Raw genomic sequence first — 143265 nt, 5'->3', positions numbered from 1 at the left:
TCTACCACAATAATTGTCTATTACGGAGATTATTATATATAGTGGTAAAAGGTGTGTCTGGAGGGCGTTTGCTCATGTGCATGGTTAGATGCGGGTATCATTTTGATACATTTAGGGTTTGGGAGTTGAAAGAAGAGGCCAGGTATTAGAAGATCGTGGCAAAACCATCGGAGTAGGAGGAAGCAATCAGGCAAATTCAAATGGTTAGGTGAGAGAGTTATTTTGCCTTGCAAAGATATTCCTTCGTACTCAACAGAAATGTCAATATATATATATGCAGGAACATTATAAGAAGTAAAAAAGACTTCAAAATGTGATGGATTTTTTTTTTTTTAATTACAAAAAAGTGATAGGGTTGTTTGGAAAGTATCTTCGGATCTACCCATTGCTTCCGGGGGTGGCGGACACCAGTTTCTAGCTGGATAACAACCAATATGCTTGTCCAGTGCATAGACTGTACTAAAATTTCATTAATCTGATATTTCTACATTTGTAATAAAATTTGAACTCATATGTAGCAGTTGGACATGAGTTGAGCATGAAGCTGTGGAGGAGCTGGGAGAGGACCTGAGTTAGAACTGTCATCAACATTCTCTTTGCAAGTAGGCCAGTTCATTGCTCATTCCTTTTGTTCTATATTTGTTAGAATAGTCGTAAAAGTTTGATATTTGAGATTAATCAAATGCATATATGCTTCTTTCATAGATTTTCAAATAGATTGCTACTATTTACTAACATTCACCATTTCAAGTCAAGATAGACTATTGTGCATAATGTATCAAGACTGAATTTTTTTTTTTTTTTGAGGGGGAACAAATTCAATTTGTTTTCCATTTGCTTAGATACATTGTCATCTAGTATTGATGGGGGATCGAACAATGTCCTTTGAATTTTCAAAGTTAAGCACTTGACCTCAAATGTTGCTCAACTTATCAGGGCAAGACTTCTCAACAGTGATCTGGTTACACAAACTATACTGGAAATTGTTACTGGAGCTGTTTGATTTTTTCCTTGAAAGGTGAGGCAAAAGCTTGACAAGCTAAATATATATGAACTTCCTGTGGGGAGAGATTGAGGATAAGAAGGAAGTCCATTTGGTGAAACAGACTTATTTTGTAAACCTAAAGCCTTTGCTGCCTTGGGAATCAAGAAAACTGAAGAGATGAATCTGGCTGCACTGCCAGCAGGATAATTGTCTTTGGAACTCTGTCTTTCAGGAGAAATACCTAAAACTGTGCTTGATAGCATTAAAATTGTCCTTTTAGATTCTAGATAGGACCTGGAAAAATATCAGTTATGGAGCTAAATTGCTAGGAGGCAAGGTCTGATTTGGAGGGTTGGTATGGCTCTACTGTGAAGTTCTAGACGAACAAGAACTCAATGTTCTGCCATATGATCATTCAAAAAATCTTTAATTTCTTCTCTTTCTGGCTTTGATGGTTGTGATCCTGTTGTTCAAGTTGCAGGAGGTGCCCCTAATTGCTGCTTCACAGCTAAATCTGTTTACTATTGTATTTATGACCTTGGTTCTCTACCTTCCTTGATGGAATTTCATGTGGAGCTTACGGAGTGCTTCTAAGCTCAAAACTTTCCTTTGGATTGTTTACTCAGTCAAAGCTTCTGATCAATGTACTACGTGTTATGACCTAGTTTCCCAGAGAGTTTTGTTGAGGAGCAATTCTCATCCAGATATTATTCTTGTGGCCTACTTTGGTTAGAAATACTTCCAGTATGGACCAGAAAGGATGGCTTTCAGCCGTGCCAATCTGCACTGTAAAAGTGTTCTAATGGCCATGCTTTGGTGCAATTTCTTTGTGTTCATATGTTGGTATAACTGGAAGTGAAGGAATAAGCAAGTATTTGATAATGGTTTCTGCAAGCATCATAATCCTGCTAATGATCATGTGGAGCTTACGGAGTGCTTCTAAGCTCAAAACTTTCCTTTGGATTGTTTACTCAGTCAAAGCTTCTGATCAATGTACTACGTGTTACGACCTAGTTTCCCAGAGAGTTTTGTTGAGGAGCAATTCTCATCCAGATATTATTCTTGTGGCCTACTTTGGTTAGAAATACTTCCAGTATGGACCAGAAAGGATGGCTTTCAGCCGTGCCAATCTGCACTGTAAAAGTGTTCTAATGGCCATGCTTTGGTGCAATTTCTTTGTGTTCATATGTTGGTATAACTGGAAGTGAAGGAATAAGCAAGTATTTGATAATGGTTTCTGCAAGCATCATAATCCTGCTAATGATTATTAGTGCTTCCGATGATTGGCACTATGCTCAAAATAGAATTCAAACCATGGATGATTGTTTTGTCTAAATTTTCTTTCTTGCAAAGAGTCTCCCGAGGACGAGTAAACTGAAGATTGATGGAACTAGGCTTATGCACTCAAGAAAAATTGGAGCTAGAGGTCTACTCAGAGATCACAATGGGAACTGGCATAAGGGTTTTATGGCTAATCTTGGTATTGAGCTAGTGCTTATGCAGAAGCTTGGGGCCTGCATATTGTTCTGAAATTGCATGGCCGACTGCAACAGTAGTGAGTTGGAGGTTGATTCTGATTCTGCAGTTCTTGTTCATCTGGTAATTTCGAGCTGCATTCCTTGGGAGCTCTTTTAGAGAGCTTTAATTATTTGCTTTGTAGTTTTGAAGAGGTGAAGCTGAAACATTTTCCTAGGGAAAGTAATATGGCTGCTCACTGTTTGGCAAAACACAGCTTTGATGGTAAAATGAAGTTCTGTTCCTTGATTACACCCCCTCCCCAAGCAACTAGTGCTAACATTGGAGGTATCTGTTGAATCGCTATAGCTAAACCCATGAAAGACATAAATTATGAAGCTAGAATTATCAATATAAAACTTCGCTCAATGAATGAGAACCTTAGTGATGAATTCTTTGTTTGTTTGCTTTGGTTGCGAACAATTCACCCCAGAAATGTGGGGCACCGTCAAAATTGCAGCAACCACCAGAGCCGCTAACAACCCATGGTTTGGACAGGAACTGCTCCAGTTGAGCAACAAGAAGCTTCGCCAACATCACCGAGATTGTGAGCATAGGCACCGCTGCAAAAAAGTTGGGCGTTTGGACCTAGGATAGCAAACCAGAAAGCCGCAAGGGTTCAGTTAGTGTCAAAAGCCTTCAGAAGCAACTTTGCTTTTCTCTGAGTTTGATAGAAAGCTTATATTGCTTATCTATTACTCTGAGCCAAAGAATGCTTCACTTGTTCCTCTTACTTTGAAATATTACCATTGTTATTCGCAAATTCAAATGTCAAACTATGCAATTGCAAATGCAAACCATCTGAAATTAGATCGCTAACAAACTTGTTTACCTGGCTAAATCTGCCATTTTGATACAACCATATAGCTACAGGAACCCTAAACATAAAACTCCTTACATCTTACCATGAACAACTATGTACCAACTGCCTAATTTCTAAAACTGCCTTGTTTAGATAAGAAATACAAAAGATAAAGATACAAGATCAAGTGAATGTGTTCTACCGTTCTACCAATCATATCGAAGCCCAAGACATGTTGCAACCAGTGGTTTTATCCCAATTGAACCATCACTGTTCATTATCTACTTTAGCTTTGCATGATACTACCGGCACCAGCAATTGAGATCCATTCTGGTTACATTCTCCCACGAAAGTCAATTCTTTATACTAACACGACACTATATTCCCAGCCATGTCACCTGCAAAATGTAAACGTAAAAATCTTGCAAATGTAATCCCAAATTAACTTAAAGGTGAAAAACTCAAGATATGGGCCAATAGTAGCTGAAGTTCAACAAAAGAACCCGAGTTAAGACATGCTGTAGCATCTAGTCATTTATTGACTACTTAGACAAGTAGGTTATTACAAATCAAGGAAGTTCGGCCTTAATCTTCTTATCATAGTCCTCAAAAGATATCAGGCAATTTGACCTCGGGTAAGTATAATTGGCAAGGATATTTCAAGAAACCGTGCATGGAGTGTTCAAGTCTCCTACTTCTAAAGAATATTTGATGATGCAATGAATTTAACTTTTGACTGAGTAGAATAATTGTAGGGCTTCAAGAAAGTGTGCAATACATTTTGGTGTCAAGTGTCAAGGAAGCACATGCTGAAAATCATAAGAAAAGGGAACAAATCAACAATTTGATATTATGGGATGTTAAAATACCAGTCAATTTCTTATCAAAACACACCCACTAAATTGAGTTCCGGCCAAATCAGATTGCTCCGTGAGAATACTCACCATGCATGCACTTGATGAAAAAGTCCAACTCCGAAAAGCAAATTGTCCCTTGAACTAGAGGAGATGGTTGCTGATATACAAAGAATGTGAAATGGTGGCGATCAGGATCATTTCTTGGCTTCACCATTTCAACAATTCTCATGCACCCTTCTCTATCATAGCATGACAGTGCATTTTCCCCAGCCACAGTCAATCCTCTATCCCAAGCTAAATTTAAAACCTGTAGGAACAAATGAGAATCTAGTCACTTGAATTGATTACTTTTAAGCATATCCGCAACTAAGCAAACACAATTATTTGTATTAAAACCTGGCAACTTCAAAATGTAATACTGAGTTCTGTGCCTTTCAAATACAAGGGAACTCTAGGGTTCACTCAGAATAGACCTAGGCTACTAGCAATACAGAATTATAAACGGCTACAGAGCCAAGGAACAAGGTCCATCACCTGCCAACTCAAACCTTCTGGATCACCCAATGCTTCATCACCATCATTTGGTGCCGAGCAAACAAACTTAACCGTCACTGAATGTTTCTTCAGAACTTCAAACACTGGAGAGTACCCATCTTGGTTTCTAGGATTATAGTACCCAGAAGTTAACTCTGCCGCATGGCTAGGTGTTTTGTACCACCAATAAACAGCAGGAACCTGCAGAGCGGCATCTTTCTTTCAGTTCTAATCATTGTGATATAAGGACTTCACAAGAGGACACCAAAAAGACATGACACTTGGTTCAGTTCTTTGGTTAACCTATTCAGTTGAAAACAATGACAAAATGTCTGATCTTTTAAGCTTAAAACATCTCTATACCATTCTAGGTCTGGTGTTTGGGATCTTCTGACCAAACTGAACATAATAAATCTCCATACCACTAAGTTTCACTATGAGACTAAAAGAAGTATCATCACATATTCTCCGGAAATGCATGCAACACTGGATCCAAAATACATTACATTTTCCAGACAGGCAAGAACTATTTGTTAGGAGTCACGAGCATGACAGAGCTATCGGAGTACAACATGTGTGTACTTGCAAGTTGCAAGGAAACTGGAGTTGGAGAATGATGATGGGTTGCACACATAAACAAACTATTGCACGCATCCCAAACAGTGGTTCAAACATAAAATGTTGGGTTGTACAGTTTACGGACCACTCTTCACTTCCTTTTGTTTTGGTGTTATGATGGTCCGAAACTCATAAAACAAAGAGAGACAGACTCATGTCCATGAATAGTACAGAGAACCAGATTATGGATTTGCTTTTTAACTTGGACGGTGATTGTCATAGTGTGTTTGGGAGTTTAACACCCTTCATTTTACTTCTAGGAATCTTTTTAGAAGAAAAGAATCAAAAGTTTTTTATAGTGTTTTTACAGAGCCATCCACTAAAACTCTTCTCTGACCTCACTTTTTAATTTTTTATTTTATTTTACTTTTTATGAGAAACCAACCTTCAATAACCAAATAAACAAATACAAAGAAGATGAGGCATTACAAAGAACAAACAGAACATATCCAAAGAACTTCTATCTCTCACACATTAGGGCATTACAGAGCCCATTTAATTCCAGTTCATATTCAATAAAAACTTTTACCACAAGAACAGAGCAACATCTAATTTGAAATTTCAGATGGTCTTTTAAGCATCAAACAGCAGTGAGGTGAAAGACACTAAAAAGGCCGTCTTCTCGGAACCATATCCTATGTAATGAACTTACCATAAGCGATTAGCTAAGCTAAAATTTGTACAATAGGAGGCACTTTAACCTTCCATATTTGCATGAGAGGGAGCCAAAAAAACAAAGAGAAGAATTACCTAACTTCCTAAGTTAATTAGCAAACTTTATAAAATTTATGGAAAATTATTTCTGTTGCTTCAATCCCTCCTTTCCTCTTAGAACAGAAAAGTTGAGTTATACAGAACTGATACATTCCTTTTATAACTGACCTATGTTAAACACCAAACAAGGAATTGAGATGTTCCGACCTATTTTCCTTTCATATCCTTCACATAAAAGTATTGCTACTGTACACAGGCTAGTCGGCCCTAGTTACGGGTTTTTTCAAGAAAAAAGGAGTGAAGGGAAGTTAGAGAGCATAACACAATACTTAGAACAGATGGCACTGGATAGAGCATAGACCTGATTCATACCTTGACAATTACTTTTGTTTCATCAAAGGCAAGGCTTGCAAGAGATAGGACATTATCTGCATGGTCAATTAGTGTCTTGGCATACCAATGAAGGAAAAAGCGTCCATAGTAACTATCATAATCACCACGCTCACAGAAGAAGCCAGTTTCATGTGGCCGAGAATTGTATTCACCAGCATTATCTGGTCCTCTAGCCCAGAATGAGTGCCCACGCAATTTTGCTGCTTTATGCAGACTTTGTTGTAGGTATCTATCATAACACTGCAAGAACGCAATTTAGAATTTCTTTAAGATAATTGGAGTGCAGAAACTATATTTGAAGGAAGATGACAGAAGCAAGCCTTTTTTAAAAACCAACGACACATTATGGTAAATGATTGCTACAAACTTTATGATGACTGTCACTATAACACATGTAAACAGGGAAAGAGTAGTTTTAAACTGAAAAGAAATAAAACTGTCAATCATGACCTTTTATTTTGCCTGTTTATTTTCTTCACTTCATATTTCAAACTGCAGAATGTATGGATTTACAACAACTTCACGAAGAGAAAGGAATAGATGCCCTGGGTTAGCTTTACTTGATACCTGAAACTCGCCGATACCAGGATATCTCCATCCCATCCTTTCTGAAAAGGAAGGATACTTTAGCTCCCCAGAAGCTCCAAGTCCAATCTCCACAGCAGAAATAAGACCCTCACCAAACAAGTCATCAAACTCGGTACGGAAACTTCTCATGAAATCAAAATAGACCTGAATGTTGAATAGCAAAGATCAAAACAAATCAAGAGGTAAAAAAAGTTTGAACTTAGAAACGAAGCCGAAATAAGAAAACAAAAATGGTACATAACAATAAACTGTTCGTAGTGACTGAGGGGATAGAAGACGATGTAAAAGAAGAAATGATACAGGGAAATACAAAAGAGGATGATAAAGGTGAACCAAAAGAAAAGTTGTACTAAATGGATAGCTACATAACAGCTCAGAAGTGTATAGTTTCATACCTCAACACCAGTTCTTCCATGCAAAACTCTCTCTTTGTCGACGCCCCAGGATAGACATTCAGTATTCCTCCTTCCTTCTCGATCTGTAAAGAATATGTCCTGGTTTTCTTTACCAATGTCTAAAATCCACTTCGGAAGAGGAATAAGGGCTTCACCGGACTCGCTTCTTCCATACTCATGAAATGCCATTACAACCTTCAATAAATTATTTCACAAACCACTCATCAATAAACTGGAAAGTGATGCAATCAGAATATGAGCAATTCAAAATCAACAATCCTCAGGTTATAAAATAATGAGGTAGCAAGAATGCATCTCACAACCCTATACTTGCTCACTTGTTTACACCAATAGCATATTGTAGCGGAATACATGAAATATTTAAGTGGTGATGCATTTTCAACTACCTAACCCAACAAGGTGCATGAAAATTTTATACACCAACAAAACAGACAAGGAGAAATGTAAAATATAAATATTATTACTCAGTCTTTCCCTTTTACCCCACAAAATAACAGATATCAGATATCAGACATTCATTCGCAAAAATAAACTAAACAGGTGACAGGATGAGCTTCATTCACAGAGCCTTCCGCAAATTTAGTGTTCTGAGATAAGTATACTGTTGAAAAAAGAGGGCAGGAGTTTCAACAAAATGAAACTTAAGTGTCCAGCAACTTAAATTTTATCAAAACCAGAGATCCCAAGAGATGTTACTATGAAAAAGAATTCCACACAAATTTAAGAATGATAAAGGGCCTCACCAAACAAGGAAATAAAAACCATTCTAAAGTTCACACGCATTAGTTTCACTGTTCCACCACATAAAAGGACATTAGATAGCGCTGCTCTTTTACAGTTTTATCATTAAACATTTTCGGAATCAGAATAACTTCATTGCTTTGAGACATGCTTACATTATCTCATAAACAACATTACCGTGGCGCAAATTGCATTGGATGGCAACTAATGCTTATATTATCATTTAATATTTTCAGAATCTGAAGAACTTTATTGCTTTGAGAAATGCTTATATTATTTCATAAACAACATTACCTTGGCCCAAATTGCATTGGCAACTAAGCGATATCAAAATACCAGCATATGTGTTTAGTTGATGTTTTGTGGTGTTTAAGAGACTGCTCCTCTATTATCTTGTACTTTCAGTCTTTCTCAAATTTCTTGTTTCTCATAGAAAAGAAAAAATAAATGACCTATTTCCATTGAATAGAACCTAATAAGGAATCCCAAATTACCATCAAGTTTCCTTTTTTACTACTTTTTTTTTCCTTTTGGATAATACAAACTTTTATTAACAAAAGAAGCAAATCCCACACAGACGCGAAAGACTCCACTGGACTACCAAACAAAATGATTTACAATTTAAAACAACCATTCAACAAAATCAAAATCATAGCTGCATTCCAATCATAAAGAATAGCCTAAAAAGAGTCTCTAAGCTGTGATGAAACCAGCACCCATAGAGAACCCCAAGAATGAAAACTATCCCATAGTTGATCCACATCCTGACCCCTAGCTTCTGCAAAGATTCTTTGTTCATCTCTGACCACACCACCCAAAAAAAAAAAAAAAAAAAACCCATCTCTATAAGACCATGCCATTTTTACAGCCTCCAAAGAACGAATATCTGTCACACATCAGGGTAGTATTACATGAGCTCGGAGAGTTTCAGTTCACATTTACCTCCCTACATACTTTTTGTCATATGAAAGAAAAAGCAAGAGGACTTCTTTTGAAGAAACAAACCTTATTAAGACAAACTTGAGAAGCCCAAAAACTCTTGATAAGAAGTCCAAACACGAATAAAATTTAGAAGAACTCAATACAATACACAGCATGCAACTCAGAAAAAGACTAGCTGATAGCTGCCTTCCAGTTCCACAAGATGGATGACAGACTTTACACCCCCTAAAAGCCCACACAGAAGGCCAATAACCATCTTATTCCCTCAACTCTTCCACCCTATCTCGTTGTGCTCCTCGAAATTCCCATTATTCCTTAACCAAATTACAACAGCCAAAACTCAACAAGTTTCCAAGACAATGGAGCAACACATGATTCAAGCATTCAGCTGCTCTTTTACACATAGGACACTAGTGGCTCTGATTTGGTCTTTATAGCAAATAAATGATCTCATTGTCTAATGCAACATGACCAAAACGGATATTAGTTTGTTCAAATTGAAGGTCATTCCGAAAATTCTCATTCATGATTCTACTCACCTAAAATAGTTCTATGTATTGGCTATGTAGCAAAAAAAACACATACACACATGCAAACAAAAAAAAATTATAAATGAGCAAATGAATGAGGGAGAGGTACCTGTAATTTTAGCTTGAACTCGCGTACAATGTTAAATAGACCCCTATAACCGGACCAATCGTATTTCTGGGGGCTCCAGCATTCAACAATACCCCACCAACAATCCACAACAACACCATCCGCATTTAGCGATTGCATATGAGTCAGCTCCTGTCTTAACCCTTCAGGATCAACCAACTGGCAGTAATTGTTGACGAAACCAGTCTGACAAACAAGCCCAACGATTGTAGCAGTTAAAAACCATATTTACAAAATCTGAAAATACAGTGAAACAAGTATCAGAATTTGAACCAGCAATCGAAACACAACAATGAGAATCTAAACTAAGCTTGGGGTAAAAACCACTCACTGCAAGTGTCACATAGAGAGGGACGTATGGGGCAGGTGCAAACCCTGCAGCAGAAGGAATGTGCTGCATGAGCTGATCAGTCTCTAAGCAATTTACAGAGTTCATGGCAGGACTACTATTCGAAAACTTCTCATTCTTCTCCCCAATCACAACAGAATCAAGCGAAGCCGGAGACAAACTCTCATCAATTCTAACTACTGATGATGGATGACACTCCAACGGTGCTTTAACACCTGACACTGGAGTCTCCACTGACCTCAAGCTCATCGAATACGCTCCTCCCTGTTTCGAAAAATTTCGAGATTACAGAAATGATTCCATAGTTTGAAGAGGAATGAGGATAAGCGGAAATGAATTTATACTCACAATTTGAGGTGGAGACTGGCGATAAGTGGTGCCGTCAGTCTCGACGACCCAGCCGGCCTCACGCGCCAGAGCTGCGAGCACATCGTTCATATCTGCGCGCGCAGGCAGGGGGAAATTGCCGTACTGGCGGAGTCCGGCGAGCATACGGCTGGTGATCGATCGGCGGAGGCGTTCTCGGAGCTTCGTCCGCTCCTTCTCCTTCTCCCTCTCTCTCCTTCCCCCCTTGGTGGAGGAGGGAGAGACGGGGCCCACCGAGCCGGCTGCGGCTGTGGCGGCGAAGCCACGTGGCCGGCGAGGCTGGGGGTGGGGTTGGGGTTGGGGTTGGGAAGGGAGAGGGTGGTGGGGCTGAGGTGGGAGGTAATCGGAGCTCTGATCGCTTTGGGGGTCCAAATCTTGCCGGAGGCTCTCGTCGTTCATGTCGTTTTGTAGCGTCTGTTGTCGTCTAATAAGCTCTCAAAGTTTTTTAGACTGAGAATCTGAGAAGAGTGTTCAGACTTCAGAGCTCACTCGTAAACACAGCTCTCCATATCAAATGCTGGATTTCACTCCCTCTGCATCGCATAGTATCACTCCTTTGTTTTTACTGTTGCACACTTACTTTTTTACTTTTTTTACTTTTTTGTTATTTTATAGCTAATTTAGGTAAAAACATATTTTGAAAATTTCCATTCTTCTTTGTTTTATTAACAAAATAAAATCTTGAAACTACCTTTTAAAAAATAGAGCAGTCGTGCACTCTTTACTAATTGATGGTTTGTTATAATACATAGATTTAATGGAGACTCCTCCTCGGTGTATTCTGCAGTTTCATTAATTAAGGCTTGAGGGCAGCCGTTTCAGGCTTTCAACTTGCTTTCAAAAAAAAAAAAAAATTGCATTTGTTACACAATTGGGATTGTTACATCATATATAAATACCGATAATAGCCATTGTGATTCATCACTGACCCAAACCTGAAATACAGGAAACAAAAGCGTTTTCTTATCTAATACATGCATTGTCTTATTACATGGTGTACATATAAATATATTTGTGGTGAAGAAGTGAAAAATGGTTCTCACTTCTTTCTCTAAAGTACATTTCATTGACCAATCTAACGCATCACTCTTCAAAGCTTTAACCAATCCAAAATTATATGTGATTAATGGATGTCAGCTTAAAGTAAAACATGAAGAATTGATGCAGCAGCATATAATTTTGTGGCAACAGCTCTAAAAGGAAACCACCAACAGTAACTCTCCTCTCTCCTTTTGAAGAACCACTCCCAAACCTCCAAAACCATGTACCATACTCGTGGTACTAGGGGTCATTATAGACCGGGTTAGGGTCGGCCCTACCTTGAATTGTAGGCTTAGGGTCAGGCCTAGTCAAAGTCAACAAAATTTATGATCGGGCAAAGGCTTAAATATGTTGGAGAATCTTGATATCAATCTTTGGGTTTCCTTCAAGAGGTTAAAAAGAAACCCAAGAAGCTGAAAAGTTTTGTTTCCATAGGCAAGCATATATAGACTCTTTGTTTGTTTTGCAAAACCAGTTATTTGGGAAACTGAAGCACTTTATCCTAATCCAAGATTTTTTACCTTTGTTTCACACAAGGTACTAGACAACGCATCAAAGATGTGAATTTTGCATATATAACTACGTCCGTAATTGATCGAGATAGACCTTTGCAAAACCAATTATTTGGAAAATGTGAAGCACTTTATTTTTATCCAAGATTTGTTACATTCTTCTTGAACAGTATTGTTTCACACAAGGGACTAGACAACAAATCAAAGAGGCGAATATTGTTTCACACATCTGTAATTGAGATAGAATCTCCATCACGCCAGCAACACAAATAGCTAAAGTTGAAGCACAAGACTATGATGAGGTGGCTTGAAAATTGATATCTAGTTTTGTAATATATGATTGCTCATTTGACATTCTAAGTTTTTATTTTTTTTTAATAAATAAAGGAGTCACCGGAAACCGGAAGCACCTACCTATGCCTTCATTAATATTTATTATGGCATCTCCAACAAAATAGCTAAATTCAATTTTTAGCTATATATAACTATTTTTGAAGGAAAACTCAACTCCAACAGACTAGCTATAGCTAAGTTAAATTTAACTTTAGCTAAAATGGCTAGCTATATTTAGCTAAACAATCAAGAGTAGTTAAAGTAAAAGTTATATTTATCTCTCCTCTTTTGGCCACATGTCAATTTTCAATTCGATAAAATATAGTATATCACTTACAAATAGCTTCCAGCATGCCCCAAATTTTTTACCTTTACGTTTCTTACAAATACCACAAAAGAAAATGATAATGTCAATTATATAGAAGACATCAACAGCTGTTCGTAAACCAATATATGTCCATACCAATGTCCAGTCGTAATGGAAGCACATATGGTGCTCCCAAATGACACGGATATAACATAACAAAGGTTCAATGAAGACCGCAAATGCACAGACAATGATGAAGAATGTATTCCATCTATGAGTTGCCTTATCATGCATTTTAAGAATTTCCTCTACTGCTGGTCCTTTCGCACTTCTGTTTTTATGTCCTCTATCTTCTTCCTCTAGAATGATCCCATCTAGATTTCTGAACAAGACAACGTACACCAAACGTACCATCTTTTAAAAATTGATTAATTAAATTTACAGTTTTGTTAAAAAGAAAAAAAGAAGGAAAAAAAAAAGCAACAATAAGAGAATTAACGGGACATGAACTGAGACCTAGTCAACTGTTATATCAGTACAACTAGCAAAATCATCTTATCCTTAACGAAACTAACTGTAAGTTAATTGACACATTTTCGACACGGTTGCTCATATTTCAGGACTTTTGAAGATACAATATCGATCGTCTAGAGTTTGAACCGTTAACACACCTGCAAAATGGTGATTGAGCTGAAAGTTGAAGAATTATCAAATTCATCCAATATAGAATAACCAGCTAGCTAGACACTTTAGATATTATCTAGTTAACAGAAAGATTAACAAAATTTATTTTAACTCCATGCATTAGTTAAAGAACGCTTATAGGGTAGACTGGACCAGATAGAAGAGAGGAGAGATTTTGTGAAAGAGAAGAGCATATGCAGAGACTGTTTGATGAAGCAAATTCCTACTACTAATGGAGCAATATTGTTAAATCAATAGCTATATTTCTAAACTTTAGCTAAATTTAACTAATAAGTAACTTAGAAAATGAATACAACAAATAAGGAGGGGACATGAGACCCAGCTCCTCGAGAAAGAAAACAAGAAAAACCATTGTGATAAACAAAAAACAAAAAAATACGGCGAACAAATAAGCAAAACTAATGGAAACGGGAATTAGAAAGCCCCAGCATGACCAATCTATTTAGTCTTTCAATGTGCAAATCAAACAAAGTACTTTTTTTTTTGTTCAAATACTTTTTTTTTTGTTCAAATACAAAAAATAGCCTGAAAATAGTTTTTCGTCTGTATATCAAGATTTGATCTCTCACTAATATATGCCATAAGAAAGGCATAATTACAAGATTTGATCTCTCATTGATATATGCGCTTATAGAAGCCACTGAGAATGGGCCTCAAATTTTCGTCATCCAAGAATCCAAAAGGAAACGTGACTAGATGGCCCTTTATATTCTTCAAACAATCTCAGGGATTGTTCACCACTCTATCTCCACGTTCATCGTGTGCCCCTATTTTATTCGGAGCTATTCCTAACTCAATGGTCTTGTGACCACTGGGCGCTTCCTTGGCTACAAATGTGCAAAATCAAAAAGTTTATGAGGTCAATAGGCTTCTCTAACTATTTCAAATAATTGTTTAATTTATTAAAATATAACTATAAAAAAGTTAAGATTTTTCGATCGGGACTGAGGCTTTGTCAATAAAGTCGAATTTCCAACCATGTAGGCTCTTTTATGATAACATTTTTCGCTTCAAAGTGCAACTCGCAAACATATATACAGTGGCGGAACTTGAAGGATGTCTTTGAGGGGACCGAAAAAAAAAAAAAAAAATTAGCAAAAAAATGTCTATAAGCTATCTTTAATGCTTTATTATCCAAATTACATAAAATAAAAGAAAATTCTTCTTTTTCAGATTTTCTATTAAAAAAGATAGGCTTTATTACATAAAATTAATATATTTACAATAGCATTAATAGAAATATAGAATACGTATGTTAAGTTGATAAATAGAACAATCAATCAATGTAATACTATTAAAAGTTATTATAATTTACAAAATTAATGTATTTCCTTTTGCACGTTTATCAAGCCAGCCATTGAAGGAGAGAGTAATTGGGGGGGCCGACATTTATGTTTGTGTGATTAACAAACACAAACTAGCCAATTATGCATTCCCAAGTCAGCATCATTTTAACAAATTAAAAACTTTTGGGGGGGCCATGGCCCACTCTGGTCTCAACTATGTTCCGCCACTGCATATATATGTGAGAATTTACACAATCAGTAATGCTACTTACCCGAGCGTTCCCAAAGCAATGATCTGGGTAAGTATCGTCCAGCTCATTGTCGGTCGTTGGCCTCTCTCAATGACAATGGCAGGCGGTCCAAGAAAGAGGGCAGCGACCACGTTGCGGTAGCAGGTCAGGATGTTTCTCTCCATATGCTTCTTTGTGAAGGAGAGCTGGCTAACGATCATCATCCTGGCCATACCTAGCTGGAGAAGAATGGCCAGAAAACATGACGTCCGAGTTCCAATTGCCATTTTGATCAAGTTGGACTGGTGCGGTGTAGTGAAAAAGTACAAACTATATATGCTGATGGAAAATTAATAGTTGAGGTTTATACCTCTGCAGGTTAATTATTCAATGAGATCGATCAGTTTCGGAGATAGTCGGCCTTTGCATTAGATAAACCTAGATCGAACTGGTCATATGTTAGGTGCAGACACTTATGTCTCATCAATGTAACCAGGATCTGGAAAAAGATTAGATACTACAAATGATCGATCATAATGCATGTGTTACTTGTTTGAGGTTGGGAAAGATTACATGCAGTGTATCAACAAAATCAATTGAATATTGTTCTACCACGAGTTTTAAATTTTCAAAATCCATTTTTTACTTATACTCAATATTTGTGATCAAGTGCTTTAATGTCCTTGCGGTCTAAAACTTTATAAAGTAATTGATTATATCATTTTTATGCACGCAATTGCTTCCTAAACACCAAAATTAGGTCAATCCTCAAGCCAATTAATATGTAATTAATCCACTTTTGTTTTATTCGTATTAAATAAGCAGGATCGTGAAAATCGAGAAAAAATGTTGCAAAAACGAAATAAATGCTTAGTATCAGTCCTCTGTTTTTACTGTTGCACGCTGGCACTCCTTGCCCTTTTACTAAATTTCTTTTTTCTTACTTTTTTCATTTTATAGCTATTTTAGGTAAAACATATTTTGGAAATTTCTTATGAACAAAAATTACATAAAATCTTAAAACTACCTTTTTAAAAAAAAATTGCATTTATCACAGAATTGAGATTCGAATAGCCATTGTGGTTCATCACTGATCCAAACCTGAAATGCAGAAAACAAAAGTGTTTTCTTATCCACTACATGCACTGTTTTATTACATGGTGTTATATATATATACTAGCAGGGCCCACCCACTATGTGTGTGGAGAGAAGTTAAAAGTAGTGGAAAAACTTCTGTACAACTACTACATTTTCTGCTTTTTGAATTTTTTTTCTATTTTACAATTTACCATATTATCCTTATTGATTAATTATATTTCATAATTTTTTAATATTTAAAGGTTAAATTGGTAAAAAAATTCAGTTTTGGAGAGCAAGCTCTCTTCTCTTAATAATATATATATATATATAGCGCCCTTCTAGTGAAGGATCCTTTTTTTTTGTCTTTTCTAGGGATAGGGCATTAGACCAACTTTTCGATCATATTTTAGCATCTTAACCGTTCAGTTTTTAGGTCATAATGTGTAGATCACTTTTACAAATTTTTAGCCAAATTGATTAAGATGCCAAAACGGTGACTTAAGATTATAAGTATGAACGGTTCAAGTATGACAAAATTTGGTTTGTTCATTGATTTAATATAATTTGATACCTTAACAATCACTGATTTGGTTGAAAATTTGCAGAAATGATCTACACATTAGGACATAAAAACTGAACGGTTAAGATGCTGAAATGTGATCGAAAAGTTGGTATAATGCCCTATCCCTAAAAAACACCAAAAAAAGAGATCGCTTAGTAGAAGGGCCCTTATATATATATATATATATATAGCCATTCTAGTGAGGGATCCCTTTTTTTGGCCATTTTGAGGGATGGTCATTCTTTTCCATATCTCCACTTCTTCTACCTCCAATATGAATTCTATATCATCCAACAAGTATTCCATATAAATATCAAGAGAAAAGGTGAACATATTGAATTGAATAACCTAAACCATAATTCTCTTAAGTCTTTGGTTGTCTTATATGCAAATGCAAAGAATCCAAACTTCGATCACTCGATCTCTATTTAAAGAGCGGCTCTCATTCACAAAAGTCTCAAGGAGGCGTGGATGATCTTGAAAAGATAGGAGAAGAAGAATGAAGATATGAATACATGCTTGGTCATATTAATGATGAGATTTTGTATAGTGATAAAACTCACTCCTCTGCATAAAAAAATATAAATAATCACTAATCATTTTTCTTGCTTGCCAGCTCCATGGCCAGTGTCTCAAAAGTACAAAGATGCTCTTTATATTATTGATACCCAGTATGTAACATAGTCGCTACATAAACTAAAGCAAAATTTTTATCATGTCCATTCGATTTCATTGGTTAACAAGTTATACATCATATTGGATGATCAAAACGTACGGAAAGTTTTTGCCAAAAGATTGAGGTCAATAAAAAAAGTGACTAATTTTACAACCTTTGCATTTTTTTTTTCTGGACAATACCTTTGCATTTAAACTTACAACCATATTTGTCATTTCGATACTAAAAACCATGAAGCAAGCAACGAATTACGTACATGTCCCCCTCTCACACAAAAATTGTGAATGTTAGGAACTTCAGCAAAAGCCAGGAGGAAGATTGATGAAAGAAATAATTAATCCATCTGCATGTTCGAATGTTCGATCATCTGGCCATATTAAGAACATACATTGAGAGCAACTCATTTCCCCAGCGCGCATGCACGAAAGGAGCACAAATGGACAATCGACCATGGGGTCGAGCTAGTGTAGGTCTAGACAGCTAACTAGACCGAGACAAGAACGAATGCATGGGCCATCAATTGATCACAAACTTAACAAGAGTGAGAGTTTTTAGAAAAATGGCATGTAAAGGTTAGTTATAAGTTTATGACGTCATTTGGGTTTGCTTTTCACTTAACGTAGGTGGTTTAAGAAATGTAATAACCTATATATACCTAGTTCAAGAGTTCAAGCTTGAAGTAGTATAAAGAGTGTTCTCCATCTCCAAAGGAACCAAGGCAATAAGCACATAGATTTTCATTTCCTTAGTCGTTATTGCTCTCCCCAAAACCCATAATGGTACTGGGCGCCATCACCGTATGCAACTATGCATCATCAAGCTGAGTCTTTAATTATGTGTATAAATTCTTTTATATCAAGAAAATGATGGCCCGAATTCAATTTTCAAAGCTTGAAATCAAGAATATAGAGTCGCGTCAGGCCAGGTCCCGAGACTTTGTATTAAGAGTTCAGTTGGTCATAGACATAGTTAGTAAAAATTAGGACGCATATAAATTGGCAAAAAAACGTACGTGTATTATTCGGTTTACCTGATCTAACGATATGGTCAAATATTCGGTCAAAAAAAAAATGTGATAGAGCAAATTTTAAAGTTTGAATTATATGTGTATAATTGAGCAAGTAGTAAAAAAAAAGGAAAAAAAACGGGTTCAAAAGGACCGATATATAAAATACCATTTTTGTAAGAAAATAACTAATAATCTACTCTCAACTCTTGCTTTTATTTTATGTCATTTCTGAAATTTGACAAAACATGAAAAAAAGGATATGACACCTAAGTATAATGTAATCAGGCACTTGAATTACAATACACCATACTGAAATATTTTTTTTCAATTATACGCGTAGTGAAGTTTTATACGCGTTTTAACTATCTATGGTCATAGGTTTACGAAGCTTCTAATAAAGAATATGGCGTCGGGGTCGGGTCTTTAGGAAATCAGGTGGGAAAATAGCGTTGGGTCGGGTCGAGTCTTTAGGAAATATGGTGGTTACAGGTTTTTTTTTGAAGGGGGTGGTTACAGGTTTCTAATAAAGAAAATGGCGTAGGGTTGGGTTGGTTCCCGAGGTTTATGTGTTTCTGAAATGCAGTCAAATAGTGTCGGGTCGGGTCCAAGATCCACTGTGGAAATTTCATTGCTTTCATAACCAATCAATATACCCCCAAGTCCAAACTCATAAAATATTTAAAATTGCAGTGGTGTGAACCAACAATGGGGTACTACTGCATCCAGTTCTCCAAGCTTCAGGTGCCAGTTTCCTTCAACATTCAGGAGGAAGAATAAGACTTATGAAGCTAATATATGCAGTGCTAAACAAGAATCAACAAAGCTAACAAAGCTTTTGGTGCATGGGAGATGTTAGGAAAAGTAATAGAAGGGAAGTAACAACTCCAACCACAAAACGATGAATATGCAAAGAAATAAAAGAGTAACAATATATATGCAAAGAAATAAAAGAGTAAAGGAACGGAAACACCAGATATAATGTGGTTAGGCAAGGTGCCTACATCCACGGGGCAACAATGACAAGAACTTCCACTATGATAAGTGGGTACAAGAGATACACAACTTCAACAACACTACTTGAAGGAAACTCTCTCTCACACTTGTTTTGCTACCTAACCACTACTACACTCTCAACTTGGAGTGGACACACTTCACTCTCTACTTGGATGAAGATGTTTCTCTTAAATGAGATTGGATAAGATTAGAATGAGCAAATGACCTCTCTTTATATTGATGTAATACCCCGAAAATTCGTTATTAATTCCTAAATGATTCTTGAATTATTAAAGTGTTCATTGATATGATTTCGTGGATCGTGAATGGAGCGGAAGTGTTTCGGATGATTAATTATTCGAAAAGTATGGTTTTAGGGGGGGTGCAAAGGTTGACTTTTAGTACGTTTCGATTTTGTGAAAACTTCCTTCATAAAAGATGTAGAGCGCATCGATACGAGTTCGTGGACATGTGGAACGCGAAAATCGGAGTTCATATGAAGAAGTTATGGCCGTCGGAAAAAGTTTCCATTTTGGTATATATGAGATTTTTCCGGAAATTATTTCAGAAATTCCAACTTTCCATTTTGGGAAACTCGGACTCTCTCTCTCGACCGGAAATCGCCCCCTCTCTTCTTCCGGCCATTTCTTCATTTTTCGGCCACCTCCGGGAACCTCAAGGGCAGTTTCTGCCCATTTTTATGTTCTACATGTTGATACGATCATGTCAATGTACAATGCATAATTTTTGGAGATCGTTTGATTTAGTTATGAATTTTACGATTTCGATCGTTCGGTTTGTGATCCGTGAGGATCGGGCCATCTGATCGACTTGTAGTTTTGATATAATGATCGTAGGACTGTCCCGATGACTTTGTGTGGTCATGTGTGAAGATCCGACCGCTGGATCTTTGTATAAGTGCGTTTTATGAATTGTGCGCTAAGTTAAATATCGTATTTGGTTAGGTGATTGATGGTTTGAGTTGGCGGACTATTGTGAATCGTATTTTGAGCTGTTAAGAAGACGTAGTGGGAATTTGGAGGTGAGTAAATCTCACGTGGTTCATTTACGAACCGAATTATTTAATAGTTGGAATTCATTGATAATTGTAAATCATTTTCGAAAATAAAGATTTGTTTGAAATAATATAAACTCGATCGACTACGGTTCATAGGGCTACGACTCACAGGTAAAAAAATGAATTTAAGTATAAAATGAATTTCTTGGTTTTAATACGTATGAACTATAGTTGGTATTAGTGGTCATTCCTGCGTGAATGACTACGTATATATATATTTACGTGGAATATGTATATCTGGATGGTGTGGCATTGTGATATGTAGACTTTTGATGATTTATATTGATAAAAGAGTGATTTGGAGTTGTGGTGTGACAATTGTGAGTTGTGTGGGATTTCTTTAAATGTCTTGTTCCGAGGGCCAAGTGGTCCGAAGTCCGAAGGTTACAGTGGTAAACCTGGGTGTAAAGATATCGAATGCTTGCACCTTGGCCAAGGTGGCAGGTTACGATACAGTTAGAGCTCTAGTCTGTCTGCAGTTGTACTTCTTGGGGGATAACTTTGTGTTATGGCACTCAAGATTACATATTTTTAAAAGAGAGTTTCGAGTGTTTGGAGTTGATGGGTGATCATCGACTTTAGTTTGGAGTTGATGGGTGATCATCGATTTTAGTGTGAGTTGTTTGACTTCCTTATTGATTTTCCTTCTCATTCTAATGGTTGATTTTAAATGTAATCTCCTGAACTAAACTATATGCAGGAGTTGCTATAATTTGAATTGTGTGACTTTTGGTGATCTCCTGAACTAATTCTCTATGCAGGGATTACTAATTTTTACCGAGTGTGATTGTATGTTTGGTTGTGTTTTGTGGAGTTAAATGTTGTTGCTTTAATTTATCTCACGAGTTGAGAAATTATAAGCATGCGTGACGTGAGTCATTTTAATTGGGTTTACTCATACGAGCTTCACAAGCTTACTGGGTTGTTGTTTCAACCAGGTGCACTATTCCATGGTGTAGGGTTTATTGTGCAGGTAAGAGTAACAGTCGTCGAAGCTGAGGTGTTGTTGCTGGCGTAGCTTGGACGTAGTAGGGTGCCTTGGTTTTAGTCTTCCACTGTGTAGTGAGTGTGGTGGGTGCGTTTACTTATTGATTTGTTATTCAGTTTAATTTGTAAACTCTCAGTAATGTAATATGTGATTCTAAAGAACGAGTTGGTATTGACATTGTGAGCTCAGTTTGTTTAGTTGCTTAATTTAAATGAAAATTTTCTATGTGTTTTTCTTGTGCTTGTTAAGTTATCGCGTTTCGGATTTGAATTTATTTATTCAAAATTCGGGACGTGACAATTGACCAATGAGGAAACCTCTAGATGGCTTCATTAATGCTTCATTCAACCACCTTTAATTAATGTTCCTTCATGAATCTTCCACATGCATCTTGGTTCATGCATTTCAAACTCGATCTAGAACCAAGAGATGTCCCCTCATAAACTCTTTGTGGGAAACTAGATTACTAGAATACATTACTCTAGAACCAAGTCACCTGAATAGAGACTTGTTGATCAGACCTAGAAAGCACGTTAACCACATGATGTATAGAAGATTTGCAGAGAACCCACAAATTAGGAATAGAAGAACCCCTGTCATTTGTACACACTGCTACCAATCAAATTCAAAGACCTCCAAAAACGAAGCGGAACCAAATCAAAAGAGACAAAAGGCTCCGAAATACACAACACATCATGATTATTATCCATAACAAACTTTCTAAGAGCATTTTGAGTGGGGTCATTAAAAGAAAAGATTGAAAAATGAAAAATTACTTTCCGATGTATCTATACTATACACTAATCATCGGCCAAAATTTCCTCTAGTCTACCTCTATCACTTTTATTTAAGTAAAACTAGATACTCATTTTCGTTGTATTTTTTATGGTTCAAATTTTTGAAATGAAGAAAATTTCATTAAAAGGAGAGACCAGCTCCGCTGGATACAATCATGTTGAAGTAAGTCACTAATACAACTAAGAGCTTGAGTGAACCAATAGGTTCCTTCTGACCGGATTCAAAATCGATATTTGCTGGTCTGTGAGCAACTTGGTTGCAAGTTCTACGAGCAAAAATGATCTGGACACCCTGCAGCCTCTTAAGACCTCTTGAATGTCATCAATGATGATTACCAAAATCAGACAAACCCGAGTCGCAATGGGCAATCTCTTGAACTGCAGCAAGGCAGTCATATTCGATGGTAACCTGTGACATATTTGATGGGGTTCAATTACGTGTTAATTAATGAAATGTATCTTCAATAAAAAAAAAAAAAATCAAAGACATGACATTATAATAGTTAAAATTTTAAGAATATATAAATAGAAATCAAAACACCCCTTTCCGTCCACTCTCTAATACATTTTATGCAATAATTCCCATCGAGTTGTGTTCCCAAATCCCCAACCTAGCTCAAATATTTTATCATAACTTGTGGAAAAGAACCCGCCGTCAGTCAGTCACGCTCTCTCAGTCTCTTTACCGTAACACACTTTTGAACTTATGGCGCCACTTTTTCAAAAACTTCCCCCCTAAGTTTCTCACCCACGGTTTCCCTATTCTCTCTCTCTCTCTTCTCTCGAGGTTTTTTAACCCACCCATCACCCCATTTACCCACAGTTTTCACTTTCCTTGATCAAAACAAGACTCTTCACTTCCCTTGTACCCATTTCACACATAAAACACAGAGACACAGAGACATACTCTTTTGTCCATCAGACAAAGATCAAACTCGTTCTAATGGCGAGAGGGGGAGGCGGAGGAAGAGGGAGAGGCGCAAAGCGGCAAAGGGACCAAGGCTCAGAAACCCATAACCCGAATCAAACTGAAGATGTTGCTGTCAAAGTTGGTGAATATGGTGATGGGGTTGTTCTTTCTGAGATAAAGGCAGTGTCTTTTGGTGGTGTAGAGAAGGGTGAGGACAGTTTGGGAAACGGTCAAAATGAAGAAGTTGCTGTGAGTGTGAAGAAGAAGAAGAAGCCTGGGAGGAAGAGTAAGAAGGGTTTGGTGGGAAATGGTGATGGAGGTCTAAAGGAGGTTGCTTTTGGTGGTGATGAGATTGCTATGCTGACTTTGAGGAAGAGGCCTGAACGGAACAAGAGAGTTAGAGTTATGCAGGCAGAGGGAAATGGTGAGAAAGGTGAAGAGAATGGGGCTTCTGTGAACAAGAAAGGTAGGAAAAAGGTGACATTTGCGAAGGAAGAGGGAAAGAAAGGTGTTTCGGAAGTGAATAATGACAAGAAGCGCGATAGGAAGCGTGCGAAAACTGAGGAGGAAGATGGGAATGAATTAGGCTATTCGTTTAGGCCTCTGAGGGAGCAGGGACATCTATCAACGGAGGAGCGTAAAAAGGTGAGGATTATTATGATTCTCTGGTTATGTTCTGTTGCTACCATTGTGTTTTTTTTATGTAGTTTCTGATTTTGGATTTAACAGTGGATTGAGGAGGTATCCCTAATGTGCCACCAGTGTCAGAGGAATGATAAGGGAAGGGTTGTTCGGTGCAAAAAGTGCAGGACAAAGCGATATTGTGTTCCTTGCATAGATAATTGGTATGTATATATTTACGCCATCTTATTTATTTCTGATTACTAACCTGCAAAAGATGTTGGATTGATTGATTTGTGTGTTTACTATTAGTTGAAGTACGTCTTAGTGCTTTGAGTATATGATTTTAAAATAATGACCGAGAGGATTATGGATTACGTTCTTCTTTTTATTGGTGTTGGGTGATATTGCATTACACAATCTGCTCTTTTGATTCTCAGTGTAGTTGAGTTATATGCATTTAACTCGGATGCACTGCCCCAAAACCATTTTTGGATTGATATATGAGCTTGTCTGTTTTTATGACAATTCACTATCAAGTTGTATCTTATAGGTATCCACATACATCAGAGGATGCCATTGCTGAGGCTTGTCCTGTATGCCGTGGAAATTGCAATTGCAAAGCATGCTTGCGCTTAGATATACCAGTTAAAGTCAGTCTCTCCTTGTGTTCAAATATTTTGAACTCTGTCTTGTTGATTCGCTATTTCCTTTTGTAATTCAATTTTGACAAAATTTTGGGGTCTATAATGCAGAATCTGAAGAACCAAGATTTAGTACTTGACAAAGATGCAAGAGTTGAGCACTCTAAGTACTTAATTCATGCACTGCTTCCATCCTTGAAAAGAATTCATGAAGAACAAGAGAATGAGATGGCGATGGAGGCAAGGACAAAAGGTATGATTTTTTTACTTTTTTTACTTCACATAGGTGTGCAACTCATTAGAGGCACAACTATTGCTTTCCCCACCATTTGATTTCTTGATTCTGAGGCAAGGAAATATACTAAAGTCTAATGACGGTTTGAAAAAGAAATAATATTTGGTTTCCGCTCAGGTGGCTATGATGAAGATTATTATTATTATTATTATTATTATTATTTTATATATATATATATATATATATATATATATATATATATATATATATATATATATATATATTGCTTCATGATAATGTATACATGCATATGTTTATATATTTATATAACACGAAGGGGTGTTGATTAGAGATAACGTACCATGAATATATACCTTGTTCCTTTTACTGATCTGGGTGATGAGAAGCATCTGCAAACGACAGTGACTCTGGCTTATATCTATAAATCTTGCTTGTTTTACATATGTTGAGTCATTGAGGATTGTGCTTGTTGATTCTTCCATTTGGCCGGTTTCTATTGCTTTTTTTTTTCTTTTTTGTCAGATTAGTACAGACATACAAATTTCTCTTAGTTCATTATAGAAGTGACCAGCATTCCATATGAGACCTAACACAAACTTTGATTGAAAAATTGTCATTGTCTCATCCTCTTTTTTTACTTTGGGCAGGATTATCTAACTTGAAGCTCCAGATACCAAAGTCTGACTGTGCTGCTGATGTTCGCGTGTATTGGTAGTGGCTGTACTAGAACTAGATCCTTTGTTTGATATATTCCATAGCCCCACAACAAATATTCAACAGTAACTTTGTTTGGTTTTCTTTGTCAGCAACAACTGCAGAACTTCTATTTTTGATTATCACAGAAGCTGTCCTAAATGTTCATATGACCTCTGCCTCATTTGTTGCCGGGAGATTCGAGAAGGACAATTGCAGCTAGGTGGGGAGGAAGTGACTTTGGAGTATGTTTCTCGGGGCCTACCTTATTTGCATGGTGGAGAGGAAGACAACAAAAAAAGAAAGGGAAAGAGAAATAGGAATGTTGTGGAGCCACCCTCTGAAACTAGTCCCAAAAGTTCTGGAAAGCGAACATTTGAGTGGAAATCATATGAAGATGGAAGCATACTTTGCCCCCCAGAGGACATGGGAGGTTGTGGCAGTGGTAATCTAGAATTGAGATGCATGTTTTCCAAAAATTACATCAAAGAGTTGGTAAAGAAAGCAGAAGAGATAGATGAAGCTTACAAACTTGTGTATTCAAGTAGAACTTCTGCAGAGAGGTGTTCATGTCTCAACTCTGTTGATGATGTCAATTCAAGCATCAATGCATCAAGGAAAGCAGCTTCTCGAGACAATTCTGAGGACAACTATCTGTACTGTGCAAGGGCTGGAGATGTCCAAGTAGAGGATTTAAAGCATTTCCAGTGGCATTGGATCAAGGGTGAGCCTGTTATTGTTAGCAATGCACTTGATACTGCATCAGGTTTAAGCTGGGAACCATTGGTCATGTGGCGCGCTTGTCGTCAGATGCAACATACTAAGCATGGTAAACATTTGGACGTCAAAGCAATAGATTGCCTGGATTGGTGTGAGGTCAGTTATTCCCCAACTTTTAATTGCGATGCTTGTTTATAGTTATACTTCCAATTGCTTGCTACCAGGTGCAATTGCGTTCTAAATATGTTTCACTTCTTAAAGTTCTGGCATGGCAATGTTAATAAGCATACAGGCGGTAATATACTACAATCGCAACTAGCCATTGACATCTTATTTGTCACTGGTCTAAAGTAAAATGACCGTTTCTTGTAATGCATTTTTTCTTGCTTACGAAGTTCCAAGTACTTTTGGTTAAATATATGTTAAACATACTATCAGTTCTGATAGTTCAGGATTTATAAACAAAACTTTAGCATGGCACAGAACACCTGTTTGGTAGCACTACATGCATGGCTGGGAACTTGTTCTCAATCTGATCTTAGGTTGAATTAAATGTTCTCTGTTTAGCGGAGTAACTGAAGGCTGAAAGAAGCAATTTTTCTTTTTCAAAAATTAAAATTTTTCTTGATTTGGAATGGATTATTACTTTATTTAGAAAACAATCTGACATTATCAGATATTGAAATGAACATTCACTTGGAATTGAAAATGGTCATCAACCAAAGATTCGGCAAGGTATTTGAGGTGTTTCTTTTTCATTTTTCTCATGTTTTGCTCGTCTCTTCTTAAGATATTTAATAATCCAAGCTAATTTATTTCTAAAGTTCATTTACTGATGGATTGTTTAGGGATCTTAATTTCTTATCAGCTTTGTCATCGTGATATGACTTTTATTGTATTCTAAATTTTTTTACCGGTGGATTGTTTGAGGCAGTAATCTTCATTTCTTTCCAGTTTTGTCCCCCTCATATAGTTATCCGTTTTCTTTGAAACTGAAATTTATCTGGTTTTTGATGATTTGATGGTGATATGTAACATGACCTTATGATTTAATGTAGGGGGATATCAATATCCACCAATTTTTTACTGGATACTCGAAGGGACGGTTTGATCAAGAGAATTGGCCACAGATATTGAAACTGAAAGATTGGCCGCCAACTAATTTATTTGAGGAGCGCCTTCCTCGTCATGGTGCTGAGTTCATTTGTTGTCTGCCTTATAAGGAATATACTCATCCTCGCAATGGTCCTCTAAACCTTTTTGCCAAATTACCATCAGAATGTGTAAAACCAGACATGGGACCAAAGACATATATTGCTTATGGTTTTTCCCAGGAGCTTGGACGTGGAGATTCTGTAACCAAGCTTCATTGCGATATGTCTGATGCGGTATGTTTGCTATCTAGAATTCTACTACTGTGCTTGTTTTGTTGGTCATAGAACCTCTTTTTCTTTCATTCTGTTTGGATGGTGCAAGGGTGGCAGAGGTGGGTTTGGGGGGCTTTCTGACCGAATTCTTTATGCGTTGGAGTCTTTACTTAAATATACATAGATTATCTAGTGTGGTCTCTGGTTTGAAGGTTGATATACTCGTGTTTATTGAGCATATAGGTAGGTCCAGATTGTTGTTGTGTTCTCTTTTCTTGGGCAACTGTAACTTGATTCAGTTGTATATTGACTTCAATTTACTTAGTGCAGTTGCACCAATTATAACATTAAGTGTAAGTATTGCAATCCTACGTTTTACAAATTTGTAATGGCAAATTTCTTGATGTACATTCTTCATTTGGACTTACCTATGGGTCTATGGGTTTGGCTCAGCCTCAACCCTACACCATGCAAATCAACAAAGGGGAATGTTATGACTAAAGCTCTTACACCATGTTAGAAAACCACTGGTCTCTAAAGCTTCAGCTGTTTGGGAATGAGGGAAACTATGTATATCAGGCCAAAAGAAACATAAACTAATTTCATCAGAGACATTAGAATAAAATCAATAACCAGACACTTTATCTGTGTCCTTCATGTCACTGCAAAATGCAAACACATGCCCTGCATGTGTCATACTCGTGCTTGGCTTCCTTTTTAATCATATTTTCTGAATGGTTCGTGAGTTCTTTAGATGTCTAACATTGTTAAACAACACCTCAAATGAACTTTTCTTAAAATGATTTTTTTTTTTGTTCAAATTTTTGTTCCTGCTTTAAGCCAGCTCATCCCCCTCCTCTAATTATAACTGTCAATATATACTATTGTCAGGTGAATGTTTTGACACATACCACTGAAGTGAACCTTACTCCTGAGCAACTTACTGTCATTGAAAAGTTGAAAAAGAAGCATGCTCAACAAGACCAAAGAGAAATTTTTGGCAATTGTCAGACTGTGGATGATGATGTTGATAGTGGCAAGGCTGGTGGTGATTCTTGTTTCAGTGCTGCTGATGATAAACAACTTCTTAATGAAGTTGATAATAATAGCAGTGGTGTAGCTGTTCCAGAACTGGTTGATCCAATTGTTCAACATGTTGGAGATGCTTCAATGGGATCTCTGTCCGAAAAGAACAAAGAGGCAGAATTAGATCATGATATCGGTAGTGAAATGCCTGCAAGAAAATATGGAAATAAGTTGGAAGAGTCGGATGTCAATGAGGGAGGTGCTTTATGGGACATATTCCGTAGACAGGATGTTCCTAAGCTGCAGGAGTATCTCATGAAGCATTTCAAGGAATTCAGGCACATACACTGTTGTCCATTGCAGCAGGTAAACTCATTATAAATATCCAGATTTTTCATTCAAACATAAATAACACAGTAAATAGCTTTTTACTCTGACATGATTACTATGGTTGTTTACACTTTTGCCTTATATTTTACCACTTGTACTCTACTTTTATGAAGTTAAAAGTGGAGTGCATGTGGTACGGTGGAGTGCCAAATTCTCTCTCCTTTAATAACCTTTTGTTTCTATTTACACATTTCTTTTTGAAATATAATTCTTTATTTTTTTCTATGATGGTATATAGGTTATTCATCCCATACATGATCAGACATTTTATCTTACAATGGAGCACAAAAAGAAGCTTAAAGAGGAATATGGTTAGCTTGCTACTTGTTTGTGTATAATTAGTTTCAGATTTAGAATTCATCCAGATTCAACTATATATCTTATGTTTTTATGCTTCTAATAGGAATTGAACCATGGACCTTCATTCAAAACCTTGGAGATGCTGTCTTTATTCCTGCAGGATGTCCGCATCAAGTCAGGAACTTGAAGGTAACTTGTTTAGCATTCAAATGGTTTAATTTTCTTTCATTTTGGATTTTAGGTTGATATATAATTATATATTGTTAATTGGTGTAAGGAATCTTTCCTGGGATAGTGTCACATGGTCCAAATGTGAATTATGCCTTTTACTTTTCTAATCAAGATGTGGAACGTTTTGTTTTTTCCATGCATGTGTATCATTATTTACACTCAAATGCAAACATAGCATTTAGAACTGGATATTGTTAACTTTTCTATGAAAACATTTGTCGTACAGAAGGTATTCATCAAATTTGTTTCTCTTTTACTTTGTTATCCCCCATCAGTTTCTCTTTTGGCACCTTAAAATTCCTACAAACATAATGCTGACCATCATCAGTGGCCAGCCACTGCCATTGCCATATAACATATATTTCTTATAAATTCTAGTTTTAGTTTTCTCTTTTCTTTTTGAAGCATAATATTTGATCAGTATTTATGAAAAGAAGGGGGTTAAACAAGAAAATAAGGAAGGGAATCAGAACTATCTGTGATATATCCTACAAACCCCTAAATACCCAATGGGTGGGGAAAATGGAGTGAGGTGGTTAAGATATGTATAGGATTGTGGCCTGTGGTGCTTTTTTTTAAAATCTTTTTCTTCTTGTGAGCCGACATTATTTGACCTGGTCAATCAATTGGTTTGAAAGATGTGGTACTGTTTGGGAGTCAAGTGTCCTTACCATTTTAGGGAGATAGCCACTGTTTTCTCCTCTTTCTTCTGTTCACCAAAAAACAGAAAGTCTTGCCCCAATTGGATCACTATCTCCATTTGTCATAATTCAAGGATAAAAAGTTTCCCTAGAACCAATTGTTCACATTTGAGACTAGAAACATGAAAGACTGCTGCTTGTTTCTGTTTATCTGTCATCATTGATGGGACTATATCTCGTTCCACCTCTCTAGGCCTCTTAACAAACTTTATGCTTTACTTTTGTGTAGTTAGAGCTAAAGGTCTTGAACCAAAACAATGTTATAGTTGTAATGAATACAAACATATCTGCAACCAGAGTAGAAACTGTGGTTATGCGGTTGCTCATTGTCTTAAACGACCTAAAATCGACCATTGAAGGCCTTCATTGTTCATGTCAATGATCTTTCTCATGGCTATGTCTCATTAGATTTGCAACATGCTGATAGCTTCACAAACTCTAGGCGTTGACAGTTTGTTGCACCAGCATCACTTTTGATTGGGGTGTTCGAGATTTTTAGATGATTTCTTGAATTAATGTATTAAGCCTATGATTAAGCAATCGGCTATGGATGGTTTACGTAATTGCTGGAATTAAGGGATTAAGCTGTATCCAGTTTTAGAGTACAAAAACGATTGTGATAATAAAGATGTAATATTTATGCAGTAAATATTCCTTGTATAGAATGCTGAAGAGTATAAGATAGGTGTGTGATAAGGGAAAATTGCAGAAAGGTATTACCAAATTTCTCTGCTTTTAGTACTTAGAGAGTTAGGTTGGCTCTTATATATGTTAAGGTTCTTGGCATGTAGTTGTTGTTGGGTGTTTCTTGTTAAGGTGCTAGGCATGTTTATTGTTGAAGTTGATACATGGTAGTCATGGTGGTGTGTTATTTGTTGTTTGGAAAACCTTACTGACATATTATGGTTCAGTTTGTGACTATCTGTGCATGCTTATTGCTGACCCTAATTGAGTGAAGATGTTTATTTTTTCTTTCTTAAGATGCAACCGACCACTATAAAACTTGATGGCTTAAAAATTACTTTTGGACAAAAGCAATGTTGCTTTACCTACTACTCATTTAGTGGACGTATTCCTATGGAAGTATTTAACTTGCATATATGCTTCTGTACATGTTATGTTACACTTCTTAATTAGATCCTTTTTCATTTTCCAGTCATGCATCAAAGTTGCAATGGACTTTGTCTCACCTGAAAATGTCGGCGAGTGCTTTCACTTGACAGAAGTATTCCGCACACTTCCAGAAGATCATAGGGCTAAAGAGGACAAATTGGAGGTATGTCATCTTTCACATTATAAGAGACTGTCAATGCAGTAATCAGCATGTTCTTTCTTTTGGATACTGTATTATCGGTTAAGCAACCAAACATACATACAGAGGGGATTCACATGCAGATGTCCTTTAACTCTGAGTTTTCAATTTCTTGCGGCGTTTTATTGATATTGGTGATTAATAAATGGTTTGAGCTTGTGCCTAAAAAAAGCTGCCTTTTTATCTTATATTCTTTTGTTCAAGTAGCTACACAATTATTGGTGTGATTTTGAGATTGTTGTTGGATTGGTGTCTCCATTTCAGTTGAATATACCTATATGTATCTTTGTGTCTACATGTGGGTTATAAGTATAATGTTAACCTGGGTTATGAAATCTTATATAGGGGTTATATGTAGAGACTTCAGTAGGTGATGATTTAACAATCCTGTTGGAATAAAGTGCATGGAGATAATGACATTGATAAGAGAGTATCTTATGGGAAACACCTTGGTTTAAAGAACTCTTATTTTTTCCTCTTGAATCAGGTAAAGAAAATGATTGTTCATTCTGTCACTGATGCTCTGGAGGAACTAAATCAGAATGTGAGGTTAGTCAAATATTCACTTAGATATTTGGTTACAACTTATGAAACTTTTGTAAGGTTTATCCTATGGTTAGGTGTACGTAAAATGGCATGTAGTTAATATTTAGCTGAAGTCCACCGTCCCTTTTCATCCCTCAATATCTATGTCATCGGACCTACCTCTTCTTTTCATTTCATGCTTTGTTAATATCCAGATTCATCAAATCACTAATCATACTTGTATTGAATCCCAAACCTATATGATTTAACTAGTGGGAAATTACTGTTGTTTGATCTCATTTGAGCATTTGAAGTGCAAAAACATTTGTTTCTTTTTTTATGCAAAAACATTTGTTTCTTTTTTTACCATCCCGCACACAAACAAATGCATAATCAGAAATGTGTTAAACAGAAATGCAAATACACGTGCCTGTATGCACGGTGTGGATAAATTCTTACTCTACAGTGGACACAGAAATTTATACTCAGTAATCACTGTATCAAAATCTAAAAATTAGACTTGTTCTTTCAAAAAGAAATTTATCAAAGCTTTTGAACTGATTAATTCAATTACTGAATGGATTTCTTGTGTACTGATGGTAACAGATAATAAGTGTGTGTCTCTCTGTGTGTATGCATTGAATTCTAGTGGTTCTAAAATCTTGACTGAAAGCAGCAGAAGTGGCATTTTAGCAAATATCATAAGGATCTAAGGAGCATAGGCTTAAGTTTAACTTTGTCATTATATTTTCCTGGGGTACTTTAACTGATGATATGAAGATAACAAATTATTACATTAGTCGTGTGTGTTTGCCTCTGTGATGCTTTTGTTTCCCCGTCTGCAGATCTTGTAAGCTTTTTCTTTAACTTGGAGGACACATCTTACAAAGTTATGAAGAAATAAGATTTTGACAAAAAAAATTATAAAGCTTGAAATGAATTCATTTAAGCTGAGAAAATCAAGAAAAAGTTGCTTCTTTTACAGCTATTAGAGAGCAATTAGTTTCTTAACTTGCATCCATGGTTGCACTCTTTACAATATTTATTGAGATGGCTGGTTTTTCTTAATGATTTGATTTCCAGGTCTAAGGAAGCCACTAATCCACCTCAATCAAGTCAGAGTGATGGAGATTATATGGTCCAGGATACTGCATAGTTATCTGTCACTCATATGTTGTAATATATTAACTGATAGTCTGGCTTTTACCCTTCAAGTTCACATGTGAATCTTGTTGGTCAAGTTTTGGAGGTTTTTGGTTCAAAAGCCAGTTTTTGTATAAATCAGTATTGTATTACAGTGGTAATGTAGTACAAGTCCTTTGGTATTATTATCTAACCAATGTAACTATTTTGAGTACAAGTAGAATGTTAATGAAGATCTGCTAGATTAGTGGCATCTATTAAAGTATTACTGCCTTTGAATTTCTTCCACCATTGTCTGATGCCTTGGTTTCAGTGTTCTTACAAGCATTTTAAGACTAAAGCTTATCTAATTGCTACCAACTCTCACCCTTCCTCTTGATCATTGCTCATAAGACTCAACGGTTTGGCATTGATATGAAAATTATTTTTATGATTTGTAGACATTTTAAGCCATTTGCAAACTGCGATTATACACATATGTAAAGCTATTCATGTAATCTACTTGATCATTGGGGACCAAGAAAAGCACCCAATTGCCTCTCTCACTCTTGGTAGTTGAAACTAGGAGCAGAAATCAATTTTCATTTAAAGGAATTCCCTTGGGGAAAGGGAGAGGGTAACCAATGAAAAATGCACAAGGTTTGAATTCTATTCCATCATAAACGCATCGAAGGGACATGTCTTTCTTCTATGTTGGACTTTTTTGCTTGATTGTTGGGTAGGGATGAAAATGTGATCGTTGTATGGAGAGGTTGGCTAAGACGCGGGAGTTCAAAATCTAAAAGAGTGAAGCTATTCAGCTATGCCACCCTACAAGTTACCTACGCACCCTACTAGCTCTCTTTACTGTTCAAATATATGACACAGTACACACCATATAATCACTTAATCCGAAACTCCGCATAAGTTTCTCTTCTAATCTTGGTCTCATTTGTTCCTGAAAGAAAGTGAGAACGAGATAAAAACCAAGCTTATGTTGTAACGTTTCTCTGTCAAAACATTGACAATGAAACAATGTCAAGTGAGTTCAGGGTCCCTACGCAACCAAATGTCTACAGTGAGTCTCAATAATAATAATAATAATAAATAAATAAATAAAAGAATGAAATTTTATTGTTTTTCCTTTAGAAAAAAAAAATTGAAAATACACCAAAATTGATTAAGTCCACAAATTGGCATACACCAAAAAATTCAAACCTAGATAAAGTTACCAAACCATTTGAAAGTCCGGTTCTTTGCTTAGATTTGGGTAGTTCCTTATTCAAGCCGAATGGCCTACTGAAAGACCAACAAAATTTTCTCTCACACCGGTAAATTATGACTTGTCAATTGTTTGAAAAAAAATGTAACTGTAAGCTGTGACATGTCGGTTATTAGGAATAACGGACAACATGGAGGTCATAGATTCCAATCTCTCACCGACACTATGAGTTGGGTCGGGTCATGGGTGAAAGAAGTATCTTGCACTTGAAACCAAAAGCAGAGTGCAGTACGCAAGTAAGAAATCCCCTTAGGGAAAGGGTAAGAAACGAGAACCACACAAGGTTTTGATTCCAAGTGCCTTCCATTCCATTCCCCATCATAAACAAACGCACCAAAACAAGGAAACCTTGTGCGCCATATTGGATTTTTGTGCTTTTCCTAAAAGCTTTATTGTTGTGTAGGAAAATGTGATCGTTGCAAGGAAGGAGCGGCGAGGCTTGGAGGCGCTCGAGCTTCGAAAACTGAAATGGGGACAGATCGGAAACAGAAGCACCCACTTTCCTTGGCTTCTAAACAATGCAAAATCCCAAAGAGAAGCACCAAACACAAAGCTAGCTGCCTTCCAATAATGAATGCATGGTCCAATAGGTGGAGCAGTGGTGAATAGACAAGACCCTTTTCTACCGGAGCCTTTTGTGGCCCCTTAAAAGGTTTAATGAGGCAGAGGTCGTTGTAGTGCAGTAGTTTGCTATCCCCACTCATCCATGCACATATGTTCTATGCCATTTAAATATCAATAGGTGGTGTCCTTTTTATCAAGGCTAAAACTCTAGTAAATGAGATTGCCAAAAAAAAAAAAAAAACTCTAGGGAATCTATTGAATTTTCAAGTTCAATGTGCCAAGGAACAGTCCGTATCTTACATATATTGTTACCCCATTTGAGAATTGAGATTGATATCCCATTTGACCAAATTGGTAAGACCTTGTATAACATTAATGGAACAGTCCGTATCTTACATATATTGTTGTGATCATTTATGTTGTGCTACAATGCACAGTTGGGGTTTATTTTGGGCCTAGAAAGTCTTTAGGTTCCTCTTGACAAAGTCAAAAAAATTTATGTACAAAGTTAATCCAATTGGGATTATTTGACCATTATATTAATATTAATTCAAATTATCTAATAATCTTCAAACCTCTCTATAATAAATAGCTGATGAAACCGTTTTGCACAAAAAAAATGAGTTTTTTTATTTTATTTTAAGTAAATGGGTGTCAATCTATTAAAATATAAATATAGGTAAAAACATATCATGAGTCACTTTCTATGAGCTACATCAACATTAAGCCGTGTTTTGGCCACCCTATAGTAACCTAAATGAAATTACCATAGCATGAAACACTAATGTAACCTTAAAAACGACAATGCTAGGATTTAAGGCTACAATCCACCCCCAAAGCCATCGATGCTGATCCTTTAGCTTCAGACGCAACAAGTGGTGCCACTATAGCCCGACGAGGAGGGGGTGCAATTGTTGACGGTGCAGTGAGCAGAACCTACCCAACTGCACAACCATCTCTTGGGTCGAGATTCTAGTTGGGGAAAAATTGAAAGAGGTTGGCGTCGCCGAGAACGAATTAAGACATTGTGCTTGAGATACCAGCTACTTTAAATTGGCAGAGACCGTCGCCAACACCGGTTGAGAACTAAAAACCGTAGGAACCCTAGTTGAAGGATTAGGGTTAGGGTTAGTGATAGATACCTTTGCAGCCACCAACATCCCTGACATGTTTGGAGGTTCTCAACAGTCTTGCCTGGATGCTCGAGCAAACCACAGACTCAACAAGAACCCATCGCATGTTCTAACCATGAATTAAAAAGCATTTTGATAGGCGCAAAGGTGCATAAGGCGTAGTTTGAAGTGTGAAAAGCGTAGAACGCATAAAAAGATATGATGAGAAGTACCCGTGATGGAAGTGTGCTGCAATCTGTATTTTAAAATCCACGGAACAAAATTTCGAAAGGTCCTGCGCCATTACCTTCATATTTTCCGTCTCTCCTTTCGGCAATGAGAAGACACAGTTGCTCTGCAAAAAAATTTCCAAGTATAAGCTTCGCGTGAATATGATTTGAAAACATAGGAGTTAGAAAGAGATTAAACAGAAGATAAATTTCTTTTTAAAGAAAAAAAAAAAGAGTATATTTAACTAAGAAAATTATGTTTTGAAGACTAACAAATATGTTCATGTAAATCCCTCGGTGATTGTACATACTTTCTTTAGTCAGTTACTGATCCTGTGAACACTGTTGTATTTGCTAATAATGTGATTTTTATTCATTTCAATTTTTTAATCGATGTCGTTATTATCATCACTATCTTGTTGAAGTTTGTATATTTGCTAGTCATATTTGCCAAGTCTTTGATGTGACACTGATACTTACTTCTCTGAAGTAAGTTTTTTGTTTTTGTCAGAACTCTACTGTAATGTTGATTTGATAAAGAAAAGAAAATGAAAACCCCAAATAACCTAAAGCTTTTCGGTGGATCTCCCCAGTTCCCTTTGTTTAATGACCTGTCCAGGGAAAATCTCTGGTTACGGATGCAGTGATTTTGAAATTAGAAATCGGCGCTACACAGTTAAGACTTAAGAGTCTAGAGAGATAGAGTTAAGAGTTAAAACCAATAAAAATGGGGCCCCCTGGTTTCTTCTTGGTCTAACATGGAGGGGGAGCCTCTGTCATCTTCCTCCTTTAAAACAACACCCATTGCCATTCCTCTTTCTATCTCTGTCTATTAAATCCCACACCCCTTTTATTCTCTCTCTCAAATTGCTTCTCTTCTTTTAGGTCCTCCAGGTGAGCAGTGGTTTTCTCATCTATGGCAAATGTATACTCCAATGAATTATGAATGCGTGGTTTATGTGGGTTTCAATTTGTTGCAGCAATGGCAACTCCAAACAAGAACTAGTCTGCCTCATAACACTGAATCCCACCATTTGAAGGTAAACAAATGTCATCTTTTTATCTATTGGCATATGGAATAACCATATTGTTTACAATGTTTTCACGAACTCTCTTTGTGGGTTTGGTTCTCTTTTTTTTTCTTTTTCTTTTTCTGGGTTTTCTGAGTAGTATTCAAGGAAGCTGAAGCATTTTGAGTTCGAAATGAGGGAGAGTCCTGTTTTGGGATTTGGACAAAAAAAAAAAAATCAATGCTTTAGAAAAATTGTTACTTTTTTCTGATGTGGAACTTTTCTATCATCTCTGTTTGAATGGAGGAAGGCTTAAATGCAGTTATCTATCTCAGGCTTTTGAATCCTCTCAATAATAAATTACATGGTTTTGTGATTTTAACATATTTAGATCCCCCTTTATTAATCTTTTGAGATTCCAGTCAGACCAGAAAGCACTCATCATGATCGGCCCCTTCAGTTTTTCTTCCAAAAGTCTTTCTTTTTGGTATTAAAACTCTTTTCAAGTTCATTAAAAGGTGCAATCCGTAAAAAGAGCTTCATTTTTATAAAGGAACTTTGCAAGTTCAGTAAGTGAACTAACAGTCAAGACTGTATGGTTGGGCTTTTTATCCATGAAGAAGAATATCACCTAACCGAAAATGCAAGAAAAGGAAGCAGTATTGAGTTTGCTGTGAATTCAAGCATCTTTGACTCTACACTACCAGTTAATGTACTTAAGTTCAAAGGTTTTCAGGATATGAGAAAGTGTGCATCTACATAAGCTGTGAGAGTTTACCGACATTTTCCCACCCTTAGATTTTGCTTCTCCTTAGAAAGATGTAGTTTAGTGACTAATTAAGAAGAAAAAGAAAGAGAACAGGAACTATTTTTGTCACTATGCTTGACTTTTATAGCGTGTCATACGTGCATTAGCTTAGTAGATGTGGACTTATAGACTTATATGGCTGTCTTGCACATTGGCTTTTTATATTACATGGTCTATAAGTGAGATTAGTGTGTGTTAAATAAAGATTAAACAAGCACATCTATACATGTGTACACATGCTAGTGGACTGATGATAAATTAGATAACTACAGTAACTAGCCGTTGAATGTCGTATTAATACCAGTGTCATTATGAAATAAACAATGCTTGTCTACCAATGTTTCTTCTGATTAAAGAATGGTAACCTCGAATACATTCTTATTCTTAACGGGGGGGGGGGGGGGGGATAATTGATATGTATAGGGCCGCGCGGTGTCTCAGCTCTCATTGCTTGACAGCATTCTGGTAATCATTTTTCGGACTAATCAATAAGAAAAAGATCAGAAGGGATAACAAGGATGAAGAGAGGACTTGCTTGTTGCACCCGGGACAGGGAGATTAGCATCGACTTTGATGAACAAGAGAGTAAGCTTCTAAACTATTGTTTAGTATTAAATGGCGTATTATTATTGTTATCATAACAACTGTGGATTATTCAATTGTTCCGTGATTTTAGATCCATAGTCCATTCAGTAGGCCATATATGACAAACAAATTGTGCAACTTTGGGCATTTAGTCCTTTTATTTCTGTCTATTGAACCTATCACATGGGTGTAAGCAGTAGATTGTTGAGTTTTTATTTTATTTTGTGTAGGGGACTGCAATAGGGGTTTGGCATTTTCTACTTTAATTTTCATTTTTCAATATTCAAATTTGTTTTTTAATTTTTAAAACCTTTTATGTTGGTTTGGTGTATTGAAAAGCTGAGATGGGCATGACTGGGATCCATAACAGAAACCTGCATTTATATTTCTGAAGATGAAATTTATGATGTCTTTTGAAAGACTTAATGCTCTTGACCCTGTGGAAGACCGCTGGTGTTTTGATTACAGAGGCCTTTGGCTGTTGCTTTTTAAGGGTTCTATATTAATGTGTCATCTTCATATATAGTTAGTAAGACCTGAATATAAAGGACAATGCTAGTTAATTTCAAGATCAATGCAAACAGGAGATAGGTGTGAGAAATAAAGTGAGATATGAATGCCTGCATTTGTATAGCAAGAGGTATTGTAGGTGGGCCGGTTTATGGGTCTACCTATCTTTATACCTGCAAAACACATGGTGCTTCTCTCTCTCTCCTTCCCCCCTTCTTCTCTTGTTTTCTTTTTTTTTTTCTGTGTGGGAAAGATTTAGATCTCATAATTAAAGTGATCCATCAACAGGGCTTAGCCTGTGAACAGGCATATCAGACCCCAGGATTGCATGACTCTTATTATTTGATTGAATTTCTGGACCCGCAATACATGGTAACATCTCATTTAGTCCACCACTACACTAATGAGACAATGTACTAACTGGGTGGGCCGTGGGACACACAGAAGTTAATGTCTTGTGACTTTTTGTTGGAAATGTTTTTTTTTTTAAGGGATTCCTCTGCTGCTCAGTCTCCTTCCAATTTTTGTTTGTATCATTTCTTGCGTCTTTTGAAGGGAAACCATCTCAAGCACCACATTATGGGAAATTTATCTGCTAAAAACTTAAAATAGTCATCTTAACCTCACCAAGTAAATGTTCGAATTTCATCTCACCCTGAATCAGGGAGAGAGAGAGAGACCAGGGGGACACCTTCTCAGTCTATTCTGGATGGTTATGGGGAAGGTTCCTCACAACTTTGGTCCAATCTATAATCAGTGAGGGAGCTTCTACTATCTTTTGAAGTCTTTATTCTTTAGCAAGATGTGAACAACGAACAGAAGTGGATTTCTTTCTTCTTCACAAGATGATTTGTCTGTGTACAATTGCATGTGTGTTTATAGAAGCAATGGGAGAACTTTTATGTCCAATGTCAAGAAATTTTTAAAAAGAGTTTATGCAGGAGGGTTCTCAATCCTTAGAAGTAGTACACTTAGTTGGGAATTTGTAGTCATGTCTTAGTGCTTCGTGCTTGGTTGCCCACCTCTAACGAAGCATATTTAAGGGATGATTTGCCTCTTTGTCTAACTATTTCATTTCTATCTGCTGCTATAAACATTGCATTGCACAAAAGAACAAGAAATCATGATGCTTCCTTTGGCACTATCAAACATCTATTAGCTAGTAACTTCTTGTGTAACGAATAAACATGACCTTTGTTGCCCACTTGTAGCTGACTTTTCTTCTTGCCTTCTGAACAAGATTTGCTTAGATATGCCAATCTATACCACAACCCATCATCTATGTTCCAAGAAAAATTATCAACCTCATTTGCTTGGACTATATGCGCTTTTCTTCTGCCTTACTGTTTCTTTGCACCTATCTGATGAATGTGAGATGGTAACAAACTTTCAGGAATAATGACATACAATGGCCTTGAAAATTGCATTCTGAATGTACAATCTTTTGAGAATGAGAGCGGAACAAGTAGAGGAGATGGGTTTGCAACTGACTCACTGGATGATGATGCTTCCACCTGTTCTTCTGGCAAAGATGCTTTTGGCTCATTCTCTTCAAAATGGTTGACAGTGAACAAAGATGACCATGGTCTGGATGAATGGGAGCACTTAGACAGTCCCAAGAATTTCTATGTCAAAGAAAAACCTGCTTATGCACTCCAGTATACAGATGTGGAGGCAATGAAAGAAAAGTTTGCAAAGCTGCTATTGGGTGAAGATATTACAGGAGGGTACAATGGCCTCAGCACTGCTTTAGCATTGTCAAATGCCATCACAAATCTAGCAGGTTTGCTTCATATTTGCAACTTTCACACATGAACTACAATACTCAAACATGATGCCTTACATTCCTATGCCATGCGATTCATGAGCCTCACAAACTTTAGGAAAATCAGCATACTCATAGGAATTATTGGAGTAAATGGAAATTGATGGACCATTCATTAGATTCTGATATGGATATAAAATGCACTTGCAGCAACGATTTTTGGAGAGCTGTGGAAACTGGAACCACTATCTGAAGAGAGGAAAACAAAATGGCAAAGAGAAATGGACTGGTTGCTCTCCCCTACCAACTATATGGTTGAGCTGGTTCCTTCCAGGCAAAATGGTGCTAATGGCCGGACATTAGAGGTATCTTTCACTTCAATTAGCTCTACATTAGTCTGTCAATATGCATAATAATGTATATCGCAATTTGTATCTGATTCTTGTTTGTGCAGATTATGACTCCGAAAGCTCGTGCAGACATACACATCAATCTTCCAGCACTTAAGAAGTTGGACTCGATGCTTATTGTAGGTGGCCTCTTATATGCCAGCAATGTTCATAGCACTTTTGTTTTTCTTTTCCTGGCTTACATTAATTGATAATTTCTGTTCACCTCATTAATCTTCAATTTGGCAGGAAACACTTGATTCAATGGTGGATACTGAGTTTGGGTATGTAGAAGGTGGTAGCAGGGCAGAAGGACGAAACAGAGCTCCAGGTCAGAGCAAGAGATGGTGGCTCCCATCACCCCAGGTACCAGCTACTGGACTCTCTGATACAGCAAAGAATAAGTTACTTAAACAGGGTAAGGTGGTACATCAAGTATTCAAGGCTGCCAGAACCATCAACGAAAGTGTTCTTCTTGAAATGCCTGTGCCAACCATTATCAGGGATGCACTTCCCAAGGTAGTGAAATTTTTTCTCTTGCTGTCCCGTTCTTAATTGTGGACGGTATATCAAATTCTCATTATCTAAATTCAAAGGCTAATCAGTATACAAATCATTGTGTGCTTCATTTTCATCCTTTGTTCCTTTGATTATTGTGAAGTTAATCAGCATAGGCAGGTTTTAATTTAATTTATACAAGCTTCAACATATAGCTAAGCTAAGCTTTGATGCATAATGTCTCCATGTAACCAAAAAAAGAAAAAGAAAAAGAAAAAGAAAAAAGAAACATATAGCTAAACTTAATGCATAATAGTTTCCATCTGAACTGAATCAAGCAGAATTCTACAACAAAGTCAAGCAGGATAAACAACCTTTTATCTTGGAAAAGGACTAGATATTTATTTATTTTTTACTTTTTTACAATTGACTTTCCTTTGGTAATTGCTACTGAGAGAATGGCAGTTTTGTTAATGCGACAGTCCTTGTTGAGTTGGTCTTAATTATATTTGTTCCCATGTATTTAGTCAGGAAAAGCAAGCCTGGGTGAGGAACTGTACAAGGTCTTAACTGCAGAATCAAGCTCAGCTGAGGAAATGCTTAATTCTCTCAATCTAAAATCCGAACATAATGCCCTCGAGGTCATCAACAGGCTGGAAGCTGCTGTATTTTCGTGGAAAGAAAGAATTACAGAACAAGAAACTGGTAGATCCCCTGTTCGAACATCATGGTCCTTCATTAAGGACCCAATGTCTGAGATTGATAAGATGGAGTCCCTATTGGATCGAGCAGAAAGACTTGTACAGTGGCTCAAGAACAGATACCACAACCTTCCCCGAACTTTTCTTGACGTCACAAAAATCCAATACGGCAAGGTAAGTTTCATAACTAAAAGCTTAAATATCTGATCAATAATTCTATATCTTCTTACTCTTCTGATTTGTGGTCCTTCTGTCTAGTGCTTGTAACAACATATAAAATTCTCAGTATTAATTTATATGATTGGTTGAGTGTGTGCGTGACTTTAAGCTATATATTCCTTTCACTTGTTGAGATTGACATGTCTATTCCAATGAGTCATTGCAGTTATGGTCCTTATGATTAGTTAACTTTAAACCACTGATAGCTTATGCTCTTCTAAATTCTTTTTAATCGTAATTTCCCTTTGGACTGTGTCTTATGATTCTGCTAGTAGAAACTGCAACACCTTATACTAAGTTCTGTTAATCACATTTTAATAAAAAAAGGTTGTCAGAAAGTAAAATGGTTCATATACATTATTTAAAAAGTAAACATGGATTATGGAAGGGTGCACTATTATTACTGGCAAAAGTTGGCTTATAATTTTGGTTACCTTCATTTCTGCAGGATGTTGGGCATTCAATCTTGGAAGCATATTCTCGAGTCCTTGGAAATTTGGCTTTCAGCATACTGTCTAGAATAGGTGATATACTGCAAGAAGATGCTCTGAACACTCCCAGTTCATTTACAGCATCATCTTACTTCCCAGGGATTAATTTTACTAATAACTTAGAAACTTCAGTGCTTGGCCAAAACATAAGATACTCATTCCTTGATCGAAGCAGTGGGGATCACCGTAATTCTGACTCTACTTCATCTAATATTGATTTAGAGTTTTCGTACAGTGTGACTAAAGGAAGTCCTGTAACAGCAACACCAAGTCGGGCTAGGGTTTGGTGCATTGGTAGAGAGGCTTGTATCGGTGTTTCCCCTACAAATTCCCCTTGATGACAACTTTGGTCTGAACGAACTCTTATTGTAAATGAGTATCATATATTTAATGCAATACAAATCCGTTTCACTCTCATGCGATTACATCTATATGGTTAAGAACATTGTTATTCATGAAACCTTGGGGATGAGAAACAAACAAAACCACAGTACCACACCAATAAAACCTGCTAGCTAAATCTTATTCTTTCTAGCTAGCTAGCTAAGCTAGAACTCTTACTTCTACTTCTGACCTAAGGTCATTCCCTCGGCCACTTTCTTGAAGCTTGGCCTTGAAGAAATGTTTTCCCACCAGGCTTTCACATGAGGACGTTCATTCACCATCGAAGTCCACGGACTCCTCATGAAGTAGAAAAGGTAGGGAAAGTGGTTAAGATCTGCAAGGCTGAAGAAATCTCCTGCCAAGTACTTGCTGCTCTTCAACCTCGACTCGTAGACATCGAGGATCTTCTTGAGCTTCTCCAGGTTTGCGTCGATCACGGCTTGGTCTGGCTGCTGTCCGTACAATGGCGCAATGAGAAACTGGTAGACAATGGCGGAGATTACGGGGTGGAAGGTCTGGGACTCCACCTCCGACCACACCTTGACAAGTGCGGCTTCCTTGAGGTTTTGGTGCCTGATCAGATCGGAACCCGAGTCCTTGTATTTTTCAGCGACATATGTTGCAATTGCTCTAGACTCTGTCAATGTTCATTACAGATATGGCAACTAAGTATGCATGAACAGTAAAAGCTATAAACATAGAGTACATATATATAACACCTCATTTCCAAACCCAATCTAAAATCAAATCACTTATACCACTAGATCAATGACACCGCTAGCTAGCGTCTCTTTAAGTAACCATCCCATTCTCAAACCCAATTGCTTAGTATGATTTTTATTGTCTATTTGTTGATTTTTATTTACCGGTTACGTGATATATAATATTTGTCAGACATTAATCCACATTTCATGGCCTAATGAGACTATTGAGAGATCTAATTCATCATTAATATTTTTTCGGCCAATCCATGCTAACTTTGTTCTGAACTAACATCATCTTGAAATATATGAAATTCTTAAAATCACTGCATTCACACACACGAATGTACACCACTGCTCTTATGATAATTAGTAGCAGAGTTTTTGTTATATGTATAGATCGAAATGTAGGTTCCAAAAGTACGTAGTAAAAGAAAAATTACCAAAAAGAGTGAGATCACCATCCTCTAGGGCTGGAATTTGGCCAAAGGGCTGCAATATCATCAACACAAACACAACACCATGTCAGATCGGATCAGGAGCTTACCGGTTGATTGAATCGTGTTGAAAAATATATATATGCAGACATAATGTGTATGATGTTCTTACATTTTTGGCGAGGAAACCTGGCTGCTTGTGTTCTCCTGCAGTAAGGTTGACAGGGACAAGCTCGAATTGCTGTTCTTTCTCGTAAATGGCGGTTGCGACACGAGCTGTGCATGTTGAGAGAGCCAGGCCATGAAGCTTGAGTGCCATTTTCGTAGTGATGGATATGGAGATGAGAAATTGTGTAGCTAGATGGGAGTCCTTTTATATAGGCAAATGAAGTTGGTGTGGAACTTAAAAAGTTAAAAGGTCTTTAGGGTTTGGTAGGGGATGAGAAAATTGTGCAGATTCGGATTAATGAGCGGATCACCACAATTACACTCTTTCCCTTTTCCGGGTATCGCAATTAGTAAAAAAATTTCAGTTTATAGGTAACGTATAGAGTGGGTATTATACCATATAAATGTATAATATTCCTTCCTTAAGAAGTTTAAAATAGTGATGAGTTTCTTTCTCTCCTTTTTTTTTGGTGCAAGTAGGAGTTTCAACTATTTTTTGTTCTTCTTTTCTATTTTGTGAAGTGACGTTATTGTTGTTGTAGAGAAACTGAAATTGAGAGGAAATTGTTGTGTATTCTCATTGATAATAGGGGTCTCTTTATATAGAGGATTACAATGCATAGAATCTCAATCGTACAAGGAAAGTAATCGTACATTGAATAGGAATCTAGATCCTTCTAATTTAACCCTATCACCACTAGGTCAAGTAACCTAGAGTTTGGGCCAAACACATAAAAGAGACATTTCCTTAAACACTCCCCCTTGTGTTGCCCAAACTCGGTGCTTCTCTCGTTGCCTCGTTAAAAACCTTACCGAGTAACAAAAACCCAGTGGGACAAAAATAACCTCGGTCGAAGGGGAAAAAGAGCACAACACACCCTTCACGTTTCGAGACCATACATGTAGACATCTCCCCCTGATGTCTGCATCTCCCCCTGATGACTACGGTCATGGGAGTTCGGATAACTTCCGTAAACGATGCTACCAACATGTTTCTCGAAAGTGGAATTTAGGCAATGACTTAGTGAGCAAGTCTGCCACACTGTCCTCAGATCGAACCTAGTTCATTTTGATCTTGAGGAGAGTCTGTTGTTGCTGATTAAGCTTGGTGTTATCGCTTTGATGTAGCCTTGCTTCATTTGTTCAAAACAAGCTGCATTATCCTAAATGCTCGTAGGCTCATCTATGGTAGACTTCAAACCATAATTGTTCGAACATGCGTAATTATGGATCCAATCCATATACATTCACGAATCTCTTCGTGAAGAGCAATAGTCTCTGCATGGTCCGAAGATATAGCGACTAGGGTCTATTCTGTAGACCTCCAAGATATCGCAGTCTTTACCCATGGTGAACACTTAACCAGTTTGGGAATGACCTTTGTGTGGGTCAGAGAGATACCCAGCATCAGCAAAACCTTCCAAAACGCTAACTTCGTTTTGGGATGGGGAGAGGGGACGCAGGCCAGTGTTGGCGGCGTTCCTGGTGTGTGATGGGTCCGAATCCATCATCTCTCTGTAGGGATAGAACAAACCCATATCAATCGTACATCTCAAGTACTGAAAGATATCTTTTACACCAATCCTAATGGCGTCGCGTTGGCGCAAAGCTATATCTTAGTTAACAAGCTTACTGCAAATGAGATGTCCGGTCTTGTGCATTTAACTAAGTACAATAATGCGCCTATTGTACTAAGTAAGGCACTTCTGCCTCTAGCACATCCTCGTCATCATCCTTTCGACGAAGATGATCATTTTCAGGATCAAGACTACGGACGATCATGGGGGTGCTTGAAGGCTTGACCTTGTCAAAATTCCTAAGCATCTATCGACACGATGCTCAAGTTCCAAACCGAGACATAATCGTGTTCTCCCAAAATCCTTCATCTCAAACTCGGATTTCAAATGTTCAGCGGTTTCCCTTAACTCTTTAAGGGTTTCTAATGAAGATCATGTCCAACATGAACCGCGATAGAATCCTAAACTTGTTATGGAAACGCGTGGGCATATCCCTTCCCAATCAAGTAGTCACTTTAGTGAGCGTTTCAACCTCTTTGTAAACGCGCTCCGTGGTCTAGAGCCACTTGACTTGGGTAAATGAAGTTCACCATGAACCTTCATGTATATTCCGTATCTAGATCCCCATAGAGATACGTAGTGACCACATTTGTAAGCTGCATGTTCAGTTATTCGGAAACTACCAAACTGACAAGGTAGTAGAGTGCAATGACATCCATTACGAGAGAATATGTCTCATTGTAGTTGATTCCAGGGCGTTTTGTGAGAAGCCTTGCGCCATAAGGCGAGATTGCCATCTCTTTTTCTCATCACGCTTTCTAACGAAGACCCATTAGTCAATAGGTTTTATGTCAGGAGGTGTTGGCATCACTAGCTCAGAAAACCTTCCTCTTCGTTAGAGAATCCATCTTAACCTGGATCGCATCTTTCCATTTAGGCCAAATCTCTCTACATTGGCATTCATTCATCAACGGAGCGTGGTTCGATATCATCGGACTCAACAAACTCATGCGCAACGAAATGCGTGACTACATCATCAATTATGATGGAGTTTTTATCCCACGTCTCATGTACACTAGTGTAAGTTTCATAGAGCTCTATATTCTCAGGAATAGGTTCTGACGTTGAGGCATCCCCCAACAATAACCATATAACCCGGAAGATACCCATGAGACGGATTTTGAGTGTCGATGATCAAAGGATTGGAATGTGCCAAAGTATCCTTCGAACCCACGGGTCTCCCATGCATCCTAGCTGGGGCCATGGCCTGTAACGCCAGAGTGCCACTCTCTATGGCGTTGGCGCCATGCCTACCTCTATGTAGGGTGGCGCTACGTCCTCTCGTAGGTACGTCCATCCTTGCAGGCATGTTTGCAGCATGTTTGTGTGATCTCGTCACTTTAACAGGGATCGAGATGAGACATAGTGGGGACAGACTACGACAATTCCTATCGTTCCTGTTGAACATTCGTGTTCGTATCTCCCCCTAACGACGGGAAGACTGTCTCATCAAAGTGACATCCGCAAATCTAGCGGTAAGGAGATCGCCTAGCAAGGGCATTAAGTGGCGGATGATAGTTGGAGTCTCAAATCCAACGTAGTTGCCCATTCGTCTATGAGGACCTATCATAGTGAGCTGTGGCAGCGCAATTGGCACATAAATGGCTCACTCAAATGTGCGTAAGTACAAAATACTTGTACCCAGTCACTAGCTGTAACACAGAGAGACATTGAGTGGCGGTAGGTCGTAGACGAATTAGCATGGCTGCATGCGATATTGCATCACCTCAGGCGGATATTGGTGCGCATTACCAATGTCCGGACTACCATCGTAGTAGTTTCCGCGAGACCATGAGGGTGTGTTCATGGGAATATATATAATGTCCAACATTAGTCCCAATGCAATAATCATCGAAAGTCTTCGATGTAAACTCTCTAGCATCGTCAAGTCCAATTGACGAAATAGGATGATCCGGGGAGTGAGCCCGTTGTTGTATGATATGTGCTAGGAGTGTAGCATAAGCAGCATTACAGGTGGACAATGGCACAACACGGGACCAGCGTGTTGGCATATCAACCAACATCATGAGATATTTAAACGTCCGCAAGTTGGTGGAATCAGTCCACAGAATCCCTACGGATTCTACGTAAGAACATAATGAGTATTTTCATATCCTTTGCATAGGACGGTCTCAGTCCTAATTTTCCTATGGAAGTGGCTTTGTAAAATGAGCGAGAGGCCTTAGAAGCAACCAATGAGAGTTTTGGTTGGGCCTGAGCGTTTGAAACGCATATTGAAGCAAAGTTTGTGACTACATCACCCATCATGGTGTCATGACCATGGGAAGTGGCATCCATGGCGTTATAACCATGGGGATTGACATCCATGGCGTCATGGCCATGGGTAGCGCCATATATGGCGTTGTCACAAGGGACTTGGGCGGCCATATGGCGCCCCAAGACAGCTGCAGCGCCAGATGCTGCAATTGTTGCGGTCTTGCTAAGTCCAGGAACCAATTTTTGATTTTTGCTTCATTTCGCTCGAGGGTGTCCATGTGAAGTCTTTAGTAGACGGATCATCATATCATGACCAGAGTGACTTTATCCTGTCGAGACAAAGCCAATATTTATCATGTCGAGACAAAGCCAATATGTGTCTAAATCCAAGAGATCTTCTCTCATAACTTTATTGGATTTAATAGCTCGAATAGTGACATAGAGTCCACTAGAGAGACACATAAACTTCTCTAAGATGCGCATTCGTTCGCAATCATTAGAGGCATTGCAAATTAACTCATTTCTGTTCTCTACATGCGTTTTCGCATGGAATCCGTTGGCTATCCATAGGTGCAAGTTGCCCTAGGAGCGTAGAGAGTTTCTGTGACATTAATCAAGGTGCCATTTGGCAAAGAGAACTTGGGCTATTCGTAGTCACAAAGTAACATGCTCATGAATCAAAATGGAGTCATAATGAAAAGAACTCAAAATTTTATTCATAAGCCAACGGAGTACATCATTGTCTCTTAACCATTAGGAGAATCTAATCCAAATGCTTAGCTAATGCAAAACAATGGTAGTCGTCTAACTTCTTTAAGTAATTCCAACGCAAATGTGACCAGGTGAGTAGGGAGATGTCGGTGGAGCAAAGCTCGCTTAATTACCACTTATCTCAAAACCTTCCTAGACATCACATTTACATTGAGTACGCCTACTTTGAAGAAAGGCTAAACCATAGGCATCTACTACAAAAATAATATGGCAATTGCCTACATCTCTTGGAAAATAAAGACTTAAACAGAATTGGCGATCTATTGATCCCAGCCAGATTCGTAGTCTTCAACCCTTCACTCTAGATCATCTTCTTGATCTTCTTGTTCTACATAGTGAGCTTCTCTTGCTTCACAAATATGCTTTGTAGGCGGTGACAAGTTCTTCACGAGCTCTACAAATGTGTGCCCAATGATCAGACACTCCACATTGAGAACATACATCTCTTTGCTCAAACTCCATTGATTGAGGCGCTTTGAAAGCGTCATTAAGATGGCTCTTAGTGTTGGTGGAGCCACCAACATGGCCAGAGGCGTTGCCTCCCTCTCTCTTTCCACGTTGACCTCTTCGGTTCCGTGTTCGCCTATTTTGGCGATTACCTTCCCAAGTAGAGCGATTATATGGACCAGAAAGTCCAGAAGTATCCATAATGTTAGGGTTTTGCTCTTGGCGCCTTCTCTTAGGGGCACGACTATAATTGGATTCCGGAATATGCTCTATTTCCACGGATCTCAAATTATAGTTCTTCACAAGGATGTTGTCATACTTTTCAGTGACATTCATAGCTCCAATGAGCTCATGAAACCTTGTGATCCGTCCTGCAGTAACATCAATTCGATAGTTCTTAACAACCATCAATGCAGAAACGGGGAAGGTAGAGAGAGTCTTCTCAATCAACATCGCATTTGTGATCTCTTTACCACAGAATTCCATTAAGGATTTAATGCGAAGTGCTTCCGAGTTGTAGTCAAGAACTGACTTGAAATCATAGGAGCGGAGGCTATGCCATCTCACTTCTAGGTCAGGAAGCAAGGAAGGAGTCACGGACGTTGCCAAATCTTTCTTCGAGTGAGACCCACAGCCTTCTGGGGTCTTCTTCATTCATACACTCGTTCTGGAGCGAATCATCCATATGACGAGTCATTAGGATGATGGCTTTCGCCTTATTTGCCTCTAAGGCTGCTCTATTTGCTTCCAAAGCTTGAGCTTGCTCAACAGTTAGCACGTCCTGGCTAGGCTCAAGAATCGTATCCAGGATTCCATCGGCCTTGAGATGCTGGCGGACATCACGAACCCACCTATGATATTAAGAGCCAGTTGTTCCCAATGGAGCAAAGTCCAATTTGTTCAGGTTACTCATCCTGAAAGAGAACAAGAAATTAGGGTTAGTTTCGGAGCGTGAAAGGCTACCACGAAAACATATAAAATTTCTGAGCGTAGTCGCTTCCAAGAAATTAGGAATTTCCGAGCGTAGTCGCTTCCAAGAAATTAGGAATTTCCGGGCGTAGTCGCTTCCAAGAAATTAGGAATTTCCGGGCGTAGTCGCTTCCAAGAAATTCTATTCCAAGAGGGGTTGGATTAGATCGAAACAATGATGTGTGTGGTCGATCGTTTTCTTCTCAACAAACTCTTAAGTTTGGAGGACTCTACAAGCTCCAAGCTTGGAGTGAGCACGAACCCCCACAGTTCGGCTTTTGGTCTCCCCTATGAAGAAGAAAGGGGGGTAGAAGAAGGGAGGTTGAAAGTCCCCGAGAAAAGAAGAGAAATTGAATTTAAAAACTCCAAAAAACGGGAACGTTTAGTAAAAAATACCTCGAAATAAGTCGCCGGAAAGTGGCCGAAAGTCGGCTGGAAAAAGGTTGACCGGCGTTGACCGGCAATGCTGATGTGGCACCGGTTGCTAACGTGGCAGACTGATGCTGACGTGGCAGGCTGATGCAGTTGCTGACGTGGCAGTGTGGGTCTGGTTGTTGACGTGGCGATGGGGTCCGGCTGATGACGTGGCAGTGGGTCCAGATGCTGACGTGGTGGCTGCTGACTTGGCAGGCTGATGTAAGTGGGCTGGGCTTTGACCCTTGGGCTGGGCTTTGACTTCTTCCTTTTGGGCTGGGCTACTTATTTCTTCTTCTTTTCTTTTTCTTTTCTTTTCTGCCGGTTTTTCTGCCGGACGATCAGGCGGCCGGTTCAGCAAGTTTTAGGCCGGTTTTCATGGAATTTCTTCCGGTTCTGGATTTCTGGGTCAGAGGTGCTACTGCTGGAAAAATTTGGTAGCAATCGGAAGTCCGGAAGGTGGTGAACCGGGTAAATATTTGATGAGGGTTGTTTGGAGCTTCCGGTGGCCGGTTCGGTGGGTTTCCGGCCGGTTCGTGGGGTGGTGCCGCCGGTTCTGGACTCCTGGGATCGAGTTCTTCAATGTGTGAGGTGGAGGCAGAAAAGGCTTCAAGGTTTTGTATTCGGATTCAAGGTTTTTAGCTTCTTGAATCAAGGTTTGGCTATTTGTTTCAGGGTTAGGGCTTCGTGCTGATAACGTGTTGTAGAGAAACTGAAATTGAGATGAAATTGTTGTGTATTCTCATTGATAATAGGGGTCTCTTTATATAGAGGATTACAATGCATAGAATCTCAATCGTACAAGGAAAGTAATCGTACATTGAATAGGAATCTAGATCCTTCTAATTTAACCCTATTACCACTAGGTCAAGTAACCTAGAGTTTGGGCCAAACACATAAAAGAGAGATTTCCTTAAACAATTGTCTCTATTGTTTTTTATTTTTTTTTAATTAAGGAAATAACTTCATAAATTAGAACTCAAAAGAGTTGATTACAATCAAATCGTACGTAACACATCTAGAAGAATATTAGTTTGGAGTTTCAAGAGGAGCTAGCTGCTGTGTTTGGGGTTAACAGAGTCGACAAACATGACAAGTACTTGGGGCTTCCCACTGAGGTGAGGTACTGGAAAACGGAAGCATTCCAGTTTATAATGGAGAAGACTAGAGATAAGATGAAGAATTGGAAAGATAAGACCCTAAGCTTGGCCGGTAAAGAGTTGATGATTAAGTCTGTGGTACAAACAGTACCAACGTATGTGATGAGTTGTTTCGAGCTTCTTAAATACCTTTGTCAAGAGAGAAATTCTTAGGTGGGGGTTTCCCCACCACGTGGATTTACGGCCAGCCAATCAGAAGAAAGGAAATTTTTCATCTTTTCCGAAACTACCCCTGCTCCTTAAAGTGCAATACCCAAAACACCCCTCTGCTGGGCAGTGATTGGTCCTCCCCACCACGTGTCCGTGCGGTCCGCCCCACGCAAGATTCTCTCTTGTCAAGAAAGGCATCATTGCATGGCTGAATCTTGGTGGGGAGACTCTGACAAAGGTCGGAAAATCCATTGGTTAGCTTGGGATAAAATGTGTGTACCAAAATATGAAGGTGGGCTGGGTTTTCGCAATATGGAGCTGTTCAATTAGGCACTCCTTGCTAAGCAAGGTTGGTGCATACTTCGGACTCTAGACTCCCTGCTGGCACGAACGCTGAAAGAAAAATATTTCCCTAATGGTCACTTCTTGTTGGCGGTTGTTAATTCAGGGGAATCTTATGCTTGGAGGAGCCTTATTAAGGGCGTGGAACTGCTTAAATCGGATATCTCTGTATGGTATGACCCCTGGCTCCCAAAACCTTATACTTTTAAACCATATTTAGGAATGGTTGAAGGCCTTGAAGAGCTGAAAGTGGCGGACCTTATAGACCATGACTCTGGTGATTGAATGAGAGACTGGTTGGTAGTAGGCATGACTTTCAAGTTCTAAAAATTTAATGTCTATTGGCCTTTTTATTTTATATTTATGATGTTATGAGTTTCATTGGTTACCTTTTCCAAAAGTATGAGATTTAGTGATGTTTATGGTTATGAGGTAGGTTGTATTATGCTATGAGTTTTTTCTTATACCTTGTCAAGATGTATATAGTTTTAGATACCTCATTGTTATGTGATTTATTGGTTACCTATTCTAGAGGTATGTTATCTAATGTCATGGCTATAAAGTATGTTTAGTGTTATGAGTTTCTTTGATACCTGGTCATGAAGTATTTACATTGCAAGTAAATTTTAGGTTACTCGTCATGCATAAATCTACATTTAGTTTTCCAAATAGTTGTCATACTCTCTCTCTTTAATTTTTAGTGACTTTTGTTAATGTTGTCCTACAAATGTTATTTGCTTGGCAAATAGAAAGGTTTCAATCTCAAACAAGCATGTTTTATTTGCAATTTGCATCACTTGAAAATTTGGTTGGTAAAATGATATGATCTTTAATATGTCTGAGAACATGGTATACGTTGATTAATGAAAGAAGCTATACCTTACACAAGCGCTTCGAGAAGGCGTACCTACAACCTTTTTACTGCCGCCCAATAAAATTTTTATTACCTCTCAATAAAAATTTATTGGGTTTTATTGAGAGGTAATAAAAGTCTTCAGCGACCTATTTTGGAACCTCCGGCCGGTGACTGGTGACCGGATTTTAGCGAAGTCTCCAATGACTTTTTAATTATTTGGAGGGCAAACTTATCTTTTTATATTTAAATAGGGTAAGTGGGCACATAAATCTTTTAGTGAAGTAAGCGGACATTTGAGTCCAACAAATTAGGTGAATGGTCAAGAACCCAAGGTTTGTAGCTTTGCTGTTGTTGCCTTGTTGGGTGGATAAGGGATTTTTTTTTCTTTGAGAGTAAAAAACAGGAATAAATTACCCAAAAAACACTGTATGAGCAAATAGAGAGTAAAAAAGCAAAATTGGGTGGAAATTGTAGCAGCATTGATGGGTTTGGCGAGATTTGGGCGTCCGAAGGGAGCACCAGAAGGACAGTTGAGTCCCAACCTCTTTCTCGCCAACTGTGGGCCCGCCGTGGGACTCTCCCACGACGCCATTGCTTCAGCGTTTGGGGCCTTCGGTCAAGTCAAAAGATGGAAAGAGATTTTGATTCAATCACTGGGAGAAAATGTTTTTCTTGCTTGAAAGAAAGGGCGAGGGGCAAGCAGGTATGATACTTCTCGCTTGTGTCTATGAAGAACAACTAAAGAAATGTTCTTAAAGAAAAGAAAAGGATTCAAGATGGGGTCAAGAAATGGGAAAAAAGCTTTTGTTATTGTGTTTTCACTCCTAGGCTCACATTTGGTGCCTCTCTATATTCTCGAAAGATTTCTAATTGTAAGGTATGTATCTTGTTCTTGGATTACTTTCTTTTTCTTTTTAGGTATATTGTCATATTAATCTCATGATAGCTTTTTACTCTCAACTACTACATTTCTAATTTACCTACTAAGTAATTAGATGAAAGTGAGGCTTGAATACCATAAACCTTCAAGCTAAAAAAAGATCGTATCTTCTACGATCATAGGTATAATATAGTAGAAAACCTAATAAAGAGGTATGATACAAAAAAAAAAGATTGTAATATAGAGGTGTCCGTGTCATACAAAAAAAACAAAAAGAAACCTCTTATATATCAGATACATACTTGAAATCAAATTAACTAGAAAAAGTGTTTTGATGATCAGGTACGAAGTGGTGTTAGCTCAGTGGTTAGAGCACCCACTACCTATGTACGAAGTCATGGGTTCGAGTCACCATGGGGGCAGGAGTGAAACCCTTTGATCCTCTTTTTTTTTTTTTTTTTTTTTTTAAAGGTACCTAGCTTATTATATAGGTATACACATATAGGTATAATATAGAGACTTTCAACCTAATAAACATGGTCAACTCGCAATGATAGAGTACCTAAGAAAGAGGTTGATGTTAAAAATGATTCTAATAAATAGGTTGATATGAAAATTTCTAGAAATCAAGTTAGCTAAACATACCTGTCTAATCTTTAGGTTGTAATTTAAAAAAAAAAATACAATCTATTAGTTGGGTTAAAAACTTTAAACTTCTACTTTTAGGTTAGGTTGCAAGTAAAACAGAAAGTTACTTTTAAAATAGAAAGTTTAAATTATCAAAAAGTAAATATCACATTCACTTCAATCTATATAACTTTTGAATTCAGAAAATTATGTAAAAAAAGATCCATAATTCTAGCAATCATGATGAATTTAATGAAAATTGCGATAATAATGGGGCCAATAAAAAAGTTCTACAATTAAGGTATTTAAAGATGACATTAATTTTGCTAGTTGACTTATGTTTGTCAGATTTAAATTATGGCAATTTGTGTAATTATTTGCTAGATTGAAAAGAAATAATAGGTGGGTTTTTTCCATTAAATTTTCTAGAAATTGGGTGTATAATGAAATGCCCCGATCCTTAATATGCATGAGAACGTATGGTATACGTTGAATCGTTGTTAGTATAGGTTTGATGTATGTTGGCATTTCTAATACAAAAGCTAGAATCATAGGTCTGCTAGAGTTATCAAGTGTAAACTGGAAGTGATATATGATCATACAATGCTCCAGCTGACTCTTCGATGCACTCCAGGTATGGGCATATGCATTTGCATTTCATTAAGGTCAATCTACATGCATACTGGGATTGCAATCTGTTCTGCAATCCCTATCAGATCAGGTTTTATTAAGTTCAATCTACATGCATACTGGGATTGCAATCTGTTCTGCAATCCCTGTCAGGTCAGGTCGTTGGATGTTATGTCTTCTTTTTCACGTTTTTTGCACATTCATTAGTTGCGTCTTAAAAGGATATTTCACTACATAATTTGTGCTGTTAAGACGTATCGTCTTCATTAAGGATAGAATCGGGTTTACTTGTTGAATATCTTTTTATGATTTGTTCCTTCCATATTAGGAGTTAATTAGGTTTTGGAGTCTTTATTGTCCAAGGTTTTAGGGGGAGTCTGATATACATATACAACGTGTTCAACCATTCATCGGGAACCTTGAGCCGAATAAGAATTGGTGCATCTATTGAGTCAAGATTTTTCATTTGTTTTTGTGAGAAACCGTGTGCTTCAAATTCGAGTCTATGAACTACTTGTTCCATGCTTAAGTAGATCATTGAGTCAAACACATCCATCATTCATTACATTCTTCACATCAAGTGCTCTCGAGGTCAGTTGGAGTCGTTGATGTGCGTACAAGGTTGAAGGTTGAGGTCAGCACCTATCAACAAGTGAAGACAGTTCAAAGGTGGTAAAGATCTACAAGTACACGATCAGACAATCTACTAGTGTGTCTAGTAAGTAAGCCGAGGTCAGAGCTTTGGATTGTTTGTAAAGAACTTGTATTCTTTCATCTAGTGATTTGTTTTCATTAGGGTCTTTAACCTTAAAGGCCCCGCAGTTGTTTTCCTCATTTTTGAGGTTTTTACTGCGCAAACAATTCTGCTCTCTTGGTTGCTGTGTGTTTGTGATTATCTTGATTGCCTAGTTATCTTACTGCTGTTTTGGGATCCATACCTGTATTTCAATCCTGAGTATTATCTGATACGTTTTTGAATTGAAGGGAAGTTTTCTGCGAGAATAGCCTATTCACCCCCCCCCCCTCTAGGCATATTTGTTTCATCCTAGTATTTTCAATCGTTGATTAATGAAAGAAGCTATACCTTACACAATCGCTTCGAGAAGGCGTACCTACAACGTTCTCCATAAATCGTTATTCAGAAGGTTAACAATTGGTTTAGTTAATAATGATTTTACTGGTAAAAATTTGTAGCTAAATAACTTGAAAATGTGGGTTTACTTAGGTAATGACCCTTTCTGATAACTTCATTGAGTTGGGGTTCACAAACGGTATTGCAAAGATTTTGATAAAGTTAACATTTAATGGTTTTGTGAATTGAGTAACGAATTAATCGTAAGGAAGGAGCAAAAAGATAAAAACAAATTTGGGTGGAGAAGATGAAGATTAATGCTATCCAATGAAAATTAAATAGCATTTGTATTTAATTAAGTAAAAATGTCTATTTACTCAAATTTGAGCTACACTAACCCCATTTGTCCAAACATCTTATAGGATTACCCACTTACCCAATAAATTACATAAGTTTTGCCCTAATACCCAATTAAGTTATTTTTTATTGTTTTTTGTTTATTTTTGGGACAATTTTGCCCTCTCTCCCTGTCATTTAGAGAGACTTCACTGGCCGCCTGAATCTGGTAATCCACCGCCGGAATCCGTTGACCGGTGACCGGAATCCCACGTCTAGTTTTATTGCCCCTCTCAATAATACCCATTAAACTTTTTACTGCCCCCCAATAAACTTTTTATTACCCCGCAATAAAAATTTATTGGGATTTATTGAGGGGTAATAAAAGTCTTCGGCGACCTCTTTGGGAACCTCCGGTCGGTAACTGGTGACCGGATTTTGGCGAAGTCTCCAATGACTTTTTAATTATTTGGAGGGCAAACTTATCTTTTTATATTTAAAGTAAGCTGACATTTATTGAGCTCAAATTGGGTAAATGATCAAGAACCTAAGATTTTTTTTCTTTGAGAGTTAATAAATTACCCATAAAACACTACATGAGCAAATAGAGGGTAAAAAAGCAAAATTGGGCGGAAATTGTAGCAGCATAGCATTGATGGGTTTGGCGAGATTTGGGCGTCCGAAGGGAGCACCAGAAGGGCAGTTGAGCCCCAACCTGTTCGTCGCCAACTGTGGGCCCGCCGTGGGACTCTCCCACGACGCCATTGCTTCGGCGTTTGGGGCCTTCGGTCAAGTCAAAGGCGTCTACGCAGCCGACGACACCGGTGCTCGTGTCGTTGTCTCCTTTGCTGAAGAGGCCTCTGCCCAGAACGCCTTGAATGCGTTGCATGGCCGCCCTTGTGCTCACCTCGGGGGTCGTACCTTGCACATTCGCTATTCTGTTCTTCAACCCACCTCACTGGTGAGTTTGGGTTTCCATTACTTCATCAAAGTTTGATTCTTTTTATGGTGTTATTGGATTGCGTTTAGTGAAATGTAGTGTTTTTTTTTTGCTTGAGGCCAAGTTTGGTTTTCGATTAGTTCATCAAAGTTTGATTCTTTTTATGATATAATTGGATTGCGTTGAGTAAATGTAGTGTTTTTGCTTGAGGCCAAGTTTGGTTTTTGATTAGTTCATCAAAGCTTGATTCTTTTTATGATATGATTGGATTGTGTTTAGTTAATGTAGTGTTTTTTTGCTTGACGGCAAGTTTGGTTTTCGATTAGTTCATCAAAGTTTAATTCTTTTTATGATATGATTGGATTGTGTTTAGTGAAATGTAGTGTTTTTTGCTTGAGGGCAGTAGGAGATAGTTTGTGATCCTATTGAAGAAATTTGCATCGTATCATGTCGTATTGTTTGTCATTTTAATGCTATGACTTGCATTTCAATGCAGAAAGTTGTGATTGGATTGATTACTAGGTCTATTCGAAGAATGGTTCTGGCTCCAGGATAATTTACTTTTGGCTTGAAATGATGTTTAAAGTTTTTTTTTTTTTTGAAACTTGTAGGAGGCTGTTTATTTCATCTTTTCTAGAATCAATAAATCTTCATATGGAAACTTTTGTCGGTGCTTCTTTATTTTGGATAGATGAATTGAGTTCTGTGGTGAGTGTATGTTCTTCAGTTTCTTCTCACGTTTATAAGTATCATGTCTTTCAGGGTCGAGTCAATGACTCTGTGGAAGCATCTTTACTGGATTCGGAGTTGAATATTCCTGGCCTCTACTTATTCCACGATTTTGTCACGGCTGAAGAAGAGGAGGTATTTGTTTCTTGTATATGTTTCACTAAGTTATATATGTTATTCAGATATCTATGTATATCTTTGGTTTCTTTAGGAGCTCCTTGCAGCAGTTGATGAAAGGCCTTGGAAAAATCTTGCAAAAAGAAGGGTTCAGCATTATGGCTATGAATTTTGTTATGAGGTAAGATTCGAATACTACAGACTTTTTATTAGTTCGTCATCAGCTACATTTTGAATATACACAAGCATTTAAATTAGTTACAAAACATCTGAAAACTAGTCATTACAATTAACATGTACTCATCCCATATATTGGGAAGGGCGGAAGCTGTTCCTAATACTTAAATGGAATTCTGTAATCTAGGCTGCGGTTGCATGAGAATTCATACTTGCAACAGAGCAAAATCTTAGTGACATGTATCAAAATTTTTGACAATACAATGACATAGTACATGTGAAGATGGCTTACGGATTTCTTTACTTCACTCTGTACTTCCATGAGTTTCTCCATCTTGGATGAAATAGAGCAATAACTTGGAAATTGGTCGAAAGATTAGGGACATTTGTGGAAAGTCAGATATTTCCTGGGATGTTGCTGACATTGTGCCTATAAAGAAGACTTAGAAATTTTATCCTGTTCATTGCATAGAAAAATTTCTTAGTTTATTGGAAGTACAAGATCAGAAATTAATCATGTGCTTGGGGTTATGCACTCTTGATCTGGTAACAGATGTTCCTCAATATTTCCAAACTCTCTTATCAACCATAAACTATGAAACAAGTTGTCTCTTTGGAAGGGAGAGAAGTGACAATGGAATGCCAAAGTGAACTTTGGTTCTTCCCTTTTTCGTTTTTTGTTCGTTTTGTAATATTTTGTTAGCCTTCTGTTACTTTTCTAATTTCTAAAGGGTTACCAGATATACGATGATCCTCTTATTTTAGGAGTATGAATGACTATCCAAGCCTTCTGTATGATTCAATCTTCATACTTCTTTGGCAGACAAGGAATGTTGATTCTAAGAAGAATTTAGGTGAATTTCCAGCATTTGTTCCCCCTATACTTGAAAGAATATCTATGCTTCCGAAGCGCGAGGATGTTGAAACTATAGCTTTGGACCAATTAACGGTGAGCAATTGTGCTTCTCTACGCTTTATTCTGAATAATTCTGTCAATCGAGAATGTAAATCTTACTTTTTAGTTAATTTATATAATGAGATAAAACAAGATCTTTGTAAGTGGGAGGTCGTGAGTTTGACCCACAATAGGCTAGTTGCTGTACCTAAGTTGTTGATTTGATCAAAAAAAAAAAAACAAGATCCTTATTATCTAGTATGTTATTTACCAATATGTCTTCAGATGATGATTTATTGTTTCTGATCTTGCTATTAGTTTTATGTTAGGATGAGATAAAACAAGATCGCTGTTATCTATTCATTGTTAGTTACTATATGTCTACAGATGATGAATTATTGGATCATGAATCCATGATATACATTTAAGACTGAAGAAAGATTGTTATATTATTATTACAGGTTAATGAGTATCCACCTGGGGTGGGCTTGTCCCCACATATTGATACCCATTCTGCTTTTGAGGGATTAATTTTCAGCCTTTCGTTAGCAGGGCCTTGCATCATGGAGTTCAGAAGATACTTTGAAGGTGACCGGCCACCTAGAACTTCCTCAAGTATTGATATCGAAACGGAAAATTCTGAAAACAATTCAAATTTCTTAAGGAGGGCTATATATCTTCCCCCTCGGTCTTTGTTACTATTATCTGGAGAGGCACGCTATGCTTGGCATCACTACATTCCACATCATAAGGTATATTTCATGGTTTATGAATCATCAACTCGTTGTGTCCTGAGTTTGTTCTACTAATTGCCTAAACTGTTTTACATGCTGTAAGAATATGTTGAAACTGTTAATCATGTTTAGTCATACATGGCATCAACATTAATTACACACATACTTACTCTTTCTTGCACTAATTGAGCATTGTTATTCTATATCCATTATGCCAACAGTTCAATAGTGCTTGTTTGACAGATTGACAAGGTAAAAGACAGTGTGATCAGAAGAGGCTCAAGGAGGGTGTCTTTCACATTTCGTAAGGTGCATATTTTTGATGTTTGTCTATATTTGCCTGCCAATGTGGAGATTCTTATTTGATGTCATCATGGTTATGCTACACATGCGTCCTTAAAGATGATTTACAGGAAAAAAAAACCAACTTATGCAGTATCTTAAGAACATTGCACTGTCACGTATGATATCCTAATTGCTCATGTAATTTCTTGGTGTTTGGAACATGATTCAAGAAGCTTGAATTTCTTTTTCTTCTGAAAAAACACAAGCATAAATTTTTAACTAGGTAATTCGGGTTAATTAATCTGAGCCTGGTTTGAAATCTTGAAAAGTTCATTAGCTGATTAAATCTCACTGAAAGGGTGAAGTTGATCATGTTCTGATAAGAAACAATCTGCATATTTAACTTTCCTTCCAATTGATTGAATTGAATTAGGACTTCAATATGATCGGATATGGATTCTTTCTAGGATTATGATTCTCAACAAGATCCTCTTATTATCTTTCTATGCTCTATTATTCTGATATGTAAAACATAGTTGTGGGTTTAGGGATTAGTTTGGTAATCAAGTTGAAGCCTACATGGATGTTGATTTTGACATAATCACCATTACCAAATTTTCTTCCAGCATGGTATCACAGACTATGCTCCCAACTGCAAGGAGAAAAATGGGCGACTTCTCTGTGTACTAGTCATATATTTCATTTTATCTTGCTCGGATCTTATGTCAATTCTCATCTTGTGTAGATATTGTCTCATGAGTGTTTGAGTTAGATTTTCAACATGATGAGAGTTGGACATCTAGTCTCCAGCTTGAGGCGAAGTGTTGTTCATGGAGGCTGGTTCATTTAGCTTTATAGTTGATCATGAGGAATAAGTTTGAATGAGGCCTGTTAGCTTGCATTTTGGTTTTGGTGCAAATGATTCAATTAGCTTATTTCCAGGATTGTAAAGAGAGCAGATTTATGTCTTCAAGTGGCGTCAGTATCCCAGTCATCTTTTTTTGTCTCATTGGGATTATATCAAGTTCAATTTTTAGAACATTGGGAGTTTTCAACATCTTGTCTCCAGCTTGAAAGGGATTGTCATTAATAGAGGCTGATTTATTTAGATACGTAGTTGATCATTACAGGTGAGAGAGAGAGAGAGAGAGAGAGAGGTAATCTCTGGAGCAGATTTATTAGTGCATCTCCTATATGAAACCAAATGATCCAAGCCATATGTAATTCAAAAGATAATACAATGATTAAAACTTCCTTCCAACATTACTCATACTAGATTTTACCGACTACTATGATAATGTTTGGCAGTTTTGCAATAACAGGAGGCACTATTACACACAGTAGCACCTATCTTTGCCAGTGTTTGCATGCAGTAGCAACCAACCCATTGTCCTAACTAGAATTCCAAAGTTAGCATACATAACTTAAAAGTTGTATACATCAATCTTCTGTCTTTTTCTAGTTTTTTTGGTAATAAAGAGGGCCTATGTCCTTCTGAGAAGGACGAGAGTGGAACTCTCGTATTGGGTATGAGGCTAAATTCCCTCTACCACTAGATCTACTGCCAAACCTTTTGTGTGCCTAGTACACAGCAAGTTCTGCTATGAGATAAAGCAGTAGCTTGGTGTACAGAAACTATTTCCTGGGCCAAGTGATTCATTGAGATTAAGATGACTGAAAATGCTGCAAGAGTGGATGAATCTGTGGTTCTAGAGCTTCAACTGAATTATTTGCTTCTATTGAGTACACTGAAAAACAGCCGTGCGTATGCGAATTATAGTGCTTCCAGTCCTTCTGTTGTTTTCTGAGCCTCCTCCTATGTTCATAGTAGTTGCATTATGAACTAACTGCTTGGTGCCTCAAGATAGTCACATGCTTGGCCATTGTCTCTTCTATGCTTTCTAGTAATTGATTTTATCAAGGTATACTAACTACCTTCATGCTTTTGCAGGTCAGAACAACTCCTTGCCAATGTGAATTTCCACAATACTGTGATTCTCAGAGATAAAAAGGGCATGTTGATTGGAGTTATCGGTGCTTTTAATCTTGTCATCATTATTGGAGATGGTTGACGTGGCGATATCTCATTAGGTGGATTTCATTCTTTGATCTTCTAAGACATGACTCGGCTGTTGAAGTTTTAGAGTTGGTTGCTCAGACCTTGTAGGGAGGATTTTAGTGACTGAAAAGTCACTTACCAACTTTATTGGATTAAACCGGGGTGGGTGAAATGGCAATCCATGTAGCAAGTTACTTGCTGGTCTTCGGAGTAAAAAGCCATTGGAAATGGAATGAAATATAGATTTCTTATTGATAGAGACATATGTATCCTATTTTGTGTGTTATTTTGTTGTAGTTAGAACTTTGTAGTGGAGCCTCCAGAGTTTAGTATTATGATCAATATTATACAAGTAGTGAAAGGAGAAGAAATAGTTTTGCCAATATATACAATATGAACAAAGTGAACATAACTCGTTGTTCTTGTATTCTCTCAAAAAAAAAAAAAAACTCGTTGTTCTTGTAAAAGATTTACCAGTGTTTTAAAGAAAATTAGTCTTTCACTCAAGGAACATCTGTCTTAGTTTGTACTAGCAAGAGAACCCGCGCGATGCCACGGGGTAGATTTTGTATTTTGATCTTTTTATGTTCAGTTTTAAGTTTTTGGTTCAGAAAACCAGCCAAGATGTGTTTAGATGAAACAAAAAATATGCGCTAAACGAATTTTTCAGAATTTAGTTTACATTGTATGAATCTGGTTCAAGAATGAACAAAGCATTATATTATCAAAATAATATAATCCAAAAACTGATCTGTTAGCTTAAAAACTTTTGGAAAAAAAAAAAAACAAAGTACAACAAAAAGATGAGAGTAATTAAGGGTTTCTTTGTCTATATGAACGACTGATTCCTGAATCTTGCCTTGTACAGCGGCATTTACAATGACTTCTCCACGTGTGTTTATAAGTTGTTTGATCTGTTTAAGGATTTTCGAAACAGAATGCTCTTATGCTGGATAACATACTGCAAGCCTTTGATCTGTTTCAACAGTGTCAAATTAGAGAGTTTCATAAGGCAAGTAATCAGAGCAGAATGATTAACAGATAGATCTGGAGATAACAAAGCCTGGTAAGAAAACATGCCTGAGTATCAAGCTCTTCCTCAGCTTCTTCTTAGCTTTGGCAATTTCAATGTGCTCTTCCTGCAGAATAAAAGAAAAAACCATTAAATATAAAAGCGAAATTGAATAACTTGTTTCTTTGTTCAACTATGAGTAATGAAAAAATATATTCTTACGTTAAGTCTTGAATTGCATTACGACAACCAGGCAAATAAATATATGGCTAAGCTATGGATACTGATATATATTCTTACCCTTTGAAAGATTTGAATGCTTAAAACCAAGGGAAGATGTTTTCAGTTCCCTCCTTCACCCTCTCTTCCATTTTGGCACTCCCTGCCAACAAAGAAGCATTTTTAAATTGATGTCCTTCAGCAACATCGGGTGACTGTATCTACAAATTCAAAAGTAATAATGAGTTTTCCCCTTGGCAGAACATAGGCAAAACTATGGACATTAAGAACATAATCAAAACATGGTTGATAGTGGGCATGTTAGATTGACACGAAAGATAGCCTCATGCAACATGAAAACAGATCAAGACATTAATTAGGTCTCATATATGATCATATCATGGCATGCTTTAGTTCTACAACAGAAATTGAAAACTGAAATTACCAGAATGGAAGGCTTTCCAGTTGCCAAAATCTCATAGCAAGTCATTGCACCAGCTCATGAAATGATTAAGTCTGTAGCTGCATATGCCAAATCCATTTATGCATGAGCCTTTGATATGCAGAGTCAGATCAGATTCAACGAAAAACATGGACACATCTTGGCAAATGTAGAAGATAAAGTAAATCTACTATCTCTGACTCGTATCATTTATCAGACTTAAAAAAAAAAAAAAAAAAAAAGATAATGCTAACCACTACTATTGGACCTCAAAAGAATGTTGCGAAAGTTATTGGCATGATTCCTAAATGGATTACTTTTCCAGTCTTTCCAAGCTTATACTCCTAATGAACACATTAGTTTGCCTGCCTAAGTTATGGAAACATAAGGATGCAACATGTTTAAGTCTTCAAGCAACATAATTGCAGTAAAAAAGAATCTAATCACGAACCAATATATGTGAAAAAAAAAAAAAAATTGAAGGCAACAGTGTGTTTTTCAAATGAACCCACACTCCAAGAATCCCATTTTCAGCAATAAAATATCTGGAAGTGGCAGAGGACATTTTTTACCAAGCCATTCAATTAAGCTAACCCTAAACTCGGTCCGCAGCTGCCTGTAGGGTCAGGTGATCTTTCCACTACCCTTTTCTAGTAACATTTACATATTTTAAAAAAATGTAATTAGGTTTAGCTTTAAGTAACAATTAAATACAAATGCAAGTGTCTCATAGTAAATATCAATAGGCATGAAAGAAGATATCTAACGTTTTCATCTTCCTCAGGTAACTTTTGCACTTCATCGGGACATAAGCTCAATTTTCAAATGTCTATTGTTTAAAATCCTAATATCTACAGCTGCCATAAAATTTAGATTAAGCAGATTACGCCTAAAGCTTTAAAATTAGATTATTCAATCAAATTGGTTAACATCGATTGGCATTGATCCTCAAATATCTAATATTTAAAACACTAATGTCTAAAGCTGCCATAAAATTTACAGTAAGCAAGTTATGCCTAAACCTTTAAAATAACTATGATTCAAAACGTCTCAAGCTCTGTCTCTGGTGTTTACCAATTTCAAAGTTTTGATTAGATGACGGCTCATTTTTGTTCTCTATGAGGATTATTGTCATTGTTTATCTGTAGCTCGGGGTTTAGGTGATACGTCCCCCCCGATGCAAAATTTTACTATTAATATAATAAATGGAACCGGGCGTGGGGCTGAGCCTCCCAGCTAGGCTGGGTTCCAAACCCCATTCAAAAAAAAAAAAAAAAAGCAGAAACAATTCTCAATCTCTATTAAAATCTTAAAACAAAAACCAACTTTAAAATCATAAACTCACAAATCAAGGAAATTCAATAAACTGCTAAACACCAAAAACATGACTTGAAACCTCTCCGATCAATCATCAACAACCCAAACCAGCAGACAAACAAAACCCCAAAACGCACAAACCCATATCAATTCAAAACCACCAACAACAAAAGATCCAATCCAAAACCAAAGAACCCAGTCTGAAACCAAATACCATTATCGGTGACAAAAGAACCCAAACAAAATTCTTACCATTCAACGAAAGAAAGAATGCGAACCAAGCAAAAAATATGATCAACACAAAACACCAAAGCTCAATACCTCTCTCTTTCTGCCTGCAACAATGATGGATCAAATTTCTCTCTCATTCAGAAGCGCTCTCTGTCTCTCTATCCCGAGATCGTTCAAACACTCTCGGTCTGACGCTCTCTGTCTCGCTATCTCTCGATCATTCTAAATTGACCACACAAAAAGAAAAGGAAAAAAAAAAAAAATTCATAGTCGGTGTATTCCCAACAGCAATTGTAATTTGTATAAGAAGCCAGGGGCCAAACCGTCATTTCATCCCCCGAGTGAACAGTTAGGAATAGTAAACTCAGCTTTAGATATATGTATAATTTGTCCTTTGCATTATAATTTGTACTCCTCGACGAAACTTTACTTGTGTTTGCATCGTGAACTGACACCCACTTGTAAGTCCTCTTGTTGCTCGATACCCTCAATAATGATACCAAAATTTGAAAACACATATCATTTAGGCCTCGTTTGGTTCACGGAAAGGAAAGTAATTCCTTTGTTTTTCCCGTGGGAAGGGAAATGAAATTTCCCAACAACTTTCTATTCCGATGTTTTGTAACGTAAGAAAAGTTATCAGGAAAGTTGTTAAAAAGTTGGTAAATAATGTAGTAAAAAAATATGTTGTGAGTAATAAATGCAAGGAAAAAAGAGGGGGAAAGTGATTCCTTTGGGGTTTGGAATGAACCACTTTCCCCCTTATTTTCTCTTCCTTCAGGAAATGGTTTCCTTTCCTTTTGCATCCCAAACGTAGGAAAGGAAAAAGTTTCCTTTCCTGATGCTTACTTTCCGCGAACCAAACTGAGTTTTGCCCTCTTGTGGGGATAAACGTATCTATTCTACGAGTTTGTCTACGGTATACATCAAGTAAACAAACTCGATATCTATGTATATTGGCTTCATCAATTGATAGACTTAGTCTAATTTGGAGCTAATCTACGATGATAGGGAGTTGGTCTGTTGTTTTAGGGAGTTAATTTACATTTGATGTATCAATACGTTAATGTATTCTAAAATTTTCTTTGTTCTAGAGTTATAATGAGAAATTTTATTCACACATATACCAAATTACTTAATGCACACCCCCATTTTTTAAAACTTTTTTTAATACATTTTTACCCCTTTTTGATAAGAAAAATGCTAGAGATCCAATTTTTTTTTACCAAACTTACATACCAAATGACATGGCAACTGCCATATCATCACTTCGTAATTTCCACTTGTCTCCAATAATTGCTTTTAGTTTGTATTATTATTATTTTCTTAACAAATAAAAAACATTGTTTTGAAAACCTAAAGCCACCATTACTGGTACATTCCCAGATAATTAATCCACTTGATTTAGAAGGAGACTAAAATTTCCTTGAAGTGAGTGAAAACCATTGCAATACCCAGTGAGATCAGTCTCCTTTTAGATCTAATTATCCCAAATGTGGTTTTCACGTTATCTCTTCCTATTGGAGGCAATCCAAATTGAGGAGTACGTTGTATCAAAGATGGATGATGATGGCTTGTGATTGTAGGGTTGAGTATTAGATTGTGGGGAATTTGATTATTTGATTGCAGGGCATATTTAGTTCTTCATCTTCTTCGTTTGGCCAATTAGAGATTTAATTCACAATATTATTTCTAATAATTTTTTCCTTGAAGACTTAATTTCATAAATACACATAGAAAATTATCTAGTCACAAGTGATTACATGGCAGTTGCCATGTCATTTGGGATACAATTTGGGTATAATAATTTGGGATCCCTAGCACTGCTCTTTTGATAAAGATGAACAAAAAGAAAACTACAAAAAAACAAAAACAAAATAAAGAAAATAAAAACTTTGACCTAGAACTGGAGATGATCAGGACGACCAAGATTCTACATTCAATAATAACACAACTAATTTATCCATGCACTCAACAAACTTCTCATACTCTATTCAAGTTTTTTTTTTTTCATGGATTTGATTGGTTGAAGTAACAAATTCAATCTGAATATCAAGCTTTTGATTTTCTTTACATATTTAGGACTCCAAGTGGTCTACGGTCTACAAGCGTCCTGGTGATTTCAACTTTCTCATGGTACATTACTTAATTGAAAATCTTGGAGGTTAAATGATTGGGAAATTAATATTAAAAAAAAAATCTTCTCTCATTTTGTCTCCATTGATTGTTTGCTGAGTTTCATTTGATTGCCAATTTCCTTCGATTTGATTTCACTTGGAGGATGGTGGTATGGGTCATAGAGGTGAGACCGTGAGAAATATTAGGGTGCAAGATTGAGGAGCAGCTTGCTTGGGTTCAATCTGGCAGAAGGAAGAAGATGATGGATTTAAGGAGTGTGTATTAAGTAAAATAAAGAGGGCATAAGAGGAAGTTTGGGGAAAAAATTTGGACAAAAAAATTTATGAGGTGTGTATTAAGTATATAAGGGTGTATGTATAAAATTTCTCAGCTACAAATTGTTGCTGTATACTATTTAATTTGCTTGTGAACTAATTCATCCTTATTTTCATTTTCTTTTTGTACCTTTTTTGTCATTAACTCAATTATATTCCCCAATGCAAAATGGTTCTTGGAGTTTTTGTTCTTGATTCTTTATGGGGACAATGTACAAATAATCCCCGATTGAGCACACAAAAGTGAAGACAACTTCTGTAAATGCATCTAATTCTTGGTTATATTAGATTGCACACCTTAATTTGATTTTTGTTTTGCACATACAGCTACACAGGAGAAAGGAAACAATTGGTACGTAGTACTGCAAGTTTGGTATATTACTTTACATGTAGAATAAAGTAACGAGCAAGATACCTATATGGAAGGTACACACAGTATAAGAATTAGCTATATAAAATGTTAAAGAAATAATCACACAAATGCTTTAGAACTAGGAAAGGAAGATACCAAAACCTTCCCTACCAATTAGAACTAAGAACCTCTTCATGTTATTTCCTCGTTTCCTTCCCAAACTGCCTCATCCCAAAACTCATTACTTACTCCCATCATAAAAACTGGCAAAATACCCAGAAACCACTCTTGCCCTATGTTACCAGTATTAGATTTAGTCCTAAATGCCGAGAAAACTAATCCATGGTCCACAGAGAGGCACACACCCTTTGGTTTGGTTTGCAGCCGTCATCTGCACCATCATCTCTATTTCTGTGATCATTGCGGGCATCGTGGTTTTCGTGGGCTACATGGTCATCCACCCCAGGGTACCCTTCATCAAGGTCACCACAGCACACCTTGACAAGTTTGAAAGCGATGCGACGAGCCTGCTAGACACTGCAATCACCATTGTTGTGAGGGCTGAGAATGACAACACCAAGGCGCATGCAAGCTTCTCGGACACGAGCTTCACTCTCAGCTTCCAAGGGATGAACATAGCAAAGTTAGTGGCGTACCCTTTTGAGGTGAGGAAGAATAGTTCTGTGGATTTTAACTATGTGGTGGAGTCCTCGTCCATACCATTGAGTTCTGAGCAGGTGGATCAAGTGGACAATTCTTTGAAGAGAGATAGAATCAGTTTCGATTTGAAGGGGAAAGTTAGAGCAAGGTGGAGAGTACTCAGAGTAGGGCTGCTTCGATCAGTTGGGATCTGGGGTCATTTGAACTGTCGACTTAACTTTCATGCATTGAATGGGAGCTACATATACTCACCTTGTAGCTCCAGGGCTAAGTAATTAATTTGTCCATCATTTACTTATTTTTATTATGATATTCTTAAACAACTTTCACTTAATTTATGTACACAAGTGAGATTGAGGTCGAGGTTGAGAGTCTCCTCCATAGCTGTGTTCGTAAGTATCTGTTCTTGTTCCTCTTCTTCAATCTTCCATCATTTTATCTTCTACTCCGTTTCTTTTCGTGTTCAGCATTAGCGCGATAAAGCTAATTGGCATAAGTGATTTTCGCACACATGTAATTATCATATTTTTGTACTTATGTCTAAAATCTAACATTCAAAATAAATAAATAAATAAATAAAAATAAAAGGAGACATGTCATGTTGAAAAGGGGATGGAAACTTACCTACCATAATTAGATATAGTTTCTTCATGGTTAAGTATAATTTCTATAATCTCTTAAACTATCGGTGTTATTGTGATCGTCGAGATCAATTATGGCCACAAGAGCACAAAACACATTTGAAGTTCTTTAGCCAAAAAGAAAAAAAAAAAGAAAACTTTTAGACGAAGCTTTCGTTTGTGCAATGAATCAGTCCCATGACCATGGCAATCGTGCAAATTAAGCATGAAATGAAGCTAAAAGAGCCACCTAGAAGCAACTAGAGATCCCTAAAAATCTATACCATAAAGGAAGAAGTTCCTTTTTCTTTATTGTGCTTTTCTTATTGTCTTTTAGTTCTTGGTCTATTCTTCAATGCGTTACTAAGAATTTATTTTCAACGTGAACCTCACCGTATCCGATTACGATACCTCATCGTATTATCCATAACTAAATTCGTGTTTTTTCTAGTTACTGTTTTCGTTTCGGAAACAAAAAGACTTGTACCATCGTGATCAATTATAAAGGTACCACATGCACTTATGCATTCAAAATACGTATAAGTATCAAATTACCAACATTTCCAAAATACACACCGACTTGCGGTCAAAGTACTTGATTCATATTCTTATTCATAAACCAACATCTCACTATATTCAAACTCGAATGTTTTATTTTTTATTTTTTAGGAGAAAATATGTTTTTTTTTTCCAACAACTTCTTTATACCTATATATATTTTAGAGAAAGTGAAGAGAGAATAAATTTTTTTATATATATTCAAAGTCAAGCTCATACTTCTTATTCTGAGGATTTGTTTTTTTTTTTTTTTTTTTTGAGAAGAAACGACAATTTTATTGAAGCGAAGAGATTAAGTATATTCTCCAGAAATAATCTCTTCTAGAAAGGGAGGTGTAGAAGTAAAAACAACATTGCACGGCCTATTACATAATGCCCAACGAGCAAGAGAATGAGCAGCAGTATTCCCTTCTCGATACAAGTGTGAGAAAGTACTTCCAGGCAGTTGAGAAAAGAGGGCCAAAACATCCTCATAAACAACTCGGAGCTGAATAAAAGAATCTTGGATCGAATGCATAGCTTGTACTAACAATAAGGAGTCTGATTCTAGACGAACTGGACCCAAACCCTGGTCAAGAACCAGCTTGCAAGCTACTCTACCAGCTAGTGCCTCCACATGAGCAGGAGAAAAAACCTTATCAAAACTAATGGCCATCCCACAAATAAAAGAACCATTTGAATCATGTACCACAATTCCTGCATCACCAGAATGAGAGTGCATATCAAAAGCTCCATCCATGCAAACACTTAACCAACCAACAGAAGGCTTCGTCCAGACATGCTTATTGCGTGGGACCTTGGGGGGTGAAATATTTGCGTGAAGATAATTGGCATGCCAAACTTGAGCCCTAAGTAGGAGAGATCGAGGCTCACAATGTCTATTCTCCCACACTTTATCATTCCTTGCTTTCCACAAAAACCACAGTTTCACCAAAAGACGGCAAAACAATGAGTGAGGTAATTTCTCCATACAATAATTCAACCATTCCTTAAGAGAAAGTGAGGGAGAAAAACCCAACATACCAGACAAGTGATGAGTCATCTTCTTTGCAATAGGACAATAATGAAAAATATGAAGTGGGGTTTCTTCCTCATTTTCACATAAAGGGCAAAAAAGCTCCACTTCCACCTACTTCTTAACTAGATTAGATCTAGTAGGGAGAAAATCTTGACAAGCTTTCCATAAACAAAGTTTCACTTTACCCGGCACCTTGCACTTCCAAAACTTCTTCCAAAAAGTATCAATAAGCTGATGAGGAGAGGAGCTAGAAGTAGCCATGACTGGGAGGATCAAACTGTCTCTAGCCACAACATAAGCACTACTCACTGAAAAAACTCCCTTACTATCATAATGCCAAATCAGTTTATCCTCAGGACATCTAGAACTCAAAGGGATTGAGCTAATAACCTCCACATCCTCACTAGGGAATAAACTCTCCAATAAAGGGACATTCCAATAGCCATTAGCCACATCAATAAGCTGATGAACATACCTCAAAGTAGTAGGGCTCCTAAGTGGTAGCAAGGGCCGAAACCCATGAGGCCTAGGCATCCACCTGTCCTCCCAAATAGCAATTGTAGCACCATTTCCAACTTGCCATCTTGAGCCTAGTTCAACCACTTGCCTTGCAACTAAAATGCTTCTCCAAGAATAAGAAGGAGCTCCCCCCAAAGAAGCCTCCCAATAAGTTTTGGAATGAAAATAACGTGCCTTGTAGAGCCTCCCCACAAGTGAGTTTGGATTTTCTATAATTCTCCAAGCTTGTTTGGCCAACATGGCTAGATTAAAAACATAAATATTACGAAAACCCAACCCTCCTCGGTCCTTTGGGGCACACATATTATTCCAAGAGCTCCAATGAATTTTTCTCCCATTCGTTGAGTCACCCCACCAAAAATTGGCACACATTTGCTGCAGCTCATTGCAAAAAGTTTGAGGTAATAAAAAGCAACTCATAGCATAGTTTGGAAGAGATTGAGCCACCACTTTCAGCAATAACTCATTTCCCGCACCACTTAAAAATTTTCCTTTCTACCCCGCTAGCCTCTTCCTCAATCTATCCTTCAAATCACTACTAGAATTATGCCATCAGACATCACCACTATTAAATCGGTCGGAATTGCACGCGAAGTAAAAAATACATCCTAACATCGGTTTATGAAATATCGATTTCTATTGTGATTATAAACATCGGTCGTTAAATTAACTGATGTGTAAAGTCTCGTTCAAAAATTTTGAAAAAACGCGGAGGGACTAACTTAAAAAGTTTGAGAAACGCGGGGGTTTAAAATTTTAATTTCCCCCAACACTTAGTCATTTTGTCCGAAACTTTCGAACCCTAATTGATACTCTCACTTTGACTGCCTCCTTTTCCAACCTCAGCTCCTTCTCCAACCTGACTCACGCTCCCGACCTCAGCTCGTTCTCCGACTTGACTCGCGCCCTCGACCACAGCTCGGAGCCTGGAGCCGCCTCGAGCTCTTTCTCCGACCGCCACTAGCGTAGGTCCTCTCTCTCTCTTCTCTGCACCACCAATACTGATTTTCTCTCTCTTCTAATATGACACTGGCTCGGGCGAGCCCACTGTTAAACAGGTCCGGTTTCGAATTCGCTACTCACAAGGTTGGGTTCTCGGCATCGAGGGGATCTTCAACATTTGGGGCATTTTTGTTGCGGTGTATGGTTTTGTGAATCTCAGGACTTGCAAGAATTGCAAAACCCAGTTCGATCCATCTCAACAACATGTAGATCTCAGCAAATTACCTCAGGCTTGCCGTGCGCTCTAGTTCTTAGACCCCTTCTTGTTTTGGGTTGGTTGATTGTAAAGTATGAACCTTTTTTTTTTCGACTAGGCTAAAGTATGAATCTTTTGGGTTCCTCTGACTTGTTTACATTGATTTTTTTATTATCTAGATTATATGTAATCTGAGGTAGTGGAACGCGTTTTCAAACACTTTTGGGGGGCCTTTATTAGCTAGCAACTAGTACTAGTACACGTTTTTTTATCTTTACTCATCTGCTGCCTTTTCAACTCTGGTTTTTGGAGATAAAGTTTTAGTGTTTTGGTTGTGTTATTGTTTTGTTAATTGGGTTTGCTTTGATTTTGAGAAAGATGAAGGATGAGTGGAGGTTCAATCGGTTTAGAGACCCTTTGGGGGTTGTGGGTGTGGTGGTTGTGTGGGGATCCGTTGTGTGGTTGCTGTTTCAGAATCTGAGCTTGTGTTGGTCTTTGAATGATGAAGGTAATGGAGTTTGAGTTACTGGGTTTTTAGTGTTTTGGTGTTTGATGCTTTGGTTCTTGGGGAAGTGAAGGTTTAGTGCTTTGCTTTGGTTCTCAAGATTTCACACCGCTCATTTTGGATCCTTCTCAGCAACATGTAGATCCATTACCTCTGACTATACATGCGATAATACCAGCTGCAAGAGGGCTTTTCATAGCATATGTCTCGTGGACTGGTTGCGTTCCATTACCACAACAAGGCAGTATGTTAAGGCTTTTGTATCACTGTCATCTTTCCACTGGTTATTGCACTGAATATATTATAGCTTTACTTGCTTTGATATTTTGTAACAGAAATTGTAGGTTTAGAATGTATAATTATCTAGCATACTCATGAGTCATGGCTTGAACTTGACATTAACATTCAATGACTTGGTGCATTTCCAGTTTTCCACAATATCATAAAGGAAAAACATATAGGTATCCTAAAAGGAACTGTAAGGGACATATAGAATAGCTTCTTAACCTGTTCTCATTAGTACTGCCTCCATTACTTCTTAAGCTGCTTCAAACAATCTCTTCAATTGACCATGACAATTAGTGTAATGATTTGAAAATATTGACATTGAGAATTGTTTGGGTTGCATCTGTCAGTCATGTCAAGTCAAAACCTACAGTGGTGAACATAGGATTCCTTTTATGGTTACTAAATAATTTTATTTTATTTATTTATTTATTTTTTGTACTTGCATTACAGGTCATTTGATGTTTTATTTGGAAGTTGTCCATACTATTTAGAACCAGTTGCAGTGAAAATCAATAGTGTGAAGAAGTAAACTAGGTCTTCCAGACCTGCTAATCAAGGATCTTGTGATGTGCTCCTTTCCTGCTTAAAGTCTAGAGGTGGTCAATTCCTTGCCCATACTTGGATTAATGTCCTTTTTACGGTAAATTTTGTAGCACTAAGGAAATTTAAAGACTAAATACTGGAAAATCCTACTTTTATATTGATACAGACAAGCAGACCAGTAGACCATAAACCATTGGGTTGAAGTTGAACCATTGTGTAATGGAGCCAACCACATTTTCCCCGAGGTACATTGGCAAAAGGAGAACCTGCTGCTGTGATGTCCCATTACGGGTTTAGGTAAGTTAGAGTCCAGTACTTTTGGATAGTTTGATTTTTCGCATGTTGAATTTCTTTACTGAAAGAAGGTACTGTCGCTCAACCCCTATGGCATAGCTCAATCCCTATGGCATAGATTTCAGAATTCGTTGTCTTAATCATGCAATTCGACGCTTCCATGCTTCAATTGGATTCGTTCTCATGTTTTTTAAGGTTCAATTCTGATTGTGAAAAGAATTTTTTCTGGTTTGGGTGGGTTTGTTGGTCTCAGAGAGCACCAAAGATTGCTGCGGAAACTTGGTTGCGGCGAGAGATCAAAGAGCTTTTGAAAAAGGCAAGCTCCTTATCACAGTGAGTAGTTTGTTGTTAATCAAAGTCTATGTTTCACCATAGGTAACATTCTGATCTAGGCTTGCACATCAGTTTTAAATAGTGCTCCGTTTTGTAGTTATGTTTTGGGATCGAATCATTTTTTGGTCTGCTCTATGGGCATCAGTCGCTCTAGAGTTTAGACATTACTTCTTATCAGCCCTAGCCCTATCATAAGATTGGAAAACTGCTATTACTTTGACTAATGTCGTTATCTTGAAGTGTTTTTTTTCCTTGTTACTGTTGAGTGTTTTTTTTTCCTTGTTACTGTTGAGTGTTTCTAGGCTTAATTGAGGACTTCTTGTCCTCTATCATTGTTTGGCTCTCATGAGATATAATTTACTGATCTAACATGGAGAGTAATTTTCTAGCTGCTAGTCCCCAAATTGCCAAAAGTGGTAGTTCTTTCTTTTGGCCCTCTACAATTATATTTGTTCAACAGACAAGCTTATATTTTGTTATGTGCAATTTTACTGTATCTGGTTTCCTGATTGAAGACTAATGAATAGGAAAATCCTTACAATTACCATATTGAAGTTGTTTTGCGTGTATCTATCTTTTGTTGTTGGGTGGTAGTATCCGTTGATGAATTTTATATCAAAACTCATTGTAAATTATTGTGTTGTGCAGAGATGGTTAAAACATCATCACAACTTGGGACGAAAACAGCAAAGCTGAAGACCAGAAAGGCTGAAGAAGCGAAACAGAATAAGATAGATAAGATCTACAACTGATACAAAGATTCATCTGTGATGAATGATAGTAATGGTAATAGCTATAAAATGTTCATGATAGTCAGTGGTGCAAGTGGAATTTAACAGGAAACATTGCATTTCCATGTTTGTCTATACTCTCTTTTGCAGGCTTCTCTGGTGCAAAGTTGGAAGATCTTCAAGAATTTTTAGACAATATGAACTATCCATATGATTTCTTCAGTCTTGCAGCGCACCCAATTCGCACCTTTTTGTGGTAGATGAAGTGACTACAGCAATTGTGAATAAAACTGCAATAGTAATTGCTAGGCTAGCCTTGTAGTAGGTTAATTGGGGTTTTATTTTACCTATTTTGTGAACCGTCAAGGATAATGATTTTGGACATAATACTCCAATATTCAAATTACTTTCGTCAAATATAGATTGCCTTTTATAGCAGCAGCTACATATTTTGTGGACATCATTTTCATCTAAATAACATGATGTCTATATATAAAGTTTAAATCAGTTATAACTATAAAAAAAGATGTCTATTAAGAGAAATATATCAATTTCAAAATAAAAATCGATGTCCCATTAACCACAAGAGATCGAATTACTATGTTGAAACCGATGTGCCACAAACTAGTGCACATCGTGTTTTAGATAGAGATCGATGTCTAGTACAAGTATTGTCATCGGTGAAGACAAGAAAACCGATGTGTGAAACAATATTAGTCATCGTTTTTAAATAAATAACGATGTTAAAATGCATAGTTGGGCTGTAGGATCTATATTTCTATAAGCATTAAAGGCAAAAAGATGAGGGTTTAACAATATATAAACATACAAATTTGTTATCATTTAAACGTATTTACATCGATTTATAATGAAGAACCGATGTATATAATGATACCAGACATCGGCTAAAAACCGATGTCTGGATTTTCCGGACCTTTCTCATCACCCACTAAGACATCGGTCGGAATTCTTTTTCTCATCGGTTTTTGGCCGATGTCTAAGGCCATAATTCTAGTAGTGAATATGAGAAAGTATCCTTCTTGGAGCGCCCCACAAGAGTAGGCAACCCAAGATATTTTTCATGGTACGGCACCAAATCAACACCCAATAAATCCGCTAAATCCTGCTGCCCTTCTAGTGATAAATTACGACAAAAACAAACACTACTCTTCCCAAAATTAATCAACTGACCTGAAGCATTAGCATACACTTCAAGAACTCCCTTGATCTGAATACAACTGGCAGTAGTAGTCTCGGCAAAGAGAAAACTATCATCTGCAAATAAGAGATAATGAAGAACCGGGGCCCTTCTACATATCTTAATCCCCACTAGAGAGCCATTATTGTGCATCCTTTGAATGAGTGAGGAAAACCATTCGGTACATAAAAGGAACAAATAGGGAGAAAGAGGGTCTCCTTGCCTGAGGTTGAGTCTGCCATCGTATCATTTTGAAAACCATTCGCCATCGCCGTCCCATCCACCACAAGCCAGCTATCCACCACATCCCTACTATTCCGCCGATTCCGATACCTTCGCCTTGTTCAGTGATGAAAATAAAAATGGGTGCCAACTTGAACTCTTGTTCCGATACCATTATGAGGATTTGTTTAGTAAAGAATATCACTTACTTTCCCAACTTGAACTCTTTTTTAAAGAAGAAGAACTATTTTGGGCTCAGAGAGCCAAAACTAAATGGCTTCAATTAGGGGATAAAAATAACAAATTTTTCACATGCAGGCAACCATTAAGAAGAAGAGGAATCAAATCTTAAGAATCAGAGATGACATAGATAATTGGACTAATAATCAAGATCAGATTTCTTCTATTCTCATTAGTTCCTTTAAAAAACGTTTTACTACCTCTATTAGTCCATCTAAAGAGGCGATGACATATTTCCTTTCTTTTATTGATCCTTGCATCTCTGATCAAGATAATAGAAATCTAGTGGCTCCTGTTGTAATGGAGGAAGTTTATCAAGTTGTTCATAGTATTGGATCCTTGAAAGCACCTGGACCGGATGGTCTACATGCAGTCTTCTACCATTCCTATTGGAATCAGGTAAGAGAACCTTTGTTCAAACTTGTGTCAGATTTTTTCACACATAATATTGATCTTTCCCTGATTAATAGAACTAACATAGTTCTTATCCCAAAGACTGAGAATCCTGAAACTGTTAATCATTACAGGCCTATTAGTTTGTGTAATGTTGCTTATAAGGTCATTACTAAAATTATGATTTCTAGATTACGACCCTTGCTAGAAAAATGCATTTCTAATAATCAAGGGGCTTTTGCGCCAGGGAAATCAATTCATGACAATATACTTATTGCGCATGAACTCTTTTCATCTTTCAATAAGAAAAAAGGTAAGGTAGGCTATATGGCCATTAAAATAGATCTTGAGAAGGCTTATGATTTCCTATATTGGGATTACTTATTAGCTTGTTTGAAGGCTTTTGGTTTTCAGGATAAATGGATTCGTTTAATTCAAACTTGCTTAAACATTGTCTCTTATTCTATTTTGCTTAATGGATGTCCTCAAGGAGACTTTAAACCAAATCGAGGTATTCGACAAGGAGATCCTCTTTCTCCTTATTTATTTATTATTGCCATGAAACCTTTCATAAGAACTCTTAATCATCTTACTACTAGCTCTAGAAATCAGGTTGGGATTTTAATATCTTCACATGGTTTCAAAGTTTCTAACCTTATGTTTGCCGATGATTGCCTTATTTTTGCTAAGGCTACTCATTCAGCTGCTAAGAATATTCTTAATACTTTAAGTCTTTTTTTTGAAGCTTCAGGCCAGCAAATAAATGATCATAAATCAACTATTTATTTTTCTAATAATATTTCTGCCTCTATTAAGAGAGATATCTCTAATTGTCTTAGAATTAAACAAAAGTCGTCTATTGGTAAGTACTTGGGAGTTCAAAATATTGTTTGTTGGAAGGACCCTCTGAATATGAATGATCTTATTGTTAAGGTGCAGAAGAAACTTGCAGGATGGAAGTCTCATACTCTTTCAAGGGTAGGTAAGTTAACTCTTTTAAAAGCTAATCTGTATGGAATGCCAAATCACATTATGTTGTGATTTAAATGCCCAAAATCCCTTACTGATCAATTAAATAAGGAATTTAGATCCTTCTTTTGGGGTAATTCACATCCTCATGTTGATTGTAATCAAGTTTGTTTACCTGAGTCAAATGGTGATCTAGGCATCAGACAACCTCATATTTTTAATAAAGCTGCCCTTGCTAAACTAGGATGGAAATTTTTAACTCAACCAGATAATTGGTGGGTGCAGCTAGTTACTCAGAAATATCTTAATCATAGACACTTTCTTGTTGCCCAGAAAAAAATCTCAAATTCTTTAGCTTGAAAAGGTATTTTTGATGCTAGAGATATTCTAACTGAAGGAATGGGATGGATAGTTGGTGATGGCCGTTCTATTTTATTCTAGTCTTTTAATTGGGTACTGCCTTTTCCTTTATTTTTACTGATTCCAGAACATCAAAGATGCCACATAGATTGGTCTCTTACAGTTGATCATTTTATACAGAACATGTCTTGGAATAAGAATGCTCTTTTAAATATTCTTCCTCAAGATATTGTTAATGAAATTATAGCTCTTCCTTTGCCTATTCATCCTATTCTAGATACTTTTGTTTGGGGACCTTCAGGTTCAGGTAAATTTACTATTAAAAGTGCATCTTGGATTCAGACTCAGCAGATTCCTAATAATTCTAGAACACCGCTTTTAAATAAGATGTGGAAGTTAAATATCCCCCCTAAAGTAAAATTTTTTTGCTTGGACTTCACTTAGGAATGGTCTTAAAACTAAAGATAGAGTTTCCAGTTATAATCAGCATATTTCGCCAATTTTTTCTCTTTGCTCTAATGGTGTTAAATCAGTTGATCACATATTCATGGATTGCCAGTTTGCAATACAGGTTTGGTCTAGAACTCTTAATCTCAAGCCTTTTAATTGGAATAATTCCTTCATTTCTTGGATTGAGTATATAAGTAATGTTGTTGATTGTAGAGAACATCTTTCTTCCATATTAATGATTGTTTGGTCGATTTGAAACGCTAGGAATAAATTAATTTTTCAGAATTTACGTATTACTCCTCATCAATGTTTCTGTCAGGCTGTATTGTTGGGTTCAAATTATGTTTCAGCAAATCCTAAGAACATAAATCCCAAAGTTTCTAAATATTTTCATATTAAGTGGCAACCACCTAATACAAATCAAGTTAAATTAAACTTTGATGGGTTTGTTAGAAATGGAAATGCTACTATTGCATATGTTATTAGGAATGCGGATGACAATCCTTTATTTGTTGCAAATAGGAAGTTGGGGAAGACTAATGCTCTTGTTGCAGAAGCGACTGCTTTATGGGATGGTTTACACATTGCTTTTCTTCATCAACATAATCATATTTCAGTTGAAGGTGATTCCAAGCTGCTTGTTGACTGTATTCAAGGAAGATGCGTCTTTCCATGGCGAATTTAGCTTCTGGTCTAGGATATAAGGCAGTTGGCTCAACAATTCGATTCGATCGTTTTCAGGCATATTTATCGGGAAGCAAATTTTGTTGCAGATCATCTAGCTTCTATGGCTCATAGTTCTCATAATACTTCTGTTTGGTTCATGTTTACCCCTTACTGTGTCCCCAGCATTCCATTTGGATCAGCTGGGAGAGGGTGTTAGTAGAGGTTTTGTCATTTAGTTTCTTGTATTTCTTTTTTGTCATAAAAAAAACTCCAAAATTATAGGGAATCACATTTTTGGAAGGTTTTATTTTATTCTCTCTTCTCCTCTTCAAATTATATTAATTTTATCATTAATTATTTGATTATATTTTTTAAGTTTTAAAAATATTATCACACTTAATAGTTAATAATAAATTTCAGAGAATATGATAGAGAATCTGTTGGAATCACCGAATAAAAATTCATAGAGTTTTAACTTTTGAGTCCATATAATAGAGATTGTATAGAGAACCTATTGGAGATGCTCTAAGACCCAAGTTTAGGCGAGTAGATTGCAGCCCCAGAAATGAGCATACAAGTTCAAGTATAAATGGCAGCCTCAAATGGTGAAATTATGCGAACTTAAGTTATGTAAGAGACTCTCTCTCTCTCTCTCTCTCTCTCTCTCTCTCTCTCTCTCTCTCTCTCTCTCTCTCTCTCTCTCTCTCTCTCTCTCTCTCTTTCTACTGCTACCCTAGCTGTCAAGGCTAGACCTCAATTTTTCCAACTCCCTTGTTCTGATCTCCTCTTCCCCTCGTTCTTTCCTCTTCTCCTCCCTAGCTCACTCACAACTTCATCTTATCTCTCTCTGTCTATTATATTCATTTTCAACCCATGTTTCTATTGGGACTGTGCCTTTATTTATTTATATATATTTTTTGGATGCCCTTTTAGCCTCTCACTTCCTGTCAATCAAAATTACAGCGGTCGATGACATTGCCGCCTGAATGGTGGCAGAGCTGTCTATCTTGGGTGATCGAGCCCCACCATAACTTGATGTGGAAGAGGATAAGGGGGCCGACATCTTCATTGTTGCGCGGCTGGTATCAGTCGATTAGGAGGTGCTCCACCCATATAGGTTTATGTCGATTATCTCCAATATCTTGCTGATTTCTTGGAAGGTGGCTATACTAGAACAACCCAATGGGTGATTCCTCTACTAGTTCAAGGATCTGACTGACAAATAGAGGGTCCTAGCTAGAGAAAGACCCATGTATCTACTAGTTTGCAGGTAGTGCTCAACGATTATAATGACATTGACAATATCTAGCAAGTTCCACTTAATCTGTTGCTAGTCCAGGTGGAGGTGCAAAGGGTTCCACCGTCATTCATGTTGTCATGCCCCGATTTTCAAGCACAATTAATAAACAACAACAAACACAAATACTCCAGGCGTGATGGTTCCGACATCAATACAATATACCTGAATTTTTTTTCTTTAAAGAACAAGTAAACCAAGATGCCATAAACCCAAAATGTCAATACATACCCATTCTTTAGAGTCATATATTACATTACACTAAGTTTACAAATTAAACTAAAATAACAATTCAACAGGTAATCAACCCCACCATACACACTTCACAGCGGAAAACTAACAAGTGTGCACAACAAATTAGTTTCTAAACTCACAACTACAACGGTAAGGAACCATGGCTCCATCACACTATAACTTGTAGGATAGATTCCTATACTATTGAATAGTCCATTGCATTGAAACAACAAACCAGGTAAGCTTATGAAAGCTCGTGTGAGTAAACTCAATACAACAGAGAAGAAGCACATGCTTAAGTCATCTCAACCTAACGAAATCGATATGCAATTTTCATGACAACTAACATCAAGTTCATATCCTACAATATCATGTAAGTTAACTCAAAACTAAAATCTACATGCTCTGACTCTCAACTCATGCGTCTAATTTCACAAAACTTCAACTAAACAATCAAACTCAAATAACGTGTTAAAACATTTAAAATCCCAATAATTCAAAATCATCATCCATTTATCTCAACCGAATAATTGTCACCTCAGTGACCTTTCAAAATCATTGAAATCTCAACAACCACTTCTCGAAAAATGTAAAGCACTCATAATTTAAAGTAAAAAGTAATCCCTGCATATGAATTAGTTTAGGAGATTACATTAAAATTAAATCAAAAGAAGTCATAGTAATCTCTGCATATCGTTTAGTTTAGGAGATTATATTAAAACCAATCAATTCAGAAAACAGTATTCCCTGCATATAATTTAGTTTAGGAGATTACTAAAGAAAACAAGCAATTCATTAATAGAAATAAACTAGAAGAAAATCAATACACGTTCATCTACTGATAACACCAAACACCACATCAACAAGCTCAACAATAATCCATATCCTTTTCATAACAATTGTCACACATATCACCACACTGGTTCCGCCACACAGGTGTCACCATACAAGTCCTACTATACCACATTCTATTTATTTAATCATACACCATACTGGTTCCGCCAGACAGGTCCTACTACACCACACTCTATTTATTTAATCACACAACTCAAAATGCATAGCCAAATCTCAAAATCACAATAAAACTGATCGCCTCAAAATATTGTTTCCTTAACTCCAACAACCTCAAAACCATAACGAAAACATTTTCCAAATATTGTTTTCACACCTCAACATTTTCACAAACTGTACATATTCCTTTCAAAACAGAAATCTAATACATTGTCATTTTCCTTTTGAAATTCATTTATTTTCTTCAAAATCACTTCGCAAACCAATAGTGATCAAATCACACAAAACAATGTTTTTCACTTCCCCAAACCATTCAAACTATATTTCACAATCTACTCAAACCGAAAATGTCACGCCCCTGATTTTTAACACAAATAAAAATCGATATATAATCTCATAATTATACATGCGTGATGGTTCAACCATCAATACAAAATACCTGGAAAACTTTTTCCTTTTTAAACCAAGTACATACTGATGCCCTGAACCCACTATGTCAATACAGACCCGCTCCATAGAGTCATATATTACATAAGTTTACAAATTAAATTGTCACAATAAAATAAAACGTAAATGCTCCTCGGAGCTTACTACACAACAGAAGTCTTTATCAACGGTAAAGTCACAAAAATGGCTTCCTACCGTAAAGCTGCAAAGACGCCACCTCATCTTCAGTCACGATTATCCTGACCTGCAGGATTAACCCCTACACCATTGAATAGTGCACCGGGTTGCCACACAACAAACCCAGTAAGCTTATGAAAGCTTATATGAGTAACTCTAAACAACCACTAAACAACTCACACCAAATCTAAGGATAACAACTCACACCTTGATCTCCTTACTAACAAGTAATAAATGAAAGCAACTCACTCGCTCTTTGATTCCTTTCAAAAAGTAAACAAAGAAAGCAACTCACTCCTTGATTTCTACCAACACGAAATAAAGAAAGCAACTCACGCCTTGATTTCTTCTAAATCGTCAATAAGGAAAACAACTCACTCCTTGATTCCATAAACACAAACTAAAGAAACAACTCACACCTTGATTCCTTTCAAAACACGAAATAAAGAAAGCAACTCACACCTTGATTTCTTATAAATCGTATATAAGGAAAGCAACTCGCTCCTTGATTCCTTAAAAAACAAACTCATGGGTTCGATATAACCTCGCTCCGTTACCCCATGAATTACACTGGCAGACAGATTAGAGCTCTAACTGAAATCGTGACCACTCGTCCGGCCAAAGACGTGATTACTTGATATACTGCTTAAGGTCACCATCTGACCTTAATTCCTCGGACCTCTCAGTGCCTCGGAATAAAACATTAAAGAAGTCGCACAGGACTCAAAATGTTACACAAATCTCAATGCTTTTAAAAATAATAGAAATCATCATTTCACAATCATTTGTTTTCCGAAAAGCCACAACACAAAACAATAAAAAGCACCATTCATGCATATTGTTTCCATCAATCAACAAAATCCACCAACACATATATATTTCACGTAAATATATATATATATACACACACACACACACACACACGTAGTCATTCACTCAGGAATGCCTACTAATACCAACTATAGTGTGCAGTTAAATAAATAACTCTCAAAACGATAAAGGTAACTCTGTTCGTAAATGAACATTGTGAGATTACTCACTTCAAAATTCCCTCTGCGTCTTCAAAACAGAACAAAAGCAGCACAACCACCAAAAAACGTCCAACAATACTTCGTCAAGTACCTAATCACATACGGTCTCAACTTAGTAACGAATCACAAGTGATTTAAGTTCGAAACCCCCGTTTTGAAATAAAATCCCCAAAAGTGACGCCAGTCGAGGTGAAACTACATCCAAGACCACCCAATGTCTCCGGATTACTTCTACGATTGATATGTCAAAACCACAAGTCGATCGAATGCTTGAATCTTCACGGATCGAATAATCGAACGGTCCGAAACCGTAGAAATCATAACATATTTATACGATCTCCAAAAATTACGTATTATATATCGAAATGCTCGTATCGACGAGTAGATGATATATAAAATCAGAAACTGTCCCTTACATGCTCGGAAGGCGGCCAAAACGCCACCACAGGCGGTGGCACAACCACCACCGGCCAAAACTCAAAACCATCTTAACCCAATCGTCTAAAATGTCAATAACACCAAATAGAACAACTTTAATACCTGGGGTTCAAGCCGACTCAGCCTAGAACGCCGTCACAAGCTGTCGTGCACTGTTCACCGTGAGTTGATCCGATTCCAACGTGAATCGATCAAAACTACCACCATGGATCGATTGAGGAGGCTCCTACGAACTCAAAACAGAAAGTTTGAAGCCACGACGTTCGACTGCACTCGGGTTCACCGCCTTGCTGCACCACCGCGACCGAGAATCGACGCTAGAGAATACCACAGGAAGGAGCGCACGGTGGAGACGAGTCGATCTGGGCTTGTTTCACCGGTAGAGGTCGCCGGAGATCGGAGAAAAAGTTTGGTCGGGTTGCCGGATACGGGTCGGGTTGCGCGGTTAAAGAGAGAGAACGGAGGGTTTGAAAATTTTCCGGAAATGGAAGTTTCCAAAATGAAAATAGTAAGTTTCCGAAAATGGAAATCCCTATTTATAGAATTTTCCCAAACTTCAATCGCTCATAACTTTCTCATACGAACTCCGATTTTCGCGTTCTGCATGTCCACGAACTCGTATCGATGCGCTCTACGACTTCCGTGAAGGAAGTTTTCGGAGAATCTTAACGTACAAAAATTCAACCTTCGTACCCCCCTAAATCCATACTTTTCAAATAATTGTTCGATCGAAAATAATTCCACAACACGAACAACATATGAATCAAGCATAATACTCATAATTCGCACAACTGGTCCATTATTAATGACTAAAATTAAATAACGAAAATTCAGGTCATCACAGAAAATCATTTGTAACAAATCCTTGTTTTCACTTACCCATAAACCGTTGACGATCAAGTTTATATATTTCAAAACAAATATTTATTACCAACAAACATGATTTTACAGCTAACAATTAATTCTACTAAAACTATCACATACCTAATTTATTACCCAAACAATGTGAGATTTCCTCACCTCTATATCCTATTGCGTCTTCACACACAAATTGATACAAGCACAATATCATCAAACTCTGCTCACACAATTCCGTCAATCACCTAATCACATCAAAGTCACACTCAATACAACACATACAAAGCACACAATCGTTTTATAGTTCGAAACAAGAGAACTATAAACTGAAGGATACGTCAATCGAGACAAAACCCCATCGGAGACCGCCTAAGGCCTCCGAAATACTTTTAGGATAAACCGCCCAAACAAGAGGATGATCCAACAGTCAGATCCTCACAGATCGAAAACCGAACGAACCGAAACCGAAAATAACCCAACTCAACCAAAAAGTCGAGCAAACACAAAAGTAAACATACTCACATATTCGTATCAACAAATGGAGGCTAACGGAGCAAAGAACTGCTCTAGGGGAGATCGAACGAGCCGCCACAAGCGGCTACACTTGAGCCCCACGCGCCACCGGGCCGACTTCAAAACCAAGAAGATCAACTCTGCCTATCTTGTAGATCACAACACAAGGAATAACTTTCATAACTGGCATTAAGACCGATTCAGCCTAGATCGAGTTAGATCAAGCTTGAAGAATCTTAACTGCTCATCTTTAAACCTTGATATCTCCCTTCACACTTTGAATTGATCTTCAAGGCTGGTATGGATGGAAAGGGCATGAGAAGAGCTACAAAACCTAACCAATTTCATGTCCCGCCGTGGCCGGAGGAGGGAGATCGCTCTGGGTCGGAGCAACCTCCACTTCCGTCGTTTGATCCGCCGTCTTCGGTGCAAGTTGCTGAAAACCGGTGGCTAGGGGAAGGAGAGAATGAAAGTCTAAGTCGGTTGGAGCTGATTTTACCGTTGAAGAACGCCGGACGACCGAGTTCAGGTTGGGTCGAGTGTCGCCGGTTCACAGGTCGGGTCAAGCTTTCTAGAGAGAAAATACCTTCCTAAAAAATCCTAAAATTTCCAAAAAATGGACATTATGAAAATATATTCTGAAAAATCCTATTTATACAAAATTTCCAAAAATAGAAATAACTTCCACTGACCATAACTTCTTCATAGAATATCTGATTTTCGGGTGCCACATGTCCACGAACTCGTATCGACGCGCTCTATGACTTTCGTGAAGAAAGTTTTTAGAGAAACCTAAAAAATAAAAAGTCAACTCTTGACCCCTCGAAAATAAAACGTTTCGAGTAAATATTTGTCTGAAATTCTTCTACTTCAACCTCGAACCAACTAAACGCTCAACAACAAACAAAATGAACTCCGAAAAACACTCAAAAATTAATAACTAATTTCTGGGGTATTACACATGTCGGCTCGATGGGTCAACATATTGGTTCCTCGTTAGGTTAATGTCTACATGTTGATCAGAGTCGTTTGGATCGCGAGGAGGTGAGTGTGGGTATTGGTGGTGGTTGACCTTGATAAACCATTTTGCTTCATTGTGAGGTACCATTTTTAGCATCATTTTCTACGAATTTGAACTTTGTGTTCATGCATATGCGTGGTTTGTGTGGGGTATGTGGACGGTTGGAGCACTATTTTGTCGGCTGTCAAAGCCCTCCGCCGCTAGCGGCAAGGACTAGCCCAGTTGCTCTGCTTGATGGGCAGTAGGATTTGGCACTAGTTGCTTTACCCCTGGCCCCATTGTCCCCTGATTTTGCTATTTCTGTTGTTATTGTTGGGAGGGTTCCCTTGGAGGGCTCTAAAATGATTTCACTAGGTACATGCGGCTGAGCTGCCACCATTACATCTGCCGGCCCGGGGAGTTCCAACAGTTACTACTCGGTGGCTTTGATCTTGTAAAGCATATGCCTTCTTCAATACCAGCTACCTAAGCCATGGATAAGCATCCGGGGTTAGACCATCTGCTTTCGCCTCAGGAAAGAGGGAAAGTGAGTGGTTATGAAGCTCAACCTAGCTCTATAAAGGTGGCTCGATTGGCCTGATTAGAGGGCATTTTGGCCGATGATGTTACCCTGACAATTTTCATGTTAGACTCAGCTAAATATTTAGCCAGAAAAAAGAGGAGGAACTGATCATTTGGTGGTACTCTTAGGTCCAAGAAGCTCCAGCCTCAAAGTTGAAGACTCGTATTTCTTCTGTGAGGAAGAAGTCATCACCTACGGGAAAGACAATCATCTCTTACTAGAAAAGAATCATCTACTGCAGAGAAGCATCCATCCCCTAATGACAAAATATCAACAACTGGGGTGATAACTGCTACTCTACGACAGACACTACTAGATCGGATGAATGCAAAGGCTCATTTAGAATTTTTTATATACCAATGGTGACTGCACAATTAGGTGGTAGTACAGGGGTTGATTTGTTAGTTTTCTTTGTACTCCATAATTTTTTTGTGTGTTTATAACCTGCCAGATGTATGCAAGAGTAACATTATGTGTGAGAGACTTATTTTTACAGGCCCCACTACGTGAGAACTCTCTTTGTAATGTTACTACATTATCAATAAAGTTATCATTTCTACTCAAATTATAATTTAATAAATAGTAGCCTCAACAACCAGGTAAAACATCAATTTGAAGTTGACGACATTCGACTGGTGAAAACACTAACTTAAATATTGGATTGTTGTGCTCCAACATTTTCATTCAGTGAAGGTTGAGTGACATTAGCTCAAGAAAGATTAACTCAAAGAATATTAGCTAAAATAAGACTTGCTCGAGGATGACTTATTGTTTGTAGCACCTCTTCTCTCATTTTTCGATGATGCGTCCATACTTCTCAACAATATGTGGAAGATTATATATTTTGCATAAGCTCCCTACCAAAAATTTCATGAACCAACATTCAATAACAACTCATGTTGAATATAATGGATTATCATAGATATGCTATTTGATATTTCAATCCAAAATATAATTTCATGTTAAGAAATTCTAATATTTTGTGCAAATATTTCGAGTCATTAATTTTTTTAATTATTAATTTAGATATTAATTCGGATCATGAGAGATTTTGTAGATATTTGATAAAATAATATGAGTAATATAACCAAAATCAATCAGCGATTGTCAGAATTGCGGAAATTCTTATAAAAATTTACACTGTAAAGTCATATTCTTTTCAACATATGGTTCATATTCTTAACATACCTCTTTTTCAAGACATATATTTGGATGAGAAATTATTCTATGCACCGACGGTGCAAATGACCCAACACATATAAGATGGTATCAACGTTTGATATTTATAATTAATATTTTTATTGATAACCTAACAGTGTATTTAATATAATTTAACTCCATATTTGAATACATTATATTGGTTTTCTGATGATATTATTATTTATATTGGATTCCTAATAAAGCAGGTCGGTGGATTTCTCAAACTACGTGCGTGAGTAATAGTTGCCTTTGGTGGAAATATTGTTGTCGTGTGTGTTTTTTTTGTGTGTTGCCAAATATGGACACGTATTTGTGCATAGGATTCCCACTACAAGATAAAACATTTTCAGTGTAAATGACTCATACTCCACTACCTTCACCTTGATGTGTACGTCTTAGAAAATTGTTCCAATCCCCAACGGCATTGAATCAATGCATCAATCCAACTTTCCCAGCACTAGGTGTGGCCGTGTGGGGCTACTGCTTGTCTGCTTCTTATCTTTTACAAAGTGGGAAGCAAGCCACTGGCTACAATTATTGGCGACTCTTGGTTAGGTTTACGGTTTACCCACTCCCCCCCCCCCCCCCCCCTCTCCTATATATGGTACCTCGAGCTCACTGGTGAGCAGTAGTGCGCAAGCCCTTGGAGTTGGCTGGGAGGGCAAGGTAGACTTGTGAGGAAGTTGTAGTTGGGATGGGAGGCTTGGGAAGAAATTACTGGAACTCATCCGAGTTAACCCGAAATTTCTTTCCTATTCCTCCCATCCCTACTGAATTTCCCAAGGTTTCTCCCTTTCCTATTCCCAGTCCTTTGTTTTTCTCCTACGACATCTGGTGCCGAACCGAACGTTCTACCTCTGTTAAGTCATTTCTTTACTTGCATGTTTTGGTATCCTTAATAGATCTACTATGTTTGGTTTTCATGACTCATATTACTTGGTTCCCATTTGTTGATTTTTTTTGTTGTTTCTGTTTATGAGTACCTCTTTTCAAAAATCATAAAAGGTGACAGATTGACTGGATCCAAAGTTTGTAATATTTTGCATTCTGAAAGTTTTGTGTCCAACACTTCTTTGCAGCTCCAGATGATAGAGAAGCTTAATCTGATGGAGAAAGACCCTCATCAAGTTTATGAATAACGTATAGCTGGTTTGAGGTCTACTGATAGATTAGACAAAAGCATAGCAAATATGTAAAGCTTGCAATGTATGAGGTTAATTATCTTCATGTCTTGTTAATTTCCAGGCAAAAAGAAATGCTTTCTTGGAAGTTTTAATCTTCGGTCTTCATGATTTTACTTTCAGCAAAAAGAGCTCAATCCCCAATCGTATTTAGCACAAATTTATATATATATATATATATATATATATATATATATATATATATATATATATTAAATGGACTCGACGAACAAGAACCACTTTCCCAGATTACATCAACTAGTTAACTGATACTGGATATTTTAAGTTTTGGTGGTTTTCATTTGTAATTTTATTTCTCTTACCGAAAAAAAGAAGAAAAAAAAACTAGTTAGCTAATATGATTCAGCTCTTCTACCATCTTCTGGAGGACCTGACTCTTGCCAAATTGCCTTCGCATTATGCCCAGAGCATGACGCCGCTATGAGATATTCTGCATGATTATGGAATGATCTGCTTGACATCAATACAAGCGAAGATTGGGTACAAGATTATCCAAAAGAAAAGAGAAAAGATTGGGTTCAATCACCGATATCCTCAGCTAAATAAAAGTTCAACAACTCAAATCAAGGGCGAAGATTTCGCCATCATAGAGAATTGAGATAAGAGAAAGAAAAGTAAGAAAACAACATAAATATAGCTGCTGGATTCTAGGAAACTAAACAAATAAATTATAGCTAAGCTTTTGATGCAAATCAGAAAACGAAGTCCATGCAGGAAATTGGGTTCACACTTCACATGCCATGAACTGAGGAAATAATGAAAATCACCCCACCTAGCTAGTAGCTAACAAAGAGAGAGAGAATTAGCGACAACGAAAGGAATAGAATCAATGGATTGAAACTGACGAAGGGTCCCAGAGAGAGGAATTTTCAGAAACAATGAGGGTGTTATTGGAAAAAATTCTGTCCCAGTTCCGCGTGAAGTAAGAAAACGCAGTTTTGAAAAAGCATCACCACTCCTGCTTCTTGAAATCGCGGTTAAGGTGATATTACCACTCTATTAAAATTTGTCACGTAATATAAAATTTATTTAATACTTAAAATATTTTTTTTTAATAAAACATCAAGATTAAATATTATTATATTTTATAACACATGACAGTTTTATATTTTGAGTGGTGGTATCACCACTAAGGTATTGCCGTATTGGTGGTGAGCAAATTTGAATCCGTTAATGAACCATTATTTTTTTATAACGCGTTTTATTATTTGTTTACCGAACACCTAATCTGTATAAATTGTTCTAAATAAGTGATTATATGTCCCAAACCACGATACCAAACTGTCCTAAGTCACTCAGCACTTATTAAATAATCTTAACTCTTAATACTTATAGTTAATATTTTTTTTTTAAATAATCAATAGGGAATTCAACTTGATATTATCCAGCTATTTATTCATGTACTAGGCAATAATATGGGGCTTCAATGAGGCATAAGATTTGTGGCTTCAAATCCTAGGTGTCATGCCATGTAAGTAAACACAAATTTTATTTTCAATTCCACATAATATATCTTGCCACATCATACTATTGCAACACCGACTTTACCCTTGTACATTTCCTTTTAGATGTTAGGGGGTGAATCAATTACACTAATGAATTTAATTAGGTGACGAAAAAAAATATTAACTAAGATTGAATGTCATGCCATGCCATGTCATCCACACACATGCATGTCACCAAGATTGAATTACAAATTCAGATCTAACGTTTAAACTCTAGCTACATAAAGAGAAAACAATGAACAAAATAATATATACAATCATATGAATATGTATTTTTCACATTATATTTCTAAAATTTGCAGGAACCCAACAAAGATTGAATTCATATACATGTGTTAGCAAATCTATTAATCGAACGTACGTGCAAATCTATTGACTAAATTACATGAAATTTTTTTTACTCTTGATTGAAAAAAAAAAATTAAAAAAATTGTTGTTTAAATCTAGGGTGGTTCTAGTTGGACCTCCAAATTTGATATTTGGACCTCGCCTACTTATTAAACCTCTAATTCACTTTTTTGAATACTTAAAAAGCTAAATATACCTCCTTAATTTTACCAAAACACCATTGAACAATTAAATCTATATTTTCAACAATTTTTTGTTTTTTGTTTTCCTTAATCTCTATCAATTCAACCACTAAAAATTTTGTGAGGGGAGTTGCCTACAGTTTTTGTGTACTTTCAATGACGGAACCAGAAAGTGATTTTTGGAGGGGCCGAGCAAGTAGACAGTTATAAAGATTTTTCTTTTAATTTGGATCGCAGTTTTTTTTTTTTTTTTTTTTTGCAATATGGATGGTTGTAGAAAAGACTTTGGTTCTCAAATTTATAAATTAGTAATAGCTACACCAAAATATTCAATAAATTTATTTGTTTAAGGAAAATCCAAATCATATTATTTTGAATTTACTTTTGTATTAAATGATAATGCCATATATAGAAATTTATTATTTTAGGTAAATTATAAATTTATATAAGTAATATAAGGAAATTCTAAAAAAAGTTTGAATGTTATATTAATGCAATTGTCCAAAAATATTAATGAGGGAGGTACGAAGAGTATTTGTTTTTTTTTTTCCCTCTCTTTGTCCTTATTTGTCTTTTCATATGAGTTGACAAAGTCTATTGATAATTGAAAAAATATGGAGGTCCAAATATCAAATTTGAAGAACCACCCTTAAATCTAAGCATGAGTGTAATGAAAAGAAAAAAAAATGAAACAAAGACAAATTTTGGCTTTCTTTTACTTTTTTTTTCTTTAAATTTTTCTTTAAAAGAAAGCCAAAATAATTTAGAGTGATTAGATTTTGGAAGGATAAGATGATATTTTTCTCAATAATTACCTAACATGATTTGACAAATAGGTGATGTGTGTGGATGACATGACACCTAAGATTGAGGCCACAAATCTTAGGCCTCATTGAGGCCACAAATCATTTTCCTACAAGTTAACGTCACTGCTTTTGAATCATTTTTCAATTACAATTTTTTACTACATTAGAAACGTGTACAATTATTTAGTGGTTGATTAAAATGGCACCACTTTCCGAATTTTATGGCTTTTTCAGATGAAACATTAAATGCGTTTACATTCCGATGGTTAAAGTGATCGGAGTATCAACATGTTAGATGCGTGTAAGTGGAGTATTTTGATGCTTTTGTCCAATACATCAAAGTCATGTTCGGCCGGGACTTGTCATCGGGTGTGGAGTTAGGCAAATGGCCAAATTGTCAACTCGAAGTTGAATTTTGGATGCGGATAGAGAAATTTCGACATAGCTTACATAGAGTTATCATATAGGTTTCAACGTTCTATAAGGTATGATGGTCCACATGAACTAACAAAGTCTTTTGAGATAAAATCTCATCAATGCTTGTTTCCCGAGATACAAAAACAAAAACAAGACGCGTGAAGTGCCAGCCAAGTCGCTCAAAACCGCAAGTTCTTGACGAAGAACAAAGGACCCATTAATGCTGCATTCCAAGAACCCCACTGCGGGTTGGATCCATGGGACTGCAGGCATCTTCTACCTTAGTGTTGGAAGATTGGATTTTTCACCTTGTTGGTAACTAATCCAAAGAACCCATTGTTAACATATAGCTATGTTTTCCTGTGAGCTTAGAAAATCAGCACAAAGCTTGGAATTATGGTTTTGCCACAATGCTATTATAGAAAAAGTAAACTACTCTCTTTATACATCTAACAATTATTTAAAATTCGTTTACAGTACATTAATGTATTGATATATTAAGTAGACCAGCTTGATATAAAGATAAAATGATTTCATGTATTAGTAAACAAGTTTAACTTAATCTCGAATTAGTCTACACTTTAGCAAGCTGATCTACAACTAAAAATAATAATAGTAAACTTAGTCTAAAATCTCAAATTGTGGTTTGAAATTGCAGCATATGGTGACCTCGTGAAAACCTTAGTTTACTAAAAATTAATAGAATAATATTCTAAAGAAAAGGAAAGAATACTGCCTGACAACTCGATAGCAAAGTTGAAAAGTTAGAGAAATGGCAACAAAGGTTGTCCCTCGATTTCTTAGTAGGGATTTTCTCTGTTTAAGCTGGAAAAAAATGGCAGTTTGTTGCTTTGGGAGTCCAAGTTCTAGTCTATGAGTATCTCATTTTATTAATAATGTAGTTGTGTAATATCATCGTTGATAGTGGAAACTTACTCCATGGAGGCAGTGAGGCTTATGTTTGAGCCTGGTGACTTGGTGAGTGCTTGGCAGAGGCAGGAGCGCTGGTTGAGGAGATTCAGAGACTCTTATTTGTGCTTTAAGTAAATGACCAAAATATCGAAGATTGAGAAAATATCGACCATTCAAAAAATAGAAATTTCGAAGGAAATTTCGAGAAAATATCGATATCAATAAAAAATGGACAAAAACTATGAAAACTTAGAGAAAAACATAAAAATTTTAAATGAAACTTTAGGATAATGTCTAGTTGATCAATTATCTACTCTATTTCAAAAATATATACATATATTAAACAAATATTATTACATTAGTATAATTTAAAGTGAATTAATATATATTGAGTCACAGATATTTACTAAAATTTAACTTTAGTGAATATTTATAATCTTGATACTTTACTAATTCTCATACATATCATTAGTAGTTTGTTAAGATACAAAATATTTATACAAACTCTTTAGAACGAAGCAACTAAAACCCTAAGTCCGCGTACACCATTGTTGCAAAGTTGGTCTCGTCCGGCGGCGCCTGGAGGTCTAGGTGGCCTCCCGCTTCGTCGCCGCCTTGGGGTTTGCTACCAGACGGGAGATCCATATCTACTGCTCATAGGGCCTTGTCGGAAAGGGTTCTCCCGGTTTTTGTCAGTTTGGTTCGGCTGAGCTAGTGGTGAAGGCGATGGTTGTGCTATTACAGGCCGGTAATCGGTCCCCGTGAATGGTTTCTTGGACCGGCGATGCCGACATGGGTTTTGATCGGTGGTGGTGCGGGGTTGTGAAGATCCGGATCGGGGATGGTGTTGTTTGATGGTGACGCAGGTCGACGGCGTGGCTCGGGACGATTGGATCGCTGCCATGGTGATGTGCATCGCGACAAGGCGGGTTGGTGGCATGGGTCGGATCGAACTCGACCGGAATGTGACGTACAATGAGGGTTGGGAGAAGATGGTGGACTGGGCCCGAACCAGGATGATGGGCTTGGGGGATCTTCTTGGCTGACTACCCTACTGGGCTTCAGGTTGTTAGGTTGGGGTTTCTACCCTAGTCCATTAGCTTCTAAATTTGAGCTACGGTTTAGGCCCTTGGTCGAACCCTATGTTTTTAGTTTTTTTTGTCTAATTACAATAAGTTTCCTTATATTACGAACCTAGATCTCTAGCGCCTCTGGCGTAGTACCAAAGGAGGATCTCCGCTATCTCTACGGTCTGAAATGTATAATGAGTAGGTCTATTTCTACGTACCACAGTGGGTTCTACTACTACCTTCTTGTCTGTCTATGTCCTTAAATGACAGCGGAATGATATGTAACGGCCTATTCTGGCTTGTGATCTATTTTGCCCCGTGGGCTTTCAAAAAAAAAAAAAAAAAGATACAAAGTATTTAATAATAAATATGATTAATTACAATAAAATAAACTATTGAAAGAAGGATTATAAAAGAGGAGATTAATGAAGAAATGATATATATAAAAAGATATTTGTTAAAGGAAAAACATATTGTGTGCCTTCGTCAAAGCAACTGACGGAGAGGGAATCAAGGAATCAGTGATTACCATCAATCAGCACAATTACGGATCAATCAGCATTTAGTATCATTAATGTAATCGATATTTCCGTTGTAATTCTATCCCTATATAAAGGGACTATGAAATGAAATGAGTAGACCAATTCCAATTGTCATTTCACTTTAACACGTTATCAGCACGCTCAGAACAAATAGCCAAAAGAAAAAAAATCCTAATTTTCTAGTTTCTTTCCGTCGAAAAAAAAACAACAACCAAAACCCTAGAAGAAAAAATATATTTTCTTCTTTTTCCTCTGCCGCCCTAAACAAAAAAAAAAAAAAAATCTCTCTCCCCCGGCCGCGCAGCCCAGCTCCCCGCGCTACTGCATAGCCCGCCTGCAGCCAAGCTTTCCCTTTGGACACCCAAGCTTTCCTTTTGGACACCCACCTAGAAGTAACCTCCAAAGAAGACCCGACCCGGCTACGGTTCCGAGCCCAGCTCCGACTGCGACCAAATTCCGGCACAATCCAACGCTCCTCCAGCCCGATTCTGATCTGCGCCGTCTTCCCAGTCGCTCACCTGCAGCCTGCTCCCCTATACAAAGCACCGCCCTCTCCTCCCAGCAGCCCACCGATCCCAGCACGGACGCATCCAGCCCACAGCGCCTTCGATCTGCCCAGCGCAGCCCCTGCTACCACGTTGCTGCTCACCTCCACCTCCGCCTACAGCCCAGACCGGCCTCCACATCCAGATCGGCGCACGAACAGCAGCGCTCGCCCAACCTCGCTGCAGACCGGCCTTCACATCCACGCCCGGACACCGGCGCTCGCCCACGACCTGAGTCAGCCACCTGCAAACCTGATCGATCGGTACCCACCCACCTGCAAACAAAGAACCTGTAGGAAGAAGAAGACGCGAAGAGAGAGAAAGAAGGAAGAAAAAGAAAAAAAAAGAAGGTGACTAGGCTCACAATATAGAGCCGGCCCAAAGAATAAAATTAAAAAAAAAAAAACAGAAAAAAAAGAAGGCCAAAGAAAAGGCCCTCGGCCCAGAGAAAAAAAAGGGGAATCAGGCCCTGTGGCCAAGACAAAAAAAAAACCTGCATGCCCAGAAAAGAAAAATTGTGTGGCCTAGAAACGAAAAAAAAAACAAGAAACAGGCCCTACGGCCCACAGAAAAAAGAAAACTTTAGCAGGCCAAGCAAAAGAAAAACAAACAACAAGGCCCGTGGTCCATTGCTGAAAAAAGAGGAAGTGGCCCAAGCCCAAAAACATCGCTACGCACGCCTGCATCAACACGCGCGTGCGCTAGGATCGTTTTATTTACTCAAAATCAAGTATGTTTTCTTTTATTTATTTAATTTCATACTATAGTATATTTAATTAGGATTATTGAGCATGCCTTATTATTTATGTTTTCTATGATTATATTTACGCATGATTTATAATTATGTTTAAGCATGCTTTATATTTTATTGTTTATATTTTATTATGAAATTTTGAGCATGTTTATATAAATTATGCCTACGCATGCTTTGTATTATGCTATTATTTATATTTTATTTTACGCATGATATATTATTGCTATTATTATGTGTAGTATATAATTTGTTGTATATTTGTGAAATTTGAGCATGAAGCTTATTTTTATATGATATATTTAAATGTACTATGATTATTTTTAATGCAACATATCAATACCGTTTGGCCATGATAATGAAAATTCATGCGCATTATACACTCACTTACTGTGATAAAGTATTTTCACATAGCATCGAAAAAAAATGTGACCATTACGAATCTTCGTCTTGAAATCTAATTCATATGTTTGGAAAATAATTTACGTGGATGTCTTTATGACTGCGTAATTTATATCTTCTCTCTTGTTTTATGTAGATGGCTGATCCAACTCAACCTGAGTTTGACATCTTGGACTCAGAAGGACTTGAGTACCATCGTTGGGTTTCCGATATGGAAACTGCCTTTGTGGCAAAAGACTACACTGCAACCATTACTGATCCCAAAGATGATGAACTATCTAACAAGGTGAAATCAAATGCCTTAATGTTTCTTAGGCGACATATTGATCCTAGCCTACGCTGGGAGTACCTTCAGTTGAAGACACCCAAAAAACTGTGGGATGCCCTTAAGGGACGTTTTGGGAACATTCATGACACTTTGCTCCCAGAACTGGCTGTTCAGTGGAATGGAATCTGCTTGCTTGACTATAAAAGGGTCAATGACTTCAACAAGGACATGTTGCGCCTACAGGCACGTCTCAATTTCTGTGGAAGGGAAATCACAGAAGATGATATGATCTACAAGACTCTTTCCACCTTTCCTACTTCAGCGCTTATACTAGCGGACCAGTATAGGCTGGAGTATGACAACAAAAGAATCACAACCTTCAAAAAGCTGATCAGCCTACTGCAAGTGGCTGAGAGGCAAAATGAGGATCTCTTGCACAACAATGCTAGGCCCACTGGGACAAAGAAAATTCCCGAGGCTAATTATGGAAAAATAAAAGGTGGAAAGAACTCCAATGCAAAGAGGTTTGAACGTGCCGATCCCTACCCACGTGGCAACAATGCACCACGTGGAAAGGGACGTGGAGGTGATGGAAACAAGGTGCAAAAGGCACCTAAGAACCCTTCAGTCAAACAGGATAGAGTTGGCAATGAACCATGCTATAGGTGTGGAATCATTGGGCATTGGTACAAGAACTGCCAAGCAAGCAACATAGTTGCAGCCACTTACAAGAGATATAGGGAGTCTAAAGAACAAGAAACTCACTATATGGAAGAAGGAGGCCATGACTCAGATGTCAACCTCACAATTGCAGACCTCAATGGCAACAAGGAACTTGCTCAGTCAATGGATGCACTAGATTTTGATTGACCTGCTTTATCTATTTATTTTCCAAAGACAGATATGAAGGCATAATGCCTCATTTTTAATTAGACTATTACTTGGTCTTAAAGTTTATTTCAATAATGGTTTGATGAATTAGATTTATGAACAAAGACCTTGATTTGATTATCGTTGGCTTATTAATAAATTTTGAATTTTATTCTGAAGCACTGAATTTATTCAAATTTTCTGAAGCACTGAATTTATTCAAATTTATTTACTACACATATTTACATGGTTCAAAATTGCACTATAAAGATGTAAAGCAATACATCTAGAAAAAGAAAAAATTATTTGGATGAAAAAATTATCATTCTACATAAATACAAATACTCTAAAGAATATGAGATACGCTCTGTATGCACCAAGAGCTAATCGAACCTTGTTAAGTATCAAAGATATTCATGCCAACGATTATCATGTAAAAACAAACTGTGAGAATGGAACTGAATACTTTTATATTACCTCTAATGAATGTGGAAGGAAACGCATTTTAGAGAAACTTATGAGTCAATCTAGTGGACTGTACCTCACTACGATTCGGATCATTGAATCCTATGCTGTCACCAACAATGAAATGTGGGACACTGACTCATACAGGCTTTGGCATGACCGCCTAGGGCACCCCGGTCGTGACATGATGATCCGTATTTTAAAGAACTCATATGGACATCCCTTCTTTCGAGTGAAAAATAAAATGGGACAAAAATCCGTCACACTGCAAGGTGTCGGTTCTAGTATTGCTCAAATGCAGTCATTGCCTTCTGAAGTACCAGAAGCACTACCTCCCTCCCATTATGCCTCATTGACTATTTCAAAGGCACATCACTCGTTTTGCAAAGCCTGCCCTTTAGCAAAAACAGGATAGAGACCTTCCTATGCTAAAGATACAACACAAAACATTCCATTCTTACAAAGGATACAAGGAGATATCTGTGGACCTATCCATCCAGAATGCGGACCATTTTAAGTACTTTATGGTTCTGGTGGATACTTCGACACACTGGTCACATGTCGCTTTAGTGTCCACAAGAAATGCTGCAAAACTCCTAGCACAGACTATACGTTTAAGGGCTCACCACCCTGATCACCCTATCAAGTCTATAAGGCTTGATAACGCTGGAGAGTTTACATCAAAAGCATTTGATGAATATTGCATGTCTATTGGGATCGATATAGAGCATCTTGTACCCCATGTGCATACACAAAATGGTCTCGCAGAAGCCACCATCAAAAGGCTACAGATGGTGGCAAGGGCATTGGTTATGCGCACCAACCTGCCTATATCTGCATGGGGTTATGCAATATTGCACGCAGCTTTACTTATTCGTTTCAGACCCACTGCTAGCCAACCATTTTCTGCGTACCAGTTGGTAACTGGATATGAGCCTGACATTTCACACTTACGCATATTTGGTTGAGCAGTATATGTGCCTATTGCGCCCCCACAGCGCACCAAAATGGGTCCTCAGAGACGATTAAGTATCTATGTTGGATACGAATCCCCAACAATTATCCGCTATTTGGAAACCCTTGACAGGCGATCTCTTTACCGCTAGATTTGCGGTTTGTCACTTTGATGAGACAGTCTTCCCGTCGTTAGGGGGAGATAGGAAAAAGGATTTTCCAAGGGAACGACAGGAATTGTCGTGGTTTGTCCCCACTCTGTCTCATTTTGATCCCCGCACTTCACAAAGTGAAAGTGAAGTGAAAAGAATAATCGATCTTCAGAACGTAGCAGATTCGATGCCTGATGCGTTTACTAATATCGTAAAAGTGACGAGATCACATATACCAGCTGCAACTGTGCCTGCAAGGTTAGAAGTCCCCAACAAGGGGCACGGTGCCGCAGATAGAGGCACTGCAACCGCACTTAGTGGAGGTGTGGTTGAGGCCGTGGCTCCCCAAGGAAGAGGGGGAGGCCACTTGGTTCGATTGACACTCACCCAAGGAAGAAGAGGGTGAGTAAGGCACAAACTAATCATCAATGTATAGAATCCCTCTCATGAGATTGTCTCTGATTACAGTTATGTCCATGAATCAATACTGGAGGACGCTCCGATGTTTAAAATGATTCCAGAGAACAAAGAAATCTCAAAGGATTATGAGAGTGCGTATGAGTTGATAGAAAGATCTTCCATACACATTGATGATATATACTGTTGCTCAAGGAATCATAGAGCACGATGATATCGAACCACGCTCTGTTGCAAAATGTCAACAAAGAGCAGATTGGCCTAAATGGAAAGAAGCAATCCAGGCAGAATTAGATTCTCTGACAAAGAGACAGGTATTTGGTCCGGTAGTGCTAACCCCACCAAGTGTAAAGCCTGTAGAACATAAATGGGTCTTTGTCAGAAAGCGTAATGAGAAGAATGAAGTCCTGAGGTACAAGGCTCGCCTTGTGGCGCAAGGTTTCTCACAACGCCCTGGAATTGACTACGAGGAGACATACTCCCCGTAATGGACGTTATAACGTTCCGCTACTTAGTTAGCATAGTAATTTTCGAAGGACTGGAAATGCAGCTCATGGATGTGGTTACTACATATCTCTATGGGGATCTAGATTCAGAGATATATATGAAAGTGCCTGATGGCCTTACATTACCCAAGTCAAGTGACTCTAAACCACGTAGTGCGTTTGCAATTAAGTTGAAACGCTCACTTTACGGAATGAAACAATCCGGGCGGATGTGGTATACCCGTCTAAGTGACTACTTGATTGGGAAGGGATATAAGAACGATGAAGTATGCCCCTGCGTATTCATAAAGAAAACAAGTTCCGGATTTGCAACTGTAGCTGTATATGTCGATGATATGAACATAATAGGTACTCTTGACGAAATAAGAGAAACCGCGAGCTACTTGAAATCCGAATTTGAGATGAAGGATCTTGGGAAAACTCGATTCTATCTAGGCCTTGAACTAGAACACCGAGTTTGTGGAATACTAATCCACCAGTCTGCGTATGTCCAAAAGTCAGGCGATATAACATGGACAAAGCGCATCCTGCTAGCACTCCCATGATCGGTCGAAGTTTGGATGCAAGGAAAGATCCATTTCGTCCAAAGGAAGATGACGAAGAAGTGTTGGGAGCTGAAATTCCCTATCTAAGTGCAATAGGCGCATTATTGTACTTAACCCAATGTACTCGACCAGAGATTGCATTCTCAATGAACTTGTTAGCTAGATTTAGCTCAGCGCCAACGCAGCGTCACTGGAATGGTATCAAGAACATCTTCGATACCTAAAAGGAACCATTGACTTGGGACTGTTCTTTCCCTACAGAGAGACAAGAGGGACCGCAGATGGAACTGCAATCCCTAAAGGAAATGTTGATGGCGAAAGCGCCACTCACTACACCGAAACGCCAAATAACGTTTTGGTTGGTTTTGCTGATACTGGGTACCTCTCTGACCCACATAAAGGTCGTTCCCAAATTGGTTATGTATTCACCATTGGGAACACGGCGATATCTTGGAGATCAACCAAGCAAACCCTTATGGTTACCTCCTCGAACCACTCAGAGATCATTGCTCTACATGAGGCGGTTCGTGAATGTGTATGGTTAAGAGCTATCATCACACATATTCGAGGGACTAGTGGTTTGAGTTCTACCACTGAAGAGCCTACTTGCATTTATGAAGATAATGCAGCTTGCATCGAACAGATGAAGCTAGGATATATCAAGGGTGATAATACAAAACACATATCGCCAAAGTTTTTGTACAATCAGCAACAACAGGCCCTCCTCAAGATTCAAGTGAATCAAGTAAGATCTGAGGAGAATGTGGCAGATTTGTTCACCAAATCATTGCCTAAGGCCATATTTGAGAAACATGTGAAAAGCATAGGAATGCGAAGACTTTCCAAGCTCCCCTGATTAATGTAAGTATCAGGGGGAGGTGTAGACGTCAGGGGGAGTCTAACACACACATGTCATCCTCAAATGTAAAAGGTGCGTTGTGCTCTTTTCCTTCGACCAAGGCGTATTTTTTGTCCCACAGGGTTTTTATTGTTACTTGGCAAGGTTTTTAGTGAGGCAACAACTCATGCACCATTTCGCTTTGACTTGGCACAAGGGGGAGTGTTAAAGGAAAAACATATTGTGTGCCTTCGTCAAAGCAACTGACGGAGAGGGAATCAAGGAATCAGTGATTACCATCAATCAGCACAATTACGGATCAATCAGCATTTAGTATCATTAATGTAATCGATATTTCCGTTGTAATTCTATCCCTATATAAAGGGACTATGAAATGAAATGAGTAGACCAATTCCAATTGTCATTTCACTTTAACAATATTCACATAATAACCAAGTCTCCTTCCACCAGCAATGGTTGAGTTGTTTATATTGTCATTGTACAACTAAGGTTAGAACCTCCTTGAGTTTGGTATTGCCCCCTTTTTCCCGAATTTTGAATTCAAAAATTGGCAAATTAGACTGTTGGACCACGAGAAAAAGGAGGAAATAAAGTTGGGCCACGAGAAAAATGACGAAATTTAGTGAGTTTCGCCCAAATTTCTACAAATATTGCGATATATCGAAAATTTCAAATGAAATTATTATGGAATATCAAGAAAATATCGTGAACAAAAAAAAACGAAAATTTCACAGAATTATCGGCAAAAAAATCGATTTTTCAGTCCTTGCTTCAAGTTCCTAGGATTGACTTTGTTCCTAGAGAGGCAAATGAACAAACCAAGGCATCAAGCTGCTCATTTGATTGCAAGTTTTGTAGCCCGAGAGGTTGGGACATTTTCAGTGGTTCAAAACTTCAAAGTTAGGCTTCCTTGGCTCATGATGGTTATTTCAAATGACCTGCCTGTAACCTATGATCGTTCTGGAGTTGTGCACGACTTCCATGTAAGTGAAGTTGAGGTTGCAGTCTGTCACACCCATTTTTTGTAGTCCTTCTTGATGTTATATCGATCCGTTAATGTTATCGATAGAGGATTATATTTCATCTAAAAAATACATTGTGTGATATCTAAATATTTGATTCATTTTAAAGGAAAAGGAATTTCCACTATTACTATATTGGTATTGAGAACAGAACCCTTGAGCGTCCGAGTCAGAGTGCACAGCAGATCAGCATGAAGCCGTGAAATCCAAATCCATCGATGCATTTAGAAACATTAAAACAGTCACGCTACGGTCACAGCGCTTTGACTGAACGGGACGCTAGCGAAGTAGCGATGCGTGCCCTGAACCCTCCACTGTAAAACACATGGCACCCTCGTGCCTCTCTAGTCCTCTACTTTTATATAACATGGCCAGCACTCCAGTGTCAGCACAACAGTGTAGGAGGGAGAGACTGGACTCGGAAATCTTGTTGGAGTGGGAGGGTTGGCAAAAAATGAATAGAGAAAGAAAACCCACTCTTGGATTTCTTGCCTATGCCTCCCATTCCTACAGTCTTTTCACTAAGCTTTATCTCTCATTCCTTCATTCTGTTCTGATAAGGATTAAGGGTAAATAGGGGGACTGGAGTGGGGATCTGGGCTCATGTAAACATATAATTTCTATATACGGAAAAATGGGTTCTTGCCTATTCCACCCATAGTCTGTGATGTGCTTCTCTTCATCTCTTCCCCTGTCTTCTCGTCCATGTTCTGATTAGTTTGTATCTTTTACCCATGATTTGATTTAGAAGTAAATTCATTTTACTGGGTCCAAAGCTTGTATCTTTAATAATTTTTTATTATTAGGTTTTTGCAGATCCAAATGATGGAGAAGCTTAAGTTGAGAGAGGAGAACTACAAATGATGGTTGAACGAGCACGCCACATATTGGGGAATTTGTAACATGCCCAGATCTGGAATTATTGTATATTGATTATTGAGATGTGTTATTTGTTTCAGAAATTTTGTTCTTGAACCAGAAAGAGAAATTTCTCCAATTAAGTTCAGTGATGATTTGTTCTGTTTCTCAGCTTTGTTGGTAATCAAAAGAAGCTTATAGAGGATAGAGCCATGTAAAGCATTAAAACTTTTTTTTTACCATGTAAGATCGTTGGTTCTGGATCTGGGTACGATTGGATGCTTTTAAACAAGGGTGGGTTGTAGAGAATTGGTGATGGCAAGAGAATCCAACAGTGATGCAAATAAGTTCTAGTCACCTCATGATGATGTTACACTTCCGTCTTACCCTAGGTCTTTAACTCAGTTCATTACTTCATTTTGATCCAAAAAAGACTCTTATGGTAATTAATACATATTAGTACAAACAACAACATGGCCGGTTTGAGGGTAGGTGGAGGCTCCGCACCGATGAGTATCGGTGGCCAGTCTCTCACTTTGGGTGGCTGTTCGGTTGATCCCTTCTGTGGATCTGTTTTAACTTTTCTTTTTATGATTTCTCTTTTGACGGTTGATCCCGTGTGTCTCTTTTATTGCATTCAATACTCACACCACGTTAGAATTGTATAGATTGAGCAGAACTTTTTCAGTCCACCGACTGTGAATGCTCGAACGAAATTGTAAAACAAGAAACAATAACAGATTCTCATTGCAAGGGAGGGAACTTAAAGTTTTCGGGGCATTGTCCAGTATTCGATCTTTGGTTGCCGAGGCAGTCTGTGATTCTGGTTCCGGCGGTGTTTCCACAGAGTATAATCTGGTAGAGCTGTTTGTTGCCTGATTTGTCTTTGTTACAGATAAGCCCCGGAAGATAGATGGTGGCCTTTTGTATGGCATTGAAAACTGCAGTCATCTCATAAAATGACCCATTTGGATGGATTTCTGCATCAAATACCGATATTATTAAGCGAAAAGTTTTGAGTTCCACTAATTTATTTGAACTGAAATCCGAAAGTTGGATTATAGTAGTGATCAGACCTGCATTGCTGAGTATCTGGAGCATGTCTATTTTCTTCCTGAGATTGAGACCTGCATGAAAGTATTGATATTGACCTCCAAAGAGTGATTCTGCACAAGTCCCATATTTCTGCCATTCTTGCATCCATAGTTTCTTACTGCTAATGCTACTAGTACGGCTTGGGCAGGATAGTGATGGCCAATTCCTTTCCAAACTCTTGGTCAGGTTTGAGATCTATTAATTAATTCAATCAAAAATATAAGATGAAAGATACATCAGTAATCTATAATCAAGTGTAGCAACTTGAATGATGAGGAAGCAGGAGGGAACTTTAATTTACCTTAGATAAACTATAAGGGGTCTTAGATTTGCAGTAGGTTGGTCTATCCCCAGAAAAAGTATAAGGCCATATGCCACCAATTGTGAAACTGGGATGTTTTCTAATACTCTTTGGGTAGCAACAACCCTGCTTTGCTGCTGCACAGTATGAGCCTGGCCACTAATAAGATAACAGAAAAGTAAATCAGGATTAACTTGTAGTTGCAGTAATAATCATAGTAATGCAGTATTGCGCTAATTAGCTACACCTGATAAGCAATGTAGAAGGAAACAGGATTTTCCTGAGCGGTTAGAATAGTTGTTGACAGGCTTATGAGAGCACAGAGTATCAAACAGAAGATGGGGGAATGGGATTTCATGGTTTATAAGATTAGGGTCTCTCGTTGGATATAGGGCTATATAGAATGGATATGTGATATTAGAGCCAACTATATAATATTGGAGATGAGATTATGGTTGAGTGTGGATCGAGTTCCATTTATTACTGATATCTGTAAGAGATATTTGGGTTGAAGAGCCAGTTGGAACTTGGACATATTTTTCACTTCTCTGCTAGAAATTTATTGTTTTGTCTTTGCTTTTGAAGAGTAGAGTCTAGTCCAACTACCGCTTTTGATAACTTGAAGTGTAAATGTGTAACATTATCTGTTACCTGCATTTTATAAAACAAGTTGGATCCAAGTGTGGAAAGGAAGGGGTCAGTCTAGTTATGTGAGTGACAGTACTTAATCAACATCAAATCCCACAAATCTAGCCAGCTCCGGTGAGCACTGTAGAACTTTCCCAGTTAATTATGATTTGTTATACATTTTAAAAATGATTAGGGACATTGGGGGGATTTATATTAAACTCAGGAGTTTAGTTACTACTTGGTACTTACTACGGTACAAGAGCCATTACAACCATAGTTTCCAAGCTCCCAGTTATTTTTTATATTATTAAATTTGGTTTAACTAGAAAGTCTAAAGCTAACTTTGATTTGTATCAAACAGAACAAGAAAACAAGAGCGTATAGGAACCATTCCAGGTTGAGTATACTTACCCTTCCATCATTAGAGATTGGTAAACGTAGAATCGACCGCAGAAATTATGGCTGTTGCGATTGTTAACTGGGGTCTGCAACTCTGCATAGCTAAAACAAATGCTCAGGATCACCACACAAGCTGGATAATTGATCTAAATTGTTCTGTAGAATCTATTTACAACAGAAGATAAAATGTAAGTCACAAAACCAGATAATAGATTCAATAGCAAACGAAATACCAAACTAACTATATGTGCATACATTTGAACAGTTGTGGTCTCCTTTCAAGGCTTTGGTCAGATAAACTTGGATGTTCTAGATAGGTTGTTCCCACTGCTTGTGTCTCCACAACCCTTCTTCCTGTTGTAATATAAATGTCTATATCATGTGGAGTTGCAGCTATGATCATTGAAGCCACTACAAGCATGGCAGCTCTCATAATTGCAGCAACCATGTGGAGTTGCAGCTATGATCATTGAAGGCACTATAATGGACTTCTTACCATAGCATTCACACTAGCTTTGTATTCCTATATAAACCCTCCATTGTGAGATGAATAAACACTTGAATCTCCATCCTTCTCTGCATCTAAACTCTCTCTCTCTCAAGTTCTTCCCAACAAAGCTCTCTCCATTTTCTGAAACAGTTTTATGTTCGTTTTTCAACACGTTATCAGCACGAATAGCTCTACGATTTGGATTGCAGATTGACAAGAGGAGAGGTGAATAACTCTTGGGTTGCAGAGAAGAGACAGTTCATCATTCAATCAACTTCACTCTACCAGCTCTACAACCAAGTAGGTTTTTCCAAACAAAAACCGATTTTGCTGTTTCATTTTACCTTCTGTTCTCTGTGTTCCAGTATTTATTTGAAATAGTAAATCAACTCCAAAACTCACCAAATTTTGTATGCTGGAGCCCCTGTGTGTTTACTGCATCTCTGTAAATTTTCATATTTTTCTGGGTAGTTTTGCTTAGTGTTTCAGTTCGTCTTTCGACTGCTGTTCAGTAGGAACTGCAGTCACGATTTATGACTTTTGAAGCATCTAGTTTAACTTAATCTTCTATGAGAAACACTTATTTCTCTTGCACTATAATTGGCATAATTGAATGAGTAAAAAGGAAAATCAATAGCTTTTAATTTAGCTATCAATTCATGTATATTGTGACAAATATCTATATATACTTGTTTGGACTTTGTGATAATGATACATCTTTCCTTCATTATTTATTATGATAATGTTTTGTGGTATTACCTGCTCATATTAAATTTAAATATTTTACCCGCTTAAATTCTTTGCATTAGAATATATATGTGCGGAATGCAGGTACTTAACGAACCGGAAGTTCACACACATAAATATTGAACCAAAAGGGTTGAGAAATAATATTTCACATATATCGAACCTGTAGCTTCGATAATACCATATAAGGAACTTGAAGTTTCCTCCACAAATTCACTATACATGTTTAATCCGATTTTTCATACCATGTTATAGAACCTGAAGTTCTTATTGATTGCTTATGGAAGTTATTACCCATAGCACTAACTATTGTCCTTTAAATCCTTGTAGAGAATGTCAAATCTCAACAAACTTGACTTTGTCGCTTTGGAAGTTTCCGGAAGGAACTATCTCAAGTGGACCCAAGATGTCAAGCTTCATCTGACTGCAAATAAGATGAGATCACGATTATTGCTGACAACATCACCCCTGAAGACATGAAGGCAAGGGCTATGATTTTCATCAGGAAACATATGGAAGAAGCACTCAAGGTGGAATATTTAGCTGAAGAAGACCCACGATCTCTTTGGAAGCAAGGCACGATTGGCAGAACATACGTTTCCAAGATTTCAAGACTGTCAATGAGTATAACTCTGAAATCTGCTGGATTCGGTCACTCCTAAAATTCTGTGGAGAAGAGCTCACAGAAGCCGACCTACTGGAGAAAACTTTCTCCACCTTCCCACCTTCCTGTATGGTCCTGCAGCAACAATACAGGGAAAGAAACTTTGCTAGATTCTCCGAATTAATCACCATCCTGTTGCTCGCTGAAAAGAACAACAACCTACTTCTGAGGAATGATCAAGCAAGGCCCACCGGTACTAGAGCAATTCCTTTGCCTGAAGCAAATACTATTGCCCATCACGAAAATAATCGTGGAAGGAGGAACCGGGGCCGTGGAAGGGGAAGAAGGTCTGAACGTCCAAGGCATGGAAGGAGAAATGGGCCCAGAAATGGCCCATATGATCGTGACCACCCAGGCAATGGCCCAAGGGGTCGAGGAGGACGTGGACAAGGCCCACGTGGTGGAAACCGAAATGGCCAAGTCCGACAAGCTCAAATTAGAGAGAACCCTGGTCCGGCCCGTCGCCCTCAAAATCAGCATAATCTATGTTATAGATGTGGAGGCACTGACCATTGGTCCCGCACCTGTCGTGCAACAGATGAAGAGATAGGAGAGTATCACGCCAGACGCGGAACTCGAGAGGCCAACCTTGTGGAAGAGTCAGTCCCTATGGATACCACCTTGGAGATTACTTATTTCCAAGCAGCCAATGGATACATCGAGGATTGAAAACTCGAGGACATGGGCATAATAGGCACTTGTGCCATATCTATGTTATTGTTATGAATAATGCTTTCTATTTTTCAGATTATCTTTGGTGATTTTTGGAATATTAGTTTTACATAATTTGGTTATGCTTGGATGTTTAATTCAATAAAGTTATTTATTTTCATACATGTGATCCATTGAGTTAAATATGTGAATAGGCATGTCTTGTGAGGAAGTTTGTTGTCTAGCTGATAGTGCTACTACGCACACCATACTCCGAGATAGGAAGTTTTTTTTAAACTTATTGCCTACTCATACCTCTGTGACAACTATATCAGGTCAATCCAACCTGATAGAGGGCCATGGCAAAGCCCAATTTATGTTGTCCAATGGTACTGAATTTACCATTAATGAGGCCTTATATTCTCCACGTTCCAGAAGAACGTTATTGAGTTTTAAGGATATTCGAGCCAACGGTTATCACGTTGAAACCACTGAGGAAAAAGGAGTGGAATATCTTTGCATAACCTCCAATTTGTATGGCCGGAAGCGTACATTGGAGAAGCTAAAATGCCTCTCGAGTGGTCTCTACATGGCTACCATTAGATCAATTGAGGCAAATCACATAACCAGCCAGAAGCTAACCAATTCGAGCAACTACTTGCTTTGGCATGACCGTTTGGGACACCCAGGTCAAAGTATGATGCGCCGTATCCTAAATTCATCCCACGGGCATCCCCTTACCAATAAGGATCTTGTGTACAGTAACACATTATGCCAAGCTTGCTCATTGGGAAAATTAAATATAAGACCATCATATGCAAAGACTGAAAAAGACTCCAACCTTTTTCTACAAAGGATACAAGGGGATATATGTGGACCTATCCAACCACCATGCGGACCATTTAAATATTTCATGGTTTTGGTTGATGCATCGACAAGGTGGTCACATGTTACACTATTGTCCACAAGAAATGCTGCGTTTGCTAAACTCCTTGCCCAGATCATTAAATTAAGGGCTCACCACCCGGATTATCCAATCAAGTCCATAAGACTTGATAATGCCGGAGAGTTTACATCAAAATCTTTTGATGATTATTGCATGTCCCTTGGGATTAATGTTGAGCATCCAGTTCCCTATGTTCACACCCAGAATGGTCTCGCAGAAGCGTTCATTAAAAGATTACAAATGATCGCACGGACCTTGGTAATGCGAACCAAGCTTCCAGTATCTGCGTGGGGCCATGCAATTTTGCATGCAGCCATGTTGGTCCGACTGAGGCCCATTGCCACCCAACCTTATTCCGCGTTACAGTTGGTGACTGGGTACGAACCTGATGTTTCGCACTTACGTGTATTTGGGTGTGCAGTTCTCGTGCCAATTGCGCCGCCACAACGTACAAAAATGGGTCCTCAACGAAGGATGGGCATATATATCGGTTATGAATCTCCATCCATTATACGCTTTTTAGAGCCCTTGACAGGCGATCTCTTTACCGCTAGATTTGTGGATTGTCACTTTGATGAGACAGTCTTCCCGCCGTTAGGGGGAGATAAGAACGTTACCGTTCCTGATGAACGACGTGAATTGACGTGGAATGTCCCCACTATGTCTTATCTTGATCCCCGAACCGCACAATGCGATAATGAAGTGCGAAGAATTCTAGATCTACAGAGTGTAGCCCAAAATATGCCAGACGCTTTCTCTGATCTAGCTAAAGTGACGAGATCACATATACCTGCTGCAAATGTGCCTGCAAGAATAGATGTCCCTGTAGGACGCGTTGTCCCGGATGGACGAGGTACGACCATGGCGGCTAACCAGTCACATGTCCCTGCCCAGAAGCGAGGTAGACCACTAGGTTCGAAGGATTCCTATCCCCGGAAGAGGGTAAAACCGGCACAAACGAATCCACTAGACATCGCGATCTCAACTGATCCATCTCACGAGATAATTCCAGATTATGGGTCCGTCCTAGAAGAGACAACGTTGGGGGACGCTCCAACGTCTGAACCCACTCTCGAGAATAGAGAAATCTCTATAAATTATGCATGCTTAAGTGAGATTTGGAATCGGAATGAGATTATCATCGATGATATATTTGTATTCGCGGTAGCTACCGAAATTATAACTAGCGATGACATCGAACCTCGCTCTGTTGATGAATGTCAACGTAGAGACGACTGGCCAAAATGGAAAGAAGCAATTCAGGTCGAATTAGATTCCTTGACAAAGAGAAAAGTGTTCGGACCTGTCGTTCCCACACCTCACCATGTTAAACCTGTAGGATTTAAATGGGTATTTGTAAGGAAGCGTAATGAGGAAAACGAGATTGTAAGATACAAGGCTCGTCTAGTGGCGCAAGGATTCTCTCAACGCCCTGGGATTGATTACGATGAGACATATTCTCCTGTAATGGATGTTATAACGTTCCGCTACCTCATCAGTTTAGCAATTTCCGAAAAACTGAATATGCAGCTAATGGATGTGGTCACAGCTTATCTCTATGGGGATCTTGATACAGAGATATACATGAAAGTTCCTGAAGGACTTAAGATACCAGATACAAATAGTTCTAGACCACGGAACACCCTCTCCATTCGTTTGAGGCGTTCACTTTATGGATTGAAACAATCCGGACGGATGTGGTACAACCGTCTAAGTGAATATTTGATTGAGATGGGATATGTAAACAATGAACTATGCCCATGCGTGTTTATTAAGAAAACAAGTTCTGGATTTGCAATTGTGGCAGTTTATGTCGATGACATGAATCTGATTGGTACTCCTGAAGAGATCAAAGAAACCGCCAAGCACCTGAAGTCTGAATTCGAAATGAAAGATCTTGGGAGAACGAATTACTGCCTCGGCCTGGAGCTTGAGCACCGTGCTGATGGGATTCTGCTTCATCAATCAAACTACATCCAGAAGATGTTAAGACGCTTTAATGAGGATAAAGCGAAACCTTCAAGCACACCCATGGTCATCCAAAGTCTAGACCCTAAGAGAGATCCGTTTCGTCCCGCAGATGATAACGAAGAGATATTGGCACCAGAAGTCCCATATCTAAGTGCAATAGGTGCATTATTGTACTTGACTCAATGCACTAGACCAGACATTTCATTTTCTGTGAACTTGTTAGCTAGATATAGCTCTGCACCAACACGCCGCCACTGGAATGGTATAAAAGATATTTTTCGTTATCTTAGAGGAACGATTGATATGGGCTTATTTTATCCCTATGCATCAAGAAATGGATCAAACCCCCTTGATCCTCAGAATGATGCTCGCCTTGTTGGATATGCTGATGCAGGCTATCTATCAGACCCACACAAGGCACGTTCCCAAACTGGTTATGTCTTTACCATTGGGAATACCGCAATTTCTTGGAGGTCTACAAAACAGACCCTTGTTGCTACCTCTTCGAATCATGCTGAGATTCTAGCTCTTCACGAAGCAGTACGTGAATGTATATGGTTGAGAGCCATCACAAAGCATGTTCAAAGCACATGTGGCCTGCATTCCACCACTGATGAACCAACCACTATCCACGAGGATAATGCTGCTTGCATCGAGCAAATGAAGACAGGTTTCATCAAAGGAGACAACACCAAACATATTGCACCAAAGTTTTTCTTCAATCAGCAACAACAAGAGCATCAGAAGATTGAGGTCAAGCAGATTCGATCTGAAGACAATCGTGCAGACCTCTTCACTAAGTCACTACCAAAGTCTACATTCCAGAAGCATGTACAAGGTATTGGTCTACGTAAATTATCTGAATTACCTAACATGTAACTTTTAGGGGAAGTTGAAATCAGGGGGAGTATCCAGAAGCATACCCACTTGACCATCGTGTACTCTTTTGTCCTTCGTCCAGGGTTATTTTGTCCCACTGGGTTTTATTACCTGGCAAGGTTTTAACGAGGCACATCTTTAGCATAGTCGCTCCATCCTGAAGATGTTTTGATTCAACATATATGCATTTGCTCATCTTTTCCCTTCGACCACGGGTTTTTCCCACTGGGTTTACCGGGCAAGGTTTTGGTGTAGCAAATCTAAATGCATCCCTCTCGTAGACATACTACCTACTTATGATGCTGATAAGAAGACTCCACTTATCTCCGAAGCTATGATATTGCTACCCCACACTCATGAGCGTTGTGCTCTTTTTCTCCTTCGACCAAGGTTGTTTTTCCCACAGGGTTTTTATTACTTGGCAAGTTTTTTTTTTAACGAGGCAACTTAGAAGCGCACGACCTAGACAATACTATTAACATGAAATATCCAAGGGGGAGTGTTGTAATATAAATATCTATATCATGTGGAGTTGCAGCTATGATCATTGAAGCCACTACAAGCATGGCAGCTCTCATAATTGCAGCAACCATGTGGAGTTGCAGCTATGATCATTGAAGGCACTATAATGGACTTCTTACCATAGCATTCACACTAGCTTTGTATTCCTATATAAACCCTCCATTGTGAGATGAATAAACACTTGAATCTCCATCCTTCTCTGCATCTAAACTCTCTCTCTCTCAAGTTCTTCCCAACAAAGCTCTCTCCATTTTCTGAAACAGTTTTATGTTCGTTTTTCAACACTTCCTTAATTATACTTATCATGAAGGGACCTATCTCCGACCTGCAATATTTTGTAAAAGAAAAGCTTGCAGCGCCTTGCTGCAATCTCTATAAAGAAACATGAAACACAGAAGGACCACTACATAGTTCAAGAACCCAGTAATGCATCTGGTCAGTATTTAACCAATTACAATAAGATTGAAACGACAAGTTCAAATAGGAAAAGCAGACAACATAGCATATGTAACAACCCGACCACCTGCTCTGTGAATAGCATCAGCATGAAAAACCACATCACAAATTTCAAACAAAGTACTTCTCATGCTTTCTTCAGCTAAATGCACCTTTCTTTGAGGCCAACTGGAACCCAGCAACCACAGTCCATTACCTCATTAAGGCACTGGACTCCCTTACAGATGTCCACAACCACGTTACTTTCACAACTGACCTAACATTGTTCTAAAGGTCTTTAGTTTACTTTCTCAACTTAGTCTATCATAAACTACTGTACATAAATAAAACTTTGTTCGTATGCTATCATTGAATATAGTAGCAATGACTTGGGAGAAAAGGAAATGTGTATGGTAAAAATAAATTTTAAGTACAGGTTCCAAGTATTTCAGAAAAACAAAAGTCATGATGAGATAAGATGCATACCTGTAATGCCCATTATCTAGGCACATAGCAAATTAGTAATCATAGGTTGATGACCGGCCTACTCTATGGTCCACTGAAAAAAAAAACATATGAGCGCTGGAAGGAAATGGGAAAACTGCACAACCCAGGCCATGCTATTCAATGATATTGGAAAAATGGCAGCGTAACGTATTGAAAGGCCTTGTTTCATGGAAAAGACAGTCAGTTCGTTGGGTTATTACTCGGCTTACATTCAGCATCGTAGAGAACATATGAGAATGAATTTGACAGAAAACAGGAATCTTTTCTTGCTAGTGCCTTCAGCATTATAAAAAGTGCTATTGCGCAAACATAAATAAGTTCAGTATATGTAAAAAACAAGAAGTCTTAAACATCTATAAAACATTTAAACTGCATAAACAACATTATAGAGTAAATAGAATGAACAAGAGAAAAAATCATACACACACACACACACATGCACATACCTCTCTCATATTTCTATGATTCCAACCAGGGCACAAATTAATCCACATATCAAGCAGAATCAGAACATAGTCCAGTCCAGTCCAGGCTCAAAGTGCCCAAACATCAGCACTGAAGGATGAGCAAGCATATTGTTTGGGTACACGAGCAACCATTCAAAGTTCAAACCCCTGAATATTATAAAACCATGGAGAATATAATTGCAGTTGCATAATCTAAGGATCAAATAACAGATGATAAAATGTTGTCATCCGATACATTCAGATAGCTTAGAAAAGATTTTGAAGTTCCTGACTGGAACCTTCATCTCTGCAAGTTGGCCATTGTTAACCTGGATGTACCAAAATACTACTCAAGCCCACTTCTATCTATAAGCTTTCTTTCAGAAGTGTTTTATGCAATTGTTGTTACCTCCATGAAGATAATGGGCTGATGTCCCATCAACTTAGAGATGTCAGGAATTGAACTGATTCAAAGAGTTGTTCAGACCAAAAAGATCTTAATGATTTGTTAAAACTTGTAGGAAGTGAAATGATACACAGACTTGTATTTTGAGGGTTCTTAGTTATAGTCTTGCAGGTTTGCTAAAGTTCACATCCAAGAATACTCCGGATTATATACTCATTATATATAAGTCTTTCCATATGTTATAGAATATTTTAGAGCAGTCTAATTGTTGTGTAATGCAGACCAAAAAGTAAATCTGTCAAGGATGTTGTGAGGATCAAAACATGACACGATTAAGATGATTCTAGATGAACCAATTTTGGAACTTGACCATCTCGAAACTACTCTGTTTAGCAGAACTTAACAGTTACCGCATATCAAGTTACAGTGTGACATGTTTAGCAACATGAAGTAGCCAAGCATCTAATAAGTTCAGACTTTTACCAATACAGAATTGAGTAGTTGAACAAAAAATGAGATGCATGAAAGCTGCATTGACATAAATCCCTAAGACAAAATCAACATTTTCCAGAAGAATCTATAATGAATGTATAGCAATACATAATTGATACTAACAACAAACCACATCTACACTTTCAAGATAAATCTATAAAGAAGGCATCACATTACATGAATTGATCTCTCTCCTACCACTAAGTCCTACAAATTTATCATTGAATAACAAGATGGGACATTTGTTCATCAAATTTGGCCCATCATAAGCTTCTTTAAGAAAAACAGTACTCCTTGCACCTTTATTAGTTATGTAAAAGATACCATTATGCTTTATCAAACAAAGCAGCAATTTGGAAGGTAAGAAATACTCTGAATGAAATGCCTCCATTTGAGCAGATGTCATCCTCTTCTCCATAGTCAAACTGAGGAGCTCATGAAGCACTGCCACCACTCGCTTCCTTGCTTTAGTATCAGCAATGTCGAACCTCCTTGCATTCAAATACGGAGAAGGGAATTCGAGTTTCTGCCACTTTTCAAGTTGCTCAAGATAACTTGCATTTGGCCTAAAACCAGCAGGAAACCTCATTGTAAAGGCTTGTGGACCTCGAAAATTACCATCTTTCGATATTCTAAAATTCTTTCCCACTCCATCAGAGGCCACAATCCCATCACTAGCTAATCGTTCCTCACGAGCTGTGACTGCTAGGGAAGAATCCCAATTCTCCAAATGAAGATAGGCTCTTCCACTGACATCCTTAACTGAAAAAAATTCAGGGTACTTTGGAATCAATGACTTTCTGAAATCATCCGGCAAACCCAATTCACATTGAACGAAATCAATCGATTCGAGTGGAACCCTGCAATCAACTGACAACATTAACAATTTCCTTAGATTCTTAACCAAAATGGGTTCCATCAACTGCTTAGCTTCAGCTTGTTCCCTAGCAACCCTTTCAGCTTTTTCAGTGAGCTGAACAAAAGGGGGCATTCTATTGCCACCACCAACATAGAAAATTGAAGGATTTTTCTCTATAACAGCCATGAAATTCCACTTGTGAACAAACCCAACTTCCTTCTCGAGGTCCCTGAGAAGTAAAGATTGGTGCTTGTGTGACTGAATAATGGATTTGAGCTGTAAAATCAAGGCAGGCTTCTTCCGCAAGTCCATGGCTTTGTCAAGGTCATGGTCCCTGTGGTAGACTCTCTTCTTGGGTCTTCTTCCTCCGCTGTGTCTGTGCTTTACTGAGACCCACATACAAGGTGTTTGCTGAAATGGGGTTTTGAGAAGTTGGTGAAAGCGAGCTAAGGTGGGTTTCTTGTACATTGTGAAATAACAGAGGTGAGAGTCTGGGTGAGGCAAAACGTCGAACACTTGGCGTGCATGTTCTACCCAACGGTCGGTTCAATCAGTTTCCGAGGATCCTCTTCCGGCTTTGTGGGAGGTGGAAGAGCCATAAAGGCTACTGCAGTAAAGTGGTGAACTGGGAATTCAATATTGAGCGCTCCCGGCCACCCTTTACGGTTGTTTGGGAGTGACCAATTCGGTGTTACACCATAATAGGTGCGCGTTGGTTAGCAACACCTTAATGGCCTCAGATACCTTGAAACAAGTTTCTCAACCACAAGGGGTGCTCTAATTTCTAGTGATCACACAAAGGCTTGGAAATGTTGGAGCAGTCATTTGATGATCTATAGAACCTGTCATGGCCTAAGAAACTCGTGGAGACAACTTGAAAATGAGCTTAAACTTGTCTCACATTATATGCTCATTAATATGGTCAAATTAGCAAGCAGTACGTAGTACAGTTAAAACATGCCACATCCAGTAAGTACAGTTGAAATGCAAAGATAATCAAAATGCATAGTAGGAAATTATCGTATAGCGCTGCCAAGAGCATTCTCAGGAGCTTGAATTTCAACAAGATACACAGGTTCAAGGAGCCTTGGCATAGATGACCCTCCTACTCCTAGCAGTTGGAATAACCTGACCACCTCCGAACCACATCACAGATTTCAAAGCAAATACCCCTCATGTTTTCTTCAGCCAATGCTCCTTCCTTTGAAGCCCACTGGAACCCAGCAACGACTGAGTCCTTGATTTCATTGAGGTACTGGACTCCCTTACATGCACATGTCAACAACCATGTTAGGACCAATAGTCTCAGGCCCAAAACACCAGATTTTCTTAGCAAGATCCTTGTCCCAACCAAATTCCTCAGCCAAGATTAAAAGAACGAATTTTGGGATCATCCCTTGGACCAATACGACCATCATCAATGGCCTCAGGAAGACCTTCCTTCCATGTACAGGCGGTTATGCTTGTTGGGTGACTTGCTCATCACTGTACGTACGGCTAGACTTCTCGAGGACCGTCTCACGGAAGGACACAACAGGATCAGATTTTATAATTTCTGCTCCACCCATAAAATCATCCTGAAGATCCTTCAGACAGATTTCAAGGTGATCGAGTTCACCAGCACCTGCAATAATGTGCTCCCCAGACTCCTCAATGGAACAGACAACCATAGGATCAGACTTTGCCAGACGTTTGAGACCTTCAACAAGTTTGGGAAGGTCAGAAGCAACCTTGCATTGAACAGCAACGGGTGAGACAGAGAACTTCATAGCACGAATGGGGTGGGCATCGGTTTCCTTTTCATTTGTTAATGTAGCATTCTTGGTGATAAACTGATCCAGACCAACCAAGGCAACAGTGTTACCACAAGGAACGTCCTCAACAGTTTCTTGTTTCTTTCCCATCCAGATTACAGTTCTCTGTACGTACATTCTTAACATACAAATCTTCTTTTCTCCAGGAATATAATTTGGACCCATAATTCTAACCTTCACACCTGTATGGACTTTCCCAGCAAACACACGACCAAAAGCAAAGAATCTACCCTTGTCAGAGGCAGGAATCATCTTAGACACATACAGCATAAGAGGTCCTTCAGGATCACAGTTCCTAATGGCATTGGCATATTGGTCATCAAGGGGGCCCTCATACAAATTCTCCACACGATACCTCTGAGCAGTTGAAGGAGAGGGAAGATGAAAGATCATCATTTCCAACAAGCTAGGCACTGCTGGCTGGCAGCCAGTTCTGCATAACACGCTTCATCAGTGCTTTTCCCATCAGCTCCTTTTCGTCACTCTTCATGCATGGTGACTCCAAGCTTTGTCAACATAGGCCACAGCTTGTCCTTCTGGTCATTCATGCAAGTGTTGATAATCTGCTTGATGGGTTCATAGCAGAACTGAACGAAACCACGCTTGCAGGTAGCAGAACCAGTGCTCTTGGTGGTCCATTTCTCGGTAGCTGGGTCAAAATAGTTCTCACCCCAGAGCCTTTCCATCATCTTTGACTCATCAACTCCAAACTTGGATGCATACATCTTGGCAAAGTTGGTTAGAGTGAAAGCCCAACCATGCAAACCAGCAGAGAAAGCAACCGTACGTTCCTTTCTCAGGGTAGACCTGGACATCACCAAGGAGGGGGTCTTCGTAGGTAGCCATAATGACATTAGCATTCTCAATAACCCTTTGAAATGCTTGGTACGCCTCCTCTCCATCCACCTGGAGCTCAAGGAAGCACCTGTCCATCTTGTTAACAGTCAAAACAGGCCTGATCCTTTCTCCCAAGGCTTGACGAAGCACAGTCTCTGTTTGTACACAAACGCCCTCAATGCAATCAACGACCACAAGTGCACCATCAGTAATGCGAAGAGCAGCTGTGACCTCAGATGAAAAGTCAACGTGCCCGGGGAATCAATGAGGTTGATGAGGTACTCATTTCCGTTTCTTTCTCCCTTGTAGCTCTTCAGAGCATCATCAGACATTTCATAATAGAGGGAGATACCAGTAGATTTGATTGTGATGCCACGCTCTGCCTCATCAGCACGGGTATCTGTCATCCGAACATCACCAGCAACCTCTTGGGCAATGATACCAGCAGCAGCCACAAGAGAATCCGTAAGGGTTGACTTCCCTGCAGATTGAATTTGGATACCATCAGAACTTTGAACCAATACAACTGAATAACTTTGAACTACTACAAATGAAAAGGGGAAAAAGATTATAGATAAAAATCATTCAAAAGGTGCCACATAGAAACCCAAGGAGTTGGAGTGCAAACACAATTTCAAAGTACATGCAAACGGAAATATAGCAAAAATACTAGAACATATCTACCAGTAGGCCATCAAAATCAAAGCTAAATCAAAACAAAAACTATATAATCACCCTCTGAGAAAAACAAATCATCAAATGAAAAGATGATTAGTACCGTGATCAACATGTGCAATAACAGACATATTGCGAATGTTGTGTTTGGAGTCCATAATCCGGCGAAGCTCCTCATCTGTAAACTTCACCTGTACATATCCCGAATATCTCACTAACCAAATGATGAAGAAACTCAACAATAAATATTAGATTGATAACTGACTTACCATCTTGACTAGTCTTTAAGGGAAACCAGCAATCACTAAAGGTACCTGAATATCAAAAGTGAAGAGATGAATTTTCTGTTCATTTATGTGAATACAGTAAAAATACTACACGCAACACATTTGAAACACCAAAGGTAACATCTTGAAATTTGCAACGACAAGGTGTAGAACAAGGAGTGATTGATCAATGCATTTGTTCTGTTACTTCAAATACAACTACAGACGTCAATGCATTTCACCATTCCTTTTATGCAATTAAGCACATTACATGCACTAATTGAATAGTTACATTCCAAATAAACACTTAACTGACTTGTTGAACTTCGTAGACACATTTTGTCTTGGAAAAGAGAAATCAAGTAAATTGTCTACCTTGATTAATGAAACAGATAAAAACATTTGATTGAAAAAAAAAATTCCAATACCATTGTTTTAGTGCTCCCTAAGATGAAGGCATTAAAATATGTAAAAGTATTACACAAAAACTGTATCGACCAGGTTAGTATTCTTTTATTACCCCTAAGATGAATGTTAAACTATCTTTTCCAGAAGAAAACTACTAATATATATATAGATGCTTTCACTGTTAATACTTAATAATAACCATATCAGATTATTTTCCAACCTCAAATTTTGGACGAAGCAAAGAGTCTCAGTGTTATATGCAAGTCAGTGTAACACGTACTATAACAGAACAATTAATGTTCTAGTACAAAATATTTAGGCAGAAAAACATAGGAAATTCTAATAGGCAGCATAAAAGTACCCTACTATTCCAGCAAAACAGAGCCTTAGATTGCTCAATTTATAAAACAAAGGATCTACGTAAAAATTACACATAACAGTAAAGAGACATCTTATCTCAGGTAAAACATTTCAACTATAGGAAAACAAAGACATCGAACTACCTTTCCACGTAAAAGCTTTCTGGCGAAACAAACACACCCTTAGCCCTTAGCCCACAACAACAAAGAAACTCCACGTGTCTGACGTAAAAATTTTCATTTATCGATCAGAAAAACTTTACGTAGCAATATTCCAGCGAAACAAAAACAGAGCATCATATGAAAACATCGAACACAGATGATAGATCAAATATCGATACCAAAAAGAAGTAAGCAATACACATATATCGTAGAAGAAAATCTAAACGTAACAATGTCGCTCAAAAACAAACGCATGCACAAGCAAACAACATAATCCGTGAGAGAAAACAAGCAAGAGCTGATTTGGGTAATGCAAAACGTACAATGAGGACTGCAATGAATAATACAAAGCAGTGATCAAGGATTAGAATCATAATAAATAATAAGAAGACAGACCTTGAAGACGAAGCGAGCGTGAGAAGGACTCTCGATCGGCAGCGAGTCAGCAACCGAAAGCGAACGGGAGGAGTGAGAGAGTGTGAGTGTTGTATTCGCTAAATGGGTTGGGCTCGGCTATTCTTATTTCTTTCTAAGATCTTTGGGCCCAAATTAAAAGAGAAAGATAAACCCATTTGTAGTTACAATTTTCATTGGGTAATATAGATCTAGCTTCTTGTTACAATGAAGAAATATATGTGCATCGTGCTATTTGACACCCAACTTCTTTCAAAGTATTCCGTCACAGGAAGTACGCTCTAAGTTCAGTGTTTTCACTTTGTCCATGTTTTAAAGTTTGTACTTTTTGTCATTTTCATGCCAGAATGAAGTGAAATTACTTAAATGTTGACTCTTGATATTGTGTGCTTGACGGATATGTCCATTTTTATTAGTAAAAGAAGATCAAATTTTTTCTTCTTCTTCTTTTAATGGGAAGACAAAGTATACTAAAAGCAAAATTATACATCATGACCTGTCTCTTCGAAGAACAACATAAAAAGTCAAAACTTAAGTAATTTCAAGATATTTACTAATGAACATAATATCGACAGTGTGGTAATGACCATACAATACAAAAAATATAAACTCAAGATCCAATTCAATTGTTGGTTCTTCACTTAATTAAAAATAGCTCCAGGTTTCCTTTTAGGACGTACAAGTGTTGATGCCCGGTAGCTTGAGGCCAAAGACATTGTATTCAAGGACAACTGATGCCCGTAGCTTGAGCTCAAAGTTAGTGTTTCCTCTTTGGGAAAGGATTAATGCCGTAGTGTTGAGGTTAGAACATTATAAACCACCATCAACAAAGTTATCATGGAAGCACCATGTCTAGGTCGATAGATGAATTCACAAAGTCTGCCCAACCTGAATAGGCTTTAAAATGGTGCTCCAGCCTCAAAACACCTGAACTGTCATCATGCTAAATGGTCTTATATAACACCCCAAATGAAGGCTCATATCACTGAAGTCATGCAGCTACTGAATACTGAACAAGAAATCCAAACGAACAATTCACTAATCCGCAACAATCATGATCGCCATCTCCACTAACATCAACCAATCATACCAAATGTTGGTGCCGATTTTGGCATCAACGAGTCAACGGAAGATCCGTTGAAATCCAAGTGTAAAGTGGTGGGATTGTTTTCTTCAAGTGGGCCTATCTTTTCCTTCGATTAGTTTGACTACATGAGTAGCTTTGGTCGTCTGCTTGTGACTGAAGGTATGCCCCTGGTGGTCATGTACCTAGTCTTGGTCGTCCACCTCTTGCGACTGAATGTATAGCCTCGGGCTTCTTTTGCTTGATGTTGGGCGTCCAGGCTTCCTTGTTAGGTGAAACTGAGGGTCTCGTCTCAGACTTCCTTCACCTGATGTTGGGCCTCCAAGCTCCTTGTTGGGTGAAGCTGAGGGTCTCGTCTCAGACTTCCTTCACCTGATGATGGGCCTCTAAGCCTTGTTGGGTGAAGCTGAGGGTCTCGTCTCGGACTTCTTTCACCTGATGCTAGGCCTCTAAGCTCCTTGTTGGGTGAAGTTGAGGGTCTCGTCTCGGACTTCCTTCACCTGATGATGGGCCTCTAAGCCTTGTTGGGTGAAGCTGAGGGTCTCGTCTCGGACTTCCTTCACCTGATGCTAGGCCTCCAAGCTCCTTGTTGGGTGAAGTTGAGGGTCTCGTCTCGGACTTCCTTCACCTGACGTTGGGCATCCAGTCTGTGGCTTGGGCGTATATCGACCTCCACCTGACGTTGGGCATCCGCCCTCTCGAGCTGGCCGAGCTCCATGGAAAAGACCTGCAAATGTGAAGAGATGGAAGGTTATCGGAGGACCAGCCTAAGGCCGGCCAAACACACTCCGATGCCTAAGTTAGATAAGTGTGTTTGAACATTTATGGAGATTGGGGAAGAAAGAATGATGCTTAAGCATTTTGACATAATAATGGAGTTGACATGTCAATAGAGAAAGAGAGAGAAGAGATTATGCATTTTGGCATGGCTTTTGGGAGAGAAGAGGGAGCTGAAGTCCTCCCTTTCTGCTTGTAAAGGTTTGGTATTTATAGGAGAAGGAGTAGATGAGGTGGAAAGGGATGGTACGGGCTCTTCCCTAAAATCGGGGTGTCAGCCCGTAATTCCTGCTTACTGACACTCCAAGGTATGGGTTTGACAGATTCGGTGACACGTGTCACCACGTTGTGGTCTGATTCGGTTGGTGAAGGGTCAAGAGACATGTGTCGCACATCCGAGCTTCCCTTTTCCTTGAATTGCTCGTGGCCATGCCGAGGAGCCATGCCTTATGTCGGAACTTGACACTTGGCATGGTTGGTGAGATTTCTCCTTGATTGGTGCTTCATGTTTCTTCATGACGATTGCATGTGCGTGGCCTTAGAGGTCGAGGCTTTAGCCTTGGAGCTCGTGGTCATGATCCTTAGAGGTCGAGAGTTTTAAGCTTGGAGGTCGAACTCTTGTTCTTGGGGGTTGAGGCTCTTGATTCCTTTGGATTATGTTTCCCTGATAGTCAGGTCACGATATGCTTTTGTCTTGCCATCCAAGATGGTGAATCAATCATATGGTGACCGTCCAAGACTTGAGAAGTGGCGATCCAAGGTTGAAGACTTGGAGTACCAAAGTGAGGCATCTCGCTAGCCATGGTTATTTCCATCTTATGGTTATCTTTTCTTTCTCGATGAAAGGTTTGAGTGCGTTGAAAGGTCAGAGTCCTACGTGGACTCTTTGACATTTCAACGCGTCCTACGTGGAGTGGGTTGAAAAGTCAAAAGTATTTGTCGAACCAAATTATGACATCAACACCAAACAACTTGCCAGGGCACCAAGATGCATGAGCATGGGACATGACGTTGAAGAGGATCACAAAGAAAAGACTTAAAGAGTCGAAGTCGAGCACCTTGACAGGTCCCTAACAGGCGAGAAACGACATCTTGACAAGAAAGAACATCGAGATAAGACAGATAGAAGCCTTCCATGCTAGTTCTAGCCAAGAACCAACAAGGATCAAAGGAAGGTGCTCATTTGTAATCAAAAGCTCTATTGATGCCGTCTACGAAATGCTTGCAAAACATAAATAACCTAGTGTAGAGAGAGAGAGAGAGAGACGCATCATAATAAAATATGAATTAATAATAAAGTTGAAGTGTATCAACCAACAAAGCCTCAAAGATATAGATTGTGGAGAATTTATTTAACATTCGCGTTGTTCTTGTTTGGCTCCAAAACCAGTTGGCTTGCAAACTGTCTCTTTTGAGCGTGTGATTGCGCAGGCGTGCCAGCACCGTGGGGTGCAGTCGTCGGGGTAGTCCCTTGACCTGACTTCTTCTTCAAGCGACCGTGGACGAGGAGAGCACCAACCTCGTCACGGGGTTCTTCTCTAGCCTTCCGGAGAAGGACTTCTTGCCTTACTGGGTAAGGGCTTTGGTTGTGGTCTCTTGCGTTCACCAAATCGATACTTAGTGTTGTAGACTAAGCAGAGCAATCATTGGGAAGTTGGGAGAAGCACGGGGTTGCGCTAAAGCGTGACTCTAGCTTCGCTGGGTGCGAGGGCGTTACCCTTGCTTCGCTGGAAGTAACAGTGGCGGTTGCGCTTACAGTCGGTTCGCTGGGAGACTGGGACTGGAAGTACGGTCGCCGGGTTGATCTGGTGATGCTAGCAGTCGGCTCGCTGGGAGACTGGGACTGTATCGCGGTCACCGGGGTTCAACGAGGTTGAAGGTTTGCTCCTGGGAGGCTTTGTAATCGCTAGGATTGATTGATATGAGAGAGGTATTTAATCTGTCCTTGAAACCCGGTATATATACCTAGGGTTTCGACCATTCCTTGTCGTAGAAGGATTATTGACTGGAGTTTCCTAGTCAATCTCTATTACTTGATTCCAATAGGACTTCGCTCTCCTCATGGATTCCGGAATAGGCGGAGTTGTAACCCAAAACCAAGTATGTTTATTTTTGGGCCGCAGGTATCGGCCCGCTGCGCTAGATCCACTGAAGGATATTGCCAAAATTACTTTTGGGCTCAAACATTGCCCCCCAGGCCTCGAAATCAGGCCCATGAAAGTGTAACTGATTGAAGGGGACTAAAACGACGCGTTCGATGCTCGAAACGATGTCATTAATGAGGGTTGCGTCTTTTCACTCGCGAAACGCCTTTCTGTCGCATCGTTTCCCTCACAAAATCTCTTATTTAAATCCGCAGCCACTTCAGACCTGTCACATCAGAAACTCTTTTAGTCTCCTAAACCCAGAAACCCTCTTTTGCACATATCCTTCTCACAGAAACCCAGAAATGGCTCCCCCGAAAAAGATGGTTATCGACCAAGAAGAAGAACTGAATGAACAGGCTGCACGCTCTTGGGGAACTGGGATTGGCGCCAGCCTGATTCTCCAGACCACCATCCAAAGACCTCTGCTCCTCCGACTTTCGAACCACTATGCTGGACTAGGCCCAACACCGCGAGATGCTTTCCCGGCCGACGTCGTCGCTTTTTATGGTCTACCTGTTCGTCGCCCCATCCCCGTCCTCCGAAGGACTCCTGGGGATTTTACCAGTTGGAGTGCCCCTAATCATCGATCGAAAATAGGGCATTGGCCATCCTCCATCAGTGCGGAAGAGCTTTCTTGGTACCGGGAAGCACGCGCTCGAGATCTAGCCCGCTGGAACGCAGCAGGTATCACCCATACTATTGATCTTTGTTTTCGTCTTCCGCGCGGTGGCAATCGTTCGCCACTCGCTGCCTTTCTTTGTTTCTGGAACACTGCTACCAACACCTTTGATTTTCGATTTGGCCAAATGAGTGTCACTTTATTGGACATTCTCACCATTACTGGCCTACCCATTGATGGTGAACCCTATCTGTATGGCCAATTCGACTCTGATACTTTCACCTCCACCATGGCCCAACATGGTCGCGGCGCCCACAGCGGCTCCTATCCGCGGTGGCTGGCCTATTACCGCCAGGAGCACAATGCGACTGGCGGGATTGCATTCTTGGAGTACTGGCTCTGTAAATTTATTTTCTGTACTTCCTCCTGTAAGCCCACTGGTGCCTGGACTTCTCTAGCGACGGCCCTCTACAACGGCCACCGTGTGGGACTAGGACAACCAGTATTAGGTGCCCTCTTCCGTACTTTGTATCAAGCCACAATGCATCCCTTTGAGACTAGCATTTCTGGCCCCTTTTGGATCCTTGACTTCTGGATTCAAATTTACTTTCCATACTTTCGTCGCGACGACATCCCATTACTTCCGCCTACTGACCAACTCTTGGGTCGATGGCTCAGTCGCGGCGAAAGGTACACATCTCCTCCTTATTTTGAGTGCTTCACATACTTGTACTTACTGCACGAGATGCCGTACTGCGACTTAGTGCTGAGTAGAAGATTCCCAGCTCCGCTTGAACATGGATTCCTCCCTGGCGCCTCTCGCTACAGTGATCGCGCGCGCTTGGCTTTTCGCCGCGCGATCTCCTGTTCCGACATCAGGATTGCCGCTGACGAACTCAGTTATGAGCTCTACGCTCCCAACCATTTCGCTCGTCAATTTGGTCTTGTTCAATTAGTGCCATTCCCTCTACATGATGCTTGGAACTACAACATTTCTTGGCGTAGAATTGGGCCCCTTTCTGGGCCTCCGCCAGCACAAAGCACGCTCGCGCTGGTTGATCTTTCTGACTGGGCCAAAGAGATTGACTCTGTGGACGCGACTGAGGAAGGATATGATGCATGGTGGGCAGAAGTCTCTGTTAACTGCTGGCGGCAACAACACGATGAGGTATTCGCTGCCATCTTCGGGGAACTGCGATATCCCTACGCCGCCGACGTTGATCAACTTGCTCGCATCCCTGAAGACGCTGCACAAGCTCCTCCTCCTGCTGCTGAACCGGCTCCGCGACCCGCGCGAGCCCCACGTCAGGCCCAAGCTGGTATCGTAATCCGCGAACCCCTTCAAGAGGTAACTAATCTTGACTCATGTTTTGTTCCCTTTGTTCTTTTATCCCTTCCCCTTTAAATTCAAACTTTGTTTTTCCAGGGGAACGCGCTACTCTCTGGCAGTCGCGCAGCCAACGCTTCCCAAGCCGCTGGCCAGTCTGGGAAGCAAAAGGCAGTAATGATAGAGCCTGGGGACAAAGAGTCCTCCTCTGATGATGATGACATGCAAACGGTAAGAGCCCTCTGTTTGTACCAGTCATGCTTTCTTTACGAGTCATACCTAATCCCCTGCCTCTAACAGATCGCTGCTCTCTCGGCTCGGAAGCGCGCTCGTTCTGATCCTCGAACTGACCTGTGGGCAGAAGATGAACCAATCGCTGACCGACTGGTAAGACACAAGCACACTAAGCACTTGTTAGAAATTTCTTTTCATTCTGTGCGACTCTGTAACAATCCTCATTTGCAGGTTCGCCACAGGTCTTCGAGACATGCTGAAGAAGGATCTTCAACTGTTGGTGAAGGCACATCTGCTTCCCAAGCTCCAGCGCCAACTGTTGTGAACCACTCTCCAACTCCTGCGGGCGCTGTAGATAACGCACAATTGGCCTTGATACCAGTGCAGATCATAGATGACAGCTCGCCGGAGGCTGAAAATAGAGTACTGTCACTGGACGCCCCTCACGAGGAACCAAGCGACGTTCTTGTCCTGGAACAGATAGCGCCTGACTCGATTCCTGTTCCCAGCGAAGCTAGCCCAGAGACAATGCTCGCGATCATTGTGTATGAGCCCCCAATCGAAGAGGTATTCCCCCTAACCAACTATCTCATCATTATCTCCTGGTTCCAGTATTCTGATAATGTCTTCTTCCTGGTTCCAAACGTCGTTGGAACTGGGGACGATGTAATCGGAGCAGCAGAAGAAGAAGCTGCTGAGCCTGTTCCTAACGTGGTTGATCAGGAACTTCCTCCCCCTGCCCCCCAAGTCGCTGAAGCTGAAGAATTGGAAGACCTTCCTGAACCAGCGCCGGAGGTACCTGAACCAGTGCCAGAGGTACCTATCGCTGAACCTCCTGAGGTCCCTGTCGCTGAGCCTCCTACTCCTTCTACTTTGGAAAGGTTAGCTCGTGTTCTTGAAGTGACCCCCCCTGGGGTCGTAGATGAAGTCAGAGAAAGCCTTCGCCGCCTCCTGGGCCCTGATATCTTGATTCCTGGTGCGCCTGTGAGGGTCTTAGAATACTTGAGGGTGCTCCTCCGCGAGGGAGCCATCACTGAGGAACAATTCCAGGAAATCGATCAACTGTTGCAGGATCTTCCTCAAGGGCTTAACGAGCGGGCAGTCGCGAATGCGCAAGCCAGGCAGACCGAAATGCATTATCAGAACCTTAATCAGCAAACGGAGACCGCGCGCGACGTCTTGGGTGACCAAGCTAACCTCATCAGGGACCTGACGCTTGAGAGGAACCACTTGAGGTCCCAAATTCAGGCCTTTCAAGCCCGGTTAACCGATGTTACTGCTATGCTCGTTCATGCAGAGCCTCAGTTGGAACAACCCCTCGCTGCTCTCGAGACGTTATCCCAAGAACTGGCTCAGGCACGCGTGGCAGCCCAACAAGCCGCACAAGCTGCTGCAGATGCCAGTGTTCGTTTGGATGAACTTTTCCTTCGCCTGACTCATGCAGGCCGAAGACTTTTGGGCCCCTAGAGTTAGGCCCATATTTTGTATGAACAATATTATTATTATTATTATCTTACTATTTAGCCCACTTTGCTTGGCCCAACTAATAACTTATTCTCTCAAACGGTTCAACGCTTTAGATTGCCTTTATTGCTTTAAAACCGTTTGAAAAGATTGAAAAGATAATCTCGAAATGGAGCAGTTACCTCCTTGGAGACTGCCCCGTCTCCCACGCGCTTTCAATTACCTTCATTTCCGAGATCTTCGCATTTAACCTTGTTGATACGCTCATTGATGACAGTGAGAATATCACAACTGCCCATCGTACGGTTGAGGCCGCTGAGATTGGCGCTATAAATACCTGCATTCTGGGGAGATGGTAGACATAAACGCAATATGGCTTTCCCAGAAATAGTATCGCAATCTCTACTTCTCTTTCTCCAGATTCTAAAATCTTCTCCTCGCGATATCAGCCTTAGCCTCAAACCCCTAGGTCTTATGGCTTAACCTCAATACCTGGGTAGGTCTTATGGCCTAACCTCAGGTCCAACCTCATGTCTTTGGTCTCTGGAAGTCACGGTGAAACCCACCGGCTTCATTTAGACCAAAGAACATGTGGTGCTCCCGTAGCGGCGGAACCAGATTTTGAGGTGTCTCCTCTCTCAAACTGCCCGCGTGGAGCAGGAGGAAGAAGGGTGGAACACCAATATGGGTCGCCTGTTCTTGCTCCGTCGCCTACTTCCAGGGTCTGACTGCGTGATTTATGTTTTTCCCCTGGAGGTAGATGTGGTTGTGAGTCGCGCTTCTCTGTGAAGACCATCTCCATCCCGGAGGATAATCCTTCCCAAAAGGTTGCGATGGATTATTTCCTTCCTTTTGGTCCGGTACAGACGGTAGCGGCTGCAACTCAAAGCAGAGGAGGCATGTGGGTGAAGAGAGGGAGAGTAGGAATGCCCGAGCACAGCCCCTTTGCTGCCACAAGATCCAGAAACTCTCAGTAGATCTGTAACTTTATGGTTTTTTACTCTAAGCCACTTCTGGCCTTGTAAACCGCAGATGTGATTATTTTGATTTGCACTTTGTACTGCTTCTGGCCGCAAAGCCACTTTATGAAAGAAAGTTTTTAACACTTTTTGCAAATCAAAGTATAAAATAAGGCCTCAGATATAGGCCATTACATGCATTCTTAACACCATAATGTCAAAGAAAAGAAACATTGAAATTGAAAATTATTGAACGAAAAGCCTCAAATAAGGCCTAAATGTACAGAGTGTTGCCCCCTAGTATGCGTAGGTGAAGCAAGTACAGGATACTAAGGCCACAAGAAAGGCCTGAATATGGATGAAGCGAACCTGGGGAGACTAAGGCTGCCCCCCTGTCTGAGAAGAAGGTTGATCCGGTGGATCGTCAAACTCCCAAACACTCACTACTAGAAAACTTGTCTTTTACGACGCGCAAATTACGGCGTGCATATCATGTGCGCCGTAAAAGACGGTCATTTACGGCATGTTTTTTTGTGCGCCGTAAAAGACGTCCATTTTTTGTCTTTTACGGCGTGCTTTTCATGTGCGCCGTAAATGACATATTACATTTACGACATACTTTTTTTGTGCGCTGTAAAAGACTAATTTTTTATCTTTTACAGCGTGCTTTTCACGTGTGCCGTAAATGATGTGTTTCTTAACAATCCCGCTCAGCCATTTTTAGCTAAATTCTAATTTCCCACCAAACCTTTTTACTCTGACATTTTTTTTTAAAAGATAAAAACTCAGGCCAAACCCGGATCTCTTCAGACTCTCCATCTCTCGTCTCGTTTCCTCTTCTTCTCTTCATCCTCGCTCGATGCCATCCCATCGATCTAAAGGCCGAAGCCAATAATCCTGTCATTAGGTGAGTGAATATGTCTCTCCCAAATTCAGTTGGGGTCTCTCTCTCTCTTCTTTGCTATGCACGGCCCTTCGAGGCTTCCAACGCCAGACGTGTATGCATCAATTGCTTCTCTCTCCGTCCTCTCTCAGGTACTCCGGCCGCTATCTCTTTCTCTTTCTTTCTCTGTTTGTATTTACCTTATCTAATTTTTCAATCAAAAGCTTCAAACTTGGTGGTTTTTAGGGATTTTGAGGTTTTATCTCATCGCCGCTTCCCTATCTCTATCTCTATGGTTCAGTTTTTGGATTAATTTTGTTGTATTTGTTTGGGTTTTAGGGGTTGAAGTAGTTTTTGCAATAGAGAAAGCTGCGGTGGAGATATGACTTCTGTTCGCTGACGGTGCTCTCGGGCCGTCTATCAAACTCAACTCGGGGCTGGTGAGTACCTTCCCTTTCGCTTTTGGTTTGGTTTGATTTCATAGGTTAGGGTTTCTGATTGGTCTATATGTTTAGTTATTTGGAGGTGGTCAAGCGTTTGGGGTCCTTAAGATATGTGATTGTACATCTGATTGATTTGTTACCATGTTTTTGTGGTAGGATTATTACATAGATGTTGATTATCAAGTGGGTGATGGCTTCTCTTTCAGTGGAGGTGTCTATTCTCTTTTCCACTACCTCTTTTATTTGCTAAATGGCCTTTCCAAGTTTTTCAGTACTAGTAACTGAGGAAGTGGGTAAGTTTTTGACAGGAAAGTATTCATATGGACCAAGCCCTTCTGATGAATGGTTCAAGCAGGGGAAGATAGTGAGTCCTATAAATTACCAATCTTTCTTTTTTTGTTTTTGTTTTTATAATCACCCATTTGAAAGGAAATTTAGACCCAATTTAATTTGTATGGATCATATGGCTGTTTTTTTTTTTTTTGTGTGATCATATTCTAGGTGCTTATATTTCTCTTGGTTCTGGTGAGAAGGTCCGATCTTGGACTTGCAATGGGTGCTGATTCTCAGGCAGTTGCTGATGTTTTTAGGTAAATTTGTACATTTAGCTTTAGAGGACTAGCGGTTGGCATGTTTGAAACAGTGTGGTTTATACTTTTATAGTATATGAGTCATGCAGACAATGAGTGTGGAATTTGCAGGGTTTACCAATTGTCTCACTCTACAATAATTTCACTTTTAAGAGAGTTATTGAAGTTGTTATTTTGGCTTTCCCCATCTGCTAATTTGTAGGGTTTCCTATCATTTCAGTCCATCACCATCTCTCCTCTTATCCACTACTCAAGGATTTATCTTGATCAGACGATTTAACTTCTTTCTTAATCTCTTCCTTTCCCAAAGTCTCTCTCTACTTGTTCATATCCTTCTCTCAAACTCTTCCCATCCAAAGGTATAGTTTCTCCTCTTTTTTGACTCATCTTTTTTACATCTGGTATAGGTCTTGCATCACCATTGTGACAAGGCCCGCCGGCTATGTGAGGCATTCGGTGCATAGGATTTTCCCCCCGTGTCACTTTATGAACGAAAAAAAAGAACCTTTCATGTCTTGAATGTTTGGAATCTGCCTTGTGTAGCTGATGTCAACTTTTTTATTTCTGTTATTTAGTTGCTGCCGTTAAACTTCTGTTGAGTTGCTTGTTGGTTCTTTTGAGGGTGATTTTTTGCTCTCCTGCAGATTTCAAAGTACATGTTGATTAATGCTTAGAGTATTTACATGGATTTTAAAGTACATGTTGATTAATGCTTAGAGTATGTTATTTCCTGGAGGTTATTTGCTTCCAATTTATTTTTACTGATTCGTCTGCTTTTTTATTTCAGAGCATTGTCAGTCATGGGGTTGAAAAGCCAGCTATCCAGTGATGATGAACTTCTGGTTGTTCGTCTTTGGAAGGGTCTTCAATGCTATTGCTATAGTGATTCAAGATTTTGATCTAGGATGCTCTTTGTTAATCTAGAATGTTTTACTTTAGGACGGTAATGATAAATTGTTGGTTTAATTAAGTTGTTTTTATACAATATTGTTGTTGGCATATTAATTCACATTTTGTAATGTGATATTGCAGTTTGTTATCTCGCTTTTCATCTCAATAAATTGTATAGATTTATATAGATTTTGATAGATTTATATAGATTTTGAAATGGTATCACAAAATTTACAGGAAAAAAAAATCGGTGCAAATATTACATGCTGTAAATATATCCTACAACCACATTTACGGCGTGCCTCAAATTACAATTACGGCGTGCTTCTGACATCAATTACGGCGTGCTTTGTTATTTCAAAATGAAATAAAAAATCTCTAAACCCTTTTACGGCGTTCATTGTTGTCTTTCACGGCATGCTTTTGAGATCAATCACGGCATACTTTTGATATCAATTACGGCGCACATATTTGGTCATTTACGGCGCTCTTTGTATTTGAAAATCGAAATTAAGAATTTCTAAAACTCTTTTACGGCGCTCTTTTATGTCTTTCACGGCGTTCTGGTGAGGTCTTTTACGGCATTTCGGAAAAACGCCGTAAAAGAGTTTTGTCTTTTACGGCATGTCCATTTACGGCGCATTTTTGTGTGCCGTAAAAGACCATTTTTCTGGTAGTGACTAGGGTAGTATTTCTTCAGGAAACGCCCGTTAATGGGATGGCGGTGGAGGTCGCCATCCAAATCTTTGAGGTGAAAGGCCCCGCGCTCCAGAATGCGATGAACAACGAAAGGTCCTTCCCATCGCGGAGTCCATTTACCGCGACCGGTCAACTTCTCGCCAAAAGGCAAAACAGCCTTCCAAACCAAATCACCCTCTTTGTAACTACGGCCACGTGTCCTCTTATCATAGGCGCGAGCAATCCTTTGCTTTTCCAAGACCAAGTTGTCCAAAGCTGCCAAGCGTTGCTCGCTGAGATCTTCGTGTTCTTGCCACATCGCCTGAACATAATCTTCCCCGATCAAATGGTGCTGATCTTGGACGCGCAGAGACTGGACGTTGATTTCCAACGGTAAGATGGCATCATGACCGAACATTAGCGCATAGGGGGTCGTAGCAGTGGGATTTCTCTTGGAGGTACGATAAGCCCATAAGGTCTCATACAACGTATTGTGCCACTGTCTAGGGTTTTCAACAAGCATCTTCTTGAGCAAGGTGATAATGATCTTGTTACTGGCCTCCGCTTGACCATTGGATTGGGCATAATAAGGTGTGCTGTGGACGAACTGGATGCCCAAGTCCGTGACCAGTTTCTCTACCTCGCCGCCCATAAATGCTGCCCCCCTGTCTGAGACCAAAACTTCCGGAATGCCGAACTTGCAAATAATATTCTGAAAAATAAACTGGCGAATGGTAGCACCGGAAGCTTCCTTCAACGGTTCAGCCTCAACCCACTTCGTGAAGAAATCAGTGGCTACAATGATGAACTTGTGCTGGAGCGAGGAATGAGGGTGAATCATCCCAATCAAGTCCAAAGCCCAGCCTCTGGCAGGCCAAGGTTTAATAATAGGTTGCATGGGAATATTGGGAATGTGCTGCACTGGACCATGCGCCTGACAGTCTTGGCAACCTTTCGCGAACGCGATACAGTCCTTCAAAATGCTGGGCCAATAATACCCATGTCTTCTGATAAGCCAACGCATCTTGGGGCCTGCCTGATGGGCTCCACAGACTCCTGTGTGCGCTTCGCGCATCAACCTCTTGGCTTCGCGGCCATAGACACAGCGAAAGTCTACGCCATCTTCCCCACGTCGTCGCAGCTCGTCACCCCTGAGAAAATAATTCAAGGAGAGAAATCGAGTCTTCCTGTAGGGTCTGGGTTCTTTAGATAGTCAATCAATGGTATGCGCCAATCGACGTCAATAGGCTCGAGAACCGCGACAACTGGATCATCCGGTGGGTCAGGCCGCGCGAGCCACGAAGGCAGTGTGCGGCGCTCGACCTTCAGGATGCTCTCGCGAACTCCATACTTCAATGTAATGCCTGTAGCCAATTGAGCGAGCTCATTGGCCGCAAAGTTGCGCTCGCGGGGTATGTGCTCCAAATCCGCCTCATCGAATTGATCCAGAAGCTCAATGGCGCGATGTAAATAGGGTGTAAGCAAAAGGCTTTCACACTTATACTTTCCTTGGAGCTGATTGATTATAAGCAAAGAGTCACCGTGTACCTGAACGTCCCTGACTCCCAACTCTAGCAGAACCTCTAGGCCAATGATCAGGGCCTCATACTCGGCTTGATTGTTTGTACATTTGAACTCCAACTGGAAAGAATAAGAAAAACGATCGCCCGCGGGATTCTCCAAGACAATCCCTGCCCCTGCTAACGTTTCTGTTCTTGAACCATCAAAGTACAGTATCCAGGGCTGCAAGGAGACTGTGGCTTGACACCGAATAGCGTATTCTGGGATGCGCGCTAAGTCTGGCCGAGGTATGGTGACAGCTGCTATTTCTAACTCCTTCACTATAGGGATGTCTAAGGTAGGGTGGTGGGCGAGGAAATCTGCGATAGCCTGTCCCTTTACTGCCCTTTGTGGCACATACTGTAGTGAGAATTCAGATAAAGCTAACACCCATTTGCCAATGCGGCCTCTCAAAATAGGTCGCGATAGCATGTACTTGACTAAGTCAGTCTGGGCGATGATGCAAGTGGTAAAGGACAACATGTAGTGGCGCAGCTTGCATGCTGAGAAGTACAATGTGAGACACAATTTTTCCATTAGAGTGTACCTTGTCTCGCAGTCTGTGAGTGTCCTACTAAGATAGAATATAGCATGTTCGACACCATCCTCATCGTCTTGGGCGAGCAGGCTGCCAATGGAAGCCTCAGCTGCTGAAATATATAGTTTTAATGGGAATCCAGCCCTAGGAGGAACGAGCACTGGTGGACTCGCCAAGTAGGCCTTGATTTTATCAAAAGCCTCTTGGTGTTTATGCTCCCAGACGAACTCGCTCTGGCCCTGCAGCTTTAGCAGAGGAGAGAAAGGCTGGATCTTACCTGCAGAGTTAGAAATGAAGCGTCTCAGGAAGTTGATTTTACCAAGCAAGCGCTGTAGCTCTTTTTTCGTGCGTGGCGGAGATGCGTTGATAACTGCGCTCGCTTTGTCTTCAGGGACCTCAATTCCCCTCTGATGGACAATGAACCCCAGAAAGTCTCCTGCTTGAACTCCAAAAACGCACTTAGCAGGATTCATTTTAAGTTTGTGCTGTCGCATGCGCTCGAACACTTTCCTGAGGTCTGTGATATGATCCCCTCTTTTCTGAGATTTGACAACCACGTCATCAATGTAAACCTCCAAAATCTTTCCAAGGATGTCATGGAAGATCAGGTTCATGGCTCGTTGGTAAGTCGCGCCAGCGTTCTTCAGTCCGAAAGGCATAACCACATATTCAAAAACTCCCGCAAACCCAGGGCAGCGGAACGCGGTTTTGTGTCTGTCTTCTTCTGCAACCGGAATCTGGTGATATCCTGCAGTGCCATCCATGAAGGACAATAGTTCATGTCGCGCAACGGCGTCGACCAACATATCCGCGACCGGCATGGGGTAGACATCCTTAGGCGTAGCAATATTAAGGTCTCTATAGTCCACGCAGACCCTCATCTTGCCATTCTTCTTGCGGACAGGTACTATGTTAGATAGCCACTGATTATACTTGGCTACCCTGATAATGCCTGATTTATGCATTTTTTCAACCTCCTCCTTGACGAGGATTTGAGTCTCTGAATTCATTCTTCGCGGCTCTTGTTTCACAGGCCTCTTGTCAGGGAGTGTTGGTAGCTGATGGCAGACCAAGTCCGGTGACAGGCCAGGCATATCCTCATACTTTTCCGCAAAGCAGTCCTTGAATTCTAGTAATAAGTCAATAAGCCTCTGTTTCTCGCTAGGCTCTAAGTAAGCGCTGATAGCCACTTCCATAGGCTCATCTGCTGTTCCGAGATTGACTTTCTCGGTAGGATCTCTGACCTTAGGAGGCGTGTCGTCCAACGCTGCCGGAGCGAGCTGGACTTCTACCTCATCCTCTTGTTCCTGATCAGAGAGTCCCTCTTCAACGATTTCCAAAGTCGCGATTTGCTCGTAGGCCTCTTTCTCCACTAGATATGATGATAATCTTTCATGCAGCGAGTGGAGGGCCTCTATCCCTTTCTCTGGAAGGTCGTAATCCATTAATCGTTCAAGGGTTTAGGCACAGCGTGGCCAGGCCTTTCTAAGCCTTCTTTTGCGAGCGTAAGCCCCCACTGTGCCAGTTCAGAGGCCGTCACCCCTGTGGGGCGGCCTTTGTTATCGATGCCACTGACTTGCAATGGAGCGATAGGCTCCAAGTAGTACCTGGCATCTACATAGTTTGCGGATACTGGGAAAGGACGAGGGTCCGCTTTGATCACCTCAGCTTTGTCTGTTTCCCTGTTCCACATAATAAGTTCCTGATGGAGGGTTGACGGAACATAGTAGCTCCGGTGAATCCAATCTCTGCCCAGGATAGCGCTGTAGGCCGCATAGCAGTCTGTCACAAAGAAAGCATAAACTCCCTCTGCTGGACCTACCTTGATGCGCAAGAAAAGCAATCCCAAGGTCTTTGTTACAGTCCCCGCGAAGTTCTTGAGAGTGAGGGACGTGGATTGGATTTTCTCCTTCTTGATCCCTAGCAGGTGCATGGTCTTGGTAGTAATGACATTAACAGCAGCTCCGGTATCAACCATGATCTTGCTTACTTTGGTACCGCCAATGTCCGCCGTGATGTATAAAGGTCTCATGTGCTGGACCATAGCAGGCGTTGGCCTAGTGAAGCTCATGAAGAATTCTTTACCGTTAGCGTCCTCTGTTTCCAGACAGACAAACTCTTCTACCGGTGTTGGGACTGCTGACGTGATCTGCAGGGGTTGTGTATTACTTTCCTCAGCTTCTACGCATTCCTGAGCAGCGACCGGCATTGCATACCGCGCTGGAAGCACATAAACCATATTGCAGGACGTTTCGAATTCATCTATGTCGTCCTCCAGGTTAAGCTTGGGTTCGTGGACAGGGATATCCGTGTTGAATTGTTTGACCAACCTGTCCACTAAGGATTCCTCAGCAAGGCCTTTTACTTCACATTGTTCGAGCTCTTGAACCACTGAACCTCGTTCAAGGGAATCTGGCTTTAGTTCCCTAGCAATGTCCGCCTTTGGAGGAGCGACCAACAAACTCTGGACTTTCTTAGGTCTCCACTGTAAAGTGTCGGTAGTCTTGTCTTTGCCCCCCAGTCTCTCGAAAACCGAGGATTTGGCTTCTGGTTCCTCGCGAGACAACCTGCGCCTGACGTGTGGTCGCCTGGACGGCGAGCTCTCCTTTCTGGCCAGCGGAGGTGTTTTCTCCTTGGTAATCCTACAAAAAACAGTGGGCTTAGATGCCCCAGATTCTGAGCTCGCCGGCTTTCGCAGACTGCGAGGAGTCACTAATGGCTTGGCAGCGAGCGCTTCCATCTCCTTCTGATACTGCTCAGGAGATTTGACCAACTGTGAAGGTTTGATCAGGCCCTGGTCTAAAGCCTCTAGCGCGCGCTTGGCTTCACCAAATCTGCGCTGCAGTTTTCGCTTCTTGGAAGGACTTATCTCCACTGCCTTCCCCTTCTCCCTGGTGTACCACTTTCCTTCTTTGATGGTAGCGGTTGAAGCAGGTGGTATGTAGGGCTTGGTCAGAATGTCTTTGTGCTTGTTCGCGACCTTTTCCTCCATCTTCTGGTCAGCCGTAGCTGCCTTCAGCTTCTTGAACAGATTGGAGTCCTTTGGCGACGTAGGCGACCCCATTCTCTCCTTTTCTCTTGGGCTGGAAGGCTGGTAGTTTCGTGATAGCGAAGCCCACTTAATGGGCGGGAAAGAGCCAAAACGAAATGTCTGCTCGACCTCTTCGTGCGACGCTTGAATGCCACACTCCTCTTTGCACCGCGAGCATAACACTACTGGCGAGGCTTGACCAAATGGTTTAGTCTTCTTCTGGGCAGGAGCCTCTTTAGGCTCTGTTTTTTGTCCTTTCGTGGACAAATCCAGAGTTGGTTTCCTCTGGTTCTGCTTGGTCCAATTCACATCGACCATGTTAATCCCAGTATCAGGAAAAGGGTTTAGGTCCACAAGCGCTGCTGCAGTTACTGGAGCTTCCACCTGAAGACTACCGTTGTTGAGCCATACCTGAATCTGGTCCTTGAGCTTCACACAATCAGCTGTATTATGGTTCCACAAGTTATGGAATTTGCAGTACTTCTTCCCTTTTAGCTGCTCTGGTCGAGGAAAAGGTCCAAAGTCGGTTTTCACCATCTTCGCGGCGATCATCTCATCTAGAATCTCATGTGCCTTGTTGGCATCATATGTATATGTCGCGAATTCAGGTTTAGTGAAGGCCATCAATTTGAGCTTGACAGGTTCCTTGGAGATTTTCAACTGCTTTAAGGCTGGGTTCTTTCTCCCTGTCAGCTCATAAGCGGCGATGTCGCTTTCATCTTCCTCCTCGTCCTCCTGAGCCACTTCTTCACTGTGATAGTGGTAGTAAGGATCATACGTAGCCGGCTGGTAGCTCAGGGCCGCTACAGTGCGATGTTTCCCTGGTACGTATGTGCCTCTGGAGGCATTCTTCCTGGCGTCAGTTTCTCTGAGGAGGTGTTCGAAGCTTCCCACCTCTGTGATGAGTTCTCCCATTGACTGGATCATGATGCCATGCTGCTTCTTTCGCTGGCGAGGCTCTAGGCCCTTGATCGCCAACTTGATCAATTCTTTCTCTGGCAGGATCACATTCAGCTTGGCCTTCTGAATCTGGAAGCGCTGAAGATAGGCCACAGCGGACTCTGTGGGTTGTTGGGCCATCTGGGTGAGAGAAGCCAAGTCTACCTCAGGTTCTGTGGCCCCGAAAGTCTCCCGGAAAAGCTTTTCCATTGCAGGCCAATCTGCTACAGTTCCTGGCCGCAATTTGGAGAACCACCTGAAGGCAGCTCCTGAGAGAGAAGTGCCAAAAATCCTGCACTTGAGGATGTCATCATTCTGGTACTGGCCGCATTGTACCCTGAACCTAGCCAGATGGGTTGCCGCATTCTCGGAGTCTTCCCCTGAAAAGGTAGCAAATATAATGTTCTTATAGCCCCTGGGGAAAGGCGCGAGCATTATATGCGGAGGGAAAGGTCCCTCATAGATCCCATCCATCTGGGCCCTGGGGTTAGCCTGTCTAATCATCTCCTCTACTTCGTCTCGTCTCACATATTCTGGACCCGGAGGAGGAGGAGGTGGTATGGCCGCTGCATGGCGAACAGGCTGCACAGGTATTGCTTGGTTTACAGTCGCTGTCCCTTCTCCTATGTGGACAACGCGGTTTGTAGCGGGTTGTTGAAGAGTCAACGCTGGTATGGGCATCTCCTTTGCCAGCGCTGTTATCCTAACCGGATTACCAGCCTGGTCAATCCCATAGTAGCTCCCCGGCAGCTCTTGATATACGTTCTCTGCCCCGTCGCTGTCGTATTGAACGAACGTAGAATCGGACGAGGTTCCAGCGCCCTTTGAGGCCTGGTGCTTCTGCCTGGTAGTCTGCCCACTTGAGGCAGTACCTTTATCTTTGCTGCCGCCGATAACTAGAGCTTGTTCTTTGTTTTTCAGCGGCGTGGCAGTAACAGCTGCGGCAGGTGTAGCAGTATGGCTGCTAACCTTCTCGCGCTGGTTCGGTGGCACGTATTTGCCCGAACTGGATGGCTGGCCAAGAGAACCAAGGATAGCATTGGGATCACCCAAGGTCTGGTTTAATACCTCCTTAGCCTGGTTCAACTCGGCCCTCTGCATGGCAACCTCGGTTGCGAGGATCTCTCCATCTTTACGGAGACCAGCCAAGTCAACCGTTGTTTGCTTCGTATGGTTCGCAATGGCCTCTATTATTCCTTTCTGGCGCTGGTTCTACTCTTCTGCGATACCTGAAGCATGGGCCATCAAAGCATTCTCAGTCTGTGAGATTTGCTGCTTAGTTTCCTCCGCCTGTTGGGAAATACGCTGGTTTATTTTGCGTATGACCTGGTCGGCCCTCGCATTATCCCTCTCAAGGTCAGCAGCTATTTTCTTGCTGTGGTTTTCGATGTTCTCCAGGATAATTGCAAACGCGACCTCGGAGGAGGCCCCTTCTGGGATAGGCTTCGGAACGAAAGCCTCTCTTTGCACTCTTGTCGCTGCGTTGGAGCTAGCGACAGTGTCAACCGGCTCGTTGGCCTGGTTGTTAGTGACAGTTTGACCCTCAGCGGCGGTCGGGCGATTCTCTCCTTTTTCCGTCGACATCTCGGTTGGATGGGGATGAAGAGCGAATCTTTGAGTCACTTGTTGTTCAGCAAGACCACGACAATCCGCGCGAGAATGCGGCTTGTAGCTGGAGGTCTTGTGCTTTGGGCAGTTAGCGTAAACCTTTTGGTAGGGGTTTTCGCTTGACCTCCCAATGGCTACGTTCACGAAGAGACACTAGTTTGGTCTCGCTGGGCGAGCCAAAATGTTTGGCTCCAAAACCAGTTGGCTTGCAAACTGTCTCTTTTGAGCGTGTGATTGCGCAGGCGTGCCAGCACCGTGGGGTGCAGTCGTCGGGGTAGTCCCTTGACCTGACTTCTTCTTCAAGTGACCGTGGACGAGGAGAGCACCAACCTCGTCACGGGGTTCTTCTCTAGCCTTCCGGAGAAGGACTTCTTGCCTTACTGGGTAAGGGCTTTGGTTGTGGTCTCTTGCGTTCACCAAATCGATACTTAGTGTTGTAGACTAAGCAGAGCAATCATTGGGAAGTTGGGAGAAGCACGGGGTTGCGCTAAAGCGTGACTCTAGCTTCGCTGGGTGCGAGGGCGTTACCCTTGCTTCGCTGGAAGTAACAGTGGCGGTTGCGCTTACAGTCGGTTCGCTGGGAGACTGGGACTGGAAGTACGGTCGCCGGGTTGATCTGGTGATGCTAGCAGTCGGCTCGCTGGGAGACTGGGACTGTATCGCGGTCACCGGGGTTCAACGAGGTTGAAGGTTTGCTCCTGGGAGGCTTTGTAATCGCTAGGATTGATTGATATGAGAGAGGTATTTAATCTGTCCTTGAAACCCGGTATATATACCTAGGGTTTCGACCATTCCTTGTCGTAGAAGGAT

At 39.3% G+C, this 143265-nt stretch overlaps 9 protein-coding genes, 5 long non-coding RNA genes and 1 pseudogene across 17 annotated transcripts; 9 read left to right on the top strand and 6 right to left on the bottom strand.

Moving 5' to 3' along the window:
• Positions 1–3277: 3277 nt before the first annotated feature.
• LOC133745662 (beta-amylase 8) lies at positions 3278–10991 on the bottom strand. The gene is made up of 9 exons (XM_062173768.1): positions 10460–10991; positions 10094–10375; positions 9745–9948; positions 7402–7596; positions 6986–7150; positions 6398–6658; positions 4694–4894; positions 4247–4466; positions 3278–3700 (listed from the first exon to the last, which is right to left on the bottom strand). The coding sequence occupies exons 1-9, from the start codon at positions 10874–10876 to the stop codon at positions 3669–3671; spliced, it is 1977 nt and encodes a 658-aa protein (XP_062029752.1). The 5' UTR covers positions 10877–10991; the 3' UTR covers positions 3278–3668.
• Positions 10992–22923: 11932 nt separating this feature from the next.
• Positions 22924–33157, top strand: LOC133745501 (lysine-specific demethylase JMJ25-like). Its single transcript, XM_062173584.1, has 13 exons — positions 22924–23629; positions 23714–23829; positions 24159–24258; positions 24361–24502; positions 25153–25216; positions 25312–26074; positions 26977–27306; positions 28177–28677; positions 28940–29012; positions 29105–29190; positions 31090–31209; positions 31733–31794; positions 32854–33157. Exons 1-13 carry the CDS (start codon positions 23018–23020, stop codon positions 32924–32926), a joined length of 3042 nt encoding a protein of 1013 aa, XP_062029568.1. The 5' UTR covers positions 22924–23017; the 3' UTR covers positions 32927–33157.
• A 3561-nt stretch (positions 33158–36718) lies between these two features.
• Positions 36719–43481, top strand: LOC133745741 (rop guanine nucleotide exchange factor 14). 2 transcript variants are annotated; one of them, XM_062173862.1, is made up of 9 exons: positions 36719–36974; positions 37061–37120; positions 38322–38483; positions 40387–40776; positions 40969–41123; positions 41213–41287; positions 41397–41666; positions 42173–42520; positions 43014–43481. In XM_062173862.1, exons 3-9 carry the CDS (start codon positions 38417–38419, stop codon positions 43392–43394), a joined length of 1686 nt encoding a protein of 561 aa, XP_062029846.1. In that variant the 5' UTR covers positions 36719–36974; positions 37061–37120; positions 38322–38416; the 3' UTR covers positions 43395–43481. The 2 variants fall into 2 exon arrangements, with proteins under 2 accessions (XP_062029846.1, XP_062029847.1); XM_062173863.1 differs by lacking the exons at positions 36719–36974; positions 37061–37120; positions 38322–38483 and adding an exon at positions 39556–39749.
• A 6-nt stretch (positions 43482–43487) lies between these two features.
• On the bottom strand, positions 43488–44936 carry LOC133745742 (glutathione S-transferase F13-like). The gene is made up of 3 exons (XM_062173864.1): positions 44751–44936; positions 44585–44633; positions 43488–44077 (listed from the first exon to the last, which is right to left on the bottom strand). Exons 1-3 carry the CDS (start codon positions 44895–44897, stop codon positions 43620–43622), a joined length of 654 nt encoding a protein of 217 aa, XP_062029848.1. The 5' UTR covers positions 44898–44936; the 3' UTR covers positions 43488–43619.
• Positions 44937–57802: 12866 nt separating this feature from the next.
• LOC133706658 (alkylated DNA repair protein ALKBH8 homolog) lies at positions 57803–63522 on the top strand. 2 transcript variants are annotated; one of them, XR_009844656.1, is made up of 7 exons: positions 57803–58155; positions 58897–58998; positions 59075–59161; positions 59981–60106; positions 60514–60804; positions 61016–61095; positions 63023–63522. XR_009844656.1 is itself a non-coding variant. In XM_062132202.1 (7 exons), the coding sequence occupies exons 1-7, from the start codon at positions 57850–57852 to the stop codon at positions 63077–63079; spliced, it is 1035 nt and encodes a 344-aa protein (XP_061988186.1). In that variant the 5' UTR covers positions 57803–57849; the 3' UTR covers positions 63080–63522. The 2 variants fall into 2 exon arrangements, 1 of the variants encoding a protein (XP_061988186.1); XM_062132202.1 differs by having other exon boundaries at positions 61030–61095.
• Positions 63523–64209: 687 nt separating this feature from the next.
• LOC133706659 (uncharacterized) lies at positions 64210–66583 on the bottom strand. Its single transcript, XR_009844657.1, has 4 exons — positions 66442–66583; positions 64807–64883; positions 64443–64582; positions 64210–64269 (listed from the first exon to the last, which is right to left on the bottom strand). It is a non-coding gene; the product is annotated as an uncharacterized LOC133706659 (long non-coding RNA).
• A 2520-nt stretch (positions 66584–69103) lies between these two features.
• LOC133746163 (uncharacterized) lies at positions 69104–70150 on the top strand. Its single transcript, XM_062174320.1, has one exon. It carries the CDS (start codon positions 69480–69482, stop codon positions 70089–70091), a length of 612 nt encoding a protein of 203 aa, XP_062030304.1. The 5' UTR covers positions 69104–69479; the 3' UTR covers positions 70092–70150.
• Positions 70151–74198: 4048 nt separating this feature from the next.
• Positions 74199–76834, top strand: LOC133741863 (uncharacterized). Its single transcript, XR_009862191.1, has 6 exons — positions 74199–74478; positions 74973–75118; positions 75232–75362; positions 75613–75692; positions 76341–76478; positions 76574–76834. It is a non-coding gene; the product is annotated as an uncharacterized LOC133741863 (long non-coding RNA).
• Positions 76835–90107: 13273 nt separating this feature from the next.
• LOC133743672 (uncharacterized) lies at positions 90108–90986 on the top strand. The gene is made up of 2 exons (XR_009863173.1): positions 90108–90569; positions 90790–90986. It is a non-coding gene; the product is annotated as an uncharacterized LOC133743672 (long non-coding RNA).
• Positions 90987–96614: 5628 nt separating this feature from the next.
• LOC133746253 (uncharacterized) lies at positions 96615–99602 on the top strand. The gene is made up of 2 exons (XM_062174434.1): positions 96615–97969; positions 98529–99602. The coding sequence occupies exon 2, from the start codon at positions 98529–98531 to the stop codon at positions 99528–99530; it is 1002 nt and encodes a 333-aa protein (XP_062030418.1). The 5' UTR covers positions 96615–97969; the 3' UTR covers positions 99531–99602.
• Positions 99603–104624: 5022 nt separating this feature from the next.
• LOC133745646 (uncharacterized) lies at positions 104625–105456 on the top strand. The gene is made up of 2 exons (XR_009863699.1): positions 104625–105167; positions 105257–105456. It is a non-coding gene; the product is annotated as an uncharacterized LOC133745646 (long non-coding RNA).
• A 195-nt stretch (positions 105457–105651) lies between these two features.
• Positions 105652–107346, bottom strand: LOC133745645 (extracellular ribonuclease LE-like). The gene is made up of 4 exons (XM_062173750.1): positions 106952–107346; positions 106705–106863; positions 106385–106598; positions 105652–106288 (listed from the first exon to the last, which is right to left on the bottom strand). Exons 1-4 carry the CDS (start codon positions 107060–107062, stop codon positions 106053–106055), a joined length of 720 nt encoding a protein of 239 aa, XP_062029734.1. The 5' UTR covers positions 107063–107346; the 3' UTR covers positions 105652–106052.
• Positions 107347–116944: 9598 nt separating this feature from the next.
• Positions 116945–118628, bottom strand: LOC133706725 (protein WHAT'S THIS FACTOR 1 homolog, chloroplastic). Its single transcript, XM_062132270.1, has one exon. The coding sequence runs from the start codon at positions 118214–118216 to the stop codon at positions 117044–117046; it is 1173 nt and encodes a 390-aa protein (XP_061988254.1). The 5' UTR covers positions 118217–118628; the 3' UTR covers positions 116945–117043.
• Positions 118629–118757: 129 nt separating this feature from the next.
• Positions 118758–121452, bottom strand: LOC133706724 (elongation factor 2-like; annotated as a pseudogene).
• A 10810-nt stretch (positions 121453–132262) lies between these two features.
• On the top strand, positions 132263–133388 carry LOC133742149 (uncharacterized). Of its 2 annotated transcripts, XR_009862380.1 has the most exons (4): positions 132263–132329; positions 132517–132617; positions 132777–132984; positions 133122–133388. It is a non-coding gene; the product is annotated as an uncharacterized LOC133742149 (long non-coding RNA). The 2 variants fall into 2 exon arrangements; XR_009862379.1 differs by lacking the exon at positions 133122–133388 and having other exon boundaries at positions 132777–133108.
• The last annotated feature ends 9877 nt before the right edge of the window (positions 133389–143265 follow it).

The sequence above is a fragment of the Rosa rugosa genome, chromosome 4 (genome assembly GCF_958449725.1).
Source record: "Rosa rugosa chromosome 4, drRosRugo1.1, whole genome shotgun sequence".
In the NCBI taxonomy this organism is placed as follows: domain Eukaryota; kingdom Viridiplantae; phylum Streptophyta; class Magnoliopsida; order Rosales; family Rosaceae; genus Rosa; species Rosa rugosa.
This window is presented reverse-complemented; position numbering and strand designations above follow the sequence as displayed.

Excerpts from the sequence above, each read along its gene's own strand:
- LOC133745662 (XM_062173768.1), bottom strand. The coding sequence starts at position 10,876 with ATGAACGACGAGAGCCTCCGGCAAGATTTGGACCCCCAAAGCGATCAG. Across the intron at positions 7,151-7,401 it reads ATGGAAGAACTGGTGTTGAG|GTCTATTTTGATTTCATGAG; the intron begins GTATGAAACTAT and ends TTCAACATTCAG. Across the intron at positions 6,659-6,985 it reads CTGGTATCGGCGAGTTTCAG|TGTTATGATAGATACCTACA; the intron begins GTATCAAGTAAA and ends GCGTTCTTGCAG.
- LOC133745501 (XM_062173584.1), top strand. The coding sequence starts at position 23,018 with ATGGCGAGAGGGGGAGGCGGAGGAAGAGGGAGAGGCGCAAAGCGGCAA. Across the intron at positions 27,307-28,176 it reads ATTGCGATATGTCTGATGCG|GTGAATGTTTTGACACATAC; the intron begins GTATGTTTGCTA and ends TACTATTGTCAG. Across the intron at positions 31,795-32,853 it reads GAACTAAATCAGAATGTGAG|GTCTAAGGAAGCCACTAATC; the intron begins GTTAGTCAAATA and ends TTTGATTTCCAG.
- LOC133745741 (XM_062173862.1), top strand. The coding sequence starts at position 38,417 with ATGAAGAGAGGACTTGCTTGTTGCACCCGGGACAGGGAGATTAGCATC. Across the intron at positions 38,484-40,386 it reads CGACTTTGATGAACAAGAGA|GAATAATGACATACAATGGC; the intron begins GTAAGCTTCTAA and ends ACAAACTTTCAG. Across the intron at positions 42,521-43,013 it reads CAAAAATCCAATACGGCAAG|GATGTTGGGCATTCAATCTT; the intron begins GTAAGTTTCATA and ends TCATTTCTGCAG.
- LOC133745742 (XM_062173864.1), bottom strand. The coding sequence starts at position 44,897 with ATGGCACTCAAGCTTCATGGCCTGGCTCTCTCAACATGCACAGCTCGT. Across the intron at positions 44,634-44,750 it reads CAGGTTTCCTCGCCAAAAAT|CCCTTTGGCCAAATTCCAGC; the intron begins GTAAGAACATCA and ends ATGATATTGCAG. Across the intron at positions 44,078-44,584 it reads TGGTGATCTCACTCTTTTTG|AGTCTAGAGCAATTGCAACA; the intron begins GTAATTTTTCTT and ends GAACATTGACAG.
- LOC133706658 (XM_062132202.1), top strand. The coding sequence starts at position 57,850 with ATGGGTTTGGCGAGATTTGGGCGTCCGAAGGGAGCACCAGAAGGGCAG. Across the intron at positions 58,156-58,896 it reads TTCTTCAACCCACCTCACTG|GGTCGAGTCAATGACTCTGT; the intron begins GTGAGTTTGGGT and ends CATGTCTTTCAG. Across the intron at positions 60,805-61,029 it reads ACTACATTCCACATCATAAG|ATTGACAAGGTAAAAGACAG; the intron begins GTATATTTCATG and ends CTTGTTTGACAG.
- LOC133746163 (XM_062174320.1), top strand. The coding sequence starts at position 69,480 with ATGCCGAGAAAACTAATCCATGGTCCACAGAGAGGCACACACCCTTTG.
- LOC133746253 (XM_062174434.1), top strand. The coding sequence starts at position 98,529 with ATGGCTGATCCAACTCAACCTGAGTTTGACATCTTGGACTCAGAAGGA.
- LOC133745645 (XM_062173750.1), bottom strand. The coding sequence starts at position 107,062 with ATGAAATCCCATTCCCCCATCTTCTGTTTGATACTCTGTGCTCTCATA. Across the intron at positions 106,599-106,704 it reads CCCCTTATAGTTTATCTAAG|ATCTCAAACCTGACCAAGAG; the intron begins GTAAATTAAAGT and ends ATTAATTAATAG. Across the intron at positions 106,289-106,384 it reads CCAGATACTCAGCAATGCAG|AAATCCATCCAAATGGGTCA; the intron begins GTCTGATCACTA and ends TATTTGATGCAG.
- LOC133706725 (XM_062132270.1), bottom strand. The coding sequence starts at position 118,216 with ATGTACAAGAAACCCACCTTAGCTCGCTTTCACCAACTTCTCAAAACC.